Source organism: Papio anubis, chromosome 15 (genome assembly GCF_008728515.1).
Source record: "Papio anubis isolate 15944 chromosome 15, Panubis1.0, whole genome shotgun sequence".
NCBI classification, from domain to species: Eukaryota; Metazoa; Chordata; class Mammalia; order Primates; family Cercopithecidae; genus Papio; species Papio anubis.
Window position 1 is genome coordinate 61,560,633 of NC_044990.1, and position 144,179 is coordinate 61,704,811.

Consider the following 144,179-nt stretch of genomic DNA (forward strand, 5'->3'; position numbering starts at 1 on the left):
CATGTTAAACAAATCAATCTAAATAAAGTAGTTTCTTTTTTGCAAGCATTACACTGCAAAACTTGTAGAAAGCACACTGTCAAGACACGTATATATACACATGCTATGGTTTAAATGTTTATTCTTTTCAAAATTCATGTTGAAACTTAATCCCCATTGTGGTGGTATTAAGATGTAGAGTCTTTGGGAAATCACTAACTCATGAGAGCTCCACTCTCATGAATGAATTAACGCTTTTATAAAAGAAGCTTCAGAGATAATTTCCTTCTCCAGCTCTTCCTATCTTCTGCCATATAAGGACAAAGTGTTGCGTTCCTCCAGAGGATGCAACAAGGTGCCATCTCAGAAACAGAAAGAGCAACTCTCATAGACGATGACCCTCCTGGTGCCTTGATCATTGACTTCCCAGACTACAAAACTGTGATAAATTAATTTCTACTATTTATGAATTATCCAGTCTGTGGTATTTTGTTGTAACAGCACAAATGCTCTAAGACTAGATAGATAAATATATCTCGATAGATAGATAGATAGATAGATAGATAGATAGATAGATAGATATAGATGGAGACAGACATATAGATATATAGACAGGTACGTACATACATACATACATACTAAATTTTTTATTTCTAAATGTTTTTTGTTTTCATTTAATTCTGCAATATATTTTTACTTCGACTGAATATACTCTCATAGAGCAAATAGAAATTAAATAATTAACATCAGTAAACATGTTTTGAATATTTTCTTTGCTCAAGGCACCAACATATTTTGGAATCAAAAAAGACAGCAAAGTGTTCCATGAACTGAATTCAGTGTGTCCCAATAAAGCCATGTGTTTATTTAGAAATAAAATGTTTGGGAAGAATTGCAAGTCTACATCAAGAACGTTATTTTAGCATTAGCTATCAAAGAACATACGAATTTAAATTGTCACTTCTTTTCAGCAGTTAGAAATAAATGCCCAATTCCAAAAAATCAGTGTTGCATACTGCACAAAAAGATTAATGAGAAAAATATGCATTGTCAGTTTTGGATGAGACAGAGGTACACAATGACTATTGCAAAAATGCACTCAGTTGTGAAATAGAATTGTTTGTTATTTCCTATTCTAGCATTAAATAAATTCTTTTGATGGATGCCAGAATCAAGTTAGAAGAAAATATTAGACTTCTTTTAGAGGACTAGATATAATTAAACAAAATGAATTTAATGGTTTTATAAACTGTGTTTGATTTCTTTTTAATGTATATTTATTACTATATTTATGCAGGAAATATTTAAAAATATATAAAGTAAAATGCTAAGTTTCAGATTAGTAAAAAACAATACATTCTAAATTAGCCAACTTCAGATTTAAACTTTAAATAAAATTTCCTGAAGTTATATTTGACCAGCTTATCAGAGGGCTTATTTTTAAGATCATGCTTTAATTTTAAAAAACACACATTGAATAATTTCCCTGGATAACTTTTACTTGACCAGGGAATATAATTCTAACAATATTTTGGCTGATTAATGTTCTTTCTTTACTAGAATTGTATGTGTTGATTGATGTCTTATGTCTCCCTAAAATCTATAAAACTAAGCTGTAGCTTGACCACCTTTTACATGTTCTCAGGACCTCCTGAGGCGTTGTCATGGGCATGTCCTTAACTTTGGTCCAATCAACTAAATTGACTGAGACTTGTCTCAGATACCTTTTGGTTTACAAAGTCAACAAAGCTCCAATTGAAATCTCATCAGATTTTTTTTGTAGAAATATGCAAACTAATTTTAAAATGTGTATAAAACTTAAAAGGACTTGGAATAGTCAAAACAATTTTTAAATCAAAGAAAACAGTTGGAAGGTGTGCACTATGTAATTTAAAACTTAAGGTAAAGCTATAGTAATTAAGACATGTGACGTGGTTTGTGAATATACACATAGATCAATAGGATAGAAAGTCCACAGGTGAACTCTATATGTACAGTGATATTCAATCATGTTGTCTTGATAATTTAATGAGGAGAATGGTTCATCTTTACAACTATGGTGATGGACCAACTCGATATCCACATGGGAGAAAACAAAACAAAAACTGTGGGACCTTGTATCACAAACAAATAAATAAATTATAATATTTTATAGACCTAGAAATAAAAGCTAAATCTATAAAACTTCCAGACTAAAACACGGAAAAATATTTATGATTATGGTATAGGAAAAACACATGAAAATTTAAAAAAACATAAAATAGACTTTCATCAATACTAAGAATCTTTTTTTAAATAAAAAAATGAAAAGGAAAGCAGATACTGAAAGAAAATGTTTGTTTGCAATACTAATATCTGATAATATATTACTAATTAAGATAATATAATACTAATATCTGATAATATCTGATAATATATTACTTGCATTTGGAATATATAAAAAACTCTTACAAGTGTAAAAAAGACAAATCAGCCAATTACAAATGGGCAGAGATTTTGTACATTGTGTTCAATAAAGAACATAGGCTAATTGCAAGTAAGACTTGAAAAACTGGCCACCATAATTAATTATAAGGGAAATGCAAATTAAATCCAAGGTTGGATGTCACTGTATTGTGCTAGAATAGCTAAAATTTTAGACTGAGAAAACCAAGTGTTATCAAGCATGTAGATTAACTATAACTCAGATATTGCTACTTTAAATCCAAAATGGTTGATCACTCTACTAAGTATTTGTCAATTACTTATAAAATTAAACACATGGTTACCTTAAGTCCAGTTAATCTACTCTTGGACATTTACCTTGGATAAATTAAAATATATATTATTAAAAATATCTGTACAAAAATTTTATTGCAGTTTTCTTTGAATAATAGCCAAAAGTTAGACACAACAAAAATATCTATCAGCAAATGACTGAATATATTTTGGTCTATCCACATATTACACAAATATTGACAGCAATAATAATCTACTGATGTATGAAATAACATGGAAAATTCTCAAAGTCTTTATTCTTAGTGACAGAAGCCATATACAAGAAGGTACATACTATATCTTTCATTTATATGGAAGATTTAAATAAGCAAATATTGTTTATAGTGACACAAGGCTAGTTTTGTCATGGGTGATATAGAAGAGATAATCATCAGGCTAAGAGATATGATCTGTGCCTTTCTTGTCATATCTACTTGTGTGCATGATATATGTGTGGGTGTGTGTGAACTATGAAATTAAATGAGTTTAAAATCATTCATCTCTACCCTTAAAACTGGTGCTTTTAATTGTGTTGTAATTGGTAGTAATATTTAATTCAATAAAAATAGAAGATGAGAAAGAAAAGCTAGTAAGTATGTAAGTCTGCTTTTTTTCTACTTGCCATTAGCATTTAGAAATTTCTTGAGATAATCAAGTGATTTCTTGAGATAATCACTAGCTTCTTGTTAGATTATGTAAAGAGTGTACTTTGCCAAATTCCAAAATTTTCATTTGATGGTTGCCAACAGAGTAGGCAAAATATACTGCATTTTGCCTTACTTTTGTTCTATATCTCTGTCTTTAGTAAAGCTTCTTTGTTTTTCACAGGAACCATAGACAGGCAAATTAACAAGCAAACAAAACTAAATCAATGACATTTAAAAGAAAAACAAAGACTTCAAGACACCATGGCTTAATATGACGAATTGTTAAAGGAAACCATACAACCGATGAGGAATACACCTTTGCTTTAAACCCAAACTCTGACCAAGTTTTCTCTTTGACAATCAATGGAATTCATAAATCATTCCACTCTTAATAAGTAGCAGAATGGCTTCCAAGAATTTCAGCCTCCATCACAAGTTCATTTAAACTATTATAATGGCCACCCTCGTGCCATAATCATATCCAATGGAAAGTTTTTCCCATCTCAGCTCAAACTGAAAAACATACACTGAAGTCTGGTAGGAGAAAATAAACTGTTTGAGGATAAATGATTTCACTCTGTTTCTGCTTGACTTTATATGTTTCTTATTTTTCTTCATGAAGCTGACTCTGAACCCGCAAAAGGGAGAACAGAGAGGCAAGTGTAGAAAATGTCTTTGTACACGTGTGATGATTTCTTTGGGGTTGCAATCACAATAATTCTTACTTCTGTAGAAGACTTCTGTGTGTTTCTCAAATGTCTCTTACTATAGTCTCCCAAATCCACCTTGATATGGAATGTCTCTCGGGGAGCTTGTGTTTGCTCATTCAACTTCAGGACATTCAGTAGTTTACCTTCTGTTGGGGTTACAAACCTATTCTTGTCTTATATTTTAAAAGATCCAAGAAAATATTGATTACATACCTTTATGGGGACTTCATTTTTGCTCAGACAAAGGTAAAAGTTCAGTTTCAATCTTACCTACTGACATGTCATAGGTCATTTCAGTCTCTTGCCTATAGACTTTTAATGCAACACTTGCTCAAAGGTCATGATTCACGTAAGGTATGCAGAGCTCCCCCTGTAAGTACTCTCATTTGGTTGACAGTAAGAAGAAGGCAACCTTCTACCTTTCCCATCGAAGTGGGGAAATAAGTGATATAGAGGATAGAGACAATCTTTAAGAATTATTTTGCTGAATATTTTGTTACCACATTCTATAGTCTCAATAAGGATCATACAACTGATTTCCATATCCTTCTTTGCAAGATCTGAACTGGTCATCTACCAAAGCACCACACCTCGGAAATAGAGGCATATTTTATCTTCTCTACAAATATTGATGTCTCAATGAAATAAAGAAAAATACCCATTTTAGCAGCTCAGGTTATCAGAGAGAAAGGCTCATGAAGAGTTGCTCCTATCATCATTCTAGTTATCCTGAATAAGACAACTATTGGTATTGGACTAGCCAGGAGGCATATAGTGACACAGCTTTGTTATCATTTTACCTTCGTGAATGTGTCCTGAGCAGCTAAACTTATAATTTTAGGCATATGAAGTAAAGAAATAATTAATAATCCTGGAGCAGTTGACGTGAGTATAATACAAATTATGCAAAAATAAGTATCAAACCAAAGGAATTGTAATGTTTATTGTTATTCCTTTTAAAAAACGCAAAATATTTTAATCATTATCAAATAATTTCTATTTGAATAAAATACTAACTTCTGTTTAGTACAAGTAATATAACAAAATGTCCTTTGGGGACAGTTAGGGTACTTTGCAGATGCATAAATAATCTCAAAGATGATAAAAGACTGTCTCAAGCTACAAAGCTAGTAAGAGGAAAAAGTAGGCCCAGATAACCCTAAAGGCTGTAAGTCCAACATCCACTTCCCTACATCACAGACCACAATGTTTTACTAGCACAATTTCTTAAAACATGAAATTTTAATATGAGAAAATAATTTACCAAAAAATATTAAATACAGATTTTTAAGAGAGCATCAAACTTTTCAGATATTGAAAAGGAGATAGAACTATCACCTACAACATTATATTCTAACCAATGTTATATGACCTGAAAGGAATTGACACTTTAACACACTAAGAAACAAGAGGTACTTGATTTCTAAGAAGGATACACATTTTATCAAATGTGTCTCAGTTTGAACTATAAAAACTTTTAGAGTTTTCAGTTTGAAAAATGAAATTACTCTGTCAATATGTTTTCTTCTTACTAATATTTTGAGATATTTTCTCTCTAGTTTAAGGTGGTACTTGCTTCAGGTTTTATTTAAAAACTGCTTATATTGTATAATATTTTAAACCCCAGTTCAAAAGAGTTTATTTACTTCTCCATTTAGCACTTTTTAAAAATATGTTGCATTCATTTCTCTATACTACACCATGATCCTAAATAAGAAGAAATTCTGCATTAAGAAAGCTTTGTAGTTGTTTTAATGCAAAATTAGAAAATGTTTGTTGTGCCATTTAAAAATGGCATGAATTGATAGTAATTAAGCAAAATAAACTTTGTTACATTTCAATTATAGAAATAATAGCCATTCTTGTTCACAGAAGCCAAATTGGGTAGAAGATATTTTGTTTTGATGGTTGTATTACGTTGCCAGGGCTACCATACAACTACATCAAACTATGTGGTTTAAGCAACAGGAATTTATTTTCTCACAGTTCTGGAGGCTGAAAGTCCAGGATGAAGGGGTTAGTAGGTATGATTTCTCATAAAGACTTGCTTGAAGACGACCATCTTCTTATGTCCTCGCTTGGTCATTACTCTGTGCAGAAGCTTCCCTGGTGTCTCTCTCTTTTTAGGAGGATACCAGTAATAACCAGTACTACTGGATTAAGGTCTCACTCTATAACCTCATTTAAATTTAACTGCCTCTTTAAAAATCTTATCTCCAAATATAGTCACATGCCTAGGTACTAGGGATTACGGCTTCAACATATGTATTTTGCTGGGCACAAAATTCAGTCTATAACCACAATGAACTTTATCTTATATCATCTTTTTTGCTGTCTTTACTTTAGATTGTGATATATTAAATAATGAGTGATGTAATTTTTTATTATAATCCTAACATCAATCTTAAAATGTGTTGGTTATCAAATTAATTAATTCAGCTTTTAAAAATCATTAATCAAGCTCTTATTCAGCATGTATTATATGTCTAACTCAGTATTGTTAATTATCATGTCAATATAAATGCCCCTCAGTCACAGAATTTCTTAAATGGGAAAAGATACACAAATTGCTAAGAATTATATGAGACAAAATACGATGAGTAGAATATTGATGATATTGTTTTAGTGCCTATAAAACTCAAAGAAGATAAAGATGAGCATAGTCAAGGGTCATTCAGAAAAGTATAACATGGCAGATATAATCATCAAACTATACTCCAAATCACCTGTAGTGTTTGGCTTGATGAATAAAATCTCATGATAAAAAAGATTCTCCACCTTCTGCTACGTAATGATGCTAAAAAGTGCATCTAAGTGTACATGGCATTTATCTTATTGAATAAATGCAGAATTAAATTATTGGAAATTTTGAGGAATATAAAAGATTAAGAAAGGTTAAATTACACCTAGTTAATTATTTAAAATGCATTGAGGTTCAAATTTAGAACCCTTCTTACTGGAAAGATGGACATATCTATTCTGATACTTGATGGTAGCTTTAGGATTGATTAAAACGAATGTTGAATTTTGTGGAGGAAAATACCCACATAGAATATCATTTTATGCAGACATATATGGTTGTATGCTTTCTCCTAACAAGGATTTACAATAAATAAGAGTATTATTTTAAGAGATCTAAGTTTATATATTTGTTCAAAATGTGTAGGGAAATTTTTTACATTTGTAATACATAATTTTCAGTCAGGTGACATTTTTAATGCTAGTAGGTACATAGATATTTAAGGTGAAAATATTTAAATTTAAACTAATCATTACCCTTAAAGAATATTAGAAAATTGGGCACAACCTTAAAAAATAATCAGTATCTTATTCTTAAAATATTTGGATGCAAGCAGATAATTCTATACTGTCTAAGAAACCACTGTATACTTAAATGTATGCAATAAATATCTTTTTAATGAGTAAGTGGATGATGAATAAAAAGTAAAATTGAAATTAATTCAATGTAATTGTTTTGGTCAGTAACCACAGTGAATATAATTTTATCAATGCAGATTCTAAAAAAAAAATTAAAACAATTTGTGCATCACAGTATCAAAGAGTTATCTTTGAAATAATACGTAATATTCAGCTAATCCATTTTTCAGGTTTTTGTCAGTTTTGGCACTATAACATTTGAAACATAGATCTCACAACTGTATCACTTAATCTGTAGGAACAATATGATGTATACTAATGAAAAATTGACAGAATTACTTAAAAAAAAGTTCTGATAAAATCTTTTTTGCATTTTACATTTTTGTTGAAGGTTATATTTTGTAGAGGGGCAGAAAAAAAAATGAAAAGATATATTTTAATCTTTGAAACACACTATGTGGGCATAGTTTCTTTCCATTACATATGCCATGGACTTTCCTACTTATTAAACTTGGACTTCTGACATTTCTGCAAATTTATGGGACTGTTTTCATTTCTAAAAAATGTTAATATGTAATGGTGTAAGGTGCAAAAATAGCAGAAACAGAGATAGACAACTGCTTTAACACAAATAGACATATATTTGTGTTATCTTAAATATTAACTAATTCAAATGTATTAAATATTGGTGTGATGTAAAAAAGAAGGTATTATAATGAATATATCAAAAGTTATTTAATATCCATAATTTATTTTATAGTATTAAAGTGGTTCGATAAATTACATTTTGATTTTTATCTTACTATAATTTATTATTGTATATACAAAGAGAAGTATATTGTTAGAATTCATTAATAAACTACATAGATAAACAAAATCCAGGATTGTTTAATTTTATGTGTCTTTAAATAAGTTGGTGATGGCGTGAATACTTTTTAAATTAAAAGTAGTAAATAAAATCTAAAGTCTTTTTTGAAAATTGTGTGATATTATTTGTACCCTGAAGAGTTAAACCTATAGAGTTTAAGGAAAACAATACAAATAAGCTACAGACAATTTTCTTATGGCAGTAAAAAAACAAAACAAATATACCACCGCAAAACCCATAGAAAAATGTGGTGATCTTACATAAACATTAGCAGCAGCAGACACAAAGAATTATGCCATAGCAAAATAAAATCAATAAAAGAAAAGAATGCTAGATGAATTTTAGCAGAAAATGACTCATATCAAAATTTAATATCACTGCCATGTTAAGGTAATGATAAGGTATATTTTAATTCACTCTACTGAACTTGGTGATTTTTAAAATTTATCGTTAATATACCTCAAACAGTTTTAATTGTGTATCAGCGTGCCATTTAAAAAGTTTTTTTATTTTTTAAAAACTTATAGTGATTATTTTAAAAATACATTATGCTAAACATATTTAGTTGTTTTATGTATGTTCACAGCTAAACTGATTTTCTAAAGCAGAATATTCTTCTGGAGTTTCTTAAGCTTAATATTTTAATATGTATTTATATACAAATTTTGTTTCTATTTGTTTCAGTTACAGGCCTTTTTGCATCAAAGCACATCATAGGACATATTATACATTAAGTTGAAAAGCAGTCCATATTTCTAGCTGATGTTCTGTTACTCACTGTACACAATTAGTTAAGCAATACGCTGTATAATCAAAGACATTGCTCAATAAAATTCTGTTAAGACAGAAATAATTGAATCAGCATTAAACTTTTGTAGATAGACCTTTACAAATACTACTATCAGTGAGTGAACTAATATTTTAAAGCTACCATTTTAATGTAATTAGATATTACATAATGCGCAAAACAATCTACAACAGGATTTTGTTGTTGTTGTTTTAACAAATGAAGAAAATGAGACTAAAAGAGGCCCAGCATGTTTTGTAGCCAAGTTTAAGCCTCAGCTTTTTATCTTCCTAAGTCTATATCAATAACTAGCCTGCAATGACTCAGAGAAGCAGATGGTAACTGATGACAGATAACTATCAGTATTTCCATTTTAGAACATTTTAGATGGGAGGAAATAAGTATGGCATTAAAAAGTCTTCTTGCTTTTAACTGCACATTATTCCTTGAAGGAAGATTTGAAAATAATAAGTATATCAAGAGGAAATAGAATAAAGCTTTCTAGGCCAAGTAGAGGCTATGGGTAAGAGAAAGACAATATGGAAATGAAGCACAGTAACACTTGCAAGTCAGGCAATGAGGAGTTGAGAACTCAAAGCCTGAGTGGCCTTCTACTACCCCAACATGTGTGGCATGCTCTATGTGATCCATGATGGACTGGAATAATTGATGCTTGAGACCAAGCCAAAGAGAATAAGGAATTACGAAATGATGAATAGAATTTAAAAAGCATTGTTTAAATTAAGCTGAGAGAAAGTCTGTCTTAAATCTTAAAAACCTCATTATGGATTAAAACTCAGGGATGTTATGTATGTTAGAAAGACTACATATCTTAATGCCTATGAAAATGGAACTGCAATGACTAAAATATCATTTCTGAGATAGGGTTTTGATTGTCAGAAAGAATGACTTGTGAATTCAGATTTTGCTCCAAGTGATGAAGAGTTAGTGATAAAATACATAATAAGCACTAGTACAGAGTCATTAGTCCATAAATTAATTTTTGTTGGATTTATCCTGAAAACATTATTTACTCAAACATATCCATATATACATTCAAATATATTTGTATGTGTATATAAAAATGATATATACAATATATATTTAAACATTTATATAATACATTTCCTTAGAAAACTAAATCAAATCTGAAAATTAATGTCTAAAATATCTAAATGTGCTCACATTACAGTATAAGAAATTCATTTCTAATATATCTATATATGATTCGAAACGAAATTTATTTTATCCTATTCCAATAGAAATATATTCTCAAGTTAAGTGTAACTTCCTCTACCTTTTCCTTACTTAGCAATGACAGCAAGTAGCTTATCTAGTATTTAATGATAAAATAATATAGACAACACTCTAATCAGTGGGTGAAATATTTTTGGGCAAATAATTGTTCCAGCATTTACTATGTTATATGCTAAATTCTGTCAAAACATCATTTTGTTTTTCTTAAAAGGAGAAAATACAGTGAGAGTGATGTCCATACAACATGATTTGAGGCATAACAAAGGTCTACACAGTAAATTTGACATAAAGTATTTGACTGAGAAAATAGAAAAAACTAAGGGAAATTTTTAGGCGCATTTGAACCTACTGGGGATCCAATTTCCAGTATATAATGTTTACCAAGTATTGTTTGTCAACTTTATTATGTTAGCATTTTAAAGAGTTAACTGTTTTCCTGAACTGGATATGGGAGGAGTTAAGACAGAGAGATAGAGAGAAACAATGAGAAAGATAGAGATAGAGATATTTAATTGTGATGCCTAAATAGTTGAAATAAGACAAGGGTCAATGTTTTTCAGATTACTATTAATTTGACTTGCTTTGTTTGCAAATCCCAAAATATTTTGCAATTGGGTAAAATTTATAATGAGACTTACCATGGTACATAAGAATTTTTGTTTTATTTTAGAAATTTTCCAAAGGAAATTTTCTTACGAAAAAGTCTAATAATTTTTATTTCAAAATAATACTCTATTTAAAAAATCTATTTGCAAAGAATCTACTCAAAAAAAAATTTCAAAAATCTATCTGAAAATAATATTTGCTCCATATAAAATTTTGTAATTTGCTGATATTTAATGAAACATTTAAGATTTAGTGCATTTTATATTGAGTTACAAATAGAATTGTTCAGTTTTCATTTATTTCATTGATATGCCTTTTTCTATATTATTTCTTATTTGAAAGATTGCATTCTGTTTATTTATTTATTTTTTAACTTTTGGAGTTAAAGACTGCCGTCATGGTTTTGAAATTTCCTTGTTTCTGAAAAATGTCCTTCAACTGAAAATTTTCTTTTTAACTGTTTTTGACATGTTATAGTAATTCAGTTCTAAGTAAGCCATAATTTCTTCAAAATATTTTTTCTTTTGCTTGTGGCATGTTTACTACAGTTTTCCAAAGCAAGTTATTTTTTAATACTCCATTTTTTAGTGAGCTCTAATTTCATTTTATTCCATATAGGTAATTTATTATGTTATGTTGTTTAATATTTTAAGGCTCTTTGATGGCCCAGGGTATGTTTATTTTGACTACTTCTTATCAAAATAATAAATTATTTTGTTTCCAATCCTGCTAAATATTAACCCATAATGTTATTTTAACCAGTGTTGCTCTTAAGATCAATTCTTAATTTTTAATGAATTGCTTTGTACTTCAAGAAACCTTCAGAAGTATGTCATAATGTTTTAAAATTTACTATACTAAGTAGCTATTTGGATTTGCTTCTCATATAGTTTATTTAATACTCTACATACCCTTTCAAGCTGATATTTTATACATTTTAAAAATTGGGTTTGGTGAATCCAAGTATTTATTTTTATCAAATTCTGCCAGAATATAAATCATTTGTAGAGTAACATAAATATACTTTTAGATTTGCAGGGATGTGCGTGAGTACCCTCCTCCAATTCCTCTGGGACAAACTCCTTAAGGCTCCATTATTTTTGTTTATTTGTTTTAAATCAAATAAATGAAATACATGACTTCCAGGAAACAGATGAGAAAACTCAGGAGGGCAAGGAAATAAAATCTGAGAGTGCAAATTCAACTTCAGGCCTAGAAAGCAAAGGAACAAATCAAAATAGGGACCCAGAGAATACAGAGTAGAAGAATCATGCGTCCAAGAAGGAAATGCGCTTGTGTAACTGCTCACATGATATTAAAAAGTGTTAGATTACTTCGGATATTAATTTCATTGATATACTTATTATATATAAGTGTGTGTGTGTTTACCATGCAACAGCCCAATCAGAACAAACAGAAATCCAGATATCGGTTTATCCCAGTGTTTTGAAAATGAAACTAGCAAAACGTAATGAATTGAGTACCACCTGTCCCTTTGAACCAACAAAATTCCTTGTCTTCAAGATTTTAATTAAAACATATTAACATCTAACACACGTTAAATGTTGGAATATTTAAATGGTTAATTTGGAAAATTACTTATGCCAACGATTGTCCTGACTTCAATGTAGATCACCGACACTCAATACTGTGTATGTTGTACATGTTTACAGTAGATCCAAATGCATAATTGTTTATTTCTTTGTAGGTTACAGACTTCAATAGATGATATTGCTTCAAAATTTTTTCATATTGAAAAAATGAATATGAATAAGTGGATAAACATTGCATGCTACTACTTGGAGAAATACATGCAACAATATCTAGCATTAAGCTTTTATTTTACAAAATCACGATTTCTGTAGTCTCAACTTTCTGATAGGTCAAGAAAAAGTCATGATTGTAGAATATTGATTTTTAAAGCTAATGCTGTCTCTAATGTATACAATTGAAAGCAAGTCTTTTGGAAATGGACCAGCTCCTTTTTATTTTCAGTTCTGCGCTTGAAATTTTTTATACTTTATTCTTAAGGCCATAATTGGGGTGAAAAGTTAGGATCTGAAAATTTTCTGGTGGTGTCTTTTTGATTTCTGACATTTTGTAGTTAAATGATAAATGATGAAAAATTCAGAAGAAGAGATTTTTGTCATGGGTCCAAGGCTTTGGAACGCTCTGTTCCTCCAGTTCTGACAAAGGCTTAATATAAGAACATTTAGAAAAAATTCAAAAGATAGCTCTTCATTGGTATTCTGTCTTTACCAAGCCAAACTCATTCTTATTTTGACTTAGGCTTTGCCTGTATAAAGACATAGACTCTAAAAACTTAATTTATATGAAAATTAAATATAGAGTCATTTACAAAGATATATGCATATACACATGTAATATATATATATATTTTATGCATATATTTATATAATAAAATAAGATATGCCTAAATACTTATGTGATTCTACTATACTTCTCATTTCCCTGGGGTTGATTCTAGATTTTTTAAATTGAAGGTATATATTATTTACTTCGATGTTGTTATGAATGTCAACTGATTTATTTACGGATCACGCTGATTAACAAGCAAACCATACAGTTGGGAAGATGATCGTTAAAACCGTTTTCACTTCGTTTTTGAATTTGGATCAAACTGTATGTTTTACATATATTCTTTTATTTTGGGCAAAAGACGGTTGAAAACTGTGGTCCAATGTTATATATTCACAATACTCGTTTCTTTTTAATAACATTCTTAAATAACAATGATCGCAATGAAGAAACAAACACAAACAAAAAGCAAACTGCTTATCCTGCTACAAGAGACAGTGTAGAATAATAGAATGGTTGTAGGTTCTTGAAACAGATGTCTAAGTACAAATCTCAGCTGCATCACTTACTAGGGGTGACTTTGAGTCATGCAACTAACGTTTCTATGCCTCAATGTCCTCCAAGGAAAGCAGAGATAATAGTAACCACCTCAAAAGAATGAAGTTAAGAGAAAACATGTTCATTTCTGCAAAGATTGTTGCAAAAACTTTATACAAACTGAACACACAATAAATGTTAACTTTTATTACCTTATTAATATTTAAGCAGACTTCTTATTCACTCATTTCTACAGTCCACAAATATAAATTAAACTTCAATAATATTAAGCATATTTTGGCGCTGAATACATAAATTTGTTTCAGTCAAGTTTCTTTTTTTCTAGGTGAAATTTACTCTAGCTAAATAAATTAGAAAAATACATGTATTGAATATATATAAAGTGGATCAAAGTATTTGAAGGATAATGAAAAGACAAATATTTTAGGAGGTATCTGAAGCAACGTTAAAGGTTTGAGGAGCAGTAGACAGAATACATTGCTTCTGAGGTTATCGCTACAAATTTCTACTGATGCTACTACTCTGAATGCCAGTGCTGCTGAAATGCCAGTCTCATTGGTGGGACTGTAACAACATCAACAACAAGAACAAAACTCTAACAGTTTATATTAATTACGCATCCAATTTCACAGTTTCAGAATGGAGCATTTAATTTGATGAGATAATAAACCTAAGATTAACAACCAGGTTATTGGGAGACTACCACTCTTTTCCTCAAGAGCTGATGGTTCGGTTGGAAAAGAAAGAGAAATAAAATTATAACTTGTAAGAATGTGGTAAAGATATAACTATAGAAGTCAGAATTCATTTTTGGGCATCAAGAATAAATAAAATAATTCTAACTGAGACAAAGAATAGCTTCATATGAAGCAAATTTGGAGCAGATTACCTCTTTGAGTATTTAGAGGAAATGTGCTCAAAAGTATTATATGCCAAAGAGAAAGAGTGATCCAAGCAAGAGGTAGATGAAAATAATGCTGTGTATACATAAAATCAAACACAATTATTTTCATTGGATCCCAATGTGGAGGGTTGGTGTGTGTGTCTGTTAAGGACAGGTATGTGTGTGTGACAACAATTGAGCTTGAGGTATTAGTGTTGAAGTCCAGAAAATTATCAGTTTTATGTGTAAACAGGAGACATTTAGACCTTATCCTAGAGTATTGTGCAAGTATGTTGTTGTTGAAGATTTTACAGATGAAACACATGAACTTTTATAGGAACATTAAGTTAATAATTGAAAAACTCATTTGAGCAATGGGAGTTAGAGTGATAGTCTAGTCAAGAAATGACATATGTCCATGAAAAGACAGCAAGTGTGACATCTTTAAGAAAATATTTAGTAAAAACACATTGAGATATTATAAATACTGTACAAATACTGTATTAACAGCTTTATGCTAGTAGTCAGAGAAATGCATTCATAGCTTTAAAATTGTATAGAATGGTAGCGTGACTTATCAAGAGATAACCAGGCTGAAATGCATGTTTGGAAGGAATTTTGGCTTGGAATATTTTGACTTTGAAGTATTTGTTTTGAACAGGAAGTTGCACATATAAACCTGAAAAAAAGAGAAAAACATTTTCCCTAGAAATATTTAATGCATTAAAAATAGTATTTAAAATATCATTAAAACCTCCAATTTGGCAAAACCAATGAGAAGTCCACTGGTAAGTCAGTCCAAGGAATGTTGTCGTCATGGGTCCACCTCCTTCCAGTCTCAGCTGCTGCTGACTTAGTGCAGGATAAATAAATGTTGAAAATGGTTTAGGGTTGAAGGCAGGGATAAAATGAACTTGCCCAGCAAAGTATTTAACTACTTCTGTGACATCCAGGTGAATTACTGTCTATAAAACCCCCAATAACCTAGTATCCAAGGGTAAAATTTTGAAGTAACCTAAGATTCTCTTTTTATTTACCGTCTACCATATCTGTGTACATACTATTTTACTCCATATTCAGAACATATTCATAAGCAGACACTTTTTGTTTTTTTTTTTTGTTTTTTGTTTTTGTTTTTTTTAATTTATTTATTATTATTATACTTTAAGTTGTAGGGTACATGTGCATAACATGCAGGTTTGTTACATATGTATACTTGTGTCATGTTAGTCTGCTGCACCCATCAACTCGTCATTTACATCAGGTATAACTCCCAATGCAATCCCTCCCCCCTCCCCCCTCCCCATGATAGGCCCCGGTGTGTGATGTTCCCCTTCCTGAGTCCAAGTGATCTCGTTGTTCAGTTCCCACCTATGAGTGAGAACATGCGGTGTTTGGTTTTCTGTTCTTGTGATAGTTTGCTAAGAATGATGGTTTCCAGCTGCATCCATGTCCCTACAAAGGACGCAAACTCATCCTTTTTTATGGCTGCATAGTATTCCATGGTGTATATGTGCCACATTTTCTTAATCCAATCTGTCACTGATGGACATTTGGGTTGATTCCAAGTCTTTGCTATTGTGAATAGTGCTGCAATAAACATACGTGTGCATGTGTCTTTATAGCAGCATAATTTATAATCCTTTGGGTATATCCCCAGTAATGGGATGGCTGGGTCATATGGTACATCTGGTTCTAGATCCTTGAGGAATCGCCATACTGTTTTCCATAATGGTTGAACTAGTTTACAATCCCACCAACAGTGTAAAAGTGTTCCTATTTCTCCACATCCTCTCCAGCACCAAGCAGACACTTTTTGACATCTTTATTGTACCAACACTGATTTTGAGGAATCATAGTTGTTTTTTTTTTTTTTCTGTGTCAGTTTTGGAACATTCTGATTGTTTTGCTGGCCACCACTCTTGCTAGTAGAACATCATGGTTGTTCCCTCTTCCACCCCCAAGGCAATTTGAAGCACATCTTTTACATTTTTTAATCCTTTAGTGGCTTTCAATCACATCTAAAGTAAAAGCCAATTTCTTTATCAAGTCTCATTATTTATTTGTTTATTTATTTACTTATGGCTTTCTCCTTGCTGTCTGCTTCTACAACATTACCCTTTACCATTCTCCTCCCGTTAACTCTAGTCCAGCTATACTCTGCTTCTTTTAGTTTTTCAAGGATGCCGATTTGTTTTTGTCTTAGGTTCTCTAAACATGCTGACTGCTTAATTCCATGAATCAATTCCCTATATTTTTACATAGGTCACTCAGTCAGCTGGTCCCCATTCAAAAGTCTCTTTCTCTAAACTCTCTATCAAAACATTTGCATCCCATTCCATTTACTCCCTAATTTTTGATCCTTATTATTATCTTCATGGCTGATCATTACATGAAATATCAGGTATGTATATATTTACTTGTTTAATATTTCTGTATTTTTTCATTGTTCACTGCTGTTTCACCAACATTTACAACATTGTTTGGGATATATTAGCGACTCATTAAATAATTAATAAACTGAGTGTACCAAAGCCGTCACAGATGCTTTACTGGCACATGGGTAGAAGCTAATTCAGTGATATTATTTGAAATTAAACATACATAGCTATATCTTCATTTAAGTATTTGTGTAATATATTTTAAATATGAATTAGAACGTAACTGTAGCAGAACATGTGCTTGTTCTGATCTTACTCTCTTACAGGACTGATTACATACTTACCTTTGGGCTTGCTAAGCATTTTGTCATTCTATCTGCTTACATTGTGAATTCCTTAAGCTATGGACTAGGGAAGATATAACTATACACTCACATACACACGTACGTATTTATATCTGTGGAGTATATATATTATAATCAAATACATTAATATTGTAATCAAATATTAACTGTAGAACACTGGGGTTCTGAGATGTAAACTTTTCAATTCAAAAAGTAAATAAAATAACCGGGATTTTATCTCACACCTTTCTGGTAAAAAACTGGTAATAATTTCCATTAAGATATGTTTATGATGACCTATTTTTTCTCCCTGGAGTGTTTATAATTTAATAGTTTATGTAATTCTCAAGAAGTATATATTATAAGAATATAAAGTGATAATTTTATACACTGGCCATTAAGTTAGTCTGATCTTGGCAGAGCAGTATTTAAACTCCCTAAGATTGTTCTGTCATAAGCACCTTGCACACAATTGCACATTTAATGTATCTCATTTGTCTTAAATTGCAGTTAGACAGCAACCTGACCTTCTATTCACAGGGTGGATAATTGACTAAGTGAGTTGAGAAAACCATTTGTTTGACCTCTGTGGGAGAGAGTTCCATCAGTCTTCTGGCACCAGACGGAAGCAAGTTATGATTAAATAACCACAACCTCCAACAGCTCTGAACACATTCCTCTCACTCACGTGCTGTAGTTTTGTGCCAATGTGTCTGCTCCTGGCCAGGCACATTCTGTTCCCCTCTCCAGTCATAACTCAATCTTGTAACGGGTGCCACCATCCTCATAACTGAATCTGGCGCAGAATCCAGTATCTTCTTTCCTTCTGGCACAAAATCCTCCTTCTTATTCCAACCTCATTCCCTTTCTATGCCTAGCCTCTGCTTTTATGTTGGTACCCTTCCAAATGTCAGTTCCAATCCTTTTTCCTATTCTGAGTTACATTTTCCTCATTGATCCTCTGATTCCAAGGCTCTGATTATTTCTTCTTTTCTTTCCTCTCTTCTTTCTCATTACTCTAATTATTATCTATTTTATCTTTGTTTACAGTATTTGCCTATAAGCAAAAATTTAATGTTTCCAAATAATAAAATCCACCACAACTTTTATTGATAAAATACTTGCAGGTCATATAAAAAAGAGTCACTGTTTTGGTATTTCTGTATGATATATATTAGCAGATTACCTCAAGCATCTCAGTATAGAACCTAAAAGCGATATGATAACACATTATGTTAACTAAATTTTTCTGTGTAAGTTTAACATATGAAGGGCATTTAACTCAAGTTACATCTTGAGTCAAAGTTTTCAAAATATATAGAAATTTACGGGAAGCTGAGGAGTCTCATTTTTGCCTCCAATTAATGTAGATTAATTAAAAGTATATATTAATTTAATAAAATATTTATGAAAGACTGCATTAATGCTGGAATTTCTGATCTGTATTTTCCAACTGTAAGTATACATTCTTATACTAAACATTTATAATCACATTCTTACACAGAAACACATGCACACACACAACTTAAAAACTTGACCTTTAATCATTAGTCCACTTGGGGTTGAGACCTACTTTTTTCACAAATGTTTATTACATGGTCACTTTTTCACTCCTGGAGGGGAACTCCTTCCTTGGAAATTACATATTTTAGTTCTTCTGTTCCCAAAATCCATTCTTCAAATGGCTCTGATTTAGTTTTTTTCTATTTATATTGTTCCATTTTATATTTTCTATTTATATTGTTTAATGTCTTGCTCTCAGAAGTCTAGCATATTTTCTTGGTCTTGTGATTTGTTTTAATATTAATATAGGTAAGAATTTCAAGTTATTATATTTCAAATATAGTATAGTGCATAAAACTCCTAAATATGTAAACATATGTGAATATAGAAGGATTGACATTGCTGTACAGTGAAGAGAACAACAGTGAGAAAACAAAAATAAATATTAACTGGAAGGAAAAAATGGAAATGGAGATTACAAGAAAAATGAAGTTTGTTTATGGTGGGAGAAAGTGGTTGTTATACGATAATGCTACCTTTCAAAGTAGTAATTTAAAAGAGATATATAGAGACAGTTTGTGTTTTGGAGGGAGGCACAGAGAAAGAACAAAATTTAACATAATGCTACGATTAGGGTGTTCAATTACTGGTCCTCAACTCAATTTTTAAATGTATATTCTCAATTGCAATACACTTTCACAGTATTTATGCAATTAAAACTGTAATATTAATATGGTTTAATCTCCACTACCTTTGTGGCTTCATTACCCTTCAATCTGCTTTGAGACAAGCACTCTTTGAAAGCTCTTATCTTCAAAGGAGTAATTAAAGCAAAGCGGAGAATGGAGAAGCATTTATTTTGTAAAATACAGAAATATTTTCATGTTATAAATATTTTACTAGACAAAGAAATTCAATTAATGACAATCTGTCACAAATTAATACGTGTGGTTATTTTTGGATAATAACATCTAAAATATGTATATCAAAAATCAAAGCAGCCTATGTTTTTCAGGTATCTTTAAAGCTGTTACGCTTGCACAGTGACAAAACATGTACTAAGACAGTACTTTCTTGGTATATGGAGATATAGATAGACGATTGACAGATAGATAGATAGATAGATAGATAGATAGATAGATAGATAGATAGAAAGAAAGAAATGTATTAAGTAAATTCATTTAACCACATATTTACCATACATGGTTAAATGGCAAAATAATAGATGGAGAAAATTAAAATATAAGCAGATTGACAATTGAAATTGAAAGCTGTATTCTTTGTAAAAAGAATAAATGTTTTTGCTTCTTTTTATGTAATGTGATACTAAGTATAAAATTAGTAATATGCGGCAACTAAAGATCTTATTAGTGTCTAATACATATTACATAAATAAATACTGTTTAATCGGGCTTTGCAAGTGACAAATCTGACTGCTAAGTTATCTAACAACAAACATTCTGCTATTCAGACAGATAGTAGGTTTCAAATATTATTAAAACATGACAGTCCTTTGTTTTTGTTAATTTAATTCTTCCTAGTTAAACACAATAATAAAATATATGAAACCAGTATTTTTCTTCCTGGTGAAGAAAATAAAGGAGAAAAGAGGAAGAGGGAAGTTTAACAAACATATGTTATTACAAAAAACACATTTCATTAAACACTTCCCTAAAATTTCAGGTGGTATTTTTTGCTTTTATTTTTTTCCCTCGACCCCCACTTAACATAAAACAGGATGAACTTGTTCTTAATCATCTGAAAACCCTGGATGACTTAAACAGTAAATCAACATGAATAAATAAAAGAAGTAGGTCACATAATCAAAAATTGTGCATGATATCTCATTAATAAACTATAGAAATAAGCAAAATGTTCCTTTGACCATTCAGATTAATAATATCTCCCTTGTCTTGTTGAAGGATGGTTAACTTTGACAAGCTAAATAATACTATTAAGTTAAATAATCTCACCAGTAAAGTTAAAATGCAGAGTCCTAAGTATTATATAACTCAAGAAATAAAATAAAGACAGAGGACATTCAGTTAAAAATCTTACTGCCTTTGGCTAAAAGGCAAAATGCATGTTGATAATTAATGTTATACTACCCTTTTCAAAGTTATTGTACAGGTATACCTATACATTAATTAGTAATCGGTAAGAATGAGTTGCCTTAAGAAAGCTGACTGTAAAGTTCAGTACTTTGTGCTCAGAAAAGGTAGATACAATTAAAGAAACAATGAAAATGAATACTCCCATGAATTTTGCAGATGAAGGAAATACTTGCCTAGTACCTTTTATGGTTGGGTGAAGAGATATACTTAAGACTTCAATATAATATATTTAAGACAGAGTAAAATAAAAGGTACATGATAGATAGTAAGCTGATATCCATATTGTAAATCATAAGTTATTTTAGGCAGAAATTATAAATCAATTTATAATGATTTGAATGATGGTATGTGTGACAGCCATCATCTCTGGATGGCCTTGAGTTGTATGTAGCTGTTTAAATTATTTCAGAGAACAACAACAACATTGTGTTTCCTATTACAACCTATGGAGTTGCAGTTAAGAGACAAGCTCAAAAGCTGAACTGGTTGGTCCATTTTGAAATTTCCTCATTATTGTCATATTTCATGAAAATTGCCCTATACGTATAAATATAAGTAAATCTAATTTCCTATTTTCTGGCTGGAGAACTCGATGTCTTTCCAAAATATAGAAGCTAGCCCTCCCTGAGATGTTATAATTCAGTTATTCATGTACAGTTGGCTAAAAACATATACCAATGTTTTTGATTAAGAACCAAACAAAGGAAAAATGTGGAAATTTAGTAAAACTCAATTTTAAGTGTCCATGAATGACAGAGCACATTCACACTCATTCATGTACATATTTTCTATGCCTGTTTTTATGCTAAATCTGTAGAGTTTAGTAATGGCAAAAGATACCATATGGTCCGCAAAGCCTGAAATAGCTACTATCTGTACCTTACAGAAAAAAAAATAAAATTAAAAAAAAAAAAAAAAAAAGAGCTGACTCTTTTTCTGACCTCTGGTCTAAGTCAAGTCTGTCCCACAAGACATAAGGTACAATGCTTTCTCCACATGTGGTCAGGAAGAATCTCAAAACTAGAGTCAGGCCTCACATTATCAATAGGACCATTCTAGCCTTCTGCAAGCTTTCAGGCTTTAGTCAAAGCTGGCACATTTTCAGTGAATCCTTAGCCCATTGGTGGTCTGCAAGAGTAAGAGCTCTCATGTACATCCCAGAGCCACATGTATCTCAGGAATTACCAGTTTCTGAATAGAGAAAAGGGAAAAGGGAAAGGCATTGAGTTAGGGCCAAATTCTTAGTATCTTCCACTTTTTCCAATATGAGAAATGTACATCCTACTGTCCACTATCTTTAGCAATATTGTCATTACTGTGAACACAATGTGATACCTGAATTTCTCTAATTATTCAATTACTTTATCTGATTCTGGACCCTAATCCTATACTCTTGTATTCAATGTTTTACTCTGTCCCCAAGAAGACATTTGCTAGCAATAACTAAGAAGAGCTAATGCATTTTGAAAGATTACAATGTGATACACACTTTTCTAAGTTCTTTATATAGTACCTCAATTAATCTTCACAAAGGCATTTTACAGTAGTTTTATTATTATTCCAGAAGATAACATAAGCTTAAATACTATAAGTAAATTCAAGCAGTACAGTTGTGGCAGTACTTGCTTTAAACTTAAAATTGTATAACCTTGGAATTATTTTCTTTTGAGTTATTTCTCAACTTTCATGTAACAGACAATATTTTTCTGTATTTGCCGTGGGTATTATAGTGACTAAGGAACATGAGATTGCAAACTATGCATACTATAATACTATCATCCTACATATTACTGTATTTTCCAAAAGTGTTCAAATATGTCTCCAAATTATAATTTATAACTATTCAAATTTATAAGTTAAAATAATAATTGTTAAATATTGAAGGTAATAATATTAAAGACCTTTAAAATATAAATAAAATGTTTGTTACTTTAGATAAACTATTTTTTCCTAACCTTTACTTTAGGTTCTGGGGTACATGTGCAGGTTTGTATTACAGGTGAACTCATGTCATGGGAGTTTGTTGTACAGATTATTTCATCACGCAGATATTGAACCTAGTATCTAATGGTTATTTTTTTCTGCTCCTCTCCTTCCTCCCATCCTCCACCCTCAAGTAGGCCCTACTGTTTATTCTTCCCTTCTTTGTGTTCATGAGTTCTTATCATTTAGTTTCTATGTTTTCTTAACATATCTGGCATATTCTTAAATATTAAGGATTTTTTTTCCTTTACTTTCTCTATTATTAATGTTCCTTGTCAAAGTAAGAAAGTCAAACTTTTACATTTCTTCAAATTCACCTTCAGTTTATTCTAGGAAAAATCTTACTGGATTCTTTTACAGTCCTCTGAGGTTTTTTAAATGCTTCAATTATTTACATGATTGAATTAATTATGTGGCTGAACTAATTGACATTCCCATCAATGATGTATCAGCATCACTTTTTCTCTGCAGCCTCACCAAAATCTGTTATTTTTTTGATTTTTATAATAGTCATTCTGATTGGTGTAAGATGGTATATCATTGTTGCTATGATTTCCATTTCTCTGATGATTAGTGATGTTGAGGATTTTTTTCACATGTTTGTAGGCTGCTTGTATGTCTTTGTTTGAGAAGTGTTTGTTCATTTCCTTTGCACATTTCTTAATGAGATTGTTTCTTCTTTGTTGAATCATTTAAGTTCATTGTAAATTTTGAATATTAGACCTTGGCAGATGAATAATTGGTAAATATTTTCTCCCATTCCATAATTTGTTTGTTTCCTCTGTTCACAGCTTCTTTTACTATGTGGAAACTTAGGTTTAATTAGGTGCTACTTGTCAAGTTTTGTTTTTGTTAGAGTTGCTTTTGGGCACTTAGCCAAAAATAATTTGACAAAGCCAATGTTGTAAAGGATATTTCCTACGTTTTCTTCTAGGATTGTATTGTTTGAGGTCTTACATTTAAATATTTAATTCATCTTGAGTTAATTTTTATAAATAGTAAAAGGTAGGAGTTCAGTTTTATTCTTTTGCATATGGGTAACCAGTTTTCCCAGCACCATTTATTGAATATGGAGTCCTTTTCCCAGTGCTTGTGCTTGCCAACTTTTTCAAAGATCAGGTGGTTGTAAGTTTACGGCTTTATTTCTGTTTCTTTTTATTTCCATTGGTCCATGTATCTGTTTTTGTACCAGTACTATGCTATTTGGGTTACTGTAGTCTTATAGTATAGTTTGAACTCTGGTAGTGTGACATTTCCAGCTTTGTTCTTTTTGCTTAGGAGGGCCTTGGCGATTCGGGCTCTTTTTTGGGTGCATATAATTTTTGAATAGCTTTTTCTAATTCTGTAAAAAATGATACATGTAGTTTGATTAGAATAGCTTTGAGTCTCCAAATTGCTTTGGGCAATATAGCCATTTTAACAATATTTGTCCACAGTCATCCCACAGCCCCACTGAGGCATAACCCATGCACCCTCTACCACCACCCTGTAAGAATTCTTTCACCCATGGTTCCAAGGCCTACACACTGGTGTGCTTTTGCTGGCAGTCCCTGATAAAGTGCAGTTGCCAGCAGACTGGGGGTACCTTGGATTCAACTAGCACAGCTGGTGCTCAACCTTAAGGGGTCAGAGAGCAAAGCAGCATACCTGGTCCCTGTTCCTCAAGGTTGCATGATGTAGCCCAGGCATGCTGGGTCGAGCCTTAGCACTCTGAAAGTATCCAGAAATGAAGCCAATTGACTGAACTCAACTTACACCACAGTCATACCATCAAGGGCATGAAAGAACATTAAAACTAAAAGCCCCATCCAAAGGACAGCAACTTCAAAAGTTAATGAAATTCCTGCCAGCACAAAAGTTCTGGCAACTCTAAAATCCAGCATGCCCTGTTACCTGTAAACAAGCCTGCTAACTCCCTCCACAGCAAGGGGTGACACTTGCTATGTTTTAGCAAAGAAACTGGCAGCATTTTGCCCCTTTCCTAGAGATCTGTGGAACTCTGAAATTGTGAGAGATAATTTAGGTTATCTGGCAGAAGAAATTTCTAGGCAGCCAAGCATTCAAGAGGAAGTAGACCATAAAAGTTTGGAAAATTGGATGACATGATAGAAAAGAAAACCCCCATTTTCTGAGGAGAAAGGCAAGCCTGCTGCCAAAATTTGCATAGCTAACAAGGAGCCAAATGTTAATCACCAAGACAATGGTGAAAATGTCTCCAGGGTATGTCAGAGATCTTCCTGGAGGCCCCTCCCATCACAAGCCCAGAGACATAAGAGGAAAAAATGGTTTCCTGGCCTGGGCTCAGGAACCCCCTGCTCTGTGCAGCCTCAAGACATGGTGCCCTTCATCCAGCTGTCTCAGCTGCAGCTATGGCTAAGAGGGAGCCGATGTACAGCTCAGGCCATTGCTTCAGAGGGTGCCAGTCCCAAGCTTTGGTGGCTTTCATGCGTTGTTGGGCCTGCAGATAAACAGAAGTCAACAATTGAGGTTTGGAAACCTATGACTAGATTACAGAGGATGTATGGAAATGTCTGTATGTCCAAGCAGAAGTTTGCTGCAGGGATGGAGCCCTTATAGAGACTCTCTACTAGGGCAGTGCAGAAAGGAAATATGGGGTTGGAGCTCCCAGGGTCCCCACTGGGGCATTGCCTAGTGGATCTGTGAGAAGAGAGCCACCTTCCTCCAGACCCAGAATGGTAGATACACTGACAGTTTACATGATGCACCTGGAAAACCACAGACATTCAATGCCAGCCCATTAAAGCAGCCAGGAGAAGGGCTGTATCCTGCAAAGCAACAGGGACAAAGCTGTCCAAGGCCATGTGAGCACACCTCTTGCATCAGGGTGACCTGGATGTGAGACATGGAGTCAAAAGAGGTCATTTTGGAACTCAAAAGCTCATAGGCAGGAGAAACTTGCCTGTCTCAAATGAGACTTTGGACTTGGACTTTTGAATTAATGTTAGAATTAATTAAGACTTCGGGGAACTGTTGGGAAGGCATGATTGTGTTTTGAAATTTTAGGACATGAAATTTGGGAGGGGTCAGGGATGAAATGATGTGGTTTGGCTGTTCCCCAATGCAGATCTCATCTTGAATTGTAGTTATCATGATCCCCATGTGTTGTGGGAGGGGCCCAGTGGGAGGTAATAGAATCATGAAGTTGGTTACTTCCATGTTGTTCTCATGATAGTGAGTGAATTCTCATGAGATCTGATGGTTTTATAAGGGGCTTTTCCTCCCCTTCGCTCTGCACTTCTTGATGCTGCCATGTGAAAAAGGACATATTTGTGTTGTCTTCCGCCATGATTGTAAGTTTCCTGAGGCCCCCCCAGCCATGCTGGACTGTGAGTCAATTAAACCTCTTTTCTTTAAATATTACCCAGTCTTGGGTATGTTCTTATAACAGCATGAGAACAGGCTAACACAGGCATTAAGAACATAAATTGAGGAAAGGACAGGTTATTTAATAAATGGTGCTGGGGAAACTGGATACCCATAAGCAGAAGGAAGAAACTACATCCTATCTCTTGTGAGGGATCTCATGAGAGCAACCTTGTGACAGGTGATAGATCACTGGGGCAGTTTCCCCATGCTGTTCTCATGATAGCAAGTTAGTTCTCATGGGATTTGATGGTTTTATAAGGGGCTTTCCCCCTTTTTGCTTTGCAGTTCTCCTTACTGCTGCCATGTGAAGAAGGATGTGATTTCTTTCCTTTGTGCCACGATTATAATTTTCCTGAGGCCTCCCCAGTCCTGGAGAACTGTGAGTCAATTAAACCTTTTTTCTTTATAAATTATCTGGTCTTGGGGATTTCTTCATAGCAGCGTGAGAATGGACTAATACACAAGGAATCTAAGGAATCTGGTAAAGCAACCCAAGAGCTAAAGGATAAAATAGACATTTTAAGAAAGAACCTACTCAGCTTCAGGAATGGAAAATTTACTACAAGAATTTTATAATTTAGTTGGAAGCCATTATAGCAGAATAGACAAGCTGAGGGAAGAATCTCAGATCTAAAAAACTGGGTCATTGAATCTACTCAGTCTGACAAAAATTAAAAAAAAAAAAAAACTTTTTAAAATGAAGAAATCCTCTGAGAAATATGAGATTATGTTAGGAGATCAAATGTACGATTTATTGGCATTCCTGAGAGAAAGAATGAGAACATGTGACTTGGAAAACACATTTGAAGATCTGGTCCAAAAAAATGTCCCCAATCTTGCCAGAAATTGTCAATCTTGACATGCAAATTCAAAACAAAAATGGAGAACCCTTTTGAGACACTATTCAACATGGCCATCCCAACATCACACAGTTGTCATATTAAACAAGGACAGCATGAAATAAAAAATCTTAAAGACAACTAGAGAGAAGGGGCAGGTCACATAAAAAGGGAACCAAATCAGGCTAGAAGCAAAACTCTGAGCAGAAATCTTACAAGCCAGAAGAGACTGTGGCTTATTTGCAGCATCCTTAAAGAAAAGAGATTCCAGTGTAGAATTTCATATCCCACCAAACTAAACTTCATACATGACCAAGGAGTAAAATCCTTCTGAGATAAGCAGATGCTAAAGGAATTTGATATAACTAGACCAGCTTTACCAGAGGTCTTTGAGGGAGTGCTAACCAGAGAAATGAAAAAATGAAACCTGCTACCACAAAATACACTTAATTGCAGAGCCCACAGACACTATAAAGCAACTACACAATCAAGTCTACAAAACTACTAGATAACAACATGATGACAAGATCAAAATCTCACATGTTATTTTCGAGCTTGAATATAAATGGTCTAAATGTTCTACTTAAAGGCACAGAGTGACAAACTGGATTAAAAGACACGACCTAAATATTTGCTGTCTTCAAGAGCCCCATGCCCTATGTATTGATATCCACAGGCTCAAAGTAAAGGAATGGAGAAAGACCTGCCATGCAAAGGGAAAACAAAATGGAGCAGGGATTGCATATCAGATAAAACAATTTAAACTAACAACGTTAGGAAGTACAAAGAAGAGCATTACATAGGTATAAAGTGTTCTTTAGCTGTATTGAAACTCAAAAGGGTTCTCCATTTTTTCTTGAATTTGCATGTCAAGATTGACAATTTTTGGCAAGATTGGGGACATTTTTTTGGACAAGATCTTCAAATATGTTTTCCAAGTCACATGTTCTCATTCTTTCTCTCTCAGGAATGCCAATAAATCATAAATTTGACTTCATTTTAAAAAAGAAGGCTTAACTATCCTATATATATTTGCATTCAACATTGTAGCACCAAGATTCATAAACCAAGTTCTTCTTGACCTACAAAAAGATCTAGACAGTCACACAACAATAGTGGGATATTTAAACACCTCACTAACAGTGTTAGAGAGATGACTAAGGCAGAAAACTAACAAAAAATTTCTGGACTTAATCTCAACACTTGATCAACTGGATCTAATAGACTTCTATGGAATACTGCATGAAACTTGCACAGAATATAAATTCTTCTCACCTGCACATGGAACATATTATAAGTTCAACCCAATGGTTGATCATAAGCAAGTCTCAATAAATATAAAACTTGAAGTTATCCTAATCAAACTCTGAGACCACCATGCAATCAAAACAGAAATCAGTATCAGGAAGCTCTCTCAAAACTACACAAATACAAGAAAATTTAAAAACTTGCTCCTGAATAATTTAAATGAACAACAAAATTAACACAAACATTTTAGAAAATTAAAATTAATGAAAGCAAAGACACAACTTACCAGAATATTTGGGATGCAGTACAAGCAGTGTTAAGAGGAAAGTTTATAGTGTTAAATGCCTTCATCAAGAAGTTAGAAAAATCTCAAATTAACTATCTACCACTGCATTTAAAGGAACTAGAAAAAGGAAGAGAAAAATTTGTCCAGGCTTGATGGCTCATGGATCATGCCTATATTCCCAACACTTCGGGAGACCAAAGCAGGAGGAATGCTTGAGTCCAAGAGTTCAAGACCAACTTGGGCAGCATATAAAGACCCTGTCTCAACAAAAAATATATAAATTAGCTGTATGTGGTGGTGCACACTGTCCCAGCTACTTGGGGGGCTGAGGTAGGAATATCACTTGAGTCTGGGAAGGTCAAGGCTTCAGTGAGCAATGATCATGTCACTTACTCCAGCCTGACTGACAGAGACCCTGTCAAAAAAGAAAACAAACAAACAAACAAACAAAGCCCCCAACCTCCACCCCGTGAAAAGAACCCAGTCCAAACACTAGCAGCATAAATACCTAAAATTAAAGAAGAACTGAATGAAATTGAAACACAAAAATCCATAAAGTAGATCAAAGAAATCAAGGGTTTCTTCTTCAAAAGAGTAAATAAGATTGATAGACTGCTAGCTAGACTAACAAAGAAAAAGAAAAGACCCAAATAAATGTAATTATAAATGATAAAGATGACATTATAGCTGATCCAACAGAAATAAAAGAGATCCTCAGAGAATATTATGAAGAAATAGAAATTTCTACTATTAATAAAAATTAGAAAATTTAGAAGAAATGAATAAATTCCTGAAAACACACACAACCTCCTAAGACCAAACAAGGAAGAAAGTAAAAACTGAATAGACCAATAACAAACTCTGAAATTTAATTAACAAAAAACTTACCAGCTTTAAAAAACCCTGAACCAGATGGATTCACAGGCAAATTCTACCATATGTACAAAGAAGACTGGTACCAATTCTAGTGAAACTTTCAAAACAATCTAATAGGAGGAGTTCCTGCCTTACTCATTCTGTGAAGCTAGCTTAAGCTAAATACCCAAGTCTGGCAGAGATGTGACCCAAAAAAGACAACTTCAGGCCAATATTCCTGATGATCATAAGTGCCAAAATCCTCAACAAAACACCAGCAAACTGAATCCAGCATTACATCAAAAAGCTAATTCATCATAATCAAGTAGGACTTATTCCTGGGGTACAAGGTTGGTTCAACATATTGACATTGTGTGATTCATCACATAAATAGAATTCAATGAAAAAGCCATATGATCATCTCAATAGATGCAGAAAAAGCTTTCAATAAAATCCAACATCCTTCATGATAAAAACCCTTTACAGACTAGGCATCAAAAGAGCATACCTCAAAATATCAAGAGGCATCTATGACAAAGGCACAACCAACATCATACTGAATGAGCAAAAGCTGGAGGCATTCCCCTTGGGAGCTTGAACAAGACAAGGATACCCACTTTCACTACTTTTATTCAACATAGTACTAGAAGTCCTAGCCATGGAAATTAGGCAGGAGAAACAAATAAAAGGCATTCAGATAGGAAAAGAAGTCAAACTATCTCTCTTAGCAGGTGATATGATTCTATACCTAGAAAACCCTAAAAACTCAGCCAAAATGCTCCTGGAAATGAGAAACAACTTCAGTAAAGTTTCAGAATACAAAATCAATGCACAAAAGTCAGTAGCATTTCTATACACCAATAATGTTCAAGCTCACCGTCAAATCAAGAATACAATCTCATTAACAAAGTCAGATAAAAAATGAAATACCTAGGAATACAGCTAACAAAGGAAGTGAAAGATTTCTACAGAGAACTACAAACACTGCTGAAAGAAATCAGGGATAACACAAACAAATGAAAAACATTCCATGCTCATGGATTGGAAGAATCAATATTGTATGACTTTTATGTGGTAAGTATAACAGGTTCATTTAGTATATTTAAATGCAATACTTTATGTTATATGTCACAATGAAATAATTTGCATAGATTCAGGGGATTTATTTAAATTGGTAAAATTTTCATACCTTATAAGATTCAGTACTTGCTATTTCAACCACTAAACATCTGAGAGTGCTTTCCAATGTCCTCAGTATTGTGTTAAATATTGTATAAATTAACATTATAAATGCCTCAATAAGTGTCCATGAAAATAATGCAGTTACAATTAAAGCTTTTTGTTTAACCTTATATAACAACTTAGATGGTTAATCCTATGATGTGGAAATTTACCAGTCTATTTCTATACTTATCATGGCCACCCTTAGGCAAATACAATTTTCATTGTCTCTTTCCTTCTACTAGATAAACTAAGAATCTTTGAAAGCCTTAACTCTATTCACACCCTTGTGTTTTACTATATACTGTTTCCAGTTTTTAAAATCTACCCTGCTTAAAATTTTATGACTCTCATTGTAGGCATTTTAGTTGTGTTTCAGTTTACCTGCATAATTGACAATATATTTTCTGTTTCTGTTAGCAGTTTATTCTTTTAAATTTAATTTCTTTCTTTCTGAAATATGAACTTTACAATCTCTTTTGTTAAGGGAATGCTTTTTAAAAGTTATCTCTTTCATTATTTTACCTAAAAGTGTTTTTTTCCCCAATATGCAGTCATGCTTAAGTGAATAAAAACAGTTTGTGTTGCAGATTTTTCTTACAACATTTTAAAGATATTATGCTGTATCAATTGTTTAGTTGAAGCATCTGCTTTCAGTATACTAATAACTTATCTTTACAACTTCCTTTAACACATTCAATTTGTCATTGGAGTTATGTTTCCTTACTACTTTAGGAATTTGTTGGAATTCTTAAATCTAATAATTTTGCAAAAATTCTTGGTCATTATAACTTCATTATTTCCCCCATTCTTTACTTTTCTTACCTTCTAGGAGTCCTATGATCTATCACTTTGTCCTTCTGTATGTCTCTTATTCTCCTTTATATTTTTATATCATTCATATATATATATATATATATCTCAGAGGAATTATATGTAATTTTAAAGATATACTTCAGTACACAAATTCTATTAGCAGCTGTGTTAATTTGTTTTATACCCATCATTGAGCTTAGGTTTTAATTAAATTAGTGTTCATTCTAATTGCTAGAATTTCCAGTTTTCCAGTTTTGCCTTTCTTAAACACATCTGATAGGACTTTTTTCATTTGAGATTATACCACTGTAACTTAATCAAGGTAAACATGCTTATATTCTTTTATCCTGTATTTTAAATAATTAAACTTTCTGTAGGCCTACCTTTGCCACTTACTCTCTCTGCTGATTTTCATGATAGATTATTTCATTTTGAGGATTATAATTTATAATTAACAGTTTATATTCATAACAGCTTTATCTGTGGAAATCTTTGTGCCTGATATAAAGGTGTGTCCCTCCAAAGACTTTTTTGTCTCAGTTTCTGTATGATTACCTAGGTGCTATCAACAAGAATTGGCATTAGTATATATTTTGTTGCTTGGGATTAACTGAACCATTCAGTTTTAAAATGAAAACCTCAAAACCACCTGTACTAGTCTGTTATCATGTTGCTGCTAAAGACATACCCAAGACTTGGTAATTTATAAAGAAAAAAGGCTTAACTGACTCACAGTTCTACATGGCCGGGGAGGCCCAACAACCATGGTAGAAGGTGAAGAAAAAGCAAAGTCACATTTACATGGTGGCAGGCAAGAGAGTGTGTGCAGGGGAACTGCCTTTATAAAACCATCAGAACTCATGAGATTTATTCACTATCATGAGAACAGCAGGGAAAAATCTGCCCCATGATTCAATTACCTCCCACAGGGTCCCTCCCATGACACATGGGGATTATGGGAACTACAATTCAAGACGAGATTTTAGTGAGGGTACTACCAAACTATTTCACCCCTTAAGGTGTGAATAGGATATATTACTTCTCATATAAATTTGTTTTAGTCACCCAGACAAGCATTCATGTTTTCCTCACTGAAAGTGGGTATATTTTTTTAATTCCCATTTTTGTAAGTGATACAATTTTGTGTCTTACTACGTATTTTAGTTAAGTTGCAGATTTTTTTGTGACAAATATTGGCAAATATAGAGCAAAGATATACAGGCATACTTCAGAGGTATTGTGAATTCAAATTTAACCCATTGCAATAAAGTGAATATAGCAATAAAAGGAGTGACATGATTTTTTTTTGGTTTCAAAATACATATAAAAGTTACATTTGCACTATACTATAGTCTATTAAATGTGCAATAGCATTATGTCAAAAAAGAGCAATGCTCATACCTCAATTAAAAAATACTAAAAAGTAGCTAAAAATACTAATGATTATCTGAGCCATAGTCCTATACGTTTTGCTGGTGAATGGTCTTGCTTTGATGTTCAGTCCTGTTGACTAGTTATGGAGATGATTGCTGAAGGTTAGAGTAGCCGTGGCAATTTCTTAAGACAAGACAACAATAAAGTTTGCTCTATCAATCGACTCTGCCGTGGCAATTTCTTAAGACAAGACAACAATAAAGTTTGCTCTATCAATCGACTCTTCCTTTCACGAAAGATTACCCTGTAGCATGCTATGCTGCTTGATAGCATTTTATCCACAGTAAAACCTCTTTCTAAATTGGAGTTGATCCTCTCAAACCCTGCCACTGCTTCATCTACTAAGTTGATGTAATATTCTAACTTATTTGTTGTAATTTCAACAATATTCACAGAATTTTCACCAGGTGTAGACAGCACTTTTTTGCTCATTCACAATGAGCATCTCCTCACTCATTCATGAATTTTTATTAGATTGAAGCAATTCATTCTCATCATCAGGCTCCACTTTTAATTCTAGTTCTCTTGCCATGTTCAACCCATCTGCCATTATTTCTTTCACTGAAGTCTTGAATCGCTCAAAGTCATCCATGAAGATGGTAATCGACTTCTTCAAAACACCTCTTAATGTTGTCATTTTGACCTCCTCCCATGAATCATGAATGTTCTTAACTGCATTTGAAATAATGAACTCTTTCCAGAATGTTTTCAATTTATTTTGCCCATATCTGTCAAAAGAATCACTATGCATGGCATCTATAGCCTTACAAATTTTTTTTTTTTTTAAACTTGAAAGTTGAAATTACTTCTTGATCCATGGGTAACAGAATGAATATTGTGAAGGCAGGCAGGAAAGTAATGTTAGTCATTTTGTACATCATCAGAGTTTTTGAGTGTCAAGTGCATTGATAATAGCAGTAATATTATGAAAGAAATATTTTTTTCTGAGCAGTAGATCACAACAGCTGTCTTAAAATATTGAGCAAACCACATTGTAAGCAAATATTATGTCGTCCATGCCTTGTTCCATTTATAGAGCACAGGCAGAGTAGATTTTGCATCATTTATAAGAAACACAGTATTTCAAAATGGTAAATGAGCATTGGCTTTAACTTAAGGTCACTAGCTGTATTAGCCACTGTGGACCCAGAAAGTCTGAGATAGGTCTCAGTTAATTTAGAAAGTTTATTTTGCCAAGGTTGAGGACATGCACCCGTGGCACACACAGCCTTAGGAAGCCCAAATGACATGTGCCCAAGGTGGTCAGGGCACAGCTTGGTTGTATACATTTTAGGGAGACATGAGACATCAATCAATATATGTAAGAAGTACATTGGTTTGATCTAGAAAGGCAGAACAACTTGAAACAATGGCCGAAAGACCTGATGTGGGGAGGGAGCTTTCAGATCACGGATAGGTGAGAGATGATCAGTTGCATTCTTTTGAGTTTTCTGATTAGCCTTTCCAAAGGAGGCAATCAGATATGCATTTATCTCAGTGAGCAGAGGAATAATTTTGAATAGAAGAATAGGCAGGTTTGCCCTAAGCAGATCTCAGCTTGAATTTTCCTTTCACCTTAGTAATTTTCAGGGCTCAAGAAATTTCCTTTCACACTTCTAACAATAATCAGATTATCCTTTGAAGTTTTGAAGTTTTGAAGCCAGCCATTAACTGCCTCTATGTTTCTAGGAAAGTCCTGGATCTCATCTTCTTTCAATATAAAACTTTTTCATCTACACTAAAATCTGTTTGGTATAGCCTTTATTAATTATTTGAGCTAGATCTTCTGAATAACTTGCTGCAGCTTTTACATTAACACTTGCTGCTTCACTTTGCACTTCCATGTTACCGAGACAGCTTCTTTCCTTTAGCCTTATGAAACAACCTGTGCTTTCTCCAAACTTTTCTTCTGCCACTTCTTTACCTCTTTCTACCTGGATAGAACTGAAGGCAATTAGGGCATTGTTCTACATTAGGCTTTGGCTTAGGAGATTACTGTTGCTGGATTGGTCTCCCACTCAAATCACAAACATGTTTTCATATTAGCAATAAATCTCTATCATTTTCTTATTGTCTGTGTACTCAGTGTAATTGCACTCTTAATTTCCTTCAAGAACTTTGTCTCTATATTCACAACAATGCTAACTTTTTAGCATAGAGGCTTAGTTTTCAGACTACTCCAGCTTTCAATATGCCTCCCTCACTAAGTTTAGCCATTTTTCGTATTTGATATAAAGATATGAGAGATATGAGACTCTTCATTTGAACACCCAGAGGCCATTTTAGGGTTATAAATTTGCCTAATTTTAATATTTTTATGTCTAGGAGAATATGGTTGCCTGTGGTGAGGTTGACAGACACAAGAATAGCTGGTGGGTACATCAGTCAGAACACACACACTTATTGATTCTATTCAACTGTACTATATGGGTGTGGTTTGTGGTGCCACAACACAATTAGAATTATAACATGAAAGATCACTGATTTCAGATCACTATAAGAAGTAACAATATTTAAAAAGTTTAAAACATTGCAACAGTTGATAAAAGGCATTTAGAATGGTGAATTCTTTCCAGAAAGTTTTCAATTTACTTTGCTCATGTCTATCAGAGGAATCACTATACATGACAGTTATAGCCTTATTAAATGTATTTCTTAACTAATAAAATGCGAAAGTTGACATTGCTTTTTGATCAATGGGCTATGGAATGAATGTTCCATATCTCCATACTGAGACATGAAATATGCTCTCCCATGTTGTTGAAAAAACAATGTTGATAGACTTGCTCAATCCAGTGTTGCCACAAATCTGCAATATGTAAAAAGTGCAGTATCTATGAAGTGCAATGGAGGAAAGATCAATATAATAGGGCTTACCTGTATACTTTTCTGTTTTTCAGCTATCTTTTAAAATTTGGACATTGGCATTTCCCTGAAATTTTTGTTATTTTAGCTTTTTATTTAAGCATCTATCTTTTTATTAAAATATGTTTTGAGTGAGGCTTTTCAGAAAAGTTACTCTACAAAATTCTTAAAAATGGGTTTATTTAACTTTACTAAACTTGATAACCATTCAGTCATTCCCAAACTTGCATTCATCACTTTTGTGCATAGCAGTGTGAAAAATTTTGAAAATATAAAATGTAGTTAAAAGTGGGTAACCAAACAACTATACAATATAACAACTCAAAACATCTGATACAATGGTTGATATAAACTATATTATTTATCCTATATATTCTTAGATTGATATTGACAGAGCAGGAGCATCGCCATCATGGACAAGCACTGCCATTCTAAAGTTCACCTTGATCAAAAACTGCCTAAATCCAAAGGGCATCAGCCTAATGGCTAAGGTCAGCATGACCATAAATCACAAATGAAATCTCAGACCAGAAAGATTACAAACTCCTCCAGGACCAGAGACATGCCAGCCCTGAGATAACCTCCCCTCTGGCCATAGAGATGTCAGCCCCAACATAACCTCCCCTTCTACCAGAGACATTCCAACCCAGCCATAAACCTCTCCCCTATATGGAAACATTCCAAGTTCTCTCACCAATAAATACTCTTAGTCTGTAAGAGAGAGCACTCCTGACCAAAATCTGCCAGAATCCCCTCTCAGGTTTATTCTCCAAAATAAACCTGTCTGAGTGTTAAGCCAATTTTCATGTTTCATTCTCCTTTCTTTGACTCTTACAGATACAAATGTATATTTGTGTATTCTGAATATTTATGTTTATTTACATATTAGAATTTATGTTTCATGCATACAAAAACACAAAAACACAAAGAGAGAGGATAATCCAAAGATGATATTCTCTCTGAATATGAGATTTAATTGTGATGGAATGTCTTATACATTGTCATTTATTTTAGCCGTTCTTGCTTTCTTCTTATCAAAAATATAACTGTTGTCTAATATTAATTTTGTTTTACATTATTTAATATTTTTACTCACTAATTTTACTTACTTTAAGATAGACCTTAAATTTAGACTATAATCTGAAGTTTAAACTTTGACAGTAGAAAATATGTATATTCTGAGTAATAGTAACAAAAATTTATACTGTTATTAATCATAATTATATTAAATAAATAACATAATACTATGATAAGTTAACCTTCTAATACAGTAGTAATTACATTTTCAGGGAATATGTGACTTTTTTTCTGTTATTTGACAGTCAGTATTGTTTGTTACAATAAAACTGTTAAGCATCAGGAATCATCTCTGGGTGAAGGATTAACTAAAGTTAATCAATCAGAGTGACAGTGAAACCTGGCTATATGTGGATTTTACCTTACCTGACTGGTGATTGGATAATAACTTATTTTCTATCCTAAGGAAAAAAAATGCTGCTATGCTGTCAATAGCCTGCAGTTAATTCCAGTTCCCACTGCCATATCAGAATATATTCAACAAATTTAGACTTTATGCTTGTTAGCTGAATTGTATTCACATAGTAAGATGAACAGCATCAGAAAGTGATACCTTGGTAAGAGTACTCTGGCCTTACTATTCTTAATGTGTCTGTTATTTGCAGAAATGTGCAAATATACTTATATATGCAGTTGTATCTTTTTTCTATAATACTGTAGAGCAGAGCACTGTGCTTGGTTTCAAATGTCAGGAAAGGACTCCAACTACATAGGAGATAGCAACAACATTATTATCCCAACCACCAGAAAGAGCAGTCCAAACACTTCTGTTTACTGTACTGTGGTATTGGAGTTACCAAGAAAAACAAAAGAATCAACATGTGAAACAATGCTTTTCTCACATAGAGAAGAAACAGCACAAAGTCAGTTGCAATAGCATCAGTCCCCCAGGGCTAGCAGGTAACTTCCCACTTCTCATTCTTACATGTACCCCTCTCATTCTGCAATATAAGTACTCTGGCCATTCCCCTGTGGAGTCTAAAACAATACAAACTGGGGGTATGCCTCAGGGCCACTGATGGCATGCTTAAGACAACAAATGAGCACACTGAATCTGAAACAGGGAAAGATATTCTCACACAAGTCAATAAGGCGTACAAGCTGTGTGCATGCTTTCATTCTTGATAAGGAAGTTTTACAGGCCCAAGGTCTATTCTTATGTCATCGAGCAGAGTTGAAACACTGCTGCATGAGGCTGCCTTTCCCAACAAATACACTTAATAAGTAGCAGGAACACGATCTGAAATGCAGCACAACAAGAGTTGTTAAACTCAAGGATGAGAGATCAGGATACTTAACTAGAAAGACCAGCAGAAAAAAATCAATATGGGTCCCCAAATGACTTTAGCAAAATAATAAAACAAAATAATTTTCATAGAGAAATGGTAGTCTCTAGTAAAAAGAATTATAATTTTCTGTAACTTGGGCAAATAAGTTGAGAATTATAAGCATGCTTTACCAATCAGGCATGCACAGACTTAAATTGGAATAGTGAATCCCAGAAAGGCAGAAGCAAGTTAGCATAAACTATAGCTTTATGTGGCATTTAGGAAGAGATTATCAAAGCATTGTAAGGTAAATGATGGATACACACAAATCTAGAAGTGTGTAATTAGTAAGTAGAATGTTTACCAGTTTTAGATACATGATGACAGATTTGGTAAAAACAAAGCAAATAATACAAAAATTTATGTGCATAAATCAGATTATCCAGATAATCTCAGCAGGATTATAAAAGGCAAATTATTTAAACCTAGTCTGATACCAGGAATCAAATTATATGATAAAATTAATCTAAATATTGAATGACATACAGGATGGTTATTATTGTTGATATATGAAATTTTAGAGGTATAGGACCCATTTGCCATGTTATTCAATTTCTGCACAGTGATCAAGAAGAAACTGAATTATAGAAACTAAAAATGGCAGAGTTTATTTGTAAAACAATGAGGAACAAAGTATAGAATGTTGCATGCATTTTCATCAGGTAGTTTTACTATCACCTATTATTTATGGAATGAGTTGCAGTTCTCTCATGTGTGTTCACTTGGGAGATAAGAATGTTTATATAACCCTAAATAGTTTCTATGTGTTTATTAGTCTTTGGAAGAGCTTAATCAAACACATGACTCAGAAGATAACAGAAAGAGCCTTATATTCAATTCATTCCAAGTGGGAAAAAATTACCAGCTCCATTTCAGCAATCATAAAGATATATTGATAATATTTTGAGTCAACCTTCATTAACCTTCTGCAAATCCAGTCACCAATTCCAATTTCTAACCATCAGGAAATGAATATTAAAGTAAATAGTTTGTGCAGTGAAGTCTAAAAACAAAAGAGGCAGAACAAATACTTCTGTGCCTTCAAGGAATTTTAATCCATTAAGAGAGCTAAAATATACTCCAATTTAATTGCTAGAGAAAACAAGTTGAAATGTAGAATTTATGTTTTGACTGAATACAGAGAACTGTTGAGTGGACATTAAGGTAATCCAAGAAACAAATTATAGTGGACTCTTCTATGACATGAATTTACACCTATATATTAAAGAAAAGAGGCACCCAAATGATCAGATTGAGAAATAAAAAATATTTCAATAGTGAGATTCTTATATGCTAAGATTCAAAGTGAAATAGACAATTTCATAAAGTTGGTAAAAGGAAAGTAACCCCCTAATTTGACATTAAAGGGAAGAATGGGAAACCCAGAAAATACTGAATTTTAAAAATACTATTGATGGATTTATGTTCATACTCACATATCATAAATCTTAGTCATCTTATACAAATACAGGCATAACTTATAACTGTTACACATTTACAGTATACCCCTTTTATGGTCAATCAAGATCTAAAAATATTCAATGGGAAATTCCAGAAATAAACAATTCATGATTTTTAAATTGTGCAGCATTGTAAGTGGAGTGAGGAAATCTTGCAGTCCTGCTCTATCCAGTTTCGGATGTGAATCATTCCTTCACCCAGGTAGTCTACACTGTATAAAATACCCCTTAGACATTGACATAGTTACTCCTGACATGCAGCCATATGCATCTTCATGGCTTGATAATTTAGAAGCAAATGATCCCCCATACTTGCCTAATGCTAAATCACAATGCCTACCATCATTCACCTCACTTCATCTCAACCACATAGGCCCCTTATTATCTCACATCATTGCAAGAAGGAGAAAGATGATTACAGTAGAATATGTCAAGAGAGGAGAAAAATGTCATATTACATAACTTTATTATGGTATATATTTATAATTGTTCTATGTCCTATTTTATTATTAGTTGTTAATCTTGTATTGTCTAATTTATAAATTAAACTTTATCACAGGTATGCGTGTATAGAAAAAAAAATATATATATATAGGGTTCTGAACTATCTGAAGTATTAGAGAGATACTGCTGGTCTGGAAACCTACTACTCCCCATACCCCCTCAGATAAGTATGAACTACTGTAGACTTACCTGGATTTCAGATTTATGAGCACTAGAATTTTGATTTTAATACTTAGTATCTAAATTTTTCAGTTAACTATGAATTTTGTTGCTTTTTAAAAATAATTTCAACTTTAATTTTAGATATGGGGGTATGCATGCACATTTGTTACACTGGAATATCGTGTGATGCTGAGGTTTGGGGTTCAGACCCTGTCATAGAGTTAGTGAGCATAGTATTAAATAGATAGTTTTATTAACCCACCTCCCTTCCCTCCACTCTCTAGTAGTACACAGTGTCTACACACAGTAGTACAGTTACCATATTTATTTCCATGTATACTCAATGTTGATATGGTTTGGTTCTGTGTCCTCACCCAAATCTCATATTAAATTATGATATTTAGTATTGGAAAAGGGGCCTGGTGGGCAGTGATTGGATCATGAGGGTGATATCTCCCTTGCTGTTTTGATAGTGAGTGAGTTATCATGAGACCTGATGTGTCTGGCACTTCCCCCTTTGCTTCCTTTGTTTCCTATCACCATGTAAATGTATACTTGCTTCCCCTTCACTTTCCACTATGGTTGTAAGTTTCTTAAGGCCTCCCCAACCAATCCTCCTGTACGGCCTGTGGAAATGTGAGTCAATTAAACCTCTTTTCTTTATAAACTACACAGTCTCAGTCAGTTCTTTATAGCAATGTAAGAACAGACGTATACAAAAAATTGTTACCAGGAGGCGGGTATTGCCATGAAGACACCTGGCAATGTGGAAGCGACTTTGTAACTGGATAATAGGCAGAGGTTGGAACAGTTTGGAGGGCTCAGAAGAAGACAGGAAGATGAGGGAAAGTTTGGAACTTCCTAGAGATGTGTTAAATGGTTGTGATCAAAATGCTGATAGTGAGACGGACAGTCAAGTCCCATCTGAGAAGTTCTCAGATGAAAATGAGGAAGTTACTGGGAACTGGAGCTAAGCTCACTCTTGTTATGCTTTAGCAAAGAGACTGGTGGTGCCCCTGCTGTAAAGATCTGTAGAACTTTAAACTTGAGAGAGCTGATTTAGAATATTTAATTGGAAAAGTTTCTAAGCAGCAAAGCATTCCAGATGTAGCCTGGCTGATTCTAAAAGCCTACACTCATTTGCATAAACAAAGAAATGACTTGAAACTAAATCATATTTAAAAGGAAAGCAGAGCATAAAAGTGTAATAAAAATTTGCAGCCTGACCATGTGGTAAACAAACAAACAAACAAAAACATTTTCTGGGGAGGAGTTCAAGCCTACTGCAGAAATTTGCATAAGTAAAGAGGAGCTAAATGTAAATACTCAAGACAATGGGAAAAATGCCTCCAAGACATTTCAGAGACCTACTCAGTAACCCCTCCCATCACTGTCCTGGAGGCCTACGAGGAAGAGACAATTATATGTGCCAGGAACAGGGCCTCATTACTCTGTGCAGCCTTGAGACATGGTTCCCTGCATCCCAGTCACTCCAGATTTAGCTGTGGCTAAAAGAGGCCAAGATATAGCTGAGGTCATTGCTTCAGAGGGTGCAAACCCAAATCCTTAGTGGCTTCCATGTAGTCTTGGGTTCACAGAACCCAAGGTTCTCTGAAGGCAAGAGTTGGGGTTTGGGAACCTCCACCTAGATTTCAGAGGATGTACTGAAATGCCTGGATGTCCTACAAAAAGTTGGCTACAGGGGTAGAGCCCTTATGGAGAGGAAATGTGGGCATTTCCTTTACCAGGGCAGTACAGAGAAGAAATGTGGGATTGAAGCCTCCACATAGAGTCCCCACTTAGGCACTGCCTAGTGGAGCTTTGAGAAGAGGGCCATGATCCTCTAGACCCAAGACTGGTAGATCCACCAACAGCTTGCACCATGTACCTGGAAAAACCCCAGGCATTCAATGCCAGCCCATGAAAGAAGCTGCATGGGCTGTACTCTGGCAAATCATGGGGTTGGAGCTGCCCAAAGCCTTGGGAGCCCATCCCTTGCATCAGTGTGCCTTAGATGTGAGACATGAAGTCAAGGAAGGTTATAGCAGAGATTTAAGATTTAATGACTGCCCTGCTAGGTTTTGGGTTTGCATGCAGCCTGTAGCTTCTTTATTTTGGCCAATTTATCTCATTTGGAACAGGAACATTTATCCAATGTATGTACTCCCATTGTATCTTCGAACTAACTTGATTTTTTTTTGTTTTATTTTGTTTGTTTGTTTGTTTTTTCATTTTACAGGCTTATAGGCAGAAGAGACTTGCCTTGTCCTAGATGAGATTTTGGACATGGATGTTCAAATTAATGCTGAAATGAGTTAAGACTTTTAGAAACTGTTGGAAAGGCATGATTCTGTTCTGAAATGTGAGAACATGAGATTTGGGAGCGATCAAGGGTGGAATGATATGGTTTGGTCCTGTGTTCCCACCCAAATCTCATGATAAATTATGATCATAAGTGTTAGAAGAAGAGCTTGTTGGAAGGTGAGTGGATCATGGGGGCAGATTTTCCCTTGATCTCCTCATGATAGTGAATGAGCTCTCATGAGATCTGATGATTTAAAAGTATCTGGCTCTTCTACCTTCACTCTCTGTCTCTCCTGTCACCATGTGAAGATGTGCTTGATTCCCCTTTGCCTTCTGCTATTTTTGTAAGTTTCATCAAGCCTCCCCAGTCACGCCTCCTGTACAGCCTGTAGAACTGTGAGTCAAGTAAACCTCTTTTCTTTGTAAACTGCACATTTTCAGGTAGTTTTTTTAGAGCAATGTGAAAATGAACTAGTATAAATATTCAGCTCCCACTTATAAGTGAGAACATGTAGTATTTGGTTTTGTTTCTGAATTAATTTGTTTAGGATTATGGCCTCTGGCCCCATCTGTGTTGCTGCACAAAAATATGATTTTATTCTTTTTTATGATGGTATAGTATTCCATGGTGTATCTGTGCCACATTTTCCTTATCCAATTGATGATTGACGGATATCTGATTTGATTCCATGTATTTGCTATTTTGAATAGCACAGCAATGAACATATGAGTGCATGTGTCTTTATGGTAGAACAATTTATTTTCTTATTTATTTATTTATTTATTTATTTATTTATTTATTATTATACTTTAAGTTCTAGGGTACATGTGCATAACGTGCAGGTTTGTTACATATGTATACTTGTGCCATGTTGCTGTGCTGCACCCATCAACTCGTCAGCACCCATCAACTTGTCATTTACATCAGGTATAACTCCCACCGCAATCCCTCCCCCCTCCCCCCTCCCCATGATAGGCCCCAGTGTGTGATGTTCCCCTTCCCGAGTCCAAGTGATCTCATTGTTCAGTTCTCACCTATGAGTGAGAACATGCGGTGTTTGGTTTTCTGTTCTTGTGATAGTTTGCTAAGAATGATGGTTTCCAGCTGCATCCATGTCCCTACAAAGGACACAAACTCATCCTTTTTTATGGCTGCATAGTATTCCATGGTGTATATGTGCCACATTTTCTTAATCCAGTCTGTCACTGATGGACATTTGGGTTGATTCCAAGTCTTTGCTATTGTGAATAGTGCCGCAATAAACATACGTGTGCATGTGTCTTTATAGCAGCATGATTTATAATCCTTTGGGTATATACCCGGTAATGGGATGGCTGGGGATCTAGAACAATTTATTTTCTTTTGGGTACATGCTCAGTAATGGAGTTTCTGGGTCTAATGGTAGCTCTGTTTAAGTTATTTGGAAAATCTCCAGTCTGCTTTCCACAGTGGCTGGACTATTTTACATTGCCACTAACAGTGCTTAAGGATTCCTTTTTCTCCACAGTTTCACTAGCATCTGTTGTTTTTTGACTTCTTAATAATGACCACTCTGACTGCTGTGTAATGTTATCTGATTGTGGGTTTGATTTGCATTTCTCTAATGATTAGTGATGCAGAGCATTTTCTAGTGTTTCTTTGGTGACTTGTATATCTTCTTTTGAAAATTGTCTGTTTTTGTCTTTTGCCCATTTTTCGATGGGTTTATTTGTTTTTTGTTTGTTGATTTGCTAAGTTCCCACATAAATTCTGTATATTAGGTCTTGATTATCAAGTGCATAACTTGCAAATATATTCTTCCATTCTGTAGGTTGCCTGATTGCTCTACTGGTAGTTTATTTTGCTCTGCAGAAGCTCTTCAGTTTATTTGGGTCCCGCTTGTGTATTTTTGTTTCTGTTATAATTGCTTTTGGAAACTTAGCCAAAATCCTTTGCCAAGGCTGATATTGAGAAGTATATTTCCTAGGTTGTTTTCTGGGATTTTTATTGTATGAGGTCTTAACATTTAAATCTTTAATCCATTTTGAGTTTATTGTTGTATATGATGAAAAACAGAGGTCTAGCTTCAGTCATCTGCATATGGCTAGCCAGATATTCCAGCACCATTTATTGAATAGGAAGTCCTTCCCACATTGCCTTTTTCTGTTGGCCTTGTCAAAGATGAGATTGTTATACGTGTATGGCTTTATGAGGAGAACTACGCAACACTGCTGAAAAAAATAAGAGCAGACACAAATGAATGGAAACATATTCCATACTCATGAATTGGAAGAATCAATATAGAAATGACCATACAGCCCAAAGCAATTTACAGATTTGATGTTACTCCTATCAAACTACCAATTTCATTCTTCACAGATATAGAAAAAACTATTCCAAAATTTGTATGGAAGCCAAAAATGCCCAAATAGCCAAAGTAAAAAGAACAAAGCCAGAGGCATCATACTAATAGACTGCATACTGTACTATAAAACACCACAGACACAAAAACAGCATGGTACTGGTACAGAAACAAACACATGGACCAATGAAACAGAATAGAAAAGTCAGAAACATAGCTGCATAAACATTTTGCATTTGTTTAAGGAGAAATATGTGGCAACAAAAAGGATTTGGTTGATAATTCTGTCAGTCACATTTTGTACTGATGATAGTTTTAAATGATGTTTCCCTACATTATTTTATTTCATTCCACATGAAAATTTTTTGAGAAACTGATGCTAATCATATTATATTGTGTATATTTCATGACCTAGGAGTTAACAAAATAGACAAAAGTTGCAGACCTTGAGAAGCTTATGCCCTAGTGGAAAGAGACAACCAGTAAACTTACTAGAGTGAGTAAATAATGGTGACAGGGCTATATAAAAGAATGTGGGAGATCATGATTGAGTCCCAGGGGCTTTCAATTATAACCAAGGTTTTCAGGGTTGGCTGTGATCTACTTCTTCTGTCTTTTGCTCAGATATTTGAAGAGAAATTATAGTTGCCTTCATTGCTGCAAAATGCCTTATTTTCTTCTAGTGTATTTTACAAAATACTACCTTTTTGCTGAACTTGACCTGAAAATAGTGAGTGTTGCTAAAGTTCTTTAGCAAATTGTTCTCTTACTATGCTCAATAAGCAGTTTATAGAAAATTTACAAACTTTTCTCAAATAACACATTTTTCTAACTCCAATTATCCATTTATTCTTAAATGTCTGGCATTCATTCTTCTATTGTCTGGATAACAAACTATGGTAATATTTTAATTACATCATATTTGTTTTTATGCACATTTAAACTTAGTTATTAATGGCATGCCTCTTTTTACAGAAACAGAAATGTATGCAGCATCATACATTTATTATTAACAATGTATGTTAATCATATTGAGCCTACACAAACTTCAATGTATTAGAGCACAGTGATTCTTTTTAAAACATCTAGGTTTGCTGTATTTTTCTTTCTGTACTTATGGTTTTTAAAATTATTTTTCTATGTGGGGTTTGGGGCTGTCTGTCTGTGTTCTGAAGAATTTACTGAGAATGTATTCTCAAAGCCAAAGCCAAAGCTAGCAGAAAATCATCTGCTGTACTCTCTGACCTTTGCTTCGTTCTCTTCTCTCTCCCTTTGACCCTCTGTTTTGACCCTCTGACCTACATTTTATAAGGGCCTTGTGAATAAATTAAACACACTTGGTTAATCAGTTTAATGTCAACTGACTAGCAAACTTAATTTCTTCTTCAGAGTCAGTAATGATAGGTGAAGTCCTTCTCATAACCCCTCACTTTTTCTCCATTTCATCTTCACATCTTGCTCTTTGATTCTCTTTTTTTCTGCCCTCCTCTTCCACTTTTCAGGACTTTGTTATTATATTGGCCCCATCTTGAAATTCCAGGTTAATTTATCTATTTTAATATTAGCTGATTAATAATCTTAATTATAACTTCAACCTTAATACCGCTTTACTATGCCACCCAACATGTTCACATGTTCTGAGAATTAAAATATGAACACTTTTGGGAGGCATTATTCTGATTACCACATGGTTACAACAAAAGTATGGAAACTTATAAATAGTTGTTAAGCACAGTATTTTTCAGAATTGTAAAAAAATATTATTTTAAAATTTTCCATATGGTTTTCTTCTTAATGCATGAGTGATTCTACAGCATTCTTGACATATGGTTTTCCTGAGTGGAACATTTTGCAAATATTCTTATCCATCTTGTTAACACTATTTTGATAAAATTAAAATCTGTATTTTAAATTTCATAAAATATCTCTTTCACCTCTCCTCTTAGTTTGTATAAACTCCTTGTGCTTTATTCCCTCTGCCACCATTGCTTGTTTTTTTCAAATTATTTCAGTAGAATATTTATTTGAGAAATATTTATTTATTTGAGATCTATATATTAATCCATTAAAATCTAGTGTAATTTTCTTACTGTCAAACTTTCTTCTGTGAAATATTTTTCTATTAGAAGTCATATAGTTTTCCATGTTCAAAGATATCTGACTGGCAAGAAGCCGGGGATAGTTCCATTCAGATAGATCTCTAGTCCTCATTACATATGATCCTGCCAAATAGGCCCAAGTTGATTAGATTAGAGATGTGGCCTCCCAATGTTATCAACATATAATCTGCTTATTGTCACTTATGAGAAAAAGAATACTGCTCAAAGAGTTTGCTTATACACTATACGGTAGTGATTACTTCCCAAGTCAATCCTGTCTCCTGGGCACTTGTAATTGAGAAGCACAGATAGAGATGGAGACTATGTTGATTAAAGAGATGGAGCCAACAAAAAGTGGTAATAAAGAAAAACTGTATCAAGGGTGACAGAATTCACAGTATACAGCTAAATTGACATGTTACAATAATAACTTGTCTACATGCTCTGAACCACCCTTAACTATTAAAACTCAGTATGTTTCTCCTTACAAACAAAATGAGTTAAATTTACTTATACTTGTTGAAAGATAAAAGTTAAAGCATTCACAAAATGGGGACAGGACTTATATACTCCATAAATAGATGAATGGATAAAGAATATGTGGTACATATAGACCATGGAACATTATTCAACCATAAACAATAATAAAATGTCATTTGCAACATGGATGGAACTGAAACACATTATGTTCAGTGAAATAAGTCAGCACAGAAAGACATATTTTGCATGTTCTGATGCATGTGGGAGATAAAAATTTTTAAAAAATGAACTCAATGATATAGAGACTAGAATGATGATTACTAGAGGTTGAGTAGGGTAGTGAGGAAAGAGGGGTAAAGTGAGAATGATTAATGGGTATAAAAATAAAATTGGATAGAATAAATAAGATTTAGTACTTAGTAGTGCAGTGGGGTAGCTATAGTTAACAACACTTTATATATATTTTTAAATAACTAAAAGATTGGAATTGGAATGTTTCTAACACAAAGAAATGATCAATGCTTAAGGTGATACATACGCTAATTTCCCTGAATTGGTTATAACACATTGTATTTCTGTATCGGAACATCGCATGTAGCTGATAATTATATACAACCATGGTGTACCTATAATAATTTAAAACTAAGAAATTTGGAGCAATGGCTTGAAAAAATTTTAAAATCAAAGAATATCTAATTCAGTAAAATTGAATGAATATTTATAGTGTGCTAATTCATCTTCTACAAATGTTCATATATATCAAACTTTATTCCTACAAAAACCTTTGATATAGGCTTTAAGAATATATTTCAGTTTCTCAGTTTTAGGCAATGTAATGTATACTTTAGAGTTATGCAGAGGCAGAATTTGAAAATAATCTCTTCATTTCTAATTCCATGTTCTGTATACATTTTAAATTTTATATATGTTCCTTCAATTGGAAAAGATAAGAACAACAAAATTCTAGATGAAAAACAAGAGACTCTTTCTAACTTTCTAACATGATCAACAACTAAGCATATGCAAAATAAAAGAAAGCTATAGAGGAAAACTATCTGTAAGTGCTCTAATATCTTTCAGTATTAGGAAAGAAATAATCATGTAGTAGCTTGCATTGGAGAGTTGTCATGGTTACTTTTATGTGTAAAAGTGACTGGGCTATGGGGTGCCCAGGTATTTGGTTAAATATGCTGTGTGTGTCTATGAGAATGTTTCTAGATGAGATTAACACTTGACTTGGTAGAGTGAGTAAAGAAAAATTGCCCTCCCTAATGTGTGTGGACCTCATCAAATTCACTGAAGGATCGAATAGAATAAAAAAGCTGTGTTAGGAAGACTGCCTCTCTCTCTCTCTCTTTATGTGACTGTCTTTTAGCAGGACCTCAGTCTTCTCCTACCTTTAGTTTGAGACTCAGACTTGGACTTATACACACACACAATCAGCTTTCCTGCTTCAGACTCCGGTTGAAACTATAGCATACGTTTCCCTGTGTCTGAAAACCTTGTTAACTGCAAATCACGGGGTTTCTCAACTTCTATAATCACATAATCTGCACATTCGTATTCCTTATAATTTTTCTTCCTTCCTTCCTTCCTTCCTTCTTTCTTTCTCTTTCTTTCTTTCTTTCTTTCTTTCTTTCTTTCTTTCTTTCTTTCTTTCTTTCTTTCTTTCTTTCTTTCTCTCTCTCTCTCTCTTTCTTTTTCTTTCTTTTCTTTCTTTCTTTCCTCTCTCTCTTTTCCCCTCATTCTGTTTCTCTGAAGAAGCCAGATGAATACAGGGAGCGAGTTAGAAAATATATCCAATATCTGTCCTGACACTATGGCTCATGCCTTAATTCCAACACTTTCCTAAGCAAAAGCAAGAGGATCACTTGAAGCCAGGAGTGGAAGATGAGCCTGAACAACAGAGTGAGTCCCTGACTCTACAAAGAAAAAAAAATTAAACAGCCATGGGGCATGTGCCTGTAGTCCCAACTACTTGAGAGGCTGAGTTGGGAGGATTGCTTGAGGTGAAGAGGTAAAGGCTGCAGTAAGTTATGAGGGCATCACTACACTACAGCCTGGGCAACACAGCAAGATAGAAAAGAAAAGAGGAGAGGAGAGGAGAGGAGAGGGGGAAAAGAAAAGAAAAGAAAAGAAAAAAGAAAAGCAAGGAAAGGAAAGGACAAGGAAAGCAAAAGGAAAAGGAAAAGGGAAAGGGAAAGGAAAAGAAAAGAAAAGAGAGAAAGAAAGGAGAGAAAGGAAGGAAGAAGGGAGGGAAGGAAGGAATGAGGGAAGGAAGGAAGGAGGGAAAAAGAAAGAAAGAAAGAAAGAAAGAAAGAAAGAAAGAAAGAAAGAAAGAAAGAAAGAAAGAAAGAAAGAAAGAAAGAAAGAGAGAGAGAGAGAGAGAAGGAAGGAAGGAAGGAAGGAGAGAGAGAGAAGGAAGGAAAGAAGGAAGGAAGGAAAGAAAAAGGAAGAAAGAGAGAAAGAAAGAAAAGGAGGGAGGGAAGGAAGGAAGGAAGGAAAAAAGAAAGAAAGAAAAGAGAAAATATTCATTATCCAAGAAATCCCAAGAAATATCCAATAAATGCGTTCTCTTCCATTAAAAGTAGCTTAATTCTAAAGCTTGTAGTAAGAGATTAAAGTGAATTTTTAATTCAAAGAATAACAGAAAATGTCTCAATTTTTCATGACTGGAAAAGACTCTGTTTCCCTGGCCAGACTTCACATACTCAAATACTTATCTCGGGGCAGCTAATTATAGATCAAATTCCCATGACTTCATTAATTACTCTACCCAAATCAATCTCATTAATATTTATAAATATGTTCTCTGAACTCCATCTCTACTAGTTCAGGTATTATCTGTTTCCTAGGTTACTAAAAAAAGTTCCCATATTTTCTTTCTTCTATTTCCACCCTGCACAAATCCATCATCTACATTATCATTAGAAAGAGAAACCAAAAATCTAAATCAAAATATTTCATTGCCAAATTTAACAACTTTCAGTGAGTGCTGTGAAAACAGGATAAAATTCAGTATCTTTTCATGGCATTCATAATCCTTTATGCTTTTCATTTTTATCCTCATTTCCAGATAATTTTACCTCATAATTTTCTCTTTAATAAATTTTTTTAGATATTGAAAGAACAATTCTTTTCCATATTCAATGCTCTGTTATCTATATTTAAACATATTCCTAATAATACTTAATTTAAATTTTATGTTTTCATATCTATCTCTCACTATAGATTTTCAATTCACCTAAAAGCATAACCCATGTCTTGTATACCTTTCCTCTTTTGTCCTGCACCTAAAACAATGCCTGGCATGTAGTTGGTGAACAACGTTTACTAGAATGATAGACTTGTGCATCCCCAAAATGTTTTCAAACAAATGCACATATCTTAGCTGTCATGTTAGAGATCTTCAGAGAAATAAAACACATATGACAAATATATGCATATCATGTATATATATGTGTCATACATGTTAGAGATCTTCAGAGAAATAAAACATATATGACAAATATATGCATATCATGTATATATGTGTGTCATACATATATATCTCTATACATCGTATTGTATTTATTAATTCATCATTAGATGGGCATTGAGTTTGATTCCATATCTTCGCTATTGTGAATAGCACTGTAATAAATATGGGCATGCAGATGTCTCTTTAGACATACTGGTTTCATTTCCTTTGGACATATATACACATATTCAGTAATGCCGCTTAATGTTATAAAAGCTTAAGTATAAAAGCTAAATGTTGTATATTATCTTAAATAAGTTAGACTTTGTAAGATTTTTTTTTTTTTTTTTGCTTTATCTAGTATCTGATGATATTTAATCTTCCTCATAAAGTTTTCACAAATTCTAGCACTTGGTGCTTTCTAATGGCCTTATGTAAATACTACATACAATAAATGATTTACACATTTTCAAGTGCTGTACTTTTTAAATGTAATTAAACAATTTATAGTTGACATGTAATAATTGCATCTATTTCTGTGGGATACAATATGATGTTTCAACACATGTCTACATAGTATAATAATACAATTTGGGTAATTACTATATTCACCACTTTAAACATTATCATTTCTTTGTGGTGACAACATCCAAAATGTTATTTTCTAGCTATCTTGAAAAGCACAATACATTGCTATTTGCTATAGTGGTTGTACTATGTAATAGACCACCAAAATTTATTCTTCCTAACTGTAATTTTACACCCATTGACCAACATCTCCATTGTAGAAAACAGTATGGAGGTTTCTCAAAAAATTTAAATGAAACTATCATATAATCCAACAATCCCATTACTGGATATGGAAAGTTACAGTTATTCCTACTCAAAGTACAAGACAACTTTTTAGAAATGTTGAGTAAACCATCATTAAATTTTGCTGAAAACTTGACAGTATTCACTTAACATGCCATTAAATATTTAATAAACATTTGACATATTTGGACTAGTTTTAGAGAATTTAGATATTTGGCAATTTTAGAAATGTTTTTCACATCAATATCACTTGATACATCACAAATAGAAGAAGGATTCGTTATCACAAAATGATATGTCCTTAGATAGCCATGAAGCTTTTTATTGCCATTCCCTTTTTGCTGTTCGATAATTTTGTCACAAAACAGGATAACTGAGGTCAAGAGGAACCTTTTGGCAGACAATGAATCTGGTGTTCTGCATAATACAGCTGTCATTCCATTCTAACAAAATGGTTTAGCTGCCCGATTTCTCTATGTATATTTACTATGTGTTCCACTATATACAAACGCCATTACAATTGCTTATATCTATGTGCATGTTTCTCTTTATCATAAATGACCTTGCAGGAACATTTTTCTAAACAAAATGTACATGGCTATTTCTGTATATACCAAATGTGTGGATTCCAATAGTCTTTAACAAATGCTAGCTAATTATAGGTTCTAGCTAATTATGGTTTATAGTAATAGTTTCTTTTCTGCTGCAAATATTGTTTGTTGCCTCAGTTCATTTCAAGGTCCTATGATTTGGGAATTTCTGTACAAACTTGTATCCTGGGAATAAAATAAAATTATAGTTTTATTTATTTATATGATGTTTTATTTTAACTGAATTTAAAATTTCTTCCAGAATATACATTATGACATGGTCAGTCATGGTGACTCACACCTGTAATCCCAGCACTTTGGGATGCCAAGGTTGGAGGATCACTTGAGGTCAGTTCAAGACCAGCCTGGCCAACAAGGTGAAACTCTACTAAATCTCTACTAAAAAAATACAAAAATTACCCAGGTGTGGTGGTGTGATCCTGTAATCCCAGACACTCTGGAGGTTGAAGCAGGAGAATGATTTGAACCCAGGAGACAGAGGTTGCACAGAGCTTGCCACTGTATATATACACATGAGTTCCCTTTTGGAGAATAAATGATCAAAAATAGCAGAGTGTGACAAGACTGACCAATACCAAATAGAATGTTTTGGGATGAATTTAAGGCATGAGGCTGGCATTGTGGCGTAAGATTCACTGTGGAGACCGAGGATGTGACTTAGGTCTCCTCCAACAGTAACTAATTGTAAAGTCTCATACATATGGCAAATTATAATGAGTATATACTAACTATAATCTTTTCCTCAATCGAAACAAGATTCTTTTAGATACACTTTTGAGTTAACCACATGTTCTTAACAGCCTCAATTAAAATCAACAAACAAAAAGACCTGTATATCTTTGATAACATAAATATTTTGGTGCAAAAGTAAATGTGGTTTTTCTCATTACTTTTAATGGGAAAAAACGCACTTACTTTTGCACTAACCTAATATCTTTTAGAATAATTAGATCATAACCCTGAATATTCTTAAGTCTTTTACTACATTCTGAGAAATTAACTCTGAACTGAAAAGAGGGAAAAAATACTATACACTTTAAGACTAATTAACAGCATATTTAATGAGTACATAAAATAAAACCTGCTTTCAAGTTCTCTATGAAACAATGCTCAAAGTTATTTGTGACCTTATTAAAATGTATGCATTAAAAATGAACTTACCCTTAAATATGTCAAGTAGGAAATCCACATTTGAATAAATGTGAACCGAGGCTGGATTTACTTTGCTTATGTAGAATACACATGCCAAATTCACACTTGGATAAATGTGAATTTATTTATTATTTATTTATTCTACATAGGGCAAAGTAAATCCAGGCCTAGATTCACATTTATCCAAATGTGAATTCCCTACTAGAACTATTTAAGGATAAGCTTTTTAAAATGCATATATTTTAAATTCATGTGAATGTGGATAAATGTGAATGTGGGAGTGTGTATTCTACATAGGGCAAAATAAATCCAGCCTAGATTCGACTGATCAAGCCACATGTTTTCCTCTGCCAGGAAGAAATAATAGTTTTAATGCAGCAAAAATGTCTTATGCATGGTGATTTGTCCCACTAGATTATAACATTCAAGGGAGGGCCCTTTGTAACTCACCACCTCCAAGGTGCTATTTTTCTCTAATCTGCACAAAGACAAAAGTTAGCTTTGACCTAGACTTAAATATAAGTAGCCTTATATATCTAGAAAAATGTGTATATTTCTCTCACACATTCTTTATGAGACTTAGTGAAACCTTCCTAGTTCTTATGAGAAAAAAATCTTTAAGTTCCATTATATACAAGGAGGGGATTCATCCTGTTTAGGCTGGATATTTTTTTCCCCAAAGGATAAGAAGATGCCTTTTTAAAGGAATAAATCTATACGATCTCAATGTTTCTAAAGTCTTAGAAAGACTTGGCAAACAGCCTGAGAACTGCCATAAAACAAAACATTCCAGGGACTGACTTACGAGTCTATAGATCACCTTAAACTGCTCTGGAACTTTCAAGATTAAAGCAGGTCCTTAGAATGGCACCTATAAAAGTTTGTAACCTTCAGGCTGAGCCTGGAAGAGACCTACTGCTAGTAAAAGTCTAGGAATAAAGGCTGGGTTACATCGGTGCACTTACTGATCTTAGATGTTTCACTCTGAATTTCAAATCGGGTTTATTGCTTTGTATCATTTTTGTCGTGAGTGGGGACTTAAGAAGAGTTAAAGACACAGAATTGGCTTCAGACCTATACAATATTTTTAGAACCTCATTTACCAATTCATTGAAAAATAGTATTATCAAAATTGTAGCTGTGGTTACTGATAAAAACTAGTGAAAGTGGCTAAACCAATGACCTTTTGTGAGTTTGGTTGGTCATTTAAATATGAGCAGATTGTGAAAAACAATGAAACACATAAATAATGTTCAGAAAACTATATAACCTCTGAATGTATACATGCATTGAAATATCACATTGTATCTCATAAATATGTGCAATTATATATTAAGTATACATTTAAAAATAAATGAAAATATATAGCCTCTGAATAAAGAAAATGATATAATTACATGGGCAGCCCTCCACATTTGTTGGTTGAGCATCCTAGGAGTCAACCAATCAGGATTGAAAATATGGTATTTATTTTAGCGAATTCACAGGCCTGCAGATATAGGGGGTGGACTTTTGGTATTCACGGGTTCTGACGTTGGGGTTTGAGCATCTGCAGATTTTGGTGGGTGGACAGGGAGGTGACTTGGAACCAGTGCCTCACAGATGGCAAGGGATGACTGTGTATTTATTATATGATGACATATACGGTACTATAATTGACTATCATCTATTAAATTAATATTTAAATTTAAAACTAGATTATTACAAGCAGATATTTACTTGGGTCATAACAAACCAATGTGAACTCAAGAAATTTGCATAAATAAGATAGCAAATACATCAGTAGAAAATGCAATTTTTTTAAAAGTGCAAAGTACACATTTATTTTGAATTCTCTGTTATGATAATATATATCTATCGCTTAATTAAAATCACCTCTTTATTTCATATGTTGGACATCTAATTAAATGTATAAATTTCAGAAATCATGAAAGGTTTTAAAAGGTAGCACAGCATTCCTTTTACTTACTCCCCAGGCAGTAACAGTTTAAATTACATTGTTTTATTTCATGTAGAAGTCTCACATGCTTATTGATATAAATTTAACAAAATAGATATTTCCAAGCCCTGATATATTTTGTCATAAGTGTTTAGAATAGTAAATACTTTTAAAACAAGGACATTGCTGCTAAAAGAACCGACTGTGATTTACTGAGAAGCAATTCAGAAAAATTATCTCCTAGAACAATTGCTGTGAAGTAAACTTGATCAAATAAATAAGTCATAAGAACATATTAATGAAAGTAGAAGAAACAGAATTTTGGACATGAAAATAAAGTATAGAAAGGAGAAAACTAAGTTTCACATTACAAAAGATCAAGTAACAATCATCTGTTTGACAAGTAGGCTATTTTTTTTAGCATATTACCTATCAGCATGTATTTTTTGTATGTAAAACATCAGTTTTCAACAACTAAATATTACTTAAGGGTGAAATCCTCAAATACTTTTAATTATCTCTTTTAAAATAATAACCTCAATTAATCTTGTCAGTATATGCCTTTCTTTCATATAGTACTTATACATCAAAATATTGTTAAAGCTTGGTGTACATAATTTGCAGGGCTCTGTCAAGAATGAATCCAGCTTGATTATATAAGACATTTTATGTAAACAAAACATGAAAAATTGCTTACGTTTAACCTTCTACTTCAGATAAAGGATTGACTAAAATTTTCCTTGCAATGAATAGAAATGCAAAGAAATGAAGGAAGAGAAAACAAGTTGAAGCATCTTTAATCTTTGATCACTGTCTTGCAATATCCACCCATATCTTAAGTGTAAAAGAGGATTAAAAAGGAAAAGAAGGAGGAGGGGGAAAAAAGGGAGAAGTGATGGCAAAAAAAGAGATTTAAAAACACAGAATGTAAATTCCAACTTCAATGAGATCCCCTACATAATGTCAGCTAGATGACATGATCAGGACTGTTTTTCCCTTGTCAATAGACTGTGGAGTCGGACGCAGACAGTATCTTACATCTTTTCCTCCAAAACTAAACCAACATCTTCCATCTTGTCATTCAATTGATGTGGAAAGACTAGTCTAATGAGAAACTTGTGAAATAACACATAAGCTAGTGACTGAGAGCTAGCACCAGGCCTAGCACCAATTCCCAAATGAAAGCAGTCTCCAGACTAAACATGGATGAAATAAAAGAGTGACCAGTGAACCTTATCAGCCAAGCTGTATGTCCCAGTATCCAAAAACTCATACTGCTCAGACCTAGATTCATCTATGCTGCTTGGCTGAATCTTCAGTCTCAATTGTAACAGTGTTTTGAATTTCACTAATCAAGAGCAGTCTTTTGGTGGCTTTGAAGTAGAAAAATAATGTAGTAGAAACATTTACCAACATCAAGATTGCTTTCCCTAGAATTCATTGCAGTAAGGGAGAATATTATCCTGACAGTTTTAGCAGTATCTCAAAAAAGGGAAATCAGAGGGAGATTTTTAAAGGATTTAGAGATTTAGGTTTAAATGATTTAACCTGGATCTTTCAGTGTAGGGTTAGCCAGTTTTGACAGTAGTTTGGCGTGGTGGATTAGAGTAGTGATGGTCTTGAAATAAATGTTGGTAAATTATTGTGTGATAAGTGAAGTCCTTGTCTAGCCCAGCAGACTACTCTGCATGAGATGCCTGAAACAAAAAATAAAGTTAGGTGTAGGTTTATAAAGTATTATCTTTTCTGGACAAAGAGGATAGGAAACTAACTAAATCATGTTGATAAAAGTGGTCTCTATTCTTAGTCTTAATAAGTATGATGTTCTAGCATAGTTTTTCACAGTTTTCAGATGAAATTAATGTTTTAGTTTTTGATTATAAGACTGATAACAGACAATTCCCAAACCAAATGATTTTCATTATAGAAAAAAAAGTTTAATTAAAAATACTGAACTTGATCCTGATATGTTTTAAATCTTAATATGACATCTTAAATATGATTTTGTGAACTCCTGAAATTATATCACAGCAGGAAAATGGCTTAACCCACTGAAATATCATGCATAAATTGTTCTCCCTTATTACAAATGTCTTATCATTATATAATGTTTTAATAGATATAATGCTTGTCAGAAGTATTTTAATTTATTAGAGTATGTGTAACTGTTTTAAAAGTCATTTAAAAGTTAATAATTAAAATACAATACATGTGGCAATTTAAATTATGCTTAGAGATACTGTTAGCAGAGAAGGAGATTTATTGCATTCTATAAGAAGTCAATAGCAGAATTGAGATAGACCACAATCCACTTAAGGAGTACCTATATATAGTATACATGTATAAGTAGATGATAAATTGTTTTGAGCAAGTAAATAATGTATCTTCTAGTAAACGCTTGACAATTCTTTTCTCCCTTCATTCAGGAACTAGAGTTCACTAGGAAGTAGATAAGACATTATAGTGTTTCTGCATATTGAATAGTTTCCATTACCCATTATTAGTAAAGCCCTTAGTTAAGTACTTCTACTTTGTTGATATGGTTTGGCTTTGTGTCCACCCAAATCTCAACTTGAATTTTATCTCCCAGAATCCCCACATGTTGTAGGAGGGACTTAGAGGGAGGTAATTGAATTATGGAGGCAAGTCTTTCCTGTACTATTCCCATGATAGCAAATAAGTGTTATGAGATCTAATGGATTTATCAGGGGTTTCCACTTTTGCATGTTCCTCATTTTCTCTTGCCACCACCGTGTAAGAAGTGCCTTTCATCTCCTGCTATGATTCTGAGGGCTCCCCAGCCGTGTAGAATTGTAAGCCCAATGAAACCTTTTTTTCTTCCCAGTCTCAGGTATGTCTTTATCAGCAGCATGAAAACTAATAGTAAATTGGAACCACTAGAGTGGTGCACTGCTGAAAAGATATCTGAAATGTGGAAGCGACTTTGGGACTGGGTAGCAGCAGAGGTTGGAACAGTTTGGAGGACTCAGAAGAAGACAGGAAAATATGGGAAAGTTTGGAACTTCCTAGAGACTTGTTGAATGGCTTTGCTCAAAATGCTGAGAGTGATATTTACAGTAAGGTCCAGGTTGAGCTGATCTTGGATATGAGGAACTTGTTGGGAACAGGAGCAAAGGTGGCTCTTGTTAGGTTTTAGCAAATAGACTGGCAGCATTTTGTCCCTGTCCTAGAGATTTTTAGAACATTGAGCTTGACAGAGATAGATGATTTAGGGTATCTAGTGGAAGAAATTTCTAAGCAGCAAAGCATTCAATAGGTGACTTGGGTGCTGTTAAAGACATTCCGTTTTATAAGGGAAACAGAGCATGAAAGTTCAGAAAATGTGCAGCCTGACAATGCAGTAGAAACCTCCCCCCCTCCCCGGCCCTTTTTTTGAGGATAAATTCAAGCTGGCTGCTGAAATTTGCATAAGTAGCAAGGAGCCTAATGTTAATCCACAAGACCATGGGGAAACGTCTCCAGGCCATGTTAGAGGCCTTCAAGGCAGCCCCTCGCATTACAGGCCTGGAAGCCCAGGAGGAAAAAGTGGTTTTGTGGGCTGGGCCCAGGGTCCCTGTGCTATGTGCATCCTAGGGACTTAATGCCCTGTGTCCCGGAAACTTCAGCCATGGCTGAAAGGGGCCAAGGTGGAGTTCAGGCTGTGGCTTCAGAGGGTGAAAGCCCTGAACCTTGGTAGCTTCCATGTGGTTTTGAGCCTGCAGGCACAGAGAAGTCAAGAGTTGAGATTTGAAGACCTCCACTTAGATTTCAGATGTATGGAAGTGCCTGGATGCCTAGGCAAAAGTTTGCTGCAGGGGCAGGGCCCTCATGGAGAACCTCTGTTAGGGTAGTGAAGAAGGGAAGTGTGGGGTTGGAGCTCCCACACAGAGTCCCTAATGAGTCACTGCCTAGTGGAGTTGTGAGAAGAGGGCCACCATTCTCCAGACCCCAGAAAGGTAGATCTACTGGCAGCTTTCATTGTGTGCCTGGAAAAGCCGTAGACACTCAACACCAGCCTGTGAAAGTAGTGAAGAGGGAGGCTGTTTCCTGCAAGGCCACAGGGGTGGAGCTGCCCAAGACCATAGGAACTCACCTTTTTCATCAGCGTGACCTGCATGTGAGACCTGAAGTCAAAGAAGATCATTTTGGAGCTTTAAAATTTGACTGACCCACTGGATTGCAGACTTGTATGGGCCCCATACCCCTTTTGTTTTGGCCAGTTTCTCCCATTTGGAATGGCTGTTTTACCCAGTTTCTGTACCCTCATTGTATCTAGGAAGTAACTAACTTGCTTTTGATTTGACAGGTTCATAGGATGAAGGAACTTGCCTTGTCTCAGATGAGACTTTGGACTTGGACTTTTGGGTCAATGCTGAAATGAGTTAAGACTTTGGAGGACTATTGGGAAGGCATGCTTAGTTTTGAAATGTGAGAACATGAAATTTGGAGGGGCTGGGGCGAAATGATATGGTTTGGCTTTGTCTGCATCCAAATCTCAACTTCAATTGTATCTCCCAGAATTCCCACATGTTGTGTAAGGGCCCCAGGGGGAGGTAATTGAATCACAGGGGCCAGTCTTTCCCGTGCTATTCTCATGATAGTGAGTAAGTCTCACAAGATCTGATAGTTTCATCAGGGGTTTCTGCTTTTGCATCTTCCTCATTTTCTTTTGCCACCACCATTTAAGAAGTGTCCTTTGCCTCCTGCCATAATTCTGAGGCCTACCCAGCCATGTGGAACTGTAAGTCCAATTAAACCTCTTTTTCTTCCCAGTGTCAGGTATGTCTTTATCAGCAGCGTGAAACTGGACTAAAACATTGGTTAAGTATGAATTGAACGCATCATTGAGGAAAACTTATTAAATCCAGTGTTTATTCAAGTGTTTGTAACAAGTCTGACCTGATAAATGTATACTGGGTACCTACTAAATATGGATCAAGCAATATTCCAGGCACTATGAACAATCAAAAACAAAGTAAAAAATATAAAAACCTGTGTTCTCATAGCATTTACCACTAAACAAGAAGAAACATAAAATAAACAAATAAATAAGTTCTATGGAATTTCAGATGATGGTACACGCAAAACAGAAAAATAGAACAGTGAAGGGGAATACTCTGAATATACCAGAAATTCTGAACAAAGCAATATCAAACTAAAGGGCAAAAGTTGGTTCTTGGAGGCCAGAAATATCACATAATACAATATTTTGTGGTTCTCCAAAACTCAAAAACATCTGAAAAGAATCTTATTCTAGTATTTAATTTATCTCATTAGTTTTATTTTCATCTTTCTTTAGAGGACATAATGGAAAACAAAATTGTTTCAAGACATTAAGATATACTTTTTCATTTTGAGATTACTTACTAAATCCAAACAAATATGTATGGCGAGGAATCACATTTTTGGACCATTGTAAAGACTCTATTATGTTAAAAATTTTTCAAATAGACAATAGTAATTCATATTTTTCGATATCTTCATGAACAAATTAGTTTTATTTGACAATTAGTATCTTACATTGTTAATCTGCTTGAGAAGGCAAATGTCTAAAATTAAAATTAAATGAAAAATGAATTTTTTATTAAACATGCATAAATATAAGTTTAGAAAATGGTTTATCATTTCATAGGGAAAAGTAGAAAACTATCTAAATTATGCTTGCCAATAATATTTTTGTTTATATCAAACTTTAACAAAGTATATGTGAAAAATATTATTTTCAAGAGAATAAAATGTTAAGAAAGACCTAATTTTCTGTAAGTTTCTGATTAAATTTACTCATGGATAGATATGTTCATAAACTTTCATAAATTTTATTTTGAATATGAATTTCTGGCTCCTTTGTTTGCAAGTGTGTGAACAAGTTTACCAGTGCAAAAAGCAAACATAAAATGTGCTTCCTTATATATATGTGAATGTGTTTTTCTTTTCCTGATGTTAACAAATCAATTGCAACAATTATTTAGGATGATATAAAATGAAGGCTCAGTTTCAAATATTGGAATAGTTGAAGAAGCTTCAGTTTTGTCTTTGGTGTACCTTACAAGAAGAGATTATTCCAAAATTGTATTCAAAACGTATACGTTCCAATAAAATGTGTTTCACTGTTTTTGATATTTCAGTATTTAGGTATTTAAGTCAAAACTTGCTGCTTTCAAAAAGCAAACAGAACATAACAAAGCTGCAACAAAAATAACAAGCTTAAATGAATAACACTATTCAAAGAATAATAACCAAACAGACAGAAAGTAAGGAAATGACACAGTAATTCATTAAGTAATTTCTTTAAGATGAAAGAAAAATGCAAGACCTAGAGAATAAAGGAAGAATAGCAAAGCATTTAAAATACATGAAAAGTAGGAATTTTAAGCTCTTTATCCTTTGATTTTTTTTGATTAAAATGCTTTCAAGAACACTTGTGGTTTTGTTTTCTGTTCATGTGCTTTGGTTTTCTGATTCCTAAGTTCTGCAAATGACATTTATTGTTAGTAATAACTTAATAAGAATTTAGGAGTATATTGTTTTCTTTCTATATTAATAAGCATGCCTTCTATTAAAGCAATATTTTTATATTTTTGTGTGTAATCTATAATTAAAATTTAGGTCTAGTCAAGGACAACTTTATTTAAAGTAAGTTTTAAAAGATTATATACAAGAGGATGGACAACTCTCTCATAAAGGCTATTTTATATAATTTAAAAGTTTTAAAATAAACATAAATAATACAATCTTCATTTTATATTGAAATTGGTTATGATGGTACTGGTTAATTATTTAAAGGTTTTGATGAATGTATATGTAAAATGCATTATATCTAGTATTGTATACAAAGCAAGTATAGCCATTCCCCTGAAAGCTAAAGTATAAAATTAACAAATTCCCTGACTCTACCTAGACCTCAGTCTCTTTTATAGTGGTGATGAAGTAAGAATATTGCACCATTACAGTGAAAGATAAACACAAAATATATTCTCTTTCACTTTTTTTTAACACTCTACAATTGCTGGAAAGTGAATTGTCCTCATGAGAAAAAGCATTTATTATCAAATCATTATGTTGAAATGTATTCTAAAATGTATTATTTGCTTATTAATGATTACATTAGAATGGATTCACAAACTTTTGAAAACCAGATACCTGCCGTGTTTTCAAAAAATAATATAGTTTGAAATCCACTTAACAAGTGTAACACTAGCTAATAAATCTAGGATTAAAAAATTTGATCATTTATTTTACATCAAATTATTTAAGCATAAATTATGCACTCCCACCTTATTGAGTATAATTGAAAAGTAGACAGAAATCAGAAAAAAAATTTAGATTTGTTTTTAACTATGAATGCACTACATCACTTCAGCAGCCTGTCTTAATGTACTTGTATAAGGACAATGAAAAGTTAGATAATTAATACCTTCTCACCAATAAATATTATAATCTTAATGTGGTGAGTGCCTCAACAGTTTTCATGGCCTTAGAATTGACTCGGGGCTTCTTGTGAACTTGAAAATAAATCTGTTCTAATGCAATCATAAAAGTAAACTCACTACATTGAAATCACATCTCAATGTTTTAATATAAAGACACTCACCACATTGGCATATTTGTTCGGGGGGAATGACAAACTAGGTACCAGGTATAATTTGAAACTGAGTAAAATTTTTTATATTATGTCACAAGTTCCAAAGATTCATCATTAAAATCATTTAAATCATTAAAATCATTTTATCACTGATTCTTCATGAGAAAACAGACATTTGGCAAAGTTGATATCTTAAAAGATAAATTTACAACACATTTTTATTTTGCTGAGGAAATGGTGGTATTCTAGGTGGTGAAAGTTTGCATAGGCAATTTAGTTGTTCTGCAAATTGATATACTGGAATACTTAGTAACTTGGGAGATAATGAAGAATTAGAGCATTCTATGGGAGACAGATACAGAAGTTGAAAGTTATAGGAAAAAAGTGGGAGAAAGTAAAATTCAATGCATTCAAAGTGTTTTGTCAACAATCATTTATTGCGATATTTCTATTAGAATTATGGTTCTGGTAGTGTTAAAATACATGTTAAAATCCAGGCCAATGAAGTAATAATCAATTGGCTGGTTTAAAGTTTACTAGCATAGGAAAAACAAAACACAAAACAGAGCTATAAAAAGTTATATTGTAAAGTGAAGGTAAATTAAATAACTATGGTTATTTTTAAACAAATAATGTATTCTCTGTGAATTAGATATTTGCCCTTGTAAAGAACAGTCTATATCCATAAATAAGTTGTCTAATTAAAAGCAGACATGTGCTGACACAAATTTTTCCAATCACATATCATAATATTATCAGAAAGTAAAGCAAGTGCTCAAAACAACTGACAACTAATTGCAATATTACATCTTGAATATAAATGGTAATATAAAATGTGACTATTTGGAATACTATTTGATGTATAATGGGCATCTACAGCACAATTTTAAACAGAATATACATTTATAATATGGCTATCTTAATTTTTCTTATCTTGAGTGAATATCCTGTATGTGTTTATACAGATGATTTATAATTTTTTCTTCCATCTGAAAACTATTTATTGGCCTAAGTGAAAACTTCAATGAGACCAGAAGTTATTTTGTAGATTGCATTAATTAATTAGGTACTATTATAAATAAAATAACTTAATTCAGTAGAAAATGTTACTGTGTATAATAACAATTAATAAGAAAGGAGTGTTTTTGGTTGATCCAAGCATTATAATTACCGTCAATAATATAATTTATTTCTATCTCTCTGAATTTAAAGTACTTCACTATTAGGACCTTAGACTAAGATGTATTGTGTAAATAGAATTTCAATAAATAATATGAATTGGAAGTAAATAGGAAGGACAAAAGGAAAAGGAAAGAAGAGCATAAATCAGACTATTCTTCCATTTTATATAATACTGGGGATTTTAGAGTTTAACAATTTCCAAGTTACTTCATAAGCAAAATGTATATATATAGTTACCAGATAATACACCATGATTCATTTCCCAAAATATACCTAACACAGGCAACTTAATGGTATTATTAAGTAAATAAGAAGTAGCCTATAATCCCAGCACTTTTGGAGGCCGAGGTGGGTGGATCATTTGAGGTCAGGAGTTCAAGACAAGTGTGACCAGCATGGTGAAACTCCGTCTCTACTAAAAATATAAAAATTAGCCAGGTATGGTGGCGGGTGCCTGTAATCTCAGCTACTAGAGAGGCTGAAGCAGGAGAATTGCTTCAAGCTGGGAGGCAGAGGTTGCAGTGAACCGAGATCATGCCACTGCACTCCAGCCTGGGTGATAGAGCTAGATGTCTCAAATAAATAAATAAATAAATAAAGCTTATCTGTAGGCAATAATTAAAGGAATTATTATCTGTAGGAATTTATTTTCCTATCTAATATCCTCACGGCAAACACCCTCACTTGTTTCTGACAATTTTACATGTTATCTACCTTTGGAGCCTATCTTAACTACACTATTTACTTACATATTTTTTAATTGACAAATCAAATTGTATGTATTAACCATGTAGAACATTACTTTGAAGTATATTTCCATTGTGGAGTGACTAAATCTAGCTAATAAACATACATTTTCTCATACAATTATCATTTTTGTGGTGAGAATACTTTACATCCATCCTCTTGGCATTTTTCAAAGATATATTTTTAACTACAGTCACCATGCTGTACAAAAGATCACTTCAACTTTTTCCTTGTATCTAATTGAAATTTTGTGTCCTTTGTTCAACATTGCCCCCAGACACTCTCTCAATCACCCCAGCCCCTGGCAATCGACATTCTGTTCTACTTCTCTAAAGTCTAGTTTTTTAGATTTCATGTATGAGTGATATCACGCAGTATTTGTCTTTCTGTGCCTGGTTTATTGCAATTTACATAATGTCTGCTAGGTTCATCTATGCTGTTGCGAATGTCAGGATTTAATTATTTTTAAAAGCTAAAGAGTATTTCACTGTGTATATGGACCACATTTTCTTTATCCATTCATTCAGTGAATGGACTGAATATGAGGAACTGTGAGTGTGAGGAATATGAGAGTGCAAATATCTCTTTAAGCACTGATTACATTTCCTTTGGATATACACCCAGTAGTCGGATTATGGGATCATAGGCCAGTTCTATTTTTAATTTTTTGAGGAACCTCCATACATTTTTTCATAATGTCTGTACTAATTTACATTTCTACCAACAGTCTGCAAGGATTCCCTTTTCTCTACATCTCTGCCAATACTTATCATTCACTTATTTGATTACAGCCATTCTAACCTGTGTGAGATGTTGTATCATGGTGGCTTTAATTTGCATTTCCTTGATTATTAGTGATGTTGATGAGTGCATTTTTTAATGTACCTTCTGATCATTAGTGTGTCTTACTTTGAGAATCTTTCATTCATATCATTTCTCTATTTTTAAATTGGTTTATTTGTTTTCTTATAAGTGAGTTGTTTGAGTCTCTCATATATTTTGGATATTAACCTCTTATCAGATGAATAATGTGTGTATATTTTCCCCCACTGTTTACTTTGTCTTTTCACTCTGTCAATTGTTTCCTTTGCTATGCAGAAGCTTTTAGTGTGATGTAATCCCATTTGTCTATTTTTGTTTCTGTTGCCTGTACTTTTGGGGACATATCCAAAAAAACACTGCCCAGATCAATGTCATGGAGATTTTTCTTTATTTTAGTAGTTTCATAGGTGCAGTGTATATACTGTCTATCTTCTATTTGGATTTGATTTTTTATATGGTATGAAATACATGTTTAATTTTATCCTCCTCTATGATGATATCCAGTTTTATCAATAACATTTATTGCGTGAGGTGCAGTGGTTTGTGCCTATAATCCCAGCACTTTGGGAGGCCTAGGTGGGTGGATCACTTGAGGTCAGGAGTTCAAGATGAGCTTGGCTTCATCTCTACTAAATGGTAAAACCTTGTCTCTACTAAAAAAGTACAAAAAAATTAGCCAGGCATGGTGGCATGTGTCTGTAGTCCCAGCTATTTGGAAGGCTGAAGTGGGATAATCGCTTCAACCTGAGGGGCTGAGGTTGGAGTAAGCTGAGATTGCACCACTGCACTCCAGCCTGGGCAACAGAGTAAGACTCTGTCTCAAAAATAATAACAATAATTAAAATAACATTTGATTGTATAAGTGTAGATTCATATCTAAGCTCCTTATTATTTTCCACAGGCCTATGTGTTTATTTGTATGCTGGTGTCATTCTGCTTTGCTTACTATAGCCTGTGACACATTTTTAAGCCTGGTAGTGTGATACCTCTAGCTTTTTTCTTTTAGCATAAGATCGTTTGGGGTATTTGTGGTCTTATTCGATTTTATACAAATCTTAGCATTGCTTCTTATATTTACATGAAGATTATCTTGGCATTTTGATAGAAATTGTATTGAATTTTTCATCATTTTAGGTAATACAAACATTTTAACATTAATTCTTTCAATAAATGAGCATGTAATATCTTTACATTTATTTGTATCTCAATTCCTTTGGTGAATGTTTTATTTTTCAGTATATTGATCTTTGACTTTCTTGGTTAAATTCATTCCTAAATACTTAATTTTCATCGTGATTGTAAATAGAATTGCTCTCTTAATATAACTTTCAGATAATTTGCTGTTAGTGTATAGGAACACTACTGATTGCTGCATGCTGGTTTTGTTTCCTCCAAATAAGCCTTTGGAGAATATGGCTGAGAAAATATTGAGAAAACACTAACTAGGCCATAGTCTTGATTTCTATGTGGCAGAAAACACTGCAAAATGATGTGATGAGAAGATGACTGACTCCTCTTTAAAGAAACTGAATGATGAACTCATACATACTGCATCTAAAACATGGCTAGAAGGTATACATGGGACTCTAATTAATGAACCATATTTTAGAAAGTCTTACCTCTACAGCAAATGATTTATGAAGAAATTTAAATAAATTATGAATAGTAACCATCATTACCAATCAATTGTTGATCAGTAATTATTTGTTATAAATATCTATTGATGGTCATAATTAATAATGTATATGAATAATACATAAATTTAAATAACAAATTAAATCACTGAGTGTTTAAATATATTCATATTTCTATGCCAGTAAGTGATTAATAATAGTGTTTTAGAACTATAACACAAAGGAGGTTTCAAATTTCAGATATGAAAGCTAGCTGTACAGATGATTACATTTAAAATATTTATTGAGAGTCTACTGTGAGCTAGGCACTATTCTGGACACTGAGATATATAGTAGATAGATAGATAGATAGATAGATAGATAGATAGATAGATAGATAGATAGATAGATAGATAGATAGATGCTAAAGACAGTAAAAAACTCGAATAAGTAAATTACTAATTCTGTAGGTACATTTTCACTCTGTTCTTTGCTTCCTTTGTTGTGCAGAAGTATTTTAGTTTAAGTAATAGTTTTTTTCTTGAAAACACATAGAGCCTGGATTATTTATATTTTGTATTCACTACTAAGTCAATCATCATAAGGATATCCAAAATGTTAAGAAGCAAGGCTAAATAATGTTTGGCAATTCTAAGACAAAGGGTCATGTCAGAGTTAAGAAAATAATGATTATATTGATATAAATTAGTAATAGAAAAATTAGTAATAGAAAAATAGAAAAAATAAAAAAAAAGTGTTAGTACTACTTTTACTCTTTTGTTTGTAAGTGGATTAATTTTAAACATAGCTCTGGGAGCTAAAATGCTAATATATTCATTACTTTCCAAGTCTTCAATTAAGCATTGTATTTGCTAAAGTTTTATGACTTCTGTTGTCTTAATATTGATATTTCAAATTTATTTCAAAGGCTTCTTATATTACACCTTTAAAATATTTCAGATACTTTTGATTAATATTAGATTTTTATTTTTAAACTATTATTCATAAATCCAAATATAATTGATTTAAATAGCAGAATATCTTAGTTTTCCATTACTATTACAGGGCTTGTACATAAATGAAAGCAAATTAATTTTTCTCCACAAATTTTTCTATAAGAACACATTTTTGTTCTTAACCTAACAAAAGATTTTAACACAGTTTTTCTTGGTAGAAATTTAGTAAGAGGCAATGCTTCCAGCTTGTGTAACTCTCTAAACTCTGTTATGTCTGTGCCCAATTTTGATACAAGTTGAAAGCACTCAAATCAAATTTCTAAAATATCTAGAATTTTAAATGAAACTTTAAACAAAGATAACATTTCAAATAAAAGGTACATTTCAGAACAAAGCTGTAATGAGCATTTAAAATATCTTCTTTTGAATACTGACCATGTTTCAAAGTTTAGGTATTTTTGCTTTGAGCTGTGGAGAACTGTTTTCTCTTTAGTAATTTAATGGCATTCGAAGCCATTGTTCTCAGTGATATGAAGTGGCAAAAGACAGGAATAATTGTTTTGAAAGTGGATGCAAAAGTACCCCTCCCATACCTTTTACACATAAAAATAGACATTTCTCCCTTCTTTGGAATTCAATCTGCTGAATTTTAAACATAGACATTCTTCTGTGGAGGCAAATAACTTTCTACAAATGGGGAACATTTAATAACCTACTCAGTTAATAACTTGCTCGGTTACTCCTGCATTTATTATGAGAAAATGTTTTACTCATCTATTGCCACTTCTTTTAGTGATCAGTGTGTTTCACAAGCCTTTGTTCTTCTCCTGAGACAAAACTCTCTCTACTTTGTTTTCTTTACTCTCATGGCCCTTAGATCGTAACACTGTCCACTCATCTCTGATTGACAGACCTCGGAGACTTTGTCAAGGCTACTGGTCCCCAATGCCATTAAACTGTCATTCATCTTCCCAGTTTCACAACTCTAAAAAGAGTTTTCCATTACTCTTAGCTCACCAGGAGACTGTGTTGTCTTTCTGTAGCACTTGGGTCTTTTATTCTAAAGGTGGTTTTATCTTTGATATAGTCAAATGTGTTTTAACAAAAATAGCTTTGAGATATATGTGTGTGTGTGTATATGTGTATATATAAATTGATAAAACTGTATATGTTTGTGATGTGTAACATAATGTTTTGATAAATGCATACATTGTGAAGTGGCTAAATTAAGCTAATTAGCTTATTCACTATCTCACCACTTTTGAGGTAAAAACACTTAAAATCTACTGTCTTAGCAATTTTCAGGTATGTAATATATTGTTATAAGTTACTGTTACCTTATGAGGTACAATAGGTCTCTTGAACTTATTCTTCACATTTAACCAAAATTTTTTATCATTTCATCCACATCTCCCCAGTCTCTCACTTTGGGTTACTGCCATTTTGTTCTCTGTTTCTATAGGTTTAACTTTTAACATTCTACTCATAAGTGAACTTTTGTGATATTTATCTTTCTGAGCCTGGCTTATTTTACTTAATGTCGTCCAGGTTCATCCATATTGTCAGTAAAATGACAGGAATTCCTTTTATATATGGCTGAATAGTGTTCCCTTGTGTATACATATCATATTTTCTTTATTTCTTTATCAACGTATGGACATCTAGGTTGATTCATATCCTGGCTATTGTTAATAATGCTGTAGGGAACATAAGAGTTCAGATATCTCTTTGAAATATGCATTTCATTTTTTTAGGATATATACTCAGTAGCGGATGGTGGATCACATGATAATTCAATAAAGATTTTTGATTTAAATTTTTCTTACTGATATTTACATGTTTTTCAAAGTAAACATATAACAAATAGCAAGACTATTAGAGAAAAAAGTATCATTGTTTAAATAGTTGGTTTACATTACAATTCCTTATCTTGTTTTTTGACATTTTCTTTTTTTTTTTTTTTTTTTTTTTTTTGAGACGGAGTCTTGCTCTGTCACCCAGGCTGGAGTGCAGTGGCCGGATCTCAGCTCACTGCAAGCTCCTCCTCTCGGGTTGACGCCATTCTCCTGCCTCAGCCTCCCGAGTAGCTGGGACTACAGGCAACCGCCACTTCGCCCGGCTAGTTTTTTGTATTGTTTAGTAGAGACGGGGTTTCACCGTATTAGCCAGGATGGTCTCGATCTCCTGACCTCATGATCCGCCCGTCTCGGCCTCCCAAAGTGCTGGGATTACAGGCTTGAGCCACCGCGCCCGGCCGTTTTTTGACATTTTCAAGGTGTCTCAGTCCATTAATGCTGCTCTAACAAAATACTTCAGACTGGGTCATTTACAAATAATAGGTATTTATTTCTCATAGTTTTTTAAGCTGAAAAGTCTAAGGTTGAGATGCCAGTGGATTCAGTGTCTGGCGCAGCCTTGCTCTTTGCTTTCAAGACGGTGCCTCTTGCTGTGTCCTCACATGCAGTGTTTGTTTGTATCTTGATTGTCTAAATATCTGTGCATTTGTTGTGGGTAGTTCTGTTTTACGCATCATAAGGATTACTTCTCAATTAGAGTACAATCTCTTATGAAAACTGTGGGTTTGAGCTTTGAACAATAATATAATAGCATCACGGACTGTTCACTTTCTCATTATTTACTTTTGCTATAGTCAAACTTCTAAAATTTAAAATACTGGCTTCTAATTTTTCATGAGAATTATTCCAAAGCTTGTGAGACTGCATATCCTAAGGACTCAGTTCTCAAAATTTCAATAAAGAAGTCTTTCAAGGAAGGAGAATCAGGGGTGCTTTGAAATTGTGTGCAGACTAATATGCATACAATCTGGGAGGCCTGTTAGAAGAAAAAACACACAAATTTACAAATACAAATTTAGAGCCATGGAAGGTGCTCATTCAAGTGAGAGTCCATACAGCTTAAAGTTTATTAGCTTCATGGTAAATCCAATTTGGCTAACGAATATGTATTTCAAAAAACTTCCCAGGTGATTCAAAGATATGAATCCTATAAAACATTCTTTTGAATTTTTTTCTTCTAACTTCGTATGATCAAGTTCAGATAGCTGCTAGAAGTTTTTACACATGTATATGTATACACATGTTTTGGACATGGGAAAAATTATTCAAAAATAGTTATTTCTGGATAGAAAACTTGACTTCTCACTTTATGTTAAATACTACATCTCCAAATTTAAATAAAGAGCTCCATTAAACGTTATTTCATAGGAATGCAATATGTTTGGTAAGTAATACACATTAACCAACCTATTCATAAATATTTGAAAATATTTTTAATTAGGACCATTCAAACATAAGTTAGTACATGAATATTAAATATATGGCTCTAGATTTATAAGGCAGACAATTCTGATAAGAGCTTTCTGTCAACATAATTACTTTTCTTTTTTAAGTTTTCTGAATTTAAATTGACAAATAAATGAAAGAAGATTTTGTAAGTATTTATTAACTGAACATTTTCATGTTAAAGTCCACTCTGCCTTATCATCATCAGCCAAAAATTATTCAGAGCTTGAAAAATATTTTATTTTATAAATACCAACACCATTTATTAGTTATTGTCATTGTTTGTATTTCACACATAAATAAATAATTGTGTATATAAATGGCTGCTTTTTTTTCTCTTCCATATATCAGAGTAGCATAACTCACTTTCGAGTTAGCATAATCTCACTTTCAGGAGGTACTTCAAAACCTTCATTTGCATTAAACAAATAATTCCAAGTGTTCTTGTATACATTTGAGCTCCATTTAGCAGTGAGACTCAGTTTTCTCTGAGTTTGCAAGTATCTGCCTTACTTAAGCTAAAGTAAAATATAAAATAGTCTCATATTAATTGAGACTGTTAATGACTTTTTCAAAATATAAAGTCGTAATAGAGTGAATATCAATATTTAAACACACAGTCTCTTTACAGATCAATATTGTTTTGTCCCTTAAATTCTGTCTGATACAATTATTTTTCCATTCAATTAGCAAATTGCTTTTATAGATTACATAGGCATACATATATACATATGTATATATATTTTGTCTTTTCATAGTAGTTTTACACTTGGCTTATGTGATATAACTTTAATCACAGGATAAATTCTTCAGTTGAAAGTGATACCAATATTGTAAAACAGCTTCAAGCTCCAGAGTTGTGCATTTGAAATATCAAATATGATTCATAATTTAGTAGACATTGAATATTTTTACATTTTTCATAAGAAATTGAATGAGTTTTCCTAAAAGTAGTACATTGTGGTATGTTGTACAGATGGTATATTATACATTTTGGGAACATTAGTAGATTTTTGTAAAAACTAATTTTTTTCTATTTAAAGAGAAAAAAGGCAACTTGGGCAATTTCTGATTCAAACTAGGTGACAACACAGTTTTTTCCTGGCTTCTCCTCACTAACTACCACGATCATCCCTGGAAATGATACAAGAGATAATCAAAAGAGGACTCTGAAATGTGGTAAGAAAAAAGTAAGCTGATTAGGGATCTCAGGACTGGACAAAAAGCAGAGAGACAGGGCATCTTGGGTCTTCTCAAAGAAGGCAATTTTGGTCCCACATTGCAACAAAATTTGTTTAGAAACACATGTATTTAGTCTCTACTCCCAGTACCTAACACAGAGCTTCTAACTTCCTTGGAATTCGAGGTGATACGAGTGTCTTGTTTAATTGGGCTTCTCTTGGTGAGCTTATGAACAGTTTTTCAAGGGAGGCTGGTCAGTAGAATGACCAAGCCATGATTAGAAGCTTGGCACTTTCAGTTGCCCCCAGTCCCTATCCAGTGAGGCTGAAAATTGAATGAATTATAAATAGTGCATATATGATGAAGCCTGCATGAAGAGACTAAACTCTGGTGTCCAGATGCCTTCCAGATAGTGAACACATCCATGTAAAGGGAGGATGGCGAAACCCAACACCAAGAGATAGAATCTCCTGCACTTAGGATCCTTCTGGACTTTGCCCTACGTACCTCTTTATCTGGCTGTTCATTTGTATGCTTTATAATGTCCTTTATCAGAAACCATTAATAGAGAGTAACCTGTAATCCCTGAATGCTGTGAGCTATTCTAGCAAGCTATAGAACCAAGAGGGAAATCACGGGACCTCTTGATTTCTCAGTCTGTCAGAAATACAGTAGGTCTAGACTTGTGATTGGCATTTGAAGTGGGGGTTGTTTTGTATGACTGAGCCTTAACCTGCGGATTCTGTGTCAATTCTGAGTACTTAGTGTCACAGTTGAATTAAGCTGTGGAACACCCAATTGATGTGTACAGAAAACTGAAGCACTGCTTGGTTTGGAAAACCTACACATTTGATGTCAGAAGGGTTTCGAGTAGAGAAATGGCTTTTCTCTTAGTTGGTGTCAGAGAAGTGAGATGGGATAACACAGCCTGTGACATAATTTGTGAAGAGAAAGAATGAAAAAGTGGAGCGCCGAGTAACTTTGATCTCTGGATGGATACTTAGTCACCTGTGGTATGAAACTGCAGCTGTGCTGTCATGAGTTACTAAAGGTAAAAGTTAACTCCACAAATTAGAATTGGTGGTAGACCCAATTCTCAAGAAGTCAGCTCATTCGATAACTAAGGGCATGCAAAATAATAAGAATGATGCTAAACATACAATCCCTTGGTTACTGTTTTTTGTAATGGCTAAAATGAAAGAAGGTGCTGGGTCAGGTCTTGATGCTAAACTGAGCTTAGACTTCTGTTAGTCTGAGCTACATCCAGTAGCATGAAAGTTGCCTACAAAAGGAGAATTTATGCCATACCAACAGAAAGTACCTCTAAGGCTTCTAGTGACCAAGAAGATCATCCACATGAGGGGAGGGAAAATCTAAACTAAGAAACTACTAAAACCAGTTAAAGGAGTTGTCCCATATTGTAGGTCAGTATCATCAGCTTCCTGAAGAACCTTTACTGAAATCTATTTTGAGAGTGACTAATTTGGAAGTAGTGTATTTGATTTTAAATGCTGCAGAAGGGAAGAGCATATTTGGGCTGACACAAGACCCACAGTTCACTAGCATAATTACACATAGCTCTATGGGATCCAGACACACAGGAAGGTATTCCCAAGGCAACAGCCAGGCTAGTGGACCAGATAAAATGGACTTCCCAACTTCAGCTGTAAATGTCAAGTGAGACACTGCAGATAAAGCAGTTAGTATACTTTCTATGCAAGCTAATTGGGACTGGCTTCATAATGGATGGGATATTCACCCACTGAATATGCCTGTTCCTCACTTTCTTGCTGTATTTGGGCTGCTGTACCTGAATAACTTAGACCAGGTTGCTTATAGGCTACTAACATTTACTTCCCGGAGCCAAATGCACTGTGATTCTGCAAACTGCTAGTGAAGTTTTAATGGTGACTAAGGTTACATTGGGAGGCTACAGTGATGCAATAATTAATGAGATTAGAGAATAAGTTTGGATAAAACTTGTGAGTTTTTGTCATATATCCTTTGCCTGAATGTACTATTGAAACAGATACTATGTTTCACTGAATATTTCTTTTCCTACCTAATGCTGTAAAATAGAAAGCGTGACAATCCTCTCTCAGACTAGTTTTAATTGAACAAGCTATCCGGGAACCAGTAGAAATGCCTGAACCCATAGAAATTGTTAATTTAAAACAATATAGAATACTTAGATACCATTTTAATTAATGACATAAGTGATGGTTACTTTTAAGTGCAACTTGACTGGGCTGAGGAATACCTAGGCCCTGGTAAAATGTTATTTCTAGGTCCGTGTGTGAATGTATTTCTGGAAGAAATTTAGCTTTCAGTCAGTTACTGGATAAAGAAAATCTGCTCTCAGCAATGTGAGCAGGAATCACTCAATTCACTGAGGGCCTGGACAAAACAAAAAGAAAGAGAGAGGGTAAATGTGCTTTCTTTATGGAGCTGGGAAATTGTATTTACTCCTGCCCTCAGATATGAGAGCTTCTCTGGTTCTAAGGCCTTTGGACACAGACTGAACCACACCATCAACTTCCCTGGCTCTCTAGTTTGCAGACAGCATCCTGTGGGCCTTCTCAGGTTCCATAACTACACAAACCAATTCTCATAGTAAATCCACTCTTATGTATCTATGTATACATTATATATCTATACAGGGTTCACTAATACTAACATGCTAGAAGCTGAAATGCTGGTAACAACACATTTTCTGTAAAATAGCCCTTGTATGGCCCATAAAAAAATGAATGTCTCATGGAAACTAACAGGCCAGTGAGGCTTAAATTAAGTTGTACCTGACATAGCCTCATCAGTCCCAGACATGGTTTCCATAATGCAATAACTACAAGATGTTAAAAAAGACTGATGTTTAGTGACTGATCTCACAAATGCTATCTTCTCTGTCTCAATCCCTGGAAATTACCAACAGCAGCTTCATGTGTGACAGACACCAATTTACATTTACTCTACTGCCACAGGGTTTATCTATACTCACCAGTTTACTGTCATAATTTGGCCCGAAGAGATGTGGACTTAATGCAGGTGTATCTATGGAGATCCAAACTGTTGTGCTGTTGCTTCAAACAATACAAATTTATGATTTTACCATTCTGAAAGTCTGAATTCCAAAATGCATCTTACAGGGATAAAAATCCAGTTCTTGGCAGTGCAGAATGCCTTCTGGAAACTCTAGTGCTTTTTCTAACTTCTAGAGGCTTCCCTCATTCCTTGGTTCATGGGCCCCTTGCATCTTCAAAGCCAGCAGTCTCATGGTTCAAAACTCTGCTTCCTTCATCATAGCTCCTCTGACTCCTCTGACCCCAACTTACATCTTCTAAGGACCTTCTGATTATAGTAAACCCATCTGGATAATCCAGGAAAATCACCCTCTTTTAAGATATTTAACTCAATCATATTTGCAAAGTCTACTTTTCCAAAAGAAGAAAATATAGTCATGATTTAGGAGATTAACATGCAGACTTATCTGGATCCCATTATTCTGCCTACCACAGGTGACATGCAATGGTGATATAATATATTAATACTTTTGATATGATGTAATGAGAAAGGCATTTTGCCACTATCTTCCTCCCCAAAACAAATCACAATGGCCAAATCATGAGAATAAACAAAAGGTAAGTCCCAAATAAGGAATAAGGACATTTTTACAAAATATCTAAGTAGCAGTCATCAAAAGTTTCAAGGATATCACAAATTAGGAACATCTGAGAAATGGTACAGCTAAGAGGAACCTAAGGAGGCATCATGAGTAAATGTAATCTAGTATACAGTATGCCATCCTAGAATAGAGAATGGATGTTAGGCAAAAACTAGGAAAATTTTAGTAAAGTATGAAATTTAATAATGTATCAATATCAGCTTGCTAATTTTGACAAGTGTACCATCATCACGTTAATCATAGGAGAAACTGTGGCGAACCATTTGTACTTTTTTAAGTGTGTGCAATTTCTCTGTAAACCTAAATTTTTCTAAAGTTTAAAAGTCTATTTTAAGAAGAAAAGAAAAAACAACACTATGATAAAAATTAAACAAGTGCCTGGAAATCTCTAGGCCCAGATGGTTTTACTGGAGAATTCCATCAATCATTTACATAATTAACATAAACTTTACACATCTTTTTCTCCAAATAGAAGAGGATGAAACACTTTCCAGTTCAGTTTTTGAGTATTGCGCTGATATCAAAATGAGATGAGAATATAAAAAATAAAAATTATAGGCTAATACACTTTATAAAATTATATGCTAAAAACAAACAAAACGCTCAACAATATATTGGCAAACAGAATCAGAAAACTCATAAAGATTGATCTTTGACAAATATGTCCAATAAATTTGATAAAAGAAGAATGAGCTTAATAAATGTTTCTATAACAATTTGATATTCACATAAAAAAACCTGACAGCAATGAAAATGTCACACTTTATATAAAAGATAGCTAAGGATAGATTATGGACTTAAATGTAAAACATAAACTGTAGTTTTAAAAAAAAAAAACATAGTACAAAATGTTCCATAGGCAAACTATTCCTAGACTCAACTCTAAAACACAATACATGAATGAAAACCCTTATAATTTGTACCTTATTAAAATTAAAACAGGATAAAATTCTTGTTTGAATGCCCATGTAAAGTCACTGAAAGATCAGCTACAGACCTGAAGAAAACAGCCTCAAATCACTTATCCAAAAATGAATGGGATATAGAACATATGAGGAATTCTCAAATTTCAAAACAACTACAATATGTCTAAAATATATTAATAGACATTTCAGTGAATAGGACATACAGATAAAAAAGTAAGCAATGAGAAAGTAATTAACATCATTTGTCGTTAGGTAAAAGTAAAGGAAAAGCAAAATGAAATATCTCTGCTTACTTATTAAGATGACAAACTAAAATGCATATCATGTTTAAGTTTTTATTTGTTAATTAAAATATATTAATAAATTTTTAAAATTAGTGACAGCACAACAAATTCAGGGCAAGAAGGGAGAAGCTGTCTCTCTCATACTTGACTGGTGGAAATGTAAAATGGTACAGACACTCTGAGAAACAATTTGGCAATTTCTTACCAGAATAAACATGCAATTACCATACGACCCAGAAATTATACCCTTGGGCATCTATCCCAGAGAAATAGACAAACACAATGTTCATGGCAGCTGTATTTATAATAGCAAAGAATTGGAATCTGTTCAGATATCCTTCAACAGGTGACATGATTAAGCCATCTATCTCTGTTACATACATGTTATGAAATGCTAAACAGTAACAAGGAGCACATGAACACATACAGAGATCTAAATATATATTTGTATATGGGCATTATATATGTAATTTATCTTTGCCAATAAATTAATTAAATTTATAATAAAATAAAAATAGTTGAGAAAGAAAAGTAAATAACATGAAAATAGTATAAAAAGTTAAATGTGAGCTAATGGAGAAATGGCTTCAACAAGATTAATCACAAAAGTAATTATAATAGATTTAGGTGTTGAGATAGGACTTGAAAAATGTAAGCAAAAATCAGAGAACAGATATTGAGTCTTGACGAATTTGTTTTGTTTCCCCAGGATCACTTTGCCCAGCAGTTGAAGGCTTACAATTTTCTCCTTTTTTAATTGAAATCTTTATTAAAAATAATCTGAAAAGTCATATTCTGAATGGTATAGAGGACAGCAACTGTAGCTGATGCATCCATAAAAGACTACATTACAAACCTTTACAGCCAATAGCAATGATTATGCACCTACTCTGCATCAGATATTGGTCCTGCTTTTAGGGATAGGAAATAAATGTGACGATATTTCTCTGCTATTATAATTTTATAGATGACATTAAAAGATATGTACTGCAATATATAAATTACAAGACATAGAGGCTATGACCTATGTTCCTGAACTAAGAAATAGTACACTACAATCAGGTTTCTAAAATTTAACCCTTTCCATTGGATGACAAAATAAATTAGAATATTGTGGATTTCTCTCTCTCTCTCTATCTCTCTCTCTGTCTCAGTGTGTATATATATATATGTACACATAATATATACACACAGATATACATATCTCTGTGTGTGTAACATACATATATCACACACAGAGAGATTTTATATATATACATCTCTGTGTGTGTATATATATACACAGATACATATATATACACCACACATATATACACAACTGTCTCTGTGTGTATATACACATACGTATATACACATACTGAGAAAGAGATGTGAATATATGTATATATACATATATATACACCATATACAAACATATATATACACTAAGTATATACACAGTGTATATATACAGATACAGAGACATACAGAGTGTATCTCTCTTAGTGTATATATATGTACAATGTATGTGTGTATATATGTGTGTTATGTGTGTATATGTATATGTATGTGTGTATGTATATATGTATACCAGTTTTACCCATATATATATCCATTCTTTAAAGTGTATTTTTCTGTTTCATCGTTATGCAAGTGTTCTCCCTCATCCAAACTAAGCCCAATTCTTAACACTTTAGGTGTTCCAGTCCTGAACTTCACTGATGTCCCTTTTTCCTGGTTTTCCAATTTTTTTTGATAAGTTTGTCCTTACCAGTGTCATTTGAACACACGATGAACATAGTAACTTTGTCTTTATCTCTTCTTACCCTGTAGTTAATTATCTTTCTTTCTATCCAATTCATCTCCATTCTTTGTGAACTTTTGTTTCCACTTTGGGCCTATTACAAAATTTATTGAAACATGGCTTTGACCCTTACAATTCCATTCAATCAATTCTGCTAAAATTATTAATGACTTTACAAAATAATCAGGTTTTACCAATCAATTGTCTTGTACTCAGCTGTTTTTGACATGGTTGAATCTGTATGAAACATTATTTTGCGTAGGTATTTTCCTACTTTGGGGGCCACTCATCTTCCATTTTTTGTAGCTGTCCTTTTTTTTTCTTTTTTTTTTTTATACAATACCTTAAATATTTTTTCTACCATATCCACATTTGAATAAATAGCCTCCCCCACCACCATCCCATCAGTAGCAGAAGCCAAATTGGCTTTACTGACGTGACCAACCTAACTGGTATCTGTTTATGTGTCTATCTGTTCATCTAGCTATCTATCCACACACACACACACACACAGAGAGAGAGAGAGAGAGAGAGAACGGGGCAGAGAGACAGACAGAAAGAGAGAGAGAGAGAGAGAGAGAGATCTCCCTGAGAGAGAAAAGAAATAAATTTAATATATGCTGATTTCAAAAAACAGTATGAATCCCAAATACGTTTGTGCTGGTTAATTACCAACTATAAGAAAAACTATTCTGACTTATTGGGTTTATCTTCTTTAGGTTGTAGTTTGAGACTGCAACTGAGCCTTTGTGGCTAAAATTGGAAACATTTATCTATGATTTGTGTAATCACCTCAGGAAAGAGAAACAAGTGGGAAGCGATATTACTCTGCTGCAAATGACATTGAGAGGAGGATAAACTTTGAAAGCTCTGAATCTGGATACACTTGGGGATTTTGTGGCTGGAATTTTGCCTGTTGGTTAGGATCTCACCTGTTCATTTGATTCTCCTTAAGATGAAAAAAGAGTGTTGCCTCCAAAGCTGAGCTAGAGCAAGGGACTGACAAACACTGAGAATGTGATATGTCAGAGGTCATGCAAACTGCATTAGTAGACATGCCTGAAAAAACGCTTCACGTCTTTCAACCCAGGATTATGTTAAATTAAAAAGCCAAGTTTTCTGCACCCAAAAAAGGCACAGGGATTGGCAAACAAACAAAATCCTGTCCAGAAGGTCTGAGGAATCTCATACTCATCACAGAGAAAGGGGTGTAAATCTCTACCTTTAGGACAGAAAAACTCTAGATCTTGTGAATGTGTGATACTGCAGGGCTCAGACAGAGGGGGTACTGTGTCAGAGAAACCAACACATACATAAAGTCAATATGGGATCAAACATCTTCTATCATTTTTTCATTACAAAAAGCCAACTAGGCATCTCCTGAACATAGAGGCCGACCAGTAAGATGGAAGAGAGAGAAACACACACTATTTGAACTGATTTCAAACATGACATGACTGCAAAAATACACAACTTGACAGTTTGTACTACCTGGAAGCACACAGATGAAAATTTCTGTCATCATTTTGGAGTTACTGGTATGCTTGATAAGAATATATTTAATAGGACTGTATCCAGATTTCAGTGGTCTAAAGATTGAAGAGCACATGTAGAAAAGGATTAGGTCTTAGATAATTTCACTGAAGTGTTTCTATTAAAGGCAGACACTGTCCTGGGGTAGAAGTGTTATTATTCCATTTTTTAAGGTGAAACAATGTAGTTTTACTGAGTTTAACCAGTCTTTAACCATGCAGGTATTAGTTGAAGATGTCACAATCTGAACTTCTAATATCCTGAATGAACTGTATATGTACTTATTGAATTATATATGCACTTATTGAATTATATATGCATTAAAATCATATTTGATTGATTAATTTACTAAGTATTAGTATTTACTAATACTAATTAGTAATTAGTAAATACTTTACTAAGTATTTATTAATACTTAGTAAATTAATTGTTCAATAATTCTCATTCATAATGTTACTGAGTTGACTTTAATTTTATTAATATCTTAAAATATTTGGCATATTGATCTGCATCATGTAAAATACAGCTCAGGATCAAGTGGCATTATCTTTCTAGACTGAGACCATGTAACACGCCCAAATGCATATGTACTGCAGGAATGCTGAATTTCTGGCATAATTAGATACTTTCTAATTTCAACTGCATGATGTTTCTCTTAGATAAAACATACTTTTTGTCCCTTTGTCAACAGAGAACCGTTCCTTTTTTATTGTCAAAAGAACTCAGGTTTGCAAATATTACTGTTTGAAGATAATTCTAGCATTCCAAGAAGACTTGAAATTTGTAAGCATGAAATTACATATCTATTCCCTATGGTATATTGTTCAGAAGGTTATCTATACATCTTTGTGGCACTAGTACCTATTACAATGACACAACTGATAAATATATAATCATTTAATAGCTGGATATACAATTAAAGTAAATCTCTCAGTGTTCTAAAGAATCAATCATTGTTTTGTTTAAAAAACACGCATTCCTGAAAGTCAAATCCATCGTTATATAATATTATTTTCTACCCTGTTGATGTCATCTGTTACCTAAAGCTACCCAATTTGTTTTTCATTCTCTTTCTACACCTTGATAATTTTCCACACTGTAAGTTCTACCTCCTCAAATAGAATCCAGAAAGCATCCATATACAAGATCCCTTCTAAGTAGACTACAAACATTTAATTCAAGTTTCTCCAGTGAAACGCAACCAAGCAAGTCTTGGATATAGCAGTGATCAACATCTAACAGAAGATCAGTGTTTTATCAACCACTCTGATAAGGGTGCTCTCTTTCTTGGGGGTAGCAATGGCAGAGTTGCTGTTATCAATTCTTGAATGCCTTAGAAGTCAACAAATAATGGCAATCATTTCAAGTCAGAAAATTCCCTGTGATGTGTAGTGCATTGTTGCTGCCTCTGCCTGGCTCTTTGGCTTTAGCAGAGAACTTCTGAGTTTCCAAAGAAGCTTAAATGAATCACATTTCTGGTTAAGTAACTCAGAATCTGTTTTGAGGAACCAGGAATTCTGAACAATTAAAACTAATGTTACAGTACATACTTGTTCATAGAAAGTTATTCTGATAATAATGATAATACACTACAAACCTTTACAAACATCTTTTTAATTTTTAGCATATATGCTGCAATAGAAAAATCAGCATAATTGGGACAATTTCATTTCTTTTTGAGCCTACAATTTGATTCTCTTGTGAGGCATAGATTTGCTTTGCGTATACAGTTTTCACTCAGCAAACTGCCAGCAGCTCAGGAAAAGAGGGTTGGCTATTTCCAGTTGACTTCCTCAAGCAGACAAACATATTTGTCTTAGACTTAGACTAGCCATAAAGATAGATTCCTGCAAAGAGTGTGAGTAAATAATGTTAATTGTCTGAGTCAATCTGGACGTTCGAATAGTGTGAATGCTCAGGTGAGGTTTGCACCTGTTTTCAATATCTGTGACAAATGCACATGGAAAATTCCATTTCTTTCCAGCTGGAACTCCATAAGCAGCTAGAAAGTAATAAGTGCCTATGCAAATAAAGTAGAAAAATATTTATGCTTGCATAAAGCAAATAGAATATCATTGTAATTTAATGAATTAAAATTAAAATTCCATAAATACGTATTTTAAGTGACATGATTATTTGCTATAAATTTTATTTCTATATTAATAAGTTTTGTAACTTGCCGCAATCATAATTTTACAATCAGTTCACTTAAACAAATGTTAATTGAAGAGCTACAATATACTATAAAGTATATGGTGAACTATATATGATATGAATGCAAAGATTTAATAAAACACAGCCTAGGCCTTGATAAAATAACACTGCAGAAACAAAATAAATAAAATGAAAGAAATGTCATTTTACTCGTACTTCATGCTATGGAACGTGTAGGAATTTTCACCGGTGTTTTATTTAGTGCTCATCACAGGCCTATTACTGAGATTTCAAAAACATTAAATAATCTGTTCACGAGTACATAGATAGTAGTAGGTTTTGCTGTGGTTTAGGAAGAAGCATAGATTCGGCTCATGTTTCACTGATTCCCAGAACTTAGTCCTTTTCTCTTCATCAGTAGTTCTTATCCTTTTGTTCATAACAGTTAAGTACAAAACGTTATGAAGTCTCAAAATTTTAAACATGTCTTAACATTTATATAGTATTTATTACATGACTGATCATAGAGAGGGCAAATATGTGGGACATTATTACAACAGTCCAGAGAGAATAAATGAGGTCATTGCTAGAAATGAGCATGAAGCATAATGCAGTGACAGGCTGCACAATAGTCCAGAGAGAATAAATGAGGTTATTGCTAGAAATGAGCGTGAAGCATAATGCAGTGACAGGCTGCACAATCTAGGTTAGAAAGGTAACCAACCACACATAGAGACAGACAAAAACATGAGTTAATATAAAAGTAATAATATCTATCATTTACTAACAATTCATATATTTTCCTCCCCTTAAGAGTTTTCTGTGGATTGGCTTATCTAATTATTTTCCTATAACTTCATGTGCAGATAAAGTCTCTTTTATTTTAGTTATTTATTTAGAAACAGGGTCACGTGTTGTCCCTAGAGTGCAGTGGTGCATTCTAGCTCAGTATATGCTTACACTCGGGCTCAAGTGACCTTCCCACTGTAGTCTTCCAAGTAGCTAGGACTAGAGGTATGTTCCACCATACCTGGCTAATTTTTATTTTTTGTAAAGACAGGGTCTCCATCAGCTGCCCAGGTTGGTCTAGAACTCCTCGCCTCAAGGGATTCCCACCACTGCCAGCCTATATATAAAGTCCTTAAGGCAAAGGAGTTCAATACTTTACCCCCAAATAACTTAGCAATAAGGAGTGGATCCAGAATTATAACCCCAGAGTCTAGCTTCAAGTTGAAGTTCTTATACTCTATATTAAACAAAAACTTACCTGATGTATCTTAAATGTAATGTTTGCATAAACCTTTCTCTCAGGCACTATTCACAGTAGCAAAGACATGGAATCAACTTAGATGTCCATCAACGGTGGACTGGTTAAAGAAAATGTGGTACATATAACCATGGAATACTATGCAGCCATTAAAAAGAATGAAATAACATCATTTGCAGCAAGATAGATGCAGCTGGAGGTCATTATCATAAACAAATAATGGCAAGAATGTAAAATCAAATACCTCATGTTTTCACCTATAAGAAGAAGCTAAATATTGAGTACACATGGACATAAAGATGGAAACAATAGACACGGGGGACTACTGGAGGTGAGAGTATGGGAGCGGAGTGAGGGTTAAGAACTATCTATTGGGTACTATGCCCACTTTCTGGGTGACAGCTTCATTTTCATGGCAAACCTAACTGACATGCAATTTACCCGTGTGACAAACCTGCACATGGACCCCCTGAAACTAAAATAAAAATTGAAAACAAAAACAAAAATAAGAATGTCACATAATGTCACATAAGGATGACATTGAGGGCTCATGTAAAAAGCAATAACAATAAATTCAAGGACAGATATAAGCAAAGGACACCATATTTAATTTTAGCATAAAAGAAAGGACTCAGTAGAATTTCCATAAAACTAAATACATAAAAAGAAACAGAAATTTAGAATAAAACAAAATAAAAATCAGCGTCTTCATCTTATCCATTATAGATTTTCTTTAACAATTTAGAAATAAAGATTTGGACATTAAAGTGACAAATTCACTTTATTTACCCTCTGAAGAAAAGGCCATGTTGGTTATATGAAGCCCACAAACATAAAATCATCTAAATTAGAAATATAAATGCATCTCCAAAGTAAAATTTTAGACATCAATTCTAACTCTACCTCTACATTCTAACCAGATATCTTTGCCTGAGAGACATTACCACTTTCATTTGCATTTCTTCTGGCCAGCCAGAATTAAACAGTTCCTTCTGTCAATTTATTTACAGTTTTAGAAAGTTGAAACCACTGCAAAATAATTCATTAATTACATGGCTTCTAGCAAAATTTTGGCTTTTACCAGACATCTTGAGAGCTAAATTTTGTTAATAATGCTTCTGAGAGTGATTTCTGATATCCACAATAAATGCAGGATTAGCTCTTTCCATCTGTTCAGGTGTTCCCCAATGGAACACAATTTTACTTTCCCATCTTCTCATCTTACACAGATGAAATTCTGACTTATTGGTGGGAGTTGAACAATGAGAACACAAGGACACAGGGAGGGGAACAACACACACTGGGGCCTGTCAGGGGAGGGCAGGATGGGGGGTGTGAAAACATCAGGAAAAGTAGCTGATGCATGCTGGGTTTAATACCTAGGTGATGGGTTGATAGGTGCAGTAAACCATCATGGTACACGTTTACGTAGCTATGTAACAAACATTCACATCCTGCACATGTAACCCAGAACTTAAAATAAAATAAAATAAAATAAAAAAGAAGTTCGATTTTCTTCCTCTTTTAGTTTATTTCTGATAGTACTTTGGGTACTTCAAGTGATAACCTTAAATATAAAGTAATGGAAATTACCAGTAGATAATAAGGATGCTAGAACCACTTTTACTGAAATGGCTTTCAGAACCCCTTCACATGTTTTACTTAAGGGAAAAATAGCCATGAATATCATACAACCCAAAGAAAAATATATTATGTGTATAAAAAGCAACAGCCTTATTTTAAAGGACTTTAATGTATTCCACATAAATATAAGTTACTTAAAGACATTATGCATTACTTAAAAAACTTATTTATTCAATATAATGTAACTCTAATTCTGTCTGGAATTGAAATCTGTTTAAATGTCTTACAAGTAAATTATTTCAGTTATTGAAATGAAGCAATGGTGAAAATTTTCTTTTGAGATTATTACTAATTTTAGTTATTTAGTTATTTTGTTTTATTATGTAAAAATATATTAATTTTCATTATTTATATAAAATAGCATCTAAATTTTCGCTACCAAAACCTGAAATAATTGTATCAATAATGTGTAATTTTTAAGAGCTTCATTATTAAATCAGGGAAAGTTATAACAAATAAACAGTGCATATAGATAAAAATAATGTATTACTTCTTAAGTGCATTTAAGACAAACAACCAAATAACACTTCAAATCATATAGGACTAAGACTGATTTCAATATTAAAATTAACTGATTACATTTGAGTTAACTAAAAACAACTGTTACATCTTATTTTCATATCAAACATAACATTTCACTGAATATAAAGAGCTGATTTTCTATCTCCTTCCACTGAATATAAGGAGCTGATTTTCTCTCTCCTTCCTTCCTCCTTTCTCTCCCATTCTTTCCCTACCTCTGAATTTGACTAAAATAAACATTAAGAAGTACCAAACAAATGCTATATTAAGCTACAGTAAAAAGCAAACAATGTATTTCATATGACGAATATAACCAGCACAAGTTGAGAATACACCCATACATCCAATTATTCTTCCCTCTCTTCTTAACAGAAAGGGAAACACTATCTCAATTCTCAACTCATTAGTTTAATTTTGATTTTTTAAAGATTAATATAAAACATGCCAAAGACTATGTACTTATTTCAACATCATGTTGGTAAAATTTTCTACAATTGTCTTCTGTAGCTATTGTTCATTGATTTATATGACAATTTAGTATATTTTCACTCCACTATTAATGGCAGCTTGGGTTATTTCCCATTATTGACTATTAACAACTACTAACACTTTTATAAATATATATAGGTGCTGTGATGTAAAAATTTGCAATACATTTTAATAAAACTATTAATATGTTTCTGCCCAAATTTTACATAATTACACATTCACTTATGAACAAGAGTTAAACTTACTCAACATCATTGCATAAACTTCTAAATAATATTCAATTATATTTACAACAAATAAAATATAATTATTAATATCATATATGTGATATGATATGTTTGGCAGCGCAATACAATTTAACATGGCACACCTATTCCTCTAAGTTTACAATGATTTCCTGATTGCTAATAATTTTGAATATTCTTTTGTAATGTTATTGATCATTTTCACAAGACTTTTTACAAATAAATTGTATTGCTTTTTGCCTGTATGTTTCCAAATAGTTGTCTCTCTTTTTATTATTGATTTGGAGGGTTTTTTTTCCAAATATTGTCTTAATAAAAGCTCTTTGTAATTTTTTTGCAAATTTTGTATTCTTACATTTTAACTTTTTTTGTTTGTTTTCTTATTAAAAAATTTAGATTTATATGTATACCTAATAGATTAGACTTTTATTTTTCTATATATTAAATGAAATTTTATACTGTATTTCCAAAAAGGCAACCAATATTTGAAGATCACCAATAATAATTAGCCTTAGGGGAAGAATATTGTGTCCTTAGATGCATTTTAATGTGTTTGATTAATTACATTTATTTTGCCTAAGAATTATTACAATTATAGTATTAAAATTGTTAGAAAATCATCTAAATATGTATGTATGCAAGTTTGCTTGTGAAAATAAAATATGCAAGTGTGATTATTCTACCATGGAAAACCGTTAGGCAATCTTGAAGGAAACTGAGATATTATGTATTTACTAGAACTATGTGTTTACTATTTAGATTGGAACTATGTTAATATTTAGGAATATAGTATGATTATAAACACACACACACACGTCCACAAACACATAGTCACAGTGCTCATCAGTGCTCGTCATGGTTGCACATTTTCACAAAGAGGTCTTCAGAACATTCAGAAACTCATTTTTACTGAGGATGCACCAGGGCGAGCATTTCTGAGAGGTGATTAAGTGGATCCAGAGCCTGCTGGGCATCCAGGAGAAGGAATTTGAGAAGTTTAAATTCGCATTTGTAATGATGGGCCGACACTAGTATAAACGAAGACGAGTATGAAGTACATTTGAAAGACTTTGAGCCACACCCTGGTAACATGTCTCATCCTTGGCCTTGGATAGGGCTCAACCACTTCAACAAAGCCCCAAAGAGGAGTAGCTACACTTACCTTGCACAGACTATTAAAATCCATAACTGACTTCCAAGCCAATGTATTCAAGGCAAGGATCATGTCTGCAGATGCCCCTTAACAGCCAGGGACTTTGGTGCCCGTGCCCTCTAGCCAGAGTCTTCAGCAAGAGGATTTGTTGCTGATGTGAACTTTATTTTATTCAATCTGTTCAGTCTGGCATCTCCTTAACTATTGACTTCCTTTTTGAGCAAAATGAAGGTGTTTCTATAAAACACACACACACACACACACACACACACACACACACAGCTTTTGCAACTGTCTTTCTTTTAAATTGGTTGAATCAAAAAAAAGTTATTAAGGAAACACTGCATACTTTTCAAATTGACAGATATTACTAGAAATGTGCAAAATGTGATTACTCAGTAACCATAGTCATTATATAACATATTCACGGTTTTAACTGGTTGATAAAATGACCATCTCTTCCTTTGTGTTTAATAATTGCTTCTCACTCCAATATAAATAAAGGGATAACATTTTTGTGCTATTGAGTACCAGTAATTTTTGGACTTTTGTCTTTTTTAACCACTAAAAAAGGCTACATTTGTGAGTAATGTTCACAAAATAGTCACAGTCAAAAATGAAAAATGAAATTACTTATTTATACTTTTCTATTAATATAATGCTGCCATTATCATTCATTATGTCTTTTTTTCTTTAAGGCAATCTTCAGAGTGATTACTAATCTTCCTATAACTATCTAAATACTATACTTAGGAAAAATTAATTCTAAATTTTATTTTGTTTGATAAATATCTTGTACAAAATTATATTGGTGCTATGGCAGTCTGCACTTAGTATAATTCAGTCATCACTTGTGATCAGTGACAAGGACTAATATATGCCACATTTGTTTCAGTCATGTCACCAAATTAAAGGCAATGTAACATTTTACGGATGCATTCATATAGAAGTATAATTTCTCTTGATAGGTGGTGGATGCACATATATTACAATTACCTAGAATACAAATAACCCACATTTGAAAACTCTGAATATAATGTTATTAAGAAGAAAAAATAAACTGTTTCCATGTGCAATTTTATAATATTCTACCAAACAACATAAATTCCTGACCTTGAAATGGCCTTATTGCAATATTTAAAAATTAAGCTTTATGGGTTTTCAAGTAAGGAAATATTTCCGTATTTCTGATAAATAAGCTCCTTCAATTGACTATTGAATGGGGGTCGGGCACGGTGGCTCACGCCTGTAATCTCAGCACTTTGGGAGGCCGAGGCGGGTGGATCATGAGGTCAGGAGTTCAAGACTAGCCTGGCCAAGATGGTGAAATCCTGTCTCTACTAAAAATACAAAAATTAGCCGAGTGTGGTGGTGGGGCGCTTGTAATCTCAGCTATTTTGGGAGGTTGAGGCAGAAGAATCGCTTGAACCTGGGAGGCAGAGGTTGCAGTGAGTCAAGATCGTGCCACTGCACTCCAGCCTGGGTGACAGAGCGAGACTCCGTCTCAATAAAAAATAAATAAAATAAAGAAGATCTAATGGTAACTTGCTTCCAATAACCTATTTTAAAATCACAGAGTAGTACATAAGAAAGATGAGAATAGATATTTTTTGTGAGTTTGCAAACATAATTTTTTTTCAGTAGTTTTATTTTGGTAAAATATGCAATATAAAACTTACTACCTTAACTATTTTAATTATACAGTTCAGTATTATTAAATATATTCATAAGGTGCAATAATCACACCATTCATTTTTACAACTGTTTTCATCTTGTAAAACTGACACACTGTACCCATTAAACTATAACTCTCTATTTCCCCCTCCCACCAGCTGGCAACCGTATTCTACTGTCTGTCTGTATTATTTTGATTACACTAAGTATCTCATATAACTGGAAACATACTTTATACATCTTTTTGTGACTGGCTTATTTCGCTTAGCATAATGTCCTCAAGGTTCATCCATGTTGTAGTTGTAGCATATGTTAGAATTTTCTTCTTTTAAAGACGGAATAATTTTTCATTGTGTGTGTATTTCACATTTTGCTTATTCATTCATGCATTGATGGACACTTGGGTTGTTTTCACTATTGTGAAAACTCTTTCACTATTGTGAATAATGCTACTATGGACATGAACGTCCAAATATCTCTTTGAGGTCCTGCTTTCAATTATTCTGATTATATGCCCAGAATTGGAACTGTAGGATCATATGGTAATTCTAGTTTTAAGTTTTTGAGGAACTGCCATACTGTTCCCTACAGTGGCTATGCCATTTTACATTCTCACTAATAAGGGTTCCAATTTCTCCACATCCTTATTATCTGTTAATTTCTGATTTTTTTATAGTAACCATCCTACTGGATATGAAATAGTATGTCACTGTAGTTTTCATTTGTATTGCATTTTCCTAATGATTAGTGAAGTCAAACATCATTTTTTGTGCTTATTGGACACTTTATATCTCCTTTGGAGAATGTCTATATCTGATAAAGGGTTGTTACGTAGACTATATAGAGGACTCCTATATATAAAATTCAACAATAACAACAAAAACAAAACAAATAACCTAGTGCCAGCAGAAATTTTTAAATGCTGTATTAACAATTTGGTTACATTCAAATACTTGTGAAATTTTTCTAGAAACAGAAGGTTGAGTCTGCTTATTCACCTACAGTGTAACAGGAGGAATGAGGATTAGCAGGTAGAGATAAAAGGAAAAACATTTGCCTTGCAAGTGATGAAGAATCTCCAATAACTAGAATTAGGCAGGGACCTTACACCCATTATTAATGAGAGTATAATTATCTCTGTCTTCTGTCAGAGTTTCTACCAAAGAGCTTTGAAAAAAATGTCCTTTCATATGATTCTGTTAATAGCATCAGAAACACTAAGGTTAAGGATGTCTGTAGGGGTGAGAGAAGGATTTACTACAAATAGAGAACTCTACGTCTGTCATTTCTTTTGCACACTATGTAGCTTTATTCTAACACTCTAATGTTATTGCTTAAGAAAACTGACTTTTAAAGCAGCAATAAGTTTATAAAATGTAACATGCAATTTATACAGACATGTTTCCTCTTATGTTTCAGAGGCCTAGTGAATACATCTGTAATTATGCTAACAAAAAAGTATAAAATGATGCTTTGAAAACAAAAATACTAATTGAGAATACTAATTGAGGCATTTATTATTATTGGGCTTAAAATATGTTTTCTCTTTGACACCAGATTGCACAAGGAAGAGTAAGATGAAAGGGAAGCAATAATATGTTTTCTAAATGGAGGGTCTCTGACAATACTTTTTCAAATTTGACTTGAGGAATATTCTAGAAGTCACAGACAATATTCTCTAAGTTCAGATACACTACTTTTGCTGGGAGATTCTAACTGAGGAAACACATTTTCTTCTGTCTGAGGTGATCGTGTCAAATTAAATACTTCATTTTATGAGAGAAGCAAATGGAGTAGAGACTGTAGAAGTGGCACTTAGCCAGCCACATCAGTGAAGCAGTATAATAGATGACAGGGCCAACTTGTCCTCAGATCACATATGTCAAGGGGCATTTTCATAATATTCACTGTTAGGCTCACCAATACCTCCTAATTAAGTCGAATCCTCTCACTCTCTCATAGTATTCATTTTGAAGCAATATAAGAATTGGCAGAGATAACAGGGATAGATTCCACAGGGTCCCATTACAGAAGTTTCATTAAATGAAAATAATTAAACACTTTCAGTACCATGCTATTTACTCTCTCACTTGACTGTTTGATGATGTATTAAGAACTGAGTGCTAGGGTAATTGTGATCATATTTCAAATAAAATGGTTTATTTGAAACCATGAACTAAATTCAATTAAAAAGTTTATTTCAAATATATGTTTTCTTTGCATGGGGCCCATTTGTCATCTTGCACTGTGATTTTGCAAAGAAGAGGTAATAAATATCTTGTGCCTCAAGGATTCTTATGCTTGGTTTCTTTCTAAAGGTCTAAAGTGTATATCTTAAAGTATGTGTTGTAAAAATGCAAATATAATTAAAATTATATACAATACCAATACTCAAAAGAAACTAGTGTCTTAAAAACTATTATTGCACGTAGAAAAATAAATGAAAGGCAATTATTAGGAAATGAGTGATTATGTGAATAAATATTCATCTATATTAATACTACATATGTATATTATTTATTCAGGTGTAGTACTTTACTTTTTTAATGGAAACTTGCTCAAATTTAAGTGTTCCATAAATGATGTTATTGATGTCAATGATCATTATCATTAATGTAATCTCACTGTGATTTTCTATAGAAGATGGAATATAATACTTGTTTAGTGAATGAGCAGGTGAAAAAATTGAAAAGGAAGATTTAATTTGACCTATTAAGAACACACAGTGAATTCATCATGACACAAAGCAGAGTTTCACTCTGTCACCCAGGCTGGGGTGCAGTAGCATGATTATGGCTCAGTGCAGCCTTGAAGTGGGCTCAAGAGATCCTTCCACCCTAGCCTGCTGTATAGCTAGGACAACAGGCCTGTGCCACCACACAGGCTATTTTTTTTTTTTTTTTTTAATTTATAGAGATGGGGTAGGGGGGATCTCCTTATGTTTCCCAGGCTTGTCTCTAACTCGTGGCCTCAAACGGTACTCCCACTTAGGTCTCCCAACGTGCTAGGATTACAGGTGTGAGCCACCAGGCCCTTCCTTGTTTATTCTTACAATGTTTTACAATGTCAATTTTAAGAACATTTTATACATTAATTATGAATTGCCTTACTAAACTTCACAGGTTCCCTCTAGTTGTATTTAACGTATTATGCAATCTTGATATCCCCCCCAGCACTGAACTAAAGGATCAGATATGAGTATGTGCCAGTTTCGTCTCCATGCAGACAATGCTATTTGTATCCATGCAGACAATGCTATCTGTGTGTTCTCTGTTCATGTCTTCTTTCTTTACAGAGAGAACACTGATATTATTCAGTGTGTTGGCATTCTGATCAACTTAAATAATAAGTTCCAATGATTCCCATGCAGGTAAAAATGATGTACACGATCAATGCACTTCTGTCCGATTGAAGTATTGAATGAGGATTCTTGAAAAAATATGTAAATACCCAGGCTCAGCTGGCATGCACCTTTTATCGTTTATTTGTATCTCCTCCCTACTTCTTCCTGCTTGAAACAAAAGAATTCCCGGAAAGGAGCAGACATCTGGCTACCATGAGCATAAAAGACACTCATTAGAATGATATAAAATGCAGCCAAAAGTGCTTAGTGCTTGGAAAATTTATCTGAATGTGTGCCATGGCTGTAGACTGCCTCCATCTGGACACCTTGTGATCTGAGAAAAATAAGATCCCAAATTGATTTGGTCAAAGACAATTATGAATGATGCAACACAGCAACCTTGGGAGAAATAATAAACTTAGAGGACTATATATACATCTAATAATTAAATAGGAACATTCTCCAATAAAAATCAACTGTGGTATTGTAAAACATACCAGTGTAGCTAAGTCAAGAATGGTGGTAGCTTATAAATATCACTAAGATGGTCTCTGTGGAAAATTAGATTTTGTTATTTCACCATAGATGATGATTAGTGAAATAAAAGTGAATTTTTGTCTTTGATGTTGTTCTTCTCTTCAGAAGCCTAAGAGTCCCTTAATGTGAAGGAGTATTGTGGGATCTTGCTATCTATCCCACTTTCTCCTTCAAAATGAAAAGTATCTTATTTTTATTGGAAAGAATTTTATTCTATAAAATGAATAAAATTTTTATTAATATAGATATATCCAATTTGTTAGTCTTAAGTGTATCTGTGTTTTTGTTTTACAATTTTTTATAATTGAAACTGTAGTAGATAATTACTATAAAGGTTAAAAAGGCAATTAATAAAAGTAAATAATAAAATCATTTTAATCCCACCTTTTAAAGATAAACCTTAATCGTGTATTTAATAGCTTTATAAAAATTTGTTTTGTGTTTATGTCCATGTTTGATAAATTTGTTTATACATGCTTAAATATATTAAAATGTCTTTGCATTAATGATTCCAAAAAATATATATGAAACATATGTATTATTTCTCAAGTATGTGCTAATTAATAGCCCTTACTTTGATTTTTTATTGCAAATGACAAAAGATAAAATAATACACTTTTAAAAATTTTTCCTCAATACATTTTCATCCATATTCACATAATTTTTTAGTTCTTTAAAGGATGCTAAATTTGTTTCAGGATTTTTCTTATCTTTAAGATAATTTTTGAAGTAATCTCTTCTGTCTGTATTTTTGAAAGACTGACATTTATCTCAGAGTCTCTTTTTTCTCTTCTCTCTTTTATTTATACCTTTGTGGGAATGAGAGTGTAACATCAGAAAGAGAAGACCACGGAGGCAAAGGAGGAAGAAGAGGAGGAAATGGGAAAGTAAGAGAGCAATACTATCTCATTCCTCAGCTGGACATCTAATTAGGCATTGGCTTTAGAAGTATAAACAACTACCACCACTCCCATCACCACCATCACCTACAATCACAGAAGGAGGGAGGACATATATAAAACTGTGATGGGAATGTTAGACTAGATTGACTCTAAGACCAGAGATCCCACTATACTTGTATATGTTCCCTGGAGGACACAAAAGACCATCGTTTTATCAAGTAGATGAGAATTGTTCTAGTGAAGGTTATGTTTACTTCCCTGAACAGTTGAAGGTTGCTGTCCTCGGTAGACAATGATGTATTCCAGGAGGTGCTATTGTGGAACTGTTTTCCCTGGTATAAGGAAGTATAACAAGATTCTGGAATGGCAGATATTAAATGGTGGCCCTTAAACACAGATGAATAGTCAAAATTACTACAACAGAAAATAAAGCTAGAGCAGAAATGAAGGTACCTTAACCTTCTAGAATCTGTGAAAATTACTAATGGATCACCATGTTTCCAGGGAAAGAAGAACAGAGTAGTAGAGTATTAATCATAGAATTGTGCGACAACACCAACAGAAAGTAAACCAAGGTTTGGTGAGCTGGAGGCTCACAAGAGACACCCCATGCAAGAAATTGTTAGCTTAAGATTCTCAACTCTCAATGCCTACCAAATTCGATGGAGGATGGAAAGACTAATGACCTTGCAAGTGTGTGTGTCTGTGTGTGCACGAGAGAGAGAGAGTGTGTGTGTGTGTGTGTATCTATGTGTGTGTGTGTGTGTATATATATATATGCTCCATTTCTTCCCATCTGAAGCCTATAGTTATTTACCATCTTAATTATTTGTTGGGGAAAAAGAAATATCCAAATTTCAAGAGCTTTTCTTTTGGTGGTTGTTTTACAATTCTAGCTGATACTGATCTCAAGGGATCTCGGAAGTTAAGCAAAAAAAAAATGATGACAAAGAGGATATCAAGAGCATGGAAAGTATCTGTGATGCTAAATAACTGAACTGGGAACACTAAAGGGAGTGAAAAGCTGAAAAGATAGGACATGGTAATCAGAAAGCTTGTTCCAATAAATTGAGTTTTTTCAATTATTGCTGTTATTGACAATATCAACTGTAATCCACCTAGGCTATAATGTCTTTGAATTGAAAGGATCTGTAGAACGATAATGAGCCAGAAAATAAAATCATTGAGAAATGAGAGGAAATATCTCTGGAGTAAAGAATTTAACCTAAGGGAAATTAGCTTATATCTTGATGACATGATATTCAAAGTTGGTTAACATTGGGAATAAGGGGAAAAACAGTTTGAATATGGCCCCCCCCCCAAAAAAAAAGAAGAGATTAATACCACTTCCAGGAGCAGTATGAGAGCTCTGGAAGAAAATACTAATCTAAATGTTTAGATGTTTAGTATTTTAGTAGAGCATGTAGGAAAATCAGTATTCTCCGGAGACAGACTGGATACCATTATGTTATGAATAAAGAAACGTCTAGGGATACAGTGGATTTCGTTAAATATGAACCATAAATTTCAGAGAACAGAGTGGAATGTGGATAAGAAGTAGGGGTAGGTGAATGAAACAGAATAGAAAATACATGTGAAAATTAGACTGCAAGAAAACAGGTGGCACCTGGAAAAATCTGTGAGAGAGCATAACTTTATTAATTGTGATTTTGAGGCATTCAATAGTGTGAAACTGGTAATGTTCTGTACATAGCGACAGATGGAAGCTGGCTTTACCTCTTGACTGTTGACAACAGAGGTGAAAAGATCTTGTAAACAATGTCTTAGTTCCAATGTGGGAAACCTCTGTTGATCCCTGAACAGTTTCAATCTAAAGGTTTTTTTTTTTTTTTCCTATTACTATAAAAGTGCACTCATGACATCAGTTGGTGGTTTCTAGACCCAAAACAGGAATAGATTGCAGGAAATAACTACAGATGAAGTGAAAATTAAAAGAATCATTAGAACATTTTTCACTCAAATCAGTATTTGTTAACTGGATTAAATAACTTTCCTAACAGGAAGATCTAATTTACTACAACCGACTGCAGAAGCAATAAAATATCTAATAGAGCAACTTTACAAAGTACATACAGTTATATGAAAACACATTTTTTGCCCCTTAAAATGCAACATACACAGATATATTTACAAGAAAAATTATTCTAAGTCTTTATCAAGAGTAATACATTTTTTAGGCCAGAAAGAAATAAGGAAATTATCTGAGTTATTTTTATGAGAATATAATATTGACAATAAATTTAGATATTATACACTTGATAACATGCAAAAAGTTTAAGAAACAAAACCGTGCAACATTTTTAATAGATAATCACTCGGGAACAAGTAAACATTATCCTGGCAATGTGAACATGGTTATATTAGAGGCATTTTATTAAATAATTCAACAAATCAATAGATGAAAGAAGAAAAAAACATATAATTCCTGTGAAGATACCAAACCTACATTTAGTATATAACACATTCTTTCTTCTTTTTTTATTTTTATTTATTTATTTTTTTTTAGACAGAGTTTTGCTCTTGTTGCCCAGGCTGGAATACAATGGCATGATCTTGGCTCACTGCAACCTCGGCCTGCCAGGTTCAAGTAACTCTCCTGCCTCAGCCTCCTGAGTAGCTGGGATTATAGGCACCTGCCACTATGCCTGACAAATTTTATTGTATTTTTAGTAGAGTTGGGGTTTCACCATGTCGTCCAGGCTGGTCTCAAACTCCTCACCTCAGGTGATCCGGCCTCCTCAGCCTCACAAAATGCTGGGATTACAGGCGTGAGCCTCCACACCTGGCCAACACATCACTTCTTAATCGAAAATAAATTCTCAGTTGGGCTTGGTAGCATGTGCTTGTAGCTCCAGCTACTCTAGTGGAGAGGCTGAGGCAGGAAGATCTCTTGAGTTTAGTAGTTTGAAGCTGCAGGGAGCTAAGATCGCACCACTGCACTCCAGCCTGTGTGACAGAGTAAGACCCTGTCTGTAAAATAAATAAATAAATAAATAAATAAACTCTTATTAAAAGAAGAATAGATAATACAAGCTATTGAAAGATAAAATGTGACTATTTCCACCCAAAAGCTATCATTATGTTTGATAGAGACCCAAATTGAAACAGCCTCAGGTATTTTAAAGAAGAGCATTTTTTTCTCTCTCTACCATTAGTTAATATTACAGAATTTTTAATAAAAAAGAAATACAGATACACAAGTTAAAATGAACAAACAATAATTTTCATCCACATATGATATTTCTGTAAAATAAAATGAATGGATACTGCTTTACACAACAGGAGGTTCAGTAATTAGTGAGATTCAATGAAACATCTGGCATTTAATGCAATTCATAGACACAAAAGCATCAAGTTATCACAATAATAACAACAATAATGAAACATACCAAAAAATACTTGATAAATGTGTAAATAAATATAAAGATAACCTTAAAACTTTTTTGAAGAAGAAAAAAAATGTAAAAATTAGCTGAACTGTTTTAATATTTGTATAAAAAATTTACCAAACAATACAGCCAGTAATACATTTGAAACAGAAATAAAAATAGGATTACTCTACCATATATTAAATTATATCATAGTAATACCACAAAGTCTTAAATATAACAGTGTGGTAAGAGGGAAAGTATTAAGAGATTTACTGGCAAAAATGAATAACTCAGAAATAGACTTACATGCATGAGAATTTCTTGTACATGATGTGCTGGTGACTCTCATCTCACGGGTGAAGAAATATAGATTAATCAATAAATGGCAGTGGGATCATAAGGTAAGTTCCTGGAAATCAAAATTTAAAAGTAATATTAATTCATTTATACATAGTCTATTAGGATATATTTCAAATGAATTCCATATTTAAATCTAAATAATAAAAACAAACATTGAAAACATGAAATAATTCTTTTATATCACAGACATATCAAATCATCACATTGTACACTTTATACAATTTTTTTATCAACTATACCTCTGTACAGATGGGGAAAAAAAATCTGATGGGATTCTTAAAGTAATGCCGATGAAAGAGTGGGTCTCTTACCAGAAGCAGCCCCCAAGAGTGCCTCGCTCTCACAATAGCCCACACCTAGTCTCCTGAATTGTATCACTTTTTTTTCAATGTATTATCAAGATTACCAGTTCAGTGTTTATAACACTTTATACCTCCAGTGGCCTATGTTTCAGGTAAGCAGATACTGCCTGATGTAACTCTCTGGGTACGACTTTCTCCCCGGATTTAAGGGTAGCAATTGGTCTCATGACTTTAGTTCTCTAATGGATTGAAGAAAAAACAGTGAATTTTAATTTGTCCTGCCTTTCCTTTTTGTGAAACGAGAACAACAACTTACAAGCCCTTCAGATATTGAAGCTAAAACTAGAAATCCTCTGGAGAGCTTTTTATTACTAATGTTATATTTTACAATCACAAATTCTCTATTTGCCTCTTCTAAAATCTATTTTCTAGGAGGGAGTGGTGGCTCATGCCTGTAATTCCAGCACTTTGGGAGGCCGAGGCGTGCGGATCACCTGACGTCTGGAGTTTGAAACCAGCCTGGCCAACATGGTAAAACCTTATCTCTACTAAAAATACAAAAATTATTCAGGCACGGTGGTGGGCACCTGTAATCCCAGCTACCCAGGAGACTGAGGCAGCAGAATCGCTTGAATCCGAGAGGCAGAGGTTGCAGTGAGCCAAGATCGCACCATTGCACTCCAGTCTGGGTGACAGAGCGAGACTCTGTCTCAAAAAAAATTTTTTTTTCTATTTACCTACTGATATGGTTAGGCTTTATAACACCACCCAAGTCCCATCTTGAATTGTAATCCCCAGGTTTTGAGGGACAGACCTGGTGGGAGGTTAATGGATCATGGAGGCAGTTTCTTCCACGCTGTTCTCCTGATAGTGAGTGAGTTCTCATGAGCTCTGGTGGTTTTATAAGACAGTTTCCCCTGCTCTCTCTTGTACTTGCTCTCTCCTGCCTACCACCATGTAAGACATGCCTGCTTCCCCTTTCCACCAGGACTGTAAGTACCCTGAGGCCTCCCCAATCATGTGGAACTGTGAGTCAATTAGACCTCTTTTCTTTATAAATTACTCAGTCTCAGGTATGTATTTAGAGGAGTATGAAAATGCACAAATACATCTACTATATTTCTTATAATTTCATTTATTCAAGTATGTTTTTTATATCATTGTACATAGATATAATAGCTGCTTTCAAGTCCTTGCCTAAAACTCCCAACATCTGGATGATGATCTATGCTAACTTTTCCCAGGATCTGCATGTGTCACTTTATTTTTTTTTGGTTTATATCCTGAACATTGTGATACTAACTTTTATAGCCTCTCAGTTTCGTTAAGTTCTCCTAGATAGCGGTGATGTTTTTGTTAAGTAAAAACTTAAATTGATAAATTATGAATTAGTATCAAACTTAGGATAGATGGCAATTCAATCCTCAGTTTAATTATTATTATTATTTTTTTTTTTGAGACTGATTCTGGCTCTGTCGCCCAGGCTGGAGTGCAGTGGCCGGATCTCAGCTCACTGCAAGCTCCACCTCCCGGGTTTACGCCATTTTCCTGCCTCAGCCTCCCGAGTAGCTGGGACCACAGGCGCCCGCCACCTCGCCCGGCTAGTTTTTTGTATTTTTTAGTAGAGACGAGGTTTCACCGTGTTAGCCAGGATGGTCTCGATCTCCTGACCTCGTGATCCGCCCGTCTCGGCCTCCCAAAGTGCTGGGATTACAGGCTTGAGCCACTGCGCCCGGCCGGGGTTTTCCATTTTAAAACTGACCTTTCTGGTTCCGGGTGAAGACAAAGACAGATGACATAGGTTTATTTTTTGTCACGGAGTCTCGCTCTGTCGCCCAGGCTGGAGTGCAGTGGCGCGATCTCGGCTCACTGCAAGCTCCGCCTCCCGGGCTTACGCCATTTTCCTGCCTCAGCCTCCCGAGTAGCTGGGACCACAGGCGCCCGCCACCTCGCCCGGCTAGTTTTTTGTATTTTTTAGTAGAGACGAGGTTTCACCGTGTTAGCCAGGATGGTCTCGATCTCCTGACCTAGTGATCCGCCCGTCTCAGCCTCCCAAAGTGCTGGGATTACAGGCTTGAGCCACCGCGCCCGGCCAGTTTAATTATTTGAGCCTTAGCTTGGTGGCAACCTATGAATATGAGGTTTAGCCAGTTACTTGGCAAAGTTCAAACAGGAACACCTGGGTTCTCTGTTTCTGAATTTTCATATTAGATTTCTGCTGCATTGGGCAGACCTTGCTCTGTCATTTGAGCCAGAATAATGTTGGGTTATTGATTGGAGCTTCTGCCACCAAACATCACGCTGTCTGGCACCCCTTCATTGATCCAAAGCCTCCTAATTTAGTAATTTCTCCTCTGATTTCTTGAAAGTTTCAACTCCTTTTTACGATTGTGTGCTTTTGTTCATGCTATGCAGGCTTCAGGCAGTTTTTCTTAATTTTTATTTTGTGTTATATATTTTGTCCAGAGTTTATCATTGTTCTTCTAAAGGTTTGTCCCTTAGAAATTTACTCTCATATTAAATGTGGTACTCTCCAAAAATATAATCTTTCTTAATTTTCTCAATGAGTTGTGATTGTTTCTTTTGCCCTGAATTACCTGAGGAGTATTTTTCTTAGCACCTCCACTGAAAGAAAAAAAGTGAAACTCCTTATGCAGAAAAACTAGTGATGACAACAATAAAAATTTCCATAAAAGCTTGTTACTGGTTTTGAAGTTAAATCATTATCTGTACATTTATTATTGTGTCAGTTACATTTGTATAATGTTATCAAAATGCTATTTTATGCTGTCCTTTTCATTGGTATCTAATAATATATGATTACAAAAAATTGATATGTTTCTTTCTGCATTGTTGTGTGACAAACATTTGCAAAGAAGCCAGTGAAGTGAACATAATGCAAAAAAAAAAAAAAAATTAATTAGCTTAATGTTACCCAATCAGGAGGAAGGAGAAATAAGTCTGCAACTGAGAAGTGACCTAAAGTACTTTTATGTAAGCAACAGGGGACCTACATTTACAGAAATTGTGTATTTAAAGATTAGGGAATTATACTTGAGAAACATACATAATATGTTGCTAGGTACTGGAACATAAATAATAACATATTATGGCTCTTTTGGAAAAAAGGTTATTACCAATTTTTAAATTCTTATAAAATATGTCTGTCTCTAAAATATGAAAAGAATTGAAGATATTAAAAATAAAAATAAATTTGTTCAAATTTTGTATTATGATCAACCGATGAACTCTTTTAGTAACTCTATACATTATTAATTTTAATGTGAATTAATGTTTAAATCTAAAAGTTCAAGGGTATCAACACTACTTTGCACCAAAATATTAGAAATATATAAACTTAAAGTGTTCAGATTTTGACTATAAACAACATAAACTAGTTAAAATAAAAATTATTGAACATGGCTGGGTGTGGTGACTCACGCCTGTAATCTCCACACTGGGAGGCTGAGGTCGACGGATCACCTAAGATTGGGAGATTGAGACCAGCCTGACCAACTTGGAGAAACCCCATCTCTACTAAAAATACAAAATTAGCCGGTCATGGTTGTGCGTGCCTGTAATCCCAGCTACTTGGGAGGCTGAGGCAGAAAAAATCCCTTGAGCCCAGGAGGCGGAGGTTGCAGTGAGCTGAGATCATACCATTGCACTCCAGCCTGGGCAACAAGAGCAAAACTCCGTATCAAAAAAAAAAAAAAAGGAACGTTTTCTAAATGCTTGTTCTGCAGTTACCTCAATGAATCAATGTCATTTCTATCAGGAAATAATGTTTATTGATACTTTATTTCTACATGATTAGTGGCTATATTGAAATATCATTTAATAAAATTAGAATTTGTTAATATAAATATTACATTTATGCATGATCAATATTTATTTTCCATAATTGTTGCTTAAGTTCCATTTTTATAATGCAAAGATTCACATACAATATGTATATTTTTATTAATGTTTCCTGATTTTTAGGTGATAATTATTGTCCTCATGGGTAAAGAAGCAGCTGAAGGATATTCTCATTAGTTGTGTATTCATATGCACCACACAACTTTAATTCATATTTCAAAGCTATACAAATAGCAAAAGCTGCTAAAGAACATACCAACAAATCCTTAAATCGGGTAATGCACCAAAAAAAGACATATTAGTCATGGTTGACAGGTTTAAAAAGAAAAAAGAACATAAACTGATTATTTATGCAGGCAGTGCTGCTCTTTCTACTGTAACTGACTACTTTGCAACTCACAATTTGATTATACATCCATTGGTATGTTATACAACTTTTTAGGTTGATATTTGGAAACACTTGTTAACTCTACACAAAAGTAAAATTAACAACTCTCTTTTTTCTTTTCTTATTATGGTAAAACCATATAAGATCTACCCTCTTAACAAATTTTAAGTGTAGAGTAAAATATTATGAACTATAACCACAATGTTATACAGCAGTTCTCTATAACGTTTTCATCTTACATAACTGAAATTTTATACCCAAAGAACATGAAGTCCTCATTGCTCCATCAACACTGCCCCGGTCAGCCACCATTTTACTTTCTACTTCAATGAGTTTGACTACTCTAAATACCTTATGTCAGTGGAATGATGGTATATTGTGATTTCTGATTTATTTCACTTAGCATAATGTCTTCAAGGTTTGTTTATGTTGTAGCACAGGGGTCTCCAATACCCGGGCCATGGACCAGTACCGGTCTGAGGCTTATTAGGAACCAGGCAGCACAGTAGGAGGTGAGCGGTCGGCAGGCAAGCATTACTGCCTAAGCTCCACCTCTTGTCAGATCAAGAGCAGTGTGAGACTCTTACAGGAGCAGGAGCCCTATTGTGAACTGCACATGCAAGGAATCTAGGTTGTGTGCTCCTTATGAGAATCTAATGTCAGATAATCTGAGCTGGAACAGTTTCATCCCCAATCCGTCCCTGCCACGCCCCTCGCATGGAAAAATTGTCTTCTACAAAACTGGTCCCTGGTGCCAAAAGGGTTGGGGATCACTGTTCTGGCATATAAGAGGGTTTCCTTTTTGTGGCTGAATAATATTTCACTATATCTACATTTTGATGTAAACATTTGGTTAATGGAGATTAATTTAATTTAGTTAATAATTATACTACCTAAATTAAGTTAGTTAACAGATATACTTACTAATGTACTACATTTTTATGCACTGCATAACAACGTTTTGCTTAATAACAGACTGCATATATGATGCTGGTCCCATTAGATTATAGTATTATAGTTTTTCTATTCATTTTCTATGTTTAGATACACAAATACCATTGGGTTATAACTGCCTACGGTTTTCAGAACAGTGACATACCTTGCAGGTTTGTAGCCTACAAGCAATAGGTTATACCATATAGCATAGGTATATGGTAGACTCTATCCACCAGGTTTTTGTAAGTACACTCTATGATATTCACACGATGACGAAATTGTCTAACAACACATGTCTCAGAATGTAACCTGTTGTTAAGCAGTGTACACTGTACTATAGGAAAAGATTTTCATTCTAAAAGCATTATTTTTAAAAGTCTGTAGCATTTTAAATTGATAATAGAATCAGTTCTACATGGTTGGTAATAAAATATAACCACACTGATCTTCACACTTTAGCTTACATATTTTTATTTTGAGATATTTATGGGATAGTTTTTAAAAATCTATTTGTAGATGTTTATACAAATGAATATTATTTTGTAACCTCCTACAATATGGTTAACTCAAATGTCTTACAAATTTTGATTGCAGATAAAATTGGTATTCAGCCAAAATATGATTGAATATTTTCTTTTTGCTTACTTTTTCTTCCTTTTTAAATCAGTAATACATAAAATATAATTAATATCATTTTGTTGATTAAACATTTATCAATATTATTTGATTCAAGTACAGGTAAATAGCAGTCTTTTCTTCAATCAAGACAAATATTTCAAAGTTTAATGAACTTTATTATTTCATTTAATGAATTAAATACATTCAAAGGTATTGAATTCCTTATAGTATTTCAGCCAAAAATGTATGAGAACGTTGTCATTTATCATATATAGTTCCTTCTCTAAAATCTTTTAATATTGTGTCAATGAATTTCTTCGGAATACCTACACTTCTAACAGTTTCTGGTAAAAACCATTTTCATCAAGTAAAGGACATCAGATTGTTTCTGTTGCCATGTATGGCAAGCAGTGGGCTGAATCTGATAAAAGTTAGTAGTCCTATTTCTGTGAGCTCCTTGCAGCTTGTTCTCAGTATCAGATACTTATAGTGCTGACATTTCAAAAGCACAGATGGTGCAGAGGAAGTCCTAAGACGTCACCAGAGGGCGGTTTTCAAATCTTTGTCACAGGTTTAGAGAGATACAACTTGAAAGACCGAAACTTTTTCACTAAGCTCTCCATTTGCAATTGAAAGTTAGTTATCTTCCAAAACACTGAAATTACAAAGATCTTACCTGAATTAATATAATAGTTACATCATATGTTTTCTATGAATTAGAAGCAATGTTGGATCTTTCAACCTTTGCATAGGCAGCGTAAATAATTTCTATAGGAGCATTTATATTTCCTTCCATGTACTGATATTGTTGTAACTCTCCATCATGAGCTTTGTAAAATACAATAATAACAATTGTATAGTATGGTATTAAAATATCTGTTATATTTTATTGTAATTATTGGATTATAGACTGTCTCAGAGTCAGGAATTTTCAGTGCTTCTTTTCTCTTGCAGACCATTGTGCCTAGTTTAGTATTTGGCATGCTGATGGTGCAACTGAATGTTCACTGAATGTTTAAATGAATGAATATTTTTTCAATTATGAGACTAAAATTATTTTATGTGAAGGAGAAGGGACAAAGTATTTTTATAAGGCAGAGATTAAGTTAAAACTACAGAAAGCAGAATAATAACTGAAATATTCTGTTTCTTTTATGATGTGAGTCGTCCTTGATTTAAAAAACCTACAAACTTAGTTTATAATTAGAGGATAAAACATGAGCAGAAATAATAAGGAATATTATATTATCATACTCCACAGTTTCATATTTAAACAGGTATTTATATTTTTAAAAAGTTTTGCATACTTTAATATTGTAAATGCTCATTTTTAAATCAAGACTTTTGGCAAAGTTTTAAAAACTACAGTTAACATCTGGCTCTTTCAGGACAGTGATCAAAAAGATCTGTGGCGTTTTCACAGTAGGTTTTATTTTTTCTTATACATTTGGAAATGATTTCTCAACATTAATATAATTTGTGTGTACCTTTTAAAGAAGTATGCATTACACAACATGTTAGTAACTCAGTAAATAGCTTCAAATGTAAATATAATATCTGGCAAATACTCTTAAATTCCTAGTAATAACTTTAAAAGTAATGCATCATCTATTTTACACACTAATGTTAAACCCAGATTGTATTATATTGTTCTGATCATTATTTCTGAACTGATACGTATTAATCATAAAACATAAGTATATTCTTAGCTCTATTTTATTTTTCACCTTTTAACTAACAAACAGATTTTTTAAATGATAAATTTATAAGCATCTGCAATTTAAATCACACAGTAAAAGACACAGAGGAATGTATTCATTATGTGAAATTCAACTTTCAAAGGTAATAATGTATGACTTTTTTTTTTAGCTTTACTCCAGATCTCACTGAATGCATATATGTACAGAGTACCCTTTTTCATATAGTTTTTCATAATGGAGATAGTACTATATGTGATTTTTTCTCAACATATAGTATATGTACATGCATAAATAATTATTTTAAAATAATCTCATTATATTATAGTACTTAATAACTGAGGGAATGCTTTGTGTATATTGTAATTGATATATTGTGTTTTCTTACTAGATATTTAAAATGTCTTCAAAATTTTACACTAAAATAAAAGATTTTGAGATACTTTATGGATTAATATTTTTTTATCTTTGTAACCATATTTGTAGGGCAAATCCATAGAAGTAGAATTGCTGGATCAAAAGAAACAAATATTTTATAATAGTCAAAATGAACACCCCTAAAGAATACATAAAACAATGTGTTAACAACAGTAACGATATTCTGATGAATATGGATTTTTCTTTCCAAAAGTAAAATATTATAAAAGTTTCTTTTGTCTACTAGTAAAACCATTTATCATAGTCTTTTGTCTCTCATTTTATTTATTTTAACATACTGAGTGTTTTTGTTTTCTGTTTTCTAGTCTATTTTTTACTCATTTAATTTTGGCATAGAAAACTCTTCTTGTGTGTATTAATTATGTCATTAGCCAATTGATAGCAATTTCTAATATTTTAAAATATTTTTTTACGGTGGCTTTCACATATAACATCTTATTTGCATACAGTCACAATTTTGTCTGTTTTTCTGTTTCAATATGTACACTTCTTATTTGATTCACTGTTTATATGCACTGCCTAGCTCTTCAAGAATAATATGAAAGTACCAAACATCTATTCATTATTTCCATGGTCTTTCTTATGAAAGAACTCTAATATTTTGATTAATATTATAAGAAAATGCTCACATTTTGCATTTGATTATCTTTTAAAATATTTAAGGGATACAATAGTAACTTATTTGTGATCATCTTTTCTCAAAACTAATCACATTTTCATCTAAGTTTCAGAATTCATATGTCTGAAAATTATTAAAGAAAAACTGGATAGTATATAGTATGGTCAAAAAGCTAGTACTTTTAAGATAACACAAGACTGGTGTAAACAGAAATCTTGCAAATGAAGAAGAGAAAAAAGATCCTTACCATTAGAAAGACTTATTATATTTGCTATTATTACTGACTAACTTTTATCTCGTTTACAGACTACTCTTATAAAAGCTATTCCACCTCTCCTTAACAATATTTTCCTGCTTCTAAGTTAGGCATGTTGAAATGTATTTAATTGGCTGTTTCAGATAAAATAGTGATACAAGCTCAAAAGACACTTAATCATATATTAAAAGGAGATAGTGTATGATTATGAAAGGCTTAAGGAAGAAATATAGTCTGTGATAGGAGTTGACAATATTGACAAGAGTTGTCAATAAATCTCAAGAAATCCTGTAAGTATTTTCTTGGCTTAAAGAAGGTTAATAAACTCAGATTTAAAAGTACTGGAGAGGACAACCTAAGAAATTATCTTGTTAGACTTATTTTAATTTCAGATAATGGACTAGAAAATATAATGAAGTAATTGATCTTTTAGAAGAAGGGCTTGATGAATTGAATAAAAAGTTGTCTGCACAAGTTTCAGCAGCACAGTTGCAAACGAATGCAATAAATCAATTTTGATAGGGTAATTGATAAAGTTGACAGGACAATGTGCCATGCGTAATGCAACCAGGTTAAAGTCAAACTAAAGATGCTGTTCTGTTACTGGCTTCTTTTAACAAAGTGCATCCCGAGTATCACTCAAAATGGTGTACTATGAATGAAATTATGTGAAAATTACCCTAATTATTAGAAATACATTCTTTCAATCATGTTTGAATTGCTTAATTGCTTGGATATTTCTAATTATATTTTCCTTAATTACCTTTCTGGAAGCCTTATGTATGTGTGTCAAAATAACCTTCCTAAAATTTTCTTTTACCATATAATAGCAAAAGTCACAATTAATTTTGCACCAAACGAATATAATTTTATAAAACACAGTTATTGAACATCTCATTAACTCACTGAAGAGCAAGTAGTTCTATATGGTTTTTTCTTTTTGTTCATATAAAGGATCTCAATCAGACCTTCTGCTATCCAATATATAGTTTAGATTAATTGAAGAGATGGTTAGGCTTTGGTTTCTCTCCACCCTTTCAGATTACATTAAAACAACTTTTTGTAAAACAAATAAAATACCTAAATGTGAATATTAAGCAGTATCATTTTCTTAAAAATACACACTTAAAATATGGAGATAATAAAACTGGATTACAAGTAAATTTTTATCTTCCAAAATTTAATTGTTCCAACTATTTGTTTCTACCAATTTTCCTTCCAGGCAAACTATTTATGAGCCATTATCTATAGATTGTCCAAATAGTTAGCTGTAAGCTTTCAGGTAAAATTAGTCTTAAATACTTAGAGGAGAATTCCCTTTGCTCTGCATTCATACATTCAGTGACTTCCAATATTTAAAAAAAATACCTTCCATGTGCCAAGAAAAAAGGTGATAAAATCCTTGCTCTTGTGGAGCTTACATTCTAGTAGGGAGTGTCGTTAATAAGTAAACAAACAAACATAATATAATTTCAGAAGTAACACGAGAGGATAAGAAGATGAAGAGTGATAAGTGAGGAGACTCTTTTTATAAACACAGTCCACGAAGGCAGTGGCATTTGAGCAGGCACTGAATGAAGTAAGAAGTAAGAGGAAATTGTTGACCTTTTATTCTTTCCAATTTAGTCTTGAGGTCTCCCTCCAAGGAGTGGCTATAAACTCTAGCCTTAGCTTAATGAGACTCCAGGAATTTGGTCCTAAATGTTTACAGTTTGCCTTTTACAAGATACTTCTTGAACCTTGTGGACAGCCTAACGCCACCATGTCTGACCAGCAATCCGGTGTCCCTCACACAGGATAATTTTTTACACCAGCAGATGTCCTTGTGGCTTTTGTTTGACCTGTATCTAGTTTATTTTGCCAAGACAGTCACTCTCTAGTTAGATTCCAGTGTGTTAGGTGAGACACAGAGGAGGCAACTTAAGACACAGGAAATAGCAGAAGTCATGTATTACTTATAAATCCCAGAAAGAAGAGAACAGCACACTTTGCAGGGCCAATGGGAAATGGGGAGCTGTCTGAGACGTGTGCCCAACTAGCAGGTGGAGAGCAAAAAAGAGAGTGAGGGACTTGTACGTCAAAGCCTTCATTGGAGTCCAGGGTGTTACCTAGGCAGGTTTCCCATGGGAGTTATAATTGGCTGGTTTAGAGCAAGCAGGCATGAGTTCCATGGCTGAGAAGTAGTCATGGTGGCATAACTGTGCAGTCCATGGGGCATGTGGGCTCAGCAGGAGAAGTCAAACAGGCTGTATTTAGCTGTCTCATAGGAAAATGGTCACCAGGAGATGGTTATATAAGGTAGATATCTGGATTAAACACATTGAAGCAATGAGAGAAGACAGAAACCTGGAACTGTGTCAAGGATAAACAAGTCCAGCTTCTGGTATGAGCAAGTTTAACTTATGATCAAAATGAATGCCAAGGCACCATAAAATTATAAGAAATCACTACAGAGGGCTGGGTGTGGTGGCTCACGCCTGTAATTGCAGCACTTTGGGAGGCCGAGGCTGGTGGATCACCTGAGGTCAAGAGTTCAAGACCAGCCTGACCAACATGGTGAAACCCCGTCTCTACTAAAAAACGCAAAAATTAGCTGGGAGTGGTGGCAGGAGCCTCTAGTCCCAGCTACTCGGGAGGCTGAGGCACGAGAATCGCTAGAACACAGCAGGCGGGGGTCGTAGTGAGCTGAGATGTGCCATTGCACTTCAGCCTGGGGGATAGAGCGAGACTCCGTCTCAAAAAAGGAAAAATAACAAATAAAGAAGAAATCACTACAGAGAGATCATTCTTGGCATAGAGAAAAGAAAAAAAGTTTATTGATATGCTAATTACATTGTAATTATGAAGAAGAGCAAAGACATACATTTTCCTAAAGTAGAGTGAGTTAGGGGTACTATGGCAGGAATTGACTTAGAACAAAAGCTGTAGGGTAGTTAATGTAGGTTTTTATTTTGTATTATTATATGCATTTTTAGATGAGAGCGAGAATTTGAAGTTTATCTGATGTGATCAAGAGGCTGGGTTTTTTTAGTATACAAGTAATCATGTTGTGAAATCTTTTTAAATTATTATTTAAAGTAGCCCCCCAAAATATTTTAAATTTAATAAACTTACTACATTTTGTGACAACAAATAACAGATAATATAAATAATTTTCTAGCATTTTATCTATGTAAGATGTAACTGATTTAGGTATTATTATATATGTAAAAATGTATTATAAACGGATTGAATTAAACACATGTATCATTTATAGGCTATTTACTTTTTCCATTTATTTTGTAATACAGGTTAATAAGCCAACCTTAATTTCATACCTAGAGATGGATTAGGCAATTTAAATTTTAGTGGTGACTTGCTTCCTTGCTTTATGTCCTGCTTATATGGTTTTATAAACCTAAGAAGGGCTTTTAAAAAAAAATGGTTTCTAGGATATGCTATTTCTATATTCTATAGTTCTAACCATGTGGATTTATCATGGCAAATTCTTTTAACATTTCCTAACAATATCTTAAGTAGTGGAGCGTAACAAAAATTTGCTGCTAGGGAAATGCTAACTTACTGGCAGGAGCTATAGGAGATTTTCTTTCTGTTACTTCTTCCAAGATTTATAAATGTGGTTATGATGGTTTGATTCATTTGAATGAAGACAGACTAAAAGTCCAATATAGTATTTTTATTCTGTATAAAACCAAGTAAGTTTTCCTCCTTTCAAACCCTTTTGCCTATCGAATGCTTATCTTTTAGAATTATTTTCACAAAAAACAATTCCTCATGTGATGCTAAAAATCACATTGTTCGGTTCATGTTGATAGTGGATTAAACTCAATATTAGAGCACTGAAAACTATTATAAGGATTTGGCTTACATAAGAATTAGAGAAGTAAAAGAAGAAATACCTGAGACTCAAAATAAATATTTCTTGTAGGACTATTTTCTAATGGAATATGGATTGTGTGATTATCATATAATGTTATTTATATCCTCTAGAATGAAAAATCTGTACTGGAAAAGCAGTACTTTGCTACATGTTTGACTTTAGTAAAGCCACAGTCTCTCTCTCTCTCTATATATATATATACACACACACACACACACGCAGAATATATATGTAATTGCCTATATATATACTCTGCTTATATATAAGCAATTATATATGTATAATTATATACTTATACTTATGTATATATATGCTTATATATAAGCAATTAAGATGTATCATACATAAACAATAGCCCACTTAATTTTACATTATTAAGTGCTTTTGGCAATAAAAAATAAAATATATTAGAAACCAAAAAGATACCATAGCAAATATTCAAAACAACCAGAAAAGCTGGTGTAAACTCATACTTCCAACCATGTTGGGGTAACTGATAGCAGACATTCCATCTCTTTTTTTTTTTTTTTTTTTTTTTTGAGACGGAGTCTCGCTCTGTCGCCCAGGCTGGAGTGCAGTGGCCAGATCTCAGCTCACTGCAAGCTCCGCCTCCCGGGTTCACGCCATTCTCCGGCCTCAGCCTCCCGAGTAGCTGGGACTACAGACGCCCGCCACCTCGCCCGGCTAGTTTTTTGTATTTCTTAATAGAGACGGGGTTTCACCATGTTAGCCAGGATGGTCTCGATCTCCTGACCTCGTGATCCGCCCGTCTCGGCCTCCCAAAGTGCTGGGATTACAGGCTTGAGCCACCGCGCCCGGCCCCATCTCTTTTTTAAATAAAAAGGAAACTGAAAACATATATTTAAAAAAGTGTTTTAGATATTGTTAAGCAGGCAGTCCAGGACTGTGATTCATGAGTGAAAGGAACCACACAAGGAAAGTCCTAGTACTGCTTCAAGTATATCCCTGCAAAATCCCTTCAGATATAGTATAAAAATCAACTTTTTAAGGGAAAACATAATTATGTTGACTAGGGAAATAAAAGCTAAACAACAGCCTGTAATCTCAGCACTCTGGGAGGCCAACGTGAGTGGATCACCTGAGGTCAGGAGTTCGAGACCAGCCTGGCCAACATGTTGAAACCCTGTTTCCACTAAAAATACAAAAATTAGCTGGGTATGGTGGCACACACCTGTAAACCCAGCTACGCTAGAGGCCTAGGCAGGGGAGTCAGTTGAACCTGGGAGATGGAGGTTGCAGTAAGCTGAGATCATGCCACTGCACTCCAGTGTGGGCGACAGAGCGAGACTCCATCTCAAAACAAAAACAAAAACAAGAAAGCTAAATGATAAAATCTCTGTAGTAAAAAATTTACTGGATAGATGGATAGATATCTGAGAAATATAAATGATGTTAAAGAAAATATCAGTGACTAACTGAAGGCATACTAAAAGACAATTTTATTTGGCAAAGGAACAAAGCCAGATGGAGAATGACTTTGATGAGCTGAGAGAAGAAGGCTTCAGACAATCAGTAATAACAAACTTCCCCAAGCTAAAGGAAGATGTTCGAACTCTTCTCAAAGAATCTGAAAACCTTGAAAAAAGATTAGACAAATGGATAACTAGAATAAAAAGCAAAGAGAAGATCTTAAATCACCTGATGGAGCTGAAAACCATGGCATAAGAACTACGTGATGCATGCACAAGCCTCAGTAGCCAATTGGATCAAGTGGAAGAAAGGGTATCAGTGATTGAAGATCAAATGAATGAAATGAAGAGAGAAAAGAAGTTTAGAGGAAAAAGAGTAAAAAGGAATGAACAAAGCCTCCAAGAAATATGTGACTGTGTGAAAAGACCCAATCTACGTCTGATTCTGATTGATGTACCTGAAAGTGATGGGGAGAATGGAACCAAGTTGGAAAACACTCTGCAGGATATTATCCAGGAGAACTTCCCCAATGTAGCAAGACAGGCCAACATTCAAATTCAGGAAATACAGAGAAAGCCACAAAGATAAACCTCGAGAAGAGCAACTCCAAGACACATAATTGTCAGATTCCCCAAAGTTGAAATGAAGGAAAAAATGTTAAGGGCAGCCAGAGAGAAAGGTCAGGTTACCCATAAAGGGAAGCCCATCAGACTAACAGCAGATCTCTCATCAAAAATTCTATAAGCGAGAAGAGAGTGGGGGCCAACATTCAACATTCTTAAAGAAAAGAATTTTCAACCCAGATTTCATATCCAGACAAACTAAGCTTCAGAAGTGAAGGAGAAATAAAATCCTTTACAGACAAGCAAATGCTGAGAGATTTTGTCACCACCAGGCCTGCCTTACAAGAGCTCCTGAAGGAAGCACTAAACATGGAAAGGAACAACTGGTACCAGCCACTGCAAAAACATGCCAAATAGTAAAGACCATTGATGCTAGGAAGAAACTGCATCAACTAATGAGCAAAATAACCAGCTAATATCATAATGACAGGATCAAATTCACACATAACAATATTAACCTTAAATGTAAATGGGCTAAATGCTCCAATTAAAAGACACAGACTGGCTAATTGGAGAAAGAGTCAAGACCCATCAGTGTGCAGTATTCAGAAGACACATCCCATGTGCAGAGACACACATAGGCTCAAAATAAAGGGATGGGGGAAGATCTACCAAGCAAATGGTAAACAAAACAGAAAGCAGGGCTTGCAATCCCAGTCTCTGAAAAAACAGACTTTAAACCAACAAAGATCAAAAGAAACAAAGAAGGCCATTACATAATGGTAAAGGGATCAATTCAACAAAAAGAGCTAACTATCCTAAATATATATGAACCCAATACAGGAGCACCCAGATTCAAAAAGCAAGTCCTTCAAGACCTACAGAGACTTGGACTCCAACACAATAATAATGGGAGACTTTAACACCCCACTGTCAACATTAGACAGATCAATGAGACAGAAAGTTAACAAGGATATCCAGGAATTGAACTCAACGCTGCACCAAACGGACCTAATAGACATCTACAGAACTCTCCACCCCAAATCAACAGAATATACATTCTTCTTAGCACCACATCACACTTATTCCAAAATTGACCACATAATTGGAAGTAAAGCACTCCTCAGCAAATGTACAAGAACAGAAATTGTAACAAACTGTCTCTCAGACCACAGTGCAATCAAACTAGAACTCAGGACTAAGAAACTCAATCAAACCGCTCAACTGCATGGAAATTGAACAACCTGCTCCTGAATGACTACTGGGTACATGAGTAAATTAAAGCAGAAATAAAGATGTTCTTTGAAACCAATGAGAACAAAGACACAACAACCAGACTCTCTGGGACACATTTGAAGCAGTGTGTAGAGGGAAATTTATAGCACTAAATGCGCACAAGAGAACGCAGGAAAGATCTAAAATTGACTCTCTAACATCACAATTAAAAGAATTAGAGAAGCAAGAGCAAACACATTCAAAAGCTAACAGAAGGCAAGAAATAACTAAGATCAGAGTAGAACTGAAGGAGATAGAGACACACACACACACACAAAAATAAACCCCTTCAAAAAATCAATGAATCCAGGAGTTGGTTTTTTGAAAAGACCAACAAAATTGATAGACCGCTAGCAAGACTAATAAAGAAGGAAAGAGAGAAGAATCAAATAGATGCAATAAAAAATGATAAAGGGGATGTCACCACCAACCCCACAGAAATACAAACTACCATCAGAGAATACTATAAACACCTCTGTACAAATAAACTAGAAAATCTAGAAGAAATGGATAAATTCCGGGACATACACACCCTCCCAAGACTAAAACCAGGAAGAAGGTGAATCCCTGAATAGACCAATAGCAGGCTCTGAAATTGAGACAATAATTAATAGGCTACCAACCAAAAAAGTCCAAGAACAGACAGATTCACAGCCGAATTCTACAAGATGTACAAGGAGGAGCTGGTACCATTCCTTCTGAAACTATTCCAATCAATAGAAAAGGAGAGAATCCTCCGTAACTCATTTTATGAGGCCAGCATCATCCTGATACCAAAGACTGGCAGAGACACACACACAAAAAAGAGAATTTTAGAGCAATATCCCTGATGAACATCAATTCAAAAATCCTCAATAAAATACTGGCAAACTGAATCCAGCAGCACATCAAAAAGCTTATCACCACGATCAAGTTGGCTTTATCCCTGTGATGCAGGCTGGTTCAACATACGCAAATCAATAAACGTAATCCAGCACATAAACAGAACCAAAGATAAAAACCACATGATTATCTCAATAGATGCAGAAAAGGCCTTCAACAAAATTCAACAGCCCTTCATGCTAAAAACTCTTAATAAACTAGGTATTGATGGGACGTATCTCAAAATAATAAGAGCTATTTATGACAAACCTGCAGCCAATATTATACTGAATGGGCAAAAACTGGAAGCATTCCCTTTGAAAACTGGCACAAGACAGGGATGCCCTCTCTCATCACTCCTATTCAACATACTGTTGGAAGTTCTGGCCAGAGCAATCAGGCAGGAGAAAGAAATAAAGGGTATTCAATTAGGAAAAGTGGAATTCAAATTGTCCCTGTTTGCAGATGACATGATTCTACATTTAGAAAACCCATCATCTCAGCCCAAAATCTCCTTAAGCTGATAAGCAACTTCAGCAAAGTCTCAGGATACAAAATCAATGTGTAAAAACCACAGGCATTCTTATAAACCAGTAACAGACAAACAGAGAGCCAAATCATGAGTGAACTCCCATTCACAACTGCTTCAAAGAGAATAAAATACCTAGGAATCTATCTTACAAGGGATGTGAAGGACCTCTTTCTTCAAGGAGAACTACAAACTGCTGCTCAATGAAATAAAAGAGGACACAAACAAATGGAAGAACATTCCATGCTCATGGATAGGAAGAATCAATATCATGAAAATGGCCATACTGCCCAAGGTAATTTATAGATTCAATGCCATCCCCATGAAGATACCAATGTCTTTCTTCCCAGAATTGGAAAAAAATACTTTAAAGTTCATATGGAACCAAAAAAGAGCCTGCATTGCCAAGACAGTCCTAAGCCAAAAGAACAAAGCTGGAGGCATCATGTTACCTGACTTTAAATTACACTACAAGGCTACACTAACCAAAACAACATGGTACTGGTACCAAAACAAAGATACAGACCAATGGAACAGAACAGAGTCCTCAGAAATAATACCACACATCTACAACCATCTGATCCTTGACAAACCTGACAAAAAGAAGAAACCGGGAAAGGATTCCCTATTTAATAAATGATGCTAGGAAAACTAGCTAGCCATATGTAGAAAGCTGAAACTTGATCCCTTCCTTACACCTTATAAAAAATTAATTCAAGATGGATTAAACACTCAAATGTAAGACATAAAACCATAAAAATACTAGAATATATCCTAGGCAATACCATTCAGGTCATAGGCATGGGCAAGGACTTCATGACTAAAACACCAAAAGCAATGGCAATAAAAGCCAAAGTTGACAAATGGGATCTAATTAAACTAAAGAGCTTCTGCACAGCAAAAGAAACTACCATCAGAGTGAACAGGCAACCTACAGAATGGGAGAAAATTTTTACCATCTACCCACCTGACAAAGGGCTAATATCAAGAATCTACAAAGAACTCAAACAACTCTACAAGAAAAAAATCAAACAACCCCATCGAAAAATGGGCAAAGGGTATGAACAGACACTTCTAAAAAGAAGACATTTATGCAGCCAGCAGACACATGAAAAAATGCTCATCATCACTGGGCATCAGAGAAATGCAAATCAAAACCACAATGAGATATCATCTCACACCAGTTAGAATGCCGACCATTGAAAAGTCAGGAAACAGCAGGTGCTGAAGAGGATGTGGAGAAATAGGAAGATTTTACACTGTTGGTGGGACTGTAAACTAGTTCAACCATTGTGGAAGACAGTGTGCCAATTCCTCAAGGATCTAGAACTAGAAATACCATTTGACCCAGCCATCCCATTACTGGGTATATACCCAAAAGATTATAAATCATGCTGCTATAAAGACACATGCACACGTGTGTTTACTGTGGCACTATTCACAATAGCAAAGACTTGGAACCAACCCAAATGTACATCAATGATAGACTGGAGTAAGAAAATGTGGCACATACACACCATGGAATACCATGCAGCCATAAAAAAGGATGAGTTCATGTCCTTTGTAGGGACATGGATGAAGCTGGAAACCATCATTCTCAGCAAACTATCACAAGGACAAAAAACCAGACACCGCATGTTCTCACTCATAGGTGGGAATTGAACAATGAGAACACTTGGACACAGGGTGGGGAACATCACACACCAGGACCTTTCGTGGGGTGCAGGGAGTGGGGAGAGATACCATTAGGAGATATACCTGATGTAAATGACAAGTTAAGGGGTGCAGCACACAACACGGCACATGTATACATATGTAACAAACTTGCACGTTGTGCATAGGTACCCTAGAACTTAAAAAGTATAATAAAAAAATAAATAAATAACAAAAAAAGAAAAGAAAGACACTCCATATCACATCTATATGAAGTTGTGATTAAGTACTGGCAAGTGCAATGTGGTGAAAAAAGGAATATATATATATATATATATATATATATATATATTAAAAACTTTGTTGTCAAAAGATGTGATTGTGTATTTATAAACTTCATAAGTATCCATATATTATTAGAATTAAAAAGAGTATGACAAAATCACTGGATATTAAATTACTACACAAAATTCAGTTGCATTTTGATAGTCTACAAGCAAACATGTAATATTTTGATTGATACAATGCAGAATAACTAAAATATGAAATATATACATATAAATTTTTAAAATGATATGTAAGACTTTTGTAAATATGTAAACCTCTGATAGCTGTATTATCAGAGTTCATTAATTTAATTGGCATAGCACATTCATATTTTAACACCACAGATTATGAGATATCAAGTATTATCAAATTGTTTAATAGATTTATTGAATCTGAGCCAAAATAAAAAAAAATTATAGAAATTTGTAAGCTTCTTCTAACACATATATTAAGACGTATAAATCAAGTACAGTGAAAAATGTAATATACAAGATTTAAGAATTGTATTTGCAAAGTGTCCGGATACACAGGTAAACCTTGGAGATACTGTGGATTCGGTTCCACACCACCTCCATACAGCAATATTGCAATAAAGCAAGTGCAGAAATGTTTTTGTTTCCCAGTGCATATAAATGTTACTTTACACTTTGCCATAGTCTATTACATGTGCAATAGCATTGTGTCTAATGACCTATGTACCTTAATTAAAAACACTTCACTGCTAAAAAATATGCTAACCATCATCTGAGCCTTTGGTAAGTCATAATCTTTTTGCTGGTACAGAGGCTTGCCTTTGATATTGATGGCTGCTGACCGAGCAGGGTGGTTGTTGAATATTCAGGGGGCTGGAACAGTATCTTAAAATAAGACAGCAATAATATTTGCGGCATTGATGCATCAATTGACCCTTCCTTTCACAGTAGACTTCTCTGTAGCATGCAATGCTACTTGATAGCTTTTTAACCATAGTAGAACTTCTTTCAGAATTAGTCAGTCCTCTCAAACCTTGCCACTGCGGTACCAACCAAGTTTATGTAATACTATAAATCCTTCGTTATTTCAAAATTTTCGGAGCATCTTCACTAGGAGTAGATTCCATGTCAAGAAACTACTTCCTTGGCTAATTCATATGAAACAACTCCTATTTCATTCAAGTTTTAACGTGACATTGTGGTGATTCAATCACATCTTCAGGTTCCATTTCTAATTCTAGTTCTTTTCGTTTTCCACCACATCTGCAGTTATTTCCTCCACTTAAGTCTTGAACTCTCCAAGGTCATCCATGAAGGTTAACATCAACACCTTCCAACTCTTATTAATGTTGATATTTTGCTAAAACAAAATTCAGTTTAAAGTCATGAATTCAAAGTAAAACCGTATCTTCTATTTCACTTTATTATTTTATTTTATTTTATTTATTTTTTATTATTATTATTATTATTATTATTATTATTATTATTATTGAGATGGAATCTCGCTCTGTCGCCCAGGCTGGAGTGCAGGGGTGCGATCTTGGCTCACTGCAAGCTCCGCCTCCCGCCATTCTCCTGCCTCAGCCTCCGGAGCAGCTGGGACTACAGTCGCCCGCCACCACGCCCGGCTAATTTTTTGTATTTTTAGTAGGGACGGGGTTTCATCCTTTTAGCCAGGATGGTCTCCATCTCCTGACCTCGTGATCCGCCCGCCTCGGCCTCCCAAACTGCTGGGATTACAGGCGTGAGCAACCGCGCCTGGCCCTTTTTCACTTTTGTACACACAAACTCATTAAAAAATTGCATAGGCATTCTCTGATAGTTGTTCCTTGACTTACATGGACTAATATTTAAGATAATATTCATCCTTACAAAAGAGCATATTATGTGGCAAATCCATGTTAGTGGAACTGGGCTGTTTCAAACTAAAGGTTAAAAAGAAATGTAGATCACTGTATCTCTCTGCCTCTCTGTCTTACACAATTATTTCAAGATTAATATTGTCTAAGACACTTTTAGCTTAGAATTTTTATTTTCTCAAATTATGCACAATCAAGAGCTTTAGAAGACAGACCTCTTTTGAAATATAAATCACTGAACAATTTTATGTAAAAATCTAATTTAATAATATAGGAGATAGAGATACTGGCAAGAGAATGCACAGTATTTAATTATTTAAGTCACTTGATTAATTTTTCCAACTTTTATTTTCCTGTTTGATATAATTTTGAAGGAAAACATAATAGCAAATATATATATATCTACATAATGTGTTAAAATAGGCTGACAGTAATCAAGATGCCTATGAAAACGAGACGTGTGGATTTTACACAAGTTCAGAAAATTCTAATAAAGGAAATTATGAACCTCATGTACACTACATATAAGTATTAAGGGGAAGGCACTTCTTGGTTGGGGAATTTGAGGTCGGGAGAGTAGAAATGTCATCAGTAATTCTTGCGGTATGTTAAAATTAGCTCGTCTCTGGGACTCCTCTCTTCACATCACTTAGAGAAAGGAAGAAGTACAGGAAAGAGTTTGTGTTTACGGATTTATCATGCTCATTCCTATACTTACTCTATTTGAGTCTGTAAGCAAATTTCTTTAGATAAATAGCTTATAGCAGCATATTGTGGGGAAAAACTTTTTGATGATTTGTTGAACAGACCAAGAAGAGGGATTTTCAACTGAGTATATCAATAATACATGCCATATTTAGCTACTGCAACATGCATTTTATGAAAAAAATTCTTGTTATTTTTCTACTTCTATTTAAATATCTACATCAATTTTATAGATAACAAAATCAACTTTTAATTATTTGATAATATAATACAGTCTTTGGTGAATAAATATGAACGGAATCTGAGATATTATCATACTAACATTTTATAACAAAAATATATTTGTCACTGTGAAGTAGCTTTTTTAATAGACTAAGTAAAAATATTTTTATTGCATGTGTCATCTTCAAGAAACTATTGTAATTTTTCATTTTTATATACATTTACTCTTGTATTGAGGATATGTTATGACTATAAACCTCTGACTAAAACCTAATTCAAGTTTACATTCAGTACATATCTCAGATACACAGCAACATAGAATATGTGACAACTTTTCTCTTTTAAACAAGATTGTGTCAAGTGTCTACAGACAAAATACAGATGTGAATTTATCTGAAGGCGATAGATGCCATCCTCTGCACATATATATATATATATATATATATATATATATATATAGTCTTTTTTATTCTTAGTTTCTTCTTTTCTTTAGTTAGCTTCACAGTTTTATGACTACTAGTCACAGAAAGAACATGACTCAAATAGCTGGGTTCAGAGCTTTATGTGTGAATTGCCATGACATTTCTTTATTTTGTCATTTTTCAACTTTGTATTGAAATCTAACAAACATACAGAAAATTACATATAATCAATGTTCAGTTCCGTAAATTTACGTAAACTCAACATACCAGTGTAGTCAGCCCCAGATAAGTAAACAATACTCCCAGCGCTATATATCCATCCCACCTGCCCCCTGGTGCCCAGCTCCTAACGTTCCTTCAATGATATCATTACTGATTTTAAATATATTTTGAACAGTCCTACCTGCTTTTATATTTTATGTAAAGAAAATCCTATAATATGTACTTACTTGTATTTGGCTTCTTTTGCTCAACATTATCTTTGGGAGATTTATTCATATTGCTGGATGTAGATTAAACTATTCATTCTCATTGCTGAATAATCGTTTATTGCATATGTGCATCACAATTTATTCCTTATTCCTTTTAATACTGATGAGTATTTGGATATTTTGAATTTTTTACAATTTTTTTAGACTTGCCATAAGGATTCTTGCACATAACTTTTGTTGAATATTTAAACACTTCTTATAGCTCATCTGCTAAGGATAGGAGTTTCTGAATTACAGAGAATGCATTTATTCAGTATTAATATCTACTAAAAACAATTTTCCAAAGTGATTATACCATTTACACTTTCACTGGCAGTGTATGAGAGTTCTAGTAGGTCTACATACTGGTAAAGACTGGACATTTTCAGACTTTATTTTTCATTCTGTGTAAAAGAGTAATAGTACTTCTGCGCTTAAATTTACATTTTCCTTACAACTGAGTTTAAGCATATTTTTAAATGTTAAGTGGCCACCAGAATAGTGTTTTGAAGTGTTTATTACTGTCTTCTTCTGATTTTTTAATTATGCTGTCCTGTGTGTATACATGTATCTTTGACACCATCAACTTTTCACTCTCTTAAACCTAACTTTTGAAAAACAGAGATTTTTATCATAATATATTGCAAAGTTTCAATATTTTATTTCTGATTAGTGGTTCTTGTGTCTTGCTTAAGACATAATTGATAAGTTAAATATGTTCCCTTACATTTTCCTCTAAAATCTTTACTGATTTAGCTTTCACAGTAATATCCAAAAATCCATCAAGAATTAAGTACGTTATGGTGTGAGGTAGGAATCGTTTATTTTTATATGGATATCTAATTACTTCACAACCATGGATTAAAAAATACATCTTCCCTCCACACAACTCCATTGGTGCCTTTGTCATAATTCCAGTGATTGTGTAGGTATGGACCTGTTTTTTAATTCTCTTGTGTTTCCTTGATCCTCATGCCAAAACCACAATGTCTTAATTAATATAGTATTAAAGTTGTTTCTGATATTTAGTAACCTACAGCTTAATCTTCTCTATTAAAATTTCCTTAACAAATGCTGACTCTTTCTTTGTCCATATACATTTTGGAATCATTTTATAAATTTCCATAAATTTTGATTTAAATTGTTTGGAATGTATAGATTAAGGAGAAACAATATCTCAACTGCATCCAATGTTTTACTTTATTCACATAATGTAATTCTTCATTTAGTTAATTTAATGCATCTAATGCATTCTTTTCAATTTTTTTGTTTTCTCACATATTATTTGTGAAAAATGTTGTTTGCTAGTCCTTCCAAAGCATTTTGCTTATTATTTTCTTCTGTCTTGTTCCTCTTTACAAGACTCATATTAATGTGCTCAAGGAGTTCTTAAGGCAAACACCCCTGTCTTATTTATGATAAGAGGAAAAGTTTTGATGATTCCTTTGTAGGATGTGTGCTAAAATTATAAACTTGTATTGAGTTTGCTAAGAGATTTTATCATGATTTTTATGTATCTATTGAGATGATGATATGCCTTTTTTTAACCTTAATTTATTTTGAAATTTTAATCTGATTTTGGAAACTAACAGAAACCTCACTTCACATTATATTGATACTTCATCTTCTCTCTTCTATATCACTGGATGTATTTTACTAAAATTTTGCTAATTCTTTTTGTACATATTTAAATAATTGATTTTTGTTTTATAATTTTCTTTTTAAAATTGAGGCAGCAAAAACACCATGTTATTTATAAACTACATTGTTCCTTTGAAAATACCTTTTTATACTAGAAAGAACAATCATATAAAGGCCATTTTTTTCCTTTAGACTTACACTGCAATTTATAACACAAACCATACATACATGCATTTTTATATCTATTTCTGTATCAGTCAGGTAGGACTAGACTTATTGTGCACTAGCAAACAACATCTGAATATCAATGGTTTAAACAACAAAAATTTACTGCTCGCTCATGCTATAGTACCACTGTATGTTTCCTGTAGCCTCTGCTCTACCATCTATACTGAGAAAGGCTTTCAAGGTAACATTGCAGGCCACTGATTCTAAAGAAAAGCAAATATAGCATATCATGCGCTGGCCAAAAAATTTCACATGATCACACCTATTTTGACACAGCAGGGGACTTCAACTCCATTATGTATTGCAAAGAAGGAGAAACAAAAGACACACATACACACACACACACACACACACACACCCCATCATCACCTCCTTCCTTGATTTTCTAAACATACATTTGAAAAATTGGATTTTTCTTTGCTGTATAATTCCAATTGTTCTCTTACCTCACTACATATATTCTGCTTCAATTATTCTATTTAAATGGTTATGAGACCACTATTGATTTAACTGTTAAGTTGACTGCATGCTTTTCAGTATAATCTTATTTAATCACTTTTCAACACCAGCTAATATTGACTATTATTCCGTTTGGAAAAAACCAAAAAAAACCAAAACATTATTTTGTTCTTATTCTCCTGTTTTTACACCACTTTTAGCTTCTCTTTATTTAGTTCTTAAATAGTTTCCCAACTCCTCCCTCTCTGGCTTATTCTTCTTCTCACTCTATATATGATCAAATTGATATAGACCCAACAATAATATATATGTTAAGGCATAACTACATATATACAAATATATATATGCATATATATGTTTGTGTGTGTGTATATATCCTAGACCACTCTTTAAAAATCCATGGTTTACATTCAAATGTCTCCTGAATCATTCAACTTATGTGAAGTTACCTAAAATAAATCACATCTCACTAGATGTGCCCTTTTTTTCCTTTATAGTATTTTTTGGCAAATCTAAAAATCCAATTTTATCCTTTAGTTTTATTATCTTACATCTTTACATACAAGTCGGAAAGTCCTTTTCTTTTTCCATCTAATTATCTAAAACTCTAGCTTTCCTGCCAACATCAGTGTCTTTGCCATTATTCAAGGTTTACTAACTCGCATCTCATTGCTTACTCTGAAGGCTTTTTTTTTCCTCCTTTGAATTTCGGACAGTTACTCTCCAACTGCCAACTTGTCTTCTGAACTTCTCTTTTAAAATGTAGCTTGTTCATTAGACTCAAACTCATTCCTTACCCTGGCAAGAAAGGGATTTGTGCTCAGGCCTCATTTGCCTGCCTATCTCTTTGCATAAGGCATTGAGTTGTAGAAAGGACAGTTTTTTCCAGACGTACCAATAATTAAAATTTGTCATGAGAAAATGACTACTCTCTGGTCACCCAGTATCTCTGACTTTTTTTTCTTCAACTTTTTGAAAGTTTTTCATATCTATCTCCAAAGTTTTATGAGGATTAAAACTTTCCAAAGTTTTATGAGGATTAAATTAAGTTATTCATGTGAAAGACTAAACAGTCTAAGTCATAATGGGTTCTTAATAAATGCAATTACCTGCTGACACTTCTTCAAGAATGTTCTTATTCCTCATCTTATCAGGACACTTTCAGATCACCAAGTAGATAATGCTTTTAATTTATCTGTGTCTTTGCTAATGTTGTCTCTGATTCCTGGTATGTACTTCTTAATTTTAAGGGGCAGGGTGTGGCAAATTTGTATTCTTTGAACAAATAATGTTTCATTTTTATTTCTTTTGTGGCGATTATTTTCTTTATACATAGTCTTTGTTAAAATTTTTTCTCATGTTGTATGTTGAGTGTTAACTAGCAGGTTCTACTTTACAACTATTTCCAAATTAAAACAAAAATAAAATAATTACATTTGCCTATCAGTTTATCAAATACAGGAACTTTTATTTTACTTAACTGTGTTACAAAACTGATTACATATATATATTTATATATATGTGTGTGTATGTGTGGATGTTTGTATTCAATGTATGTTTATCTAATGATTGACAACATTTCACTGATTGAATGACCTAATTAATACATGAATGAAAGTGTCACAGGAGGCTTAGGGTGTCTTTTCTCCAGCTGGAAACCTCTGTGGTCAGTGGCGCCTTTCCCCCGAGTTTTGTTCGGACCTCCTGGGTTCATTCCACCCACTCTGCCTGGCAGGCTGCACTTGGCTCATGGTACTGGCCTGGATCCCAAGTCTGCCAAGGGTGAGCAATGTGTGGAGCATTGAGGGGGGTATGTGCAAGTGAGCGTGGAGTCCAGCCACTGTGTAACAACCAGGCACGCCAGCTGCTGCTGTGGGGCGGGCAGCTCTAGGTGCCAGCACAGGTGCCTGTACCATGCAAAGCTGTGACTGGATCAGATATACTGCAAGTGGCTTCCGCTGTGGGCAGCTGCATCTGGATAAGGGGAATGCAGTGGTACTTGGAAGCTTGGGGACACCAGGAACCTTAGAGCCCAAAAGAGGGTGTCACAGCCCTGGCTCCGGAGGCTCCTAGGTCTGGGCTGCCCAAAAGGCCACACAGCTCTTCTCTCCTTCTCATCACCCGTAACGTGGATTGCAGGAGAGAAGGGAGTGGGTTTCAGCCCTATTTTTGTTACAGCTCTTTAGTCCTGCCATTCGGAGGGTCCCAATTTTTTGTCCCGCATATAGGAAGAATGAGGTAGGCAGACAACTGGAGGATAAGCAAGGCAGAGAGGAGCTTTATTGAGAGATAGGACAGCTCAGCGGAGACCCGTAGTGAATAGCTCCTTTCTGCAGGCAGGTCATCCCAACCAGTGAGTGAGTCTGGCTCAGTCTAGGGATTTTATGTGCTCAGAATGAAGTAAGTGCATGCCGAGTGGTCCAGGCAGGCCTGGAAAAAGCACCATCCGAAAGGCCAAACAGTCATCAATCAAGTTCACACTCTAAGCTGTGAACTTTGCAGGCAACTGGCACATAGCCCCCAGGTCTCAGGCCTTCACTGGCCTGAAAGCGAGGTTTCACTGGGGACCTGCCCCTTCCCACCTAAGAACCTGTCTGCCTTTAACATGTCATCCACAGCACCCAAGCTGTCCATGCTGAGTTGCTAGCAGGCCTGGGCCGAGCCTCCTCCTCAGCACCCTGGCACCTTCAGATGCTCGTTGGCATCTAAAGTCCAGAGAGGGCTAAGATGGCAGGGGCTGGCATGTCAGCGCCACCCCAAGTGCATGTAATCCCAGCCGGTTTGCAACAGTGCCCTGGCTCTGCCACAACTTTGCTCCATCATAGAGCAGGTGCTGGGAGCAGGCAGAGGCCAGGGAGTGGGAGCAGGAACTTTCAAGCCTGTGGCGCCAGGGGTTTCCTGGGCCCTTGAGAGCACAGAGATGCTGCAGTGTGGAGCCACGGCTGGGCAGCCGTAGCTGTACCGGGTAGCATGGGCTCCTGTCCCGCCCATGGTAGGGGGCAGGGCTCTCGCCCAATCCTGGCTCCCGCCGAATCCTGGCTCCCGCTCTGCAAAGCCTGCAGCCCTGGCGGCGCCTTACCTGCTGCAGCCAGCATCCCCGCAGTGGCTGCTCCAGACCGACTGCCGCTGCCATCAAAAGTATATATTAACTGATAGGTTAAAAATAAAGGATTTGAAAAATAAGTTCCATCATCGCATTTGATGTTAAAACGTTATTATTTACCTGTAGATCCTAACATTTCTTCCTAATCTCACAATTTCTTCACTGCTTAAATGCGGTTAGAAAACAATTCCATTCTTAAATGTTTGAATTGTGATTGATAGTTTATTTAATTTGATAAATTGATCCATGGGACAAAATGTTATCAAGCACTCATATACCCAGTATAATTTCAAGTAATTAGGGGCATATTATTTAGTTTTGCTAACAATATCCCATCGATCTTTCTTGTTATTATAATAAATTTGGTAAATTATTAAATTGTGTGGAATTACGTTTACAGGAATAATTTCTGATTTAATATTGAAAGAGATATGAAAGTCATATAAATGGTATTAAAACTTTGTAATAGCAAAATTTTTCACAAGTATGGGATGTTCACATCTAAAACTACTTTAAGACCATCTACTGAAGTATTCTTATATGTACTTAGAACCTAACCAAAAACAGATTTAATTACATTCAAACATCCCCAGATTTTCGTTTTGGAAGTTAAACTTCCCATATCTCCAAATAAACAGATAGTTAAGCAAAGGATATAACTCATTTCAAAAATATTCATGAGGCAATAGGACATTTCTTGTGAAATAAGGATATAAGAGTTTTTAAAGAGAATATCTCCAGGCAGAATTTTAATGTATTTTTCAAACATCAGTTTCACATGACAGTCACTACCTTTAGATGCAGCCATAGGGATTTTGAAATGAGAGATCTGAGTCTGGCACTTAAGTTAATCCTGCTATTCAGAATGCAGTTTTAAATCACATTTGGTGTTTGATAATCCTCAGAAACATCAGGTATCTGTGTGCTCTGTGTTCATCTGATATCAATTGTAAGAAAATTAAAACGTTCAATTGAAAAAAAATGATTAGAAAAAAAGACAGCAAGTCGTTTTCATCCTTTTGGAGAATATAAGCATTTATTTTATTCTGGTTAGGTTTCAGCAAGCATAAGCTTGGACATGAAAAATTGTGCTACCATTGTTTACACTTAAAAGGATAATTTTGCATCATTCTCCTATGTATAGTTTTCTTCTTTAATAAAATATATTCAATATAAAATAGACAATTTTTCTATAAATTATAAATGAACTTCTGTTCTTTTGAATTGTATTCAGCATCACCAGTAAAAGCTGCCTTGTTGCGATAATCACTGTTCATGTTTAGCCATTACATTTATTGTCCAGTTGGTGTCTATATTAATCAAAACATTCTTAAAGTCTTTGGTTTATTGGTGTCTATATTAATAAAACATTTTAAAGTCTTTGGTTTATGTAATAAAACATTTCTAAAATAGTAGATCTAAAATATTTTGAGCAATGCTATTATCATTGCAAGGAATATGTACTGTCTTCAAATTGATTACTTTAAAGGATATTTAAAGGGTTTTCTTAAAGTTAGTTATTTGTATTACATACTTTGTAAATTTGGAAATAACAGCTTCCAAAGCAAAAATAATCTTATTTATATCAGGAAGGCCAAATGAGTAACCAAATTACAAATTGTGGACAAATTAATATTAGGGTTCACTAGACAAATAGCATGGATTAAGGTCAAAGGATACCCTACAGCATTAATGGAAATATCTGTATTCATTTAATCTAGTATTGAGATGTGACATGCATTAGTGTAAATAAAATCATAGAAGAATAAAAGTATTTTGGCAATATGAAGTTGTTAGAAAGCCATATTTGAGAAAATATGGCTTTCAGAGTCAAAGACAGAAAAATTGTCACTAAAGACAGAGGTGTCAAAGAAAATGTATGTTCTCTTCTCAACAAGGATAAAGAAAGTGGTTTCTAATAATACCTCTTACTATTCTCAAAACTAAAGGACGATGTAACTAAGTAACAGTTGACCTTATGCTTTTCTCCCATTCAAGTAGTAAATTGCTTTTTGATGATAAAAAAATTTGTTTCTAAAGAGTTTTTACTATAGAAAATATGGGAATTTGTTGAAATCAACCTATTATATTATCCCAAAGATAATGTTTATTACTCTGCCATCCTGTAAAAATTTATCTTAGCAATGCAAACAGTTTACAGTGTTATTTTATTTATATTTTATTTAACTTTCAAAGAATTTATAGGAATAAGGCCAATTTTTATATTCTTTCCTTATATTATAGGCTTAAAATATTTTAAAATTTGTGTAATTGATATTAAATTTTTTTTGAGTGGTGTTATCTAAATTTCCAAGTTGGGCCTCTTTCATCACTTTAAGGGGCTGCTCCAAGTGCTGCCTGCTGCCCTGCCCAGGGCTGGAGGGATTTTGCTGCAATGGTCAAACAGCAACCACCAAACTCGGGAATTTTCTGGGGTGTTTTTTTTTTCTTTTTTTAATTATACTTTAAGTTCTAGGGTACCTATGCACAACGTGCAAGTTTGTTACATATGTATACATGTGCCGTGTTGTGTGCTGCACCCATTAACTTGTCATTTACATCAGGTATATCTCCTAATGGTATCTCTCCCCCCTCCCCCAACCCCACGAAAGGTCCTGGTGTGTGATGTTCCCCACCCTGTGTCCAAGTGTTCTCATTGTTCAATTCCCACCTATGAGTGAGAACATGCGGTGTCTGGTTTTTTGTCCTTGCGATGGTTTGCTGAGAATGATGGTTTCCAGCTTCATCCATGTACCTACAAAGGACATGAACTCATCCTTTTTTATGGCTGCATAGTATTGCACAGTGTGTATGTGCCACATTTTCTTATTTCAGTCTATCACTGATGTACATTTGGGTTGGTTCCAAGTCTTTGCTATTGTGAATAGTGCCACAGTAAACACACGTGTGCATGTGTCTTTATAGCAGCATGATTTATAATCTTTTGGGTATATACCCAGTAATGGGATGGCTGGGTCAAATGGTATTTCTAGTTCTAGATACCTGAGGAATTGGCACACTGTCTTCCACAATGGTTGAACTAGTTTACAGTCCCACCAACAGTGTAAAAGTGTTCTCATTTCTCCACATCCTCTTCAGCACCTGTTGTTTCCTGATTTTTCAATGATCACCATTCTAACTGGTGTGAGATGGTATCTCATTATGGTTTTGATTTGTATTTCTCTGATGGCCAGTGATGATGAGCATTTTTTCATGTGTCTGCTGGCTGCATAAATGTCTTCTTTTTAGAAGTGTCTGTTCATATCCTTTGCCCACTTTTCGATGGGGTTGATTTTTTCTTGTAGATTTGTTTGAGTTCTTTGTAGATTCTTGATATTAGCCCTTTGTCAATGGGTAGATGGTAAAAAGTCTTTCCTGTGCTGTTCTCATGATAATGAATTAGTCTCGTAAGATCTCATGGTTTTATAAAGGGGAGTTTACCTTCACAAGCTCTCTTCTCTTGTCTGCCACCATGTGATATCAGCCTTTCACCTTCCACCATGATTGTGAGGCTTTCTCCAGTCACGTGAAACTTAACTCCATTATAAAACTCTTTGTAAATTGCCCAGTTGCAGTTATGCCTTTATCAGCAGTGTGAAAATGAACTAATACGGTAAATTAGCACCAGAAGTGGGAAGGGCTGAAAAGATACCCAAAACTGTGGAAGTGACTTTGCAACTGGGTAACAGGTAGAGGTTTGAACAATTTGGAGGACTCAGAAGAAGACAGGAAAATGTGAAAAAGTTTGGAACTTCCCAGAGACTTGCTGAATGGCTTTGGAAAAAAGCCTGATAGCGATATGGACAATAAGGTCCAGGCTGAAGTGGTCTCAGATGGAGATGAGAAAGTTGTTAGGAAATGGAGCAAATGTGACTCTTGTTATGTTTTAGCAAAGAGATTAGTGGTGTTTTGCCCCAACCCTAGAGATTTATGGAACTTTGAACTTTAGAGAGACGAATTAAGGTATCTGGCAGAAGAAATTTCTAACCATCAAAGCATTCAAGTTGTGAGTGACTTGGGTGCTGTTAAAGGCATTCTGTTTTATAAGGAAAGCAGAGCATAAACATTTGGAAAATTTATAGACTGACAATGTGATAGAAAAATAAATCCCATTTTCTGAGGTGGAATTCAAGCCGGCTGCGGAAATTTGCATAAGTAACAAGGATCCAAATGTAAATCCTCAAGATAATGGGGAAAATGTCTCCAGGGTATGTCACAGGTCTTCACGGAAGCCCCTCTCATTACAGGCCTACAGGCCTAGGAGGAAAACGTGGTTTTGTGGGCGAGGCACAGGTTCCCCATGCTGTTTGTAGGCTAGGGACTTGGTGCCCTGCGTTCCAGCCACTCCAGCCATGGTTGAAAGGGGTCAACATAAAGTTTGGGCTGTGGCTTTAGAGGGCGCAAGCCCCAAGCCCTGGTAGCTTCCATGTCGTGTTGAGTCTGTGAGTGCACGGAAGAATTGGGGTTTGGGAACCTCCGCCTAGGTTTCAGAAAATGTATGGAAATGCCTGGATGTCCACGGAGAAGTTTGCCGCAGGGGCAGGGCGTTCATGGAGAACCTCTTCTAGGGCAGTGCAGAAGGAAAATGTGGGGTCTTGTGGGGTCAGAGCCCTCACACAGAGTCCCTACTGGGGCACTGCCTAGTGGAGCTGTGAGAAGAGGTCCACTGTCCTCCAGACCGCAGAATGTTAGATCCACCAATAGCTTGCACTGTGTGCTTGGGAAAGCCACAGACTCTCAACAACAGCCCATGAAAGCAGGCAGCAGGGAAGCTGTACCCTGGAGAGCCACAGGGGTGGAGCTGCCCAAGACCATGAGAATGCACATCTTGCCTTAGCATGACCAAGATGCAAGACATGGAGTCAAAGGAGATAATTTTGAAGTTTTAAGATTTGACTGCCTTGCTGGATTTCAGACTTGCATGGGGCCTGTAGCCCCTTGGTTGTGCCCCATTTCTTCCATCTGGAACGACTGTATTTACCCAATGCCTATACCCACATTGTATCTAGGAAGTAACTAACTTGCTCTTTATTTTACAGGCTCATAGGTGGAAGGGAATTGCCTTGTCTCAGATGAGAGAGTAGACTGTAGACTTTTGAGTTAATGTTCAGAAGAATTAATTATTTGGGGGACTGTTGGGAAGGTATGATTCGTTTTGAAATGTGAGGACATGTGATTTGAGAGGGGCCGGGATGGGACGATATGGTTTGGCTGTGTCCCCATCTAAATCTTGTCTTGTAACTCCCATAATTCCCACGTCATGGGTCATGATTGAATTATAGGGTGGGTTTTTCCCATACTATTCTCATGATAGTGAATGACTCTCATAAGATCTGTTAATTTTAAAAAGGGAAGTTTCCCTGTCTCTTCTCTCGTCTGCTGCCATGTGAGATGTGCCTTTCACTTTCCACCATGACTGTGAGGCTTCCCCAGTCACATGGAACTGTAAATCCATTAGAAACCTCTTTTGTAAGTTGCCCAATCTCAGCTATGTCTTTATCAGCATTGTGAAAACAGACTAATACACATATTTATAATTATTATTGTTTCTCAATTAATAATAAATATCTCCAATGCTTCATAAAATATGTTACAAAATATTTGTACATATTTTTGAAAGTAGCAAATTACCCTTATGCCAGAATTGATAGTATACACTGATTTTTTCCCCACTAATAGGTCCCATTCTTTGCAACAATGAATATCCTCCACTTTAATTAGAAAATTCTGTACCACTAATTGTTTTGGTTACTGACTGCTGTGTTAAAAACTATGCCAAGACTTAGTGGCTTAAAGCAGTGGTTATATGGATCAGAAATTTAACAAAGATTTCATGAGGCTCTTTTTCTTTTGTTTTTGTGACATCAGGTGAGAAGACTGACTGAAGCTCGAGGGTAGACTTTGAAGGTGGTTCACCAACCACTCACATGGCTGGGAGGTTTACATTGGCTACCAGCTCAGACATCAGCTGATAAACTCAAGAGTGTCTTCACTGGTATATATGGACTTCTCAGAGCAGGGAGGCTGAGTTCAACATATAGGAAAGTGTACATTGCCATTCTCTTAAGTCCTGGGTCTTGAAAGTGACAAGATTATAACTTCTATTGGTCAAAGCAACCAAAAGAATCCACTCAGATTCAGAAGGAGGAAGCACAGACCCTATATCTAATGCAAGAATGTCAGTAATCTCCCCTGAGTCATACTGATAATACACTGATAAGAACAAAATTAATTTTCATTCAGCATGACTTCAAATAAAATGGTTATGTTGCCAGATAGAAGAGTGTTTGGCTGAACAGAAATATTATTTAGCACATCTACTTTGCTCAGTCTACTCTTTAAATTAGATCACTGACACCAATCCATGGCAGTGCCCTTGAGAAAACTTTTCTACTCTGCCCCTTTGGTGAACCTTAGAGTACTTCTAAGACACATAAAAGCAGGAATTTGTAGGTATCAGATACAAAAGAATCAATGACTGTAAATAAAACTGGTGAATATTAGGGAAGCAATATCTTTGTTTCAAAATACTTAGTATCAACAACTAGATTCTGAGACTGAATAAGTGACACTTTCGACTTCTTACAGGAATTTCAGTTGTGTCACTTAGTCATTTTGAAGCTATTTATACTTTCTTTTCTCTGCTTATAGGACAAAACACAACATGTAAATTTTATTATTTCTTATTCTACACAATTTATTCTTTCCATGTATTTTTTTGTGTTTTGTGGTTGTTATTGTTTGAGTTTCTGTTTTATCAGAAAACCTTCAGTTAGGACAATGACTAACTTTGTGTCTATGACTAAGAGCAAACTGCTGTGTGTTATCAAAAGTGAACATGCATTGCCCATTGCTATGGATGCATAACATATTGGAAATAACTGTAAACGTATCGTGTATAAATGTACATATTGGGTATATATGATTATGAAAGTTCACAAGATGAATGTTGTGATTTATATGGAAATGAAAATTAGGGAAAGAGCCAAAACAAATATAAAAAAGAAAGTCCACTATATATTAATTTATAATTAATACACAGATACTGAATTAACCATTATATAGCATTGAAAATAAATGGAATATTGCTACATGAAACAACATAATATTAATTGAAACATACAAGAAGCAAAAAGTAGATACTAGATTATTACTGTCACATAAACTTCAAAAGAATGAAAATGAGTCCATAAAAGTATAATTAAATATTATAGTTATTTTGGGAAAACGTGATTAGATATTTATAGACTATTATTATTTTTCTAAATTTATGTGGTGGTTGCATAGTTATATTAACTTTTTGATAATTTATTGAACTTCTCACATAAGATTTGTGCCCTCTTTTTTATGCTTGCTATACCTCAATTTAAAAAATTGATAAACAAAGTAACTGTACACAAATTTCTGTTCTCTGTTATTAAGTTTTATTTGTAGTTATATGTCTAAAGTGCAAATTTTAAAAACTTCCATGAATTTAATTATTTGTTGGTGAAATTTTTAACTGAAGACAGCATCTGTCTAATTTATAGAAATAACATTTTTATTATTTTGGGTAAGTTGGTTCAGTAGCTAATTTGCAAAAATATCTTGGTGCCTTTTACAAACTGCTCTAAAATATTTCATTATGCAAAAGCTAGCCATATTAAATTTTTCTAGGAAGCCAATGCTATTACCTTAAATACGCCTTTTTAGGTAAATAAATTATAATTAAAGGAAGTTCTTGAAAACCAAAGTACAATTAACGTAATTTTTGTAGCAAACAGTATTAAAAAGAAGTGAACATTTCTGGAAATGATGCAAAATGAATAAATACGTACATTTTATTTTGCTTCAGAATTTAAATTTCAGTAGTAATGATTTTAAAATTAATTTCTATAATGTTGACAACTGAAATATTTTAAAAGTGTTTGCCCATGGACTTTTAATGGAAAAATTTCCATAGAAATATGAAACTGTCTTTGTGTAACTAGTGTCATAACTCAGTTTCAAATTAACATGTTTACATGGTTTAAGAAAAAGTATTTATTTTTTCAGAAGTTTTAGTTAAGACAAATGGATAAACTTAATGTGCACTGCAACTCAGTTTCAATGTTAACAGGTATTAAATTATTATTCACTTGAATTTTATATATATTGACTCAATTATTCTTCCTGGAAACCCTACGAATTAGAATTAGAAGCCTTTGTCTTCATTACATGTAGAAACTGAGACTTAGAGGAATTAAATAACTTGCCTCAAGTTACCCAACTTAGAAAGAGTTTTTGAACCCAAACTGGTTGACTATGACATTAAACTGGTTGACTGACTGACATTAAACAAAAATCTAACAGCACATTAAAAGGATAATATACCACAGTCAACTAGATTTTATTTCAAAGGTACAAGGATGTTTCAGCATATACACAAATAAATAAATGTGATACACTACATAAATAGAATTAAAACAGAATCCAGATGATCCCCTCAATAGATGCAGAAACAGCATCTGATAAAATATAGAATTCCTTCATGATAAAAACCCTCAACAAACTAGGAATAGAATAAGCATATCTCAAAATAATGAAAGCCGTATAAAACAAACCCACAGCCAACAGCCTCTTGAATGGGGAAAAGTTAAAAGCATTCTCCCTAAGAACTCAAACAAGACTTCCACTTTCACTACTGCCATTTTTCACCACTCCCAGTAAACATAGTGTCGGGAGTCTTAGACACAGCAATCAGGCAAGAGAAAGAAATACAAGGCATTCAAATTGGAAAAGAGGAAATAAATTATCCCTGGAGAAAGGACACCCTACTCCAAAACTGGCTGAGAAAATTGGATAGCCATATGCAGAAGAACTAAAATGCTCCCATACCTCTCACCATATACAAAAAATTAACTCAAGAGGGCTTAAAAAATTAAATATAATACCTGGAATTATAAAAATGCTGTAAAAAGTTTAAGATAGACTCCTGGATATTGGCCTAAGCAAAAAGTTCATGAGTAAGACCACAAGAGCAAATACAACAAAAACAAAAATTGATAAATGAGAATTACTAAAAGGCTTCTGCACAGCAAAATAAATGATCAGCAGGGGAAACAGATAACCTATAGAATGGGAGAAAATACTTGTGAACTATGCATCCAACAAAGGACTAGTATCCAGAATCTACAGGAAACTCAAAACAATTCAACAGGAATAAAAATCATCATTAAAAATGCACAAAAAAACACAAACAGACATGTTTCAAAAGAAGGCATAAATGGCCAAAATGCACATGAAAAAAGGTTCAATATCAATAAACATCAGAGAAATGCAACTAAAACCACATTGAGATACCGTCATACTCCAGTCAGAATGGCTATTATTAAGTCAAAAAATAACAGACATTGGTGAGGATGTGGACAAAAGAGACAATTCTCAAGAGAAGACATGGAAATTGCCAACAGGTTAATAAAAGAATGTTAAACATCAATTATGATCAGGGAAACACAAATTAAAATCACAATGAGGTATCCCTTCACTCCAGTTAGAATGGCTATTTATCAAAAGACAAAAGAAAGCAAGTATTGGTGAGGATATGGAGAGACGAGAACACTTACACACTGTTGGTGGGATTGTAAATTAGCACAGCACTATCGAAAAGAGTATAGAGATTCCTAAAAAGAAATTACAGAGAGAACTACTATATGATCCAGCAATCCCACTACTGGATATATAACCAAAAAAAATAAAAATAAAAGAAAATCAGCATGTCAAAGAGACCAACCCATGACTAAAAACTATAAACATATAAAGAAAACATAATATATTTAAGACAATGGAACACTATTCAGCCACGAAAAATAACAAAATTCTGCAATTTGCAACAACATGGTTGAAACTGTAGGACATCATGTTAAGTGAAATAAGCCAGACACAGAAAGACAAATATCATATGATTTTACTCATGTGGAATTATATTTTAAAAAAAAGTTTGCTATCATAGAAGCAGATATTAGTACACTGGACACTAGAGTCTGGGGTGGGGAGAAGGGAATGGATGGTAGGAAGAGGTTGGTCAATTGGTACCAAGTTACTTCAAAACAATTAGATTGGATAAGTAAAATCTGGTGTTTTTTCCACAGCAGGGTGATGATCATTAACAGTAAGCATTGTATATTGCAAAATAGCTAGAAGAGAGAATTTTGAATATTTTTACCACAAAAAAGGAAACATGTATGAGGTGATATATATGATTAATACCCTGATTGATCATTATACAACATATATATCAAAGCATCAAATTGTACCACAGAGACATCTCAATTTTTAAAAATAAAATGTTGCAAAGTCATAGTATTTTATATGGACAATGGTGGAATATTAATGGACTTCTTACGTTCATTAAAACACATTCGAACATCAAGCAGTACTTTTCATGCCTTGCTTTCACCTTATTAATAAAAACTTTTCTTCATCTATATATTGTCCTGCTCAGCTATTTTTGTTTTTGTCCATTGCATCTTGCTATTACTCTATCCAAGCAATAACCTAATTTTGCTCAAGTGCTTTCATTGGTACAATATTAAAATGTAAGGCTCGTTCCAATTCCCACATCACTACACAAAACAAAAAAGCCATAATATTTTATTTTAAAACACTAACAAAATCAAATGAAATAATTAGCATTAGATGTTAACAGAGGAAATAATCACACTCAATAAAGTATATAATGTTTTTGGAACCAGTTAAGGTATTCACGATTGAAAACAAACAATTTGTTTGTCTCCAAGTCATGCAAAATACTAAGTAAATTGATGTAGGCTAGAAAAAAAATCACATAATTTGACAGCTACCTTTGCTTGGACACTAAAGAGAACATATAACTCGCTACTTCATTGCAAGTGATTGTGCATTTATAATTGACAGAAAGTTTTATTTCCTTATAAGATTTGCCACCTTGTTACTCTAACTTGATTGATTGGTTGACTGATCTTTTTTGAATGCTTCTATTTTGCCAAACACAGTACTGAGCCCCTGTTTTGTGCCATGGTGTATTATATCTGAAATACAATAGTGATCATGACATAAACGTTGCATTACAGGAAATAAAGAAAACTGTATGTCAATAATGAGGTAAAGGCTATAAGAAAAATATATAATGACATAGGAACACTTAGTTACGAAAATGCACCAGGAAAACTAAACTATTCCAGGGGAAAGCAGACTTCAAATGAAGACTATGGCTTATCCAGGTGAAGATAAATGTAAAGAGAGCAAGATCCACAAAGGGCCAAAATAAAACAACTCACAGATTTAAGTGAGAAGTGAACAATTCAGGAGGCCAGAGTGTTTATCATTCATAAGAATATGAGGAGGCTTGTTGGTCACATAAGTGTCTTCTTTTGAGAAGTGTCTGTTCATATCTTTCGTCCCCTTATTGATGGGGCTCTTTTTCTCTTCTAAATTTGCTGAAGTTCCTTGTAGATTCTGGACGTTAGACTTTTGCCTGATAGGTAGATTGCAAAAATTTTCTCCCCTTCTCTATGTTGCCTGTTCACTCTCATGATAGTTTTTTGGCTGTGCAGAAACTCTTTAGTTTGATTAGATCCCATTTGTCTAGTTTGGCTTTTGTTGCAATTGCTTTCGCTGTTTTAGTCATGAAGTCTTTGCCTATTTCTATGCAGTCATAAAAAAGAATGAGTTCATGTCCTTTGCAGGGATATGGATGAAGCTGCAAGTCATCATTCTCAGCAAACTAACACAGGAACAGAAAACCAAACACTGCATGTTCTTACTCATAAGTGGGAGTTGAACGATGAGAATACATGGACACAGGGAGGGGAACATCACACACCAGTGCCTGTCAGGGGGTGGGGAGCAAGGAGAGGGAGAGAATTAGAACAAATACCTAATGTATGCGGGGCTTAAAACCCTGATGACGGGTTGATAGTTGCAGCAAACCACCATGGCATATGTATACCTATGTAACAAACCTGCACGTTCTGCACATGTACCCCAGAACTTAAAGTAAAATTTAAAAAAGAATAAAAATACAATAAAGTTAAAATTAAAAAAGAATATGAGGATGCATCATTCAGCAGCATTTGTGTTTGAAATGCTCTTGTGGACAATGTTAGACAATTCGGACTTTATTTTAAGAAAACTATCAGGACTTTAAAAGACACTGAGCAACATCCTGACATAATGAAAATCACTGTTTGGAACATCACTTTAGCTGCAGTGTGGAAAACCGACAGGAGAGAAACAGGATAGGACTTGTGTAAAATTTATAAATAGGATGACTGTGGTAGCTGAAATGAGTGTATCTGAAGAAAGGATAAATAGACATCCAGATTTTTAAGAACTATTTAGGAGAATGACAAAAAGCTTGATTAACTGGATGTGAGGGGGAATCATAGAAAATACCCAGTCTTGGGCAGCTTAAAGTTGGACTTACGTATAGTATTGTAAATATGTGGACTGCATCTTATTTCTCTTCCATATTTCTCTTCAACTAAATGTATGGGCACACTTGTATCTATATCTGATCTAATCAGGCTTAGTTGTCAACACTGATGTTCTTCAGCTTTATTATTTTATAATGTGGTTTCAAGACCTTTTATGTCTAGATACAGATTAGTGTGTTAATGATCTTTAGAAACTGCAATAACTTAAATTTAAAATATTACAGTAATGCAAAATCACTGACACGAAACGTAGTGGAAATATTAATTTTAGTATTTAGAAAAAATTGGAACTGTATGGTGGCTTAAATATTTTTAAGAGGCCAGGTATGGTGGCTCATGCCTGTAATCCCAGCACTTGTGGGGATGCCAGGACAGCCTGATCACTTGAGGCCACGAGTTCGAGACCAGCCTGGCCAACATGGTGAAACCCCGACTCTACTAAGAATACAAATATTAGTCGGGCGTGGTGGCATGGGCCTGTAATCCACCTACTCTATCGGCTGAGGTATCAAAATTGCTTGAACCAGGGATGCGAAGGTTACAGTGAACACAGCTTGTGCCACTGCACTCCAGGCTGGGTTACAGAACAACATCTTGTCTCAAAAAGAAAAAAAACACCTTTTTTTTCTTCTTCTTCTTTTTTATTAAGAGGTGTATAAAAAAAAGAAGATAAATATATTTAAAGACTATATTATAAGCTTTCCTCAAATATTCCTACTAAAGATTTGGTACCAATCCTATATTAATAAATCCTCAAACAATCAATTGTTTTTTCTATATCTAATTTTAGTTAATAATTTGGTTATTTGTTACATTCACGCACTAATAATTAACAAATACACTTCACTTTTTAGAATAACAAAACATTACAATTAGGAATAAAATCTGCTTTTAATACCAAATTTATCTTTTTTTAATGTATAAGCTCCAAGGATGTGTGTGTGTGATTGTGCACTTCTATAAACACATACAGTATATGAAATATGACATATTTAATGTTATATATGCTCATAAATACTTATGTATAGATTTGCATATGTCTATATATATATGTGTATATTTGTATATAATCTTCTAAAAAGAAGATAAAACATTTGTGCATAATGACTTGAAACTAGTTTGAAAATTGCTCTATATTCACGAATATGTTTAATAATCTACACATGACCACACATAATTCTCAGTCATTTAAAATTACTGATAATATTTTATGCCATAAATATATTACCATACTGTACTTTTTACTGATTTATATTGAGGTTTACAATTTATTTCAATACAAACATGGATTTTTTTGTTAGGCTTATTAACCAAGTTAATGATAAAAATGAATGGAAACAAGCTCAAATGTAAGAAAAAATGTTTTTAATATTGCTAGCCTCTATCATTTTACTCAGCACAATTGAAGAATACCCTTCTTTTCCCAAACCACCTTTAAATGTTTTGCCATTTACCCTTGCGTTAAACACTAACAATAGATATCCAACAGGAGTGATGGAGGTTGCAAAAATTGTCTAGTTTCCCCGTACATATGAAAAGAAGGTATAAGAGAAAGGCTTCTTACAATTTAGTAATTAGATTTTGTTCTTCACTAATTATGCTTTCTCAGTGCTGTAAGATAAGCTATGAAAACGAAAGTGGATATCACTAAGACATTTCTCTCCTCTTCAACCTTCTCCTCACCTCAACTCCAAAGTTTCAGAGTCCAAATCCTTTAGGAATTCATTTTTCCATCCGCTCTTTAAATCTGGATTAATAAAGTAATTCCTCAGGGTAAAAGACATGTTATACAAACTCCAGCAGAAACCGATTTTAGTATCCACCTATTTTGAATTTGACCTTAAATAACTGGTCAAACAGAAGTAGTTATGATGGATTTAGTGAACTACATTGTTGTAATTGATTTGTTAATGCAACAACTGTTTCTCTGTAAGTGCTGTAAATAGCATTCATTACTATTAATTGGAAGTCATTATTAGGATCATATGAATTATTGAAAAGAGACATTTGTGGTATAGAGTAGAGAACTCATGGAGGACTGCAAACACAGATATTATTGCTAATGTAATGTATGAAAAGTAACTGTGAACTTAGTGCATAACGTAAAAACTCAAATAATAAATAATCTAAAGATAATTTAAAATACCCCAGCAGACTTTTTTATTAAAAATAATGTGTTTGGATTATCAAATTGATAAGGACAGGAGATGAGAACACTTGATAGAAGAGGGCAGTTCCCAGGGAAAGGTCCCACCCTCAAGCCTGGATATCTGCGGTCCTAAATGAGAACAAGCATTCCTTTTTCATGCCCAAAAAGTTTCCTTTTGGCCCACAAGCCCCCTAAGCTTTACCCATATAAACCTCTTTACTCCAGGCTCCAGAGCAGACCAGCAGATGAGGAGATGAGACAAGCAGACGAATGGCAGAATGACATGGTAGAGAAAGAGAGAAGAGGAAGAATGTCTGAATAATGAGAAGAGTTTGGCTGGGGACAGTCTGAGAGGAGTTTGGTAGCTAGATAGCCCAACTCCAGGGGAAGATCATCTTCCCACTCCATCCACCTTCCAGCTCCCCATCCATCCCACTGAGAGTCACCTGCACCATGCAATAAAACCTCACATTCATCCTTCAAGCCCCTGTGTGACCTGATTCTTCCGGGATGCTGGGCAAGAGCTCAGGATACAGAAAGCTGTCACACTGGCCCTCTGCCCTTTCGAAAAGGCAGAGTCCATAAAGTTGATTAACACTTAAAGCCATCTACAGAGGACAAAGCTAAGAGAGCATTGTAATACTGGGTTAGCAGGCACCTCCCCACTCCAGACACTACCATGGGGCTGGAGCCCAAAGCGCTTGTCCCAGCCTCTGCACCTGTGTGTCTACATGCTCCCACTCCTGCGAGGGATTTGAGCAGTGGCAGTAACTGAAAAAGCGAGCCACACCCCTGTCTCACATCCTGCAAGAATGATCAGGGAACTCTCCTGTTTCAAAATCACAATAAGCCAGTCAGTGCATTTCTCTCTCCACAAAATTCACGTCATGGAATAGTGGGGAGTGTCATTTTAGAAATATATTCAATGATTGTGACTTTGGGCAATGAAATTAATAGACACTGAAGATAATTTTGTGCATTCACAATTTGTTAAAGGGCTTGTACAGGGAGATTTTTGCAGAAAAGGATTTTAGTAATACAAATACAAAGTATGCTTGTACAAGGACTTATATGTGTAAACTGGTGGAGAGATAAGAGTTGAAAGTTTTAATCAATCAATTTGAATACATAGAATAAGGAAGACTGTTGATTCAAAACATATTTCAAATTTCCTTGATTAGAAGAAACATAAGAGAAAATGTGTTATTGCCTATCAAGTTAAAAAAGCTGCATATGCAAATAAAATATCAAAAGAATTAAGATATTTACATCAAGAGCTAATTCAATAAAGTTTAATTCAGACTGAAATATAGTTTGTGAGGAAAAAAATCCAATAGGTAAGGAGACTATATTGAGACTATTTATCACATGTGTTCCACTTTGTTTTATTTGATTAAAAATAACTTTTTATTATAAACTATAGTTAACCCTAATAATCCAGAACTCTTTGATCTTCATTAAACCTGTCTTTTTACAAAATTATTTTATACTGAATTGGCTATTGCTTTGGAAATTAAGGAAAAACAATTCTTTTTTTTCTTCAAATTCCCTTAGTGAGTAAACTAGATACCACACTTATGTTTCTGATTTAATGTAAACTTAGTGTCTCAGTTTTTAATGCTCTTATTTGGATAGAATTCATTTGGTTAAAGAGATAAACTTCATTATTATGATAAAAGCATGTCATTAATTTATAAACCTTATTTTTAAACTATCTTGCTGAGAACTGGACAGAGATTTGAATAAAATGTACATTCAAAATAAACAGTTCCCTCAGCTATATGAATGTGCCAAGATACCATGGTGATTTTTACAACACAATTGTTGCTAAGAGTGTTGAGATTATTCT